The 118,926-nt window shown below is 46.6% G+C and overlaps 2 protein-coding genes and 1 non-coding gene across 4 annotated transcripts; 2 read left to right on the forward strand and 1 right to left on the reverse strand.

The window, feature by feature from the left end:
• Positions 1-17,879: 17,879 nt before the first annotated feature.
• Positions 17,880-107,770, forward strand: LOC109579033 (scavenger receptor cysteine-rich domain-containing protein DMBT1-like). Its single transcript, XM_070780464.1, has 34 exons — positions 17,880-18,027; positions 19,899-19,955; positions 22,269-22,586; positions 24,168-24,362; positions 25,248-25,565; positions 27,099-27,104; positions 28,833-29,150; positions 30,138-30,167; positions 32,234-32,305; positions 32,967-33,284; positions 34,979-35,017; positions 40,778-40,915; positions 43,608-43,925; positions 47,254-47,571; positions 48,205-48,237; positions 52,588-52,672; positions 54,578-54,795; positions 57,092-57,412; positions 60,665-60,681; positions 64,990-65,353; positions 67,788-67,941; positions 69,800-70,017; positions 70,823-71,134; positions 75,327-75,638; positions 76,414-76,474; positions 77,648-77,692; positions 78,955-79,255; positions 82,929-83,043; positions 95,350-95,661; positions 97,686-97,861; positions 100,129-100,496; positions 103,984-104,162; positions 106,382-106,478; positions 107,674-107,770. Exons 1-34 carry the CDS (start codon positions 17,880-17,882, stop codon positions 107,768-107,770), a joined length of 6,378 nt encoding a protein of 2,125 aa, XP_070636565.1.
• TRNAG-CCC (transfer RNA glycine (anticodon CCC)) lies at positions 53,785-53,857 on the forward strand. Its single transcript has one exon. It is a non-coding gene; the product is annotated as a tRNA-Gly (tRNA).
• On the reverse strand, positions 104,799-111,691 carry LOC109579095 (protein FAM24B-like). 2 transcript variants are annotated; one of them, XM_070781042.1, is made up of 4 exons: positions 111,090-111,691; positions 110,177-110,297; positions 108,864-109,052; positions 104,799-104,976 (listed from the first exon to the last, which is right to left on the reverse strand). In XM_070781042.1, exons 1-3 carry the CDS (start codon positions 111,169-111,171, stop codon positions 108,869-108,871), a joined length of 387 nt encoding a protein of 128 aa, XP_070637143.1. In that variant the 5' UTR covers positions 111,172-111,691; the 3' UTR covers positions 104,799-104,976; positions 108,864-108,868. The 2 variants fall into 2 exon arrangements, with proteins under 2 accessions (XP_070637143.1, XP_019844155.2); XM_019988596.2 differs by lacking the exon at positions 104,799-104,976 and having other exon boundaries at positions 108,741-109,052; positions 111,090-111,690.
• Positions 111,692-118,926: the final 7,235 nt, after the last annotated feature.

Raw genomic sequence — 118,926 nt, forward strand, 5'->3', positions numbered from 1 at the left:
AAGACCGCTTATCTTTCTCTGGTAGTGAAGATATAGACTCAAATTTCACCGATATGTTTATATAACTGCAGATGCTCAAACCTGGAAGAACAGGATTTTAGAAGAATGAATAGAAACAAAATGTAAACAAAATTTAGTCCAGAGCAGGCTAAGATACCACATAATCCACATTCAGAACTTGGTTCCACTAGTAGGGAGTTGTGTGGTCACATAACCTCATACAGTCTCAACTTCCCCACTGATAAAATAAGAAGAGAGAGAGCACCCAGTTCACAGAGTTTCTGAAAAGATTCTCTGGTGGGTCCAGTGGTTAGGACTCCAGGCTTTCACTGCAGTGGCCTGGATTCAGTTTCTGGTCCAGGAACCAAGATCTTGCAAGCTGCACGGTGTAGCCAAAGGAAAAAAGAGTAAATCATGGACAGCACTTAGCCCTGCATCCAGCTCATTGCAGATGGTGGTGTGCTCCACCCACACACTCAGCGCAAATCCCCTGAGTGGTCCCTGACTCCGTCTTCTCCCACAGCCTTTACCCAATCCTCCGGGAAACCGTCTAGTCACTTCTTATCATCCCACCTTGACTCACTGTCTCATCTTAGATGGGGCCCCCACCTCCTCTGCCTTGATTCCTCCAGTCACTGTGACTGGTCTCCCGGCTTCCACCCCGTTCTCCCAAGTCAGTTCCCAACACAGCAGCCAGAGTGATCCTCTGAAACTCAAGTCAGATCATGTCAGTCTTCTGCTCCAAGCCCTGCAAAGCTTCCTTGCCTCACTCAGGGTAAAGGTCAGAGGCCAACAAAGCCCTCGAAGGCCTGCTCCCTGGTTACCATCCCCACCTCTTTTCATTCCTTCTCATGCTTCTCTGTTCAGGCTCCTCAGTCCTTCCGTTGCCCCCCCGGGAACATGGTGGGCAGGCCAGGGGGGGCTTTGCCCTGGACGCTCCCTCTGCCTGGCACAGTCTTCCCCACATATCAGCAAGTCTTACTCCTTACTGCCTGCAAGTTTTTCTCAAATGTTAATTTCTCCTAAGACCTACTCTGACCATCCTTGCTTTAGTCGTGTTCGACTCTTGTGCGACCCCACAGACGGCAGCCCACCAGGCTCTCCTGTCCACAGGATTCTCTAGGCAAGAATATTGGAGTAGGTTGCCATTTCCTTCTTTGTAATTTGCATGATAAATACTAAAAGCCTCTAATAGTCCTTGGCACATAGCTGGTACCCAATGCTAACCTTTGAATAAATGAATGTAGGTGTTCAATCAGTGTTAGCTGATTTTTTTCTCTTTTTATTTACTTATTTATTTGGTTGTGCCAGGCCTTAGTTGCAGCATAGAGAATCTTTTAAGTTGCAGCACACGGGATCTAGTTTCTCAACCCGAGATCAAACCTGGGCCCCCTGCAATGGGAGTGCAGAGTCTCAGCCACTGGGTCACCAGGGAAGTCCCTGATTTGTTTCTTTTTTGGAAGCAAAACATTGAGATATTATTGGGTAGAATATCTAATATGTATTCCCCAATTCAAAATATTTTCTTTCACTCAGTCCTTATTAAAAGAGGGCTTATTGTTGTTCTCTCAAATACCTGATTGCCTCAAAATATTGAAATCATCATCAACCTCTATTTTCATTCTTTTCCAATTCCTATCTTTCATGGATAACCAAGCCACAGATTTTCATGTCTATGATTATCACGTGAGAAGTTTATATAATGATGTTTATATAAATATGAGCCATAATTGTACAGAAAAGGCCTAGGAATCAATATTTTAAGCAGTTTCTCAGGTAATTCTGATGAAGGCCGCTGGAGGATTAACCTTCAGAAACATTGTCTTACATTTTGTTTGCTCTCCTCTATATAGTTGGAGCTGCCATCACACACAACCCAAGCCTTCAGGGTTTCCTGGCTTATCCACTAGCGTCATCTGCACCCCGGTTTTCTCCCTGCCTTTGTCTCTCACTCACCTCTAGCTACCCCTGCACTGGGCTATTTGTCATGTCCTTTCTCTGAGCAAGAACCCAAAATGGTGCCTCCACTGACAACTTGAAAAGTCTGGACTTACTTCCAAGGATTCAAAATCTTAAAAAGTGAAAGCCTCCTCTTTGTCCCTCCTTGTGCCCACTTTTTATCCAACACAGCCACTGTTCTAGTTCAGATGGTTCCCTTTTGAGTCCTACATTTTAAAAAAAGTGTCATACCGATCTACCCACTTCCTCTAAATTTAGCCAAGCCATTCTTCAAGGCCGGCTTGACATCCCACCCCATTAATTCATTTGCTAGTCAATTTGGCAGTGTCCAGTAGGTTCCAGGCACTGTGCAGGGAGGATGGTCCCTTCCATCCAGGCCCACCAATCTGCTGGGAGAGATAAGACATGAACACAGGTAGCCCCAAGTTAGCTGCCAGCCAGTGAGTTATTGATACAGTATTATTTGCTGTTGGATCCCGAAGGCTTGGCACATAGAAGGTACTCAGTGATACTTGTTAAGCTTGAATGAACTAAGCATAAGTACTTTGGGAAGTTAGGTTTCCAGTTGAGGGAACTAGGAAATACTCAATAAGAGTTTCCAATTTGAGATTGGTCTTGCTCAGGATACCATATTGATATGAGGGGGTAAAGACATTCCAGAGAATTTTGAAAAGTTAGGAAAAGTCATATGAGGTAGGCAGAAGGAGCTTCTTTCTGAGGAGAGGAGAACACTGTGTTAGTAGGTGAGAAGCTGGAAAGGAGGCTGTGAATCTGATTATGGAAGGATCTTAAATTGAGGCTCAGAACTCTGGATTTTATCCAGTAGATGGTGAAGATCCATAGTAGGCTGAGGGGTGATGCTAAAGTGACTTTTCAGATGAGTAAACACTTAGTTTGGACTAGAGTGAGAAGAGACTGAATGAGGGGAACTGGTTTCTTAGACTGATTATGGTGGTTCACACACACATTTAAAAAAAAAAAAAAAACCTAAGTAGAAGTGTCTAGCATGGGTTTGGATGGTAGGAATAGAAAGCCTGCTTTCTTTTCTTCTTTTATTTTTGAATGACTATCTGTAATTCAGAAAACAAAGATCATGGCATCTGGTCCCATCACTTCATGGGAAATAGATGGGGAAACAGTGGAAACAGTGTCAGACTTTATTTTTCTGGGCTCCAAGATCACTGCAGATGGTGACTGCAGCCATGAAATTAAAAGACGCTTACTCTTTGGAAGGAAAGTTATGACCAACCTAGATAGCATATTCAAAAGCAGAGACATTACTTTGCCAACAAAGGTCCGTCCAGTCAGGGCTATGGTTTTTCCTGTGGTCATGTATGGATGTGAGAGTTGGACTGTGAAGAAGGCTGAGTGCCGAAGAATTGATGCTTTTGAACTGTGGTGTTGGAGAAGACTCTTGAGAGTCCCTTGGACTGCAAGGAGATCCAACCAGTTCATTCTGAAGATCAGCCCTGGGATTTCTTTGGAAGGAATGATGCTAAAGCTGAAACTCCAGTACTTTGGCCACCTGATGCAAAGAGTTGACTCATTGGAAAAGACTCTGATGCTGGGAGGGATTGGGGGCAAGAGGAGAAGGGGACGACAGAGGATGAGATGGCTGGATGGCATCACTGACTCGATGGATGTGAGTCTCAGTGAACTCCGGGAGTTGGTGATGGACAGGGAGGCCTGGCGTGCTGCGATTCATGGGGTCGCAAAGAGTCGGACACGACTGATCGACTGATCTGATCTTATCTGATCTGTAATCCAAGTCACCTGGCTGGGCTTTACCAGCACAGTCACAGGGCTTCTTTGATAAAATGAGACAATGGGTGGAGAAGGTGCTTTGGAAAGGGATAGTTTTGTGCAGACATAAGGGAAAATCATACCAGGGAAAGGGTAACTGGGAGAAAGACCTGACCAGATGGTAGGAGATGGGAGGTGTGGAGGGAAAGCAGCAGGAGTGCCCAGGAACATGAGAGGCTGGGGAACTTAGTGGCTAAATGTCCAGATTCTGGAACTCAAATCATTGCATTGCCTCTTAATAGCTGTGGGGTCTGGGAACGTTACTTGACTTTTTGCGTCGATTTCCTAATCTGTTCAATGGGAATAGAAACAATAGAGTAGTTCTCAATAAGACATGGAAATTGCTTAGCCCCATGGCAAGCACATAGTAGGTGCTGAATAAGGGTTAACTATTATTAACAACACCAACTTCGTTGACTTCCAGAAGTCTCTCCACCCCATGGGGAGACCTCTCTTAGGTCTTGCAGCCCAGACCACATATCTAGTCACTGGATTACACTGGTCTGGTCTAGTGCTCAACCGGTATAGTGAATGAATATAGATTTCTTTCCAGCCATGGGTACCAGGCTCTGCATGTCTGTATGGTCGCAGAAGCTTAGACTTGTCTAGTTTAAATGGACAGCTGTGAATCTCCTCAGACCTGACAGCATCACAGCCTTTGTCCTTGGGTGTGTTTACAGAACATGGTTGAAAGAAAGAGGTGGCAGCTGACAGAGATACTCATGGTGCAAAAATCTATCAAAGGGACCACTTTGGAAGATATTTCTTATTTGTTTGGTCAAAGCAATGGTTAGACCAAAGTTATTGTACTTAACCAGAAAGAGTTAGGAAAAACAAGACTGCTTTTTTTGTGTGGCTACTGCTGCTGCTAAGTCACTTCAGTCGTGTCCGACTCTGTGCGACCCCATAGACGGCAGCCCACCAGGCTCCCCCGTCCCTGGGATTCTCCAGGCAAGAACACTGGAGTGGTTGCCATTTCCTTCTCCAATGCATGAAAGTGAAAAGTGAAAGTGAAGTCACTCAGTCATGTCTGACTCTTAGCAACCCCATGGACCGTAGCCTACCAGGCTCCTCCGTCCATGGGATTTTCCAGGCAAGAGTACTGGAGCGGGGTCTTTTTGTTGAGCAACAGATAAATAGCTCATCCTTTACCCAAGCTACCTTTAAAAGACAAATGCAAAATGTAAAATTAATTAAATAATATTAATTAAAAACCCAGCCAACAGAAAAATCTATGTTGAAGATGAAAATAGAAAAAATTTTTAAAAAGCAAAAAAGGGAGAAACAATTGTAAAAAGGCAAACTCAGGAGATATTAGAAAACATCCAGTTAAAACTAAGAAGCATGATTGAATTTACATGTAAAGTTTAATTAAATAAAATGCCTCCAGATAAACTACAGAATAGATAAAGACATGTAATAAAATACATTGACAAAAAGTTGGAATAGCTGATGAAAACACTTATTTGATGAAAAGTAATAGTTAACAGACCAGCTATACACTGCAAGGTAAGAAAGTCATTTCCCAACTTGGCTGAACAACAGAATCACTGGGATTGATAAAAATTCAGATTCCCAGGTCCCACTCTGCTGAGCTTGTGTGTCAGTGGGATTGGAGTGGGGCCTGGAAGCTGCTGTCTGATGCCAGACCATGATCTCTGCTGGGAGGTTATTTCTCTCTCCCTGTTCTGAACACTCAGGTTCTAACATGGCTCATGCATCTCAGTTTATTCCAAGGGGGATGGCAGAGGACCCAGAGAAAACCTGTGGAAGAGACTGTCTAAGAGAAGCTCCATGCCGGGCACACCTGCGGAGCAGAGAGATGGTGAGTCAGAGCCAGATGGTGGCCTGGGTGGCTTGGCCCTGCAGGGCAGAGGATGCAGAGAAGCCCGGAAGACCCCCTGGGGATGGGATGGGTAGTCCCCAACCTGCAGGGCAGGCTGCTCTCCCCTGGAAATAAAGACACTCCATTTTTACTTCTGCTTAACAAGCTAGGAATGCACTCAGATCTTTATCTCATTTCATGGTTCTTACACATTAAAGACTCACTTACGGGTCTCTATTTCAGGGGCTCTTACATATCGGGATATACCATAGTCGCCCCCAAGATCTTGTTGAACATGCAAAACCACAGACCCCAGTCCCAGACGTGGTGTGTGCTCCAGGGGTCCACTTCCCCGGAGATTCGAATGATGGAGGCTGGGTGAGGACCACACTTGGAGAAGCGCAGCTCTGTGCTGCTGGGGAGTCCAACCTGCTGAGGGCCCTCGGTCAGCAGCCGGCCCTGGGAACTTTTATCAGTCTGGTTGCCTCTCTAATCATTCCTGGGTAAAGAGGAGATAATAAAAATTGCAGCTCATCAAGTGGCTATTCAGTACCTGGACCTTCATGCATACTTGGTTCATTCATTTCCTTAGAGGCAGGTACTGTTATCAGCATCCGCGTTTTGCAGACAAGCAGAGTGGGAGGTTACCTGCCCACACAGGCCACACAGCTACCGAGACGAGAAGCAAACCCAGAGTCCGCTGGGCGCTCTGAGACCCTCCCCTACCTGCTCCTAGGCAAGTGGAGGCACCAGCAAGGTGTTCCCAAGCAAAGTACTCGGGAGAGGTGAAGGGGAGGAGAAAGCTGATGGGAGAGAGTCCCACACTGTCCCGAAGATGTACAGCCTGGGGCGGGGCAGGGCACAGTGCCCCGGAGGAAAGCACAGCGCATGCGTCTATTGTGCAAGGGCTTTTTTTTTTTTTTCCCCCTCTGGTACCTTCGGCTCCACGCTGGCGATGACTCAGTGCAAAGCATCCTAGAGTCAAGAAATATTTAAGCTAAAATAGTAAGGAGCCCTGAGCTTACAGCTTCTGTCTTCTTAGATGTAGATGTTCTTGCCAGTGGGGATGGGAGGATCGAATGGGAAGTGATTTTGAAAAGAACAAAGCAAAGCCAGATGTTCCCCACGAGGCCAGCCAAAGTCAAGTGGATGACCCCAGCCATAGCTGAGGACCCTATAGCAACCTGATGGAGGACCCCGGGAGCTATCAGGATGTGCTGTGGTTCCAGTTCGGTCCCTGTTTCCTCCTCCTTGGTAAAATGGGGACAGTAATCCGCGATCAGGAAGTCCTGAGATGTCCGCTGCAAAGGGCTTAGCCCCGTGCCAGGAACCCGGATGGCACCTGATGAACAGTAGTTTCTGTCTGCTGATGACGGGGGTGAGGGAGATGTTGGCTCCGGTCACCAACGCTTTGGCGGGGACTGGGGGACTGCCTTTCTCCCAAAGACTGGCTCGCTGTGCAACTCGTGGAAGGTTAGGGAAGGTGCGCTGGCCGCATCGAGGTGTATTTTGAAGGCGTGTGGTGCACGGTGTGTGACGACCTGTGGGGCGAGAGTGACGCGCAGGTGGTGTGCCGGCGCTGGGCTGCGGGGCGGCCGTCTCGGCCCCCGGAGGGGCCCGCTTCGGCCGGGGCGCCGGCCCCATTCTTCTGGACCAGGGGCGGTGTTCTGGGGTGGAGTCGTGCTTGGTGCAATGCTCCCACGCCGGCTGGCTCATTCTCAACTGTGCGCCCGGGGAAGACGCCGGCGTCATCTGCTCCGGTAAATGGCCCTCTTTCCCGAGAGTTGATGTTTCATTTTTTCCCAGTCGCTTCCTCAGTTTCTCCTTGACTCACCTTGTTGTTCAGTCGCTCAGTCGTGTCCGACTCTTAGTGACCCCATGGACTGCAGCAGGTCAGGCTCCCTTCCCTGTCTTTCACCATCTCCTAGAGTTTGCTCAAACTCATGTGGGTTGAATTAGTGATGCCATCCAGCCGTCTCATCCTCTGTCATCCCCTTCTCCTCCTGCCTTCAATCTTTCCCAGCATCAGGGTGTTTTCCAGTAAGTCGGCTCTTCAGGTGGCCAAAGTATTGAAGCTTCAGTTAGACAAACTAACTCCACACCCAACCTTCTTGTGTCTGTTTGAGAAGCCAACGGTGATCATTCTAGGAAAGACTACTAGGTTTGAAGTGAAAAGACTTAGTCTAGTTGCAGTAATTGCAGATCCCAGCGAAAAATGATTATGTGCATCTTTTTACAAAAATTATTAAGAATTTCAAGAGCCAAGTGCCCATTCATGGATGCTGGGTGGGCAACCCAGAAGTGGACACAGTGTCCGTCTCCTGTGGAATTGACTATTCCATGACTTCCAGAGTATTCCATGACTTCCAGACTATTCTATGTGCCAGCTTCTGTCACAAACGAGTGGGCTCACTTCTCTTGGTAATGACTGAGACTAGACCTGCCCTTCAGGAACCTTTCCCGCTGAAGGTGGCTCTGGCCTGAGAGTAGAATAAGGGGATGGAGGAGGATTTTGATCCATTAAACCATCATTCCCAACCGTCTCATCACCTCCACCTCCCTGCCCAGGGTAAAGGCAGTTCTGATCCCTCCAAACTCCTGGACCCCTGGCACCCACTTCATGGTCAAACCAGGCCTGTCACTCCCAAGACCTTTCCTGTACAGGAAGAATCGGCTTTGTCGTGTCTGGGTGCTCCAGGGGGCTTGGACCGGTGATAGGAGGAGTCTGCTAGTCTATTCTACAGCATGTCCTCAAGGCCAAGCACCTAGGTTGGTGGTGGGGGGTAGTGCTGCATACAGAGAGGGGCTGAGAGTAGCCCAGTTAGCAAATCATTGAAGTCGCTTACTTGGGGGGAATTGAAAACCACATTTCAAGTAGGATTTTGAACAGTTATTCTCAACCAGGGGTGATTTTGTCCCCCAGGGGATATTTGGCAGTGTCTGGAGACATTTTTGATTGTCACAAGGGGGCACTGCTAGCATCTTATGGGTGGGGGCCAGGGATGTTGCTCAACATCCTGCAGTTCTCAGAACAGCCCCCTTCCCCCCGCCCCAGAGAATGTTCCAGAACAAAGTGTCATTAATGCTAAAGTTAAGAAACCTTGCTTTAGAACCAGGCATGTACCATTGAATTTGTTCATTTTAATAAGGACTTATTAATTGATATTCATTGGTGGTAAATAATTAATCATTGTTTTACTAACAAAGCAGATTTATCTACAGCTCTGTCTTCAAATGTCAGCCTCAGTCCAGTTATTTTTCCAATAATTTCCTCTGATTCTCTCACTATGGAGTAAAGTTGATTAAGTTTCCTCTGTCATTTTTCTGGGGAGAGGAATAATCTCTTTCCAGTATGATATGTTGACAGACCGACTGAATATTTATTGTAATCTTAGCCTGCCGCTTTTCCCAAGCCCTCAAAGCCCAAGTGCTTTGAGTCTCTTGAACGGTTTTGCCTGAGAGCCTGCCTCAAGCTGTCAATCCCGACATGACTCGTTAATCCGGACATAACCCGTTTTCTAGACACCTTCTAGGGCTTTCTAGACACTGTCCAGTCACTATCTCTCGCCATCCTTACCAACTCAGGAGGGCTTGTTTTATGATCTCTGTTTTACAAATAAAGAAACTGAGGTTCAGGGGCAAGGTTAAGTCAAGGTCATGTTCCTCAACCAAAGTCACATGGCAAATATTCAGGCCTCTGGACTCCACATCAGGTATTCAGTCCCCTTCACCACATATACCTGCATTCTGGAAAAAATTGCCCTGAGCCTAAACAGAATTGGCAAATGTGTGGAGCTGTCTTTGTTGCTTTGCTGCTAACCTCACCCTTCTCCCCTACCTCATGTGCCCCCAATCTCCCCTCTCCCCCCACCAAACACACACACAGTCACACGCCCTACAGTCTGGCCAGCTCCCCAGCCGCCCTCATTTATTAAAACCAGAGTCTCCAGACCCACCTTCCCCTGTCTTTGCAACTCACTCTACCGTTTCCCTTTTCTTGAAGTGCTCTTCCCGCCGGGGATGTTGGAAGAAGGTCAGTGTATGTTAATTGGAGAAATGAGTGATTGACTGGTGGGTGGGTGAAGGGACCAGTTTGAATGGAGTAACCAGTTCCCGTGTTTCTCAAACAAATGATCCCGAAAGCGTGGCCCAGAGTTGCCTGTCCAGAGCAGACTCTCTTTGAGATCCTATTATCTTAAAAAGTCACCTGGAGTTGTACTTCCCAGTCATAACAAAACCACATTTATCGTGGTATAAAAACAGTGCTTTGAATATGTGACATTTGGTAACATTAAGATGCACCTCTTTAGCCTGCAAGTGTCTCCAACCCCAATCTCAGGTTGAGAAACAGAAAAACCAATCCTAGTTGAATGTGTTGTGTTATGCCTGAGTATGAAGTTCGGGGCTTCCCTGATAGCTCAGTTGGTAAAGAGTCTGCCTGCAATGGAGGAGACCCCAGTTCGATTCCTGGGTCGGGAAGATCCGCTGGAGAAGGGATAGGCTACCCACTCCAGTATTCTTAGGCTTCCCTTGTGGCTCACCTGCTAAAGAATCTGCCTGCAATGTGGGAGACCTGGTTTGGGAGACCTCGGTTCAATTCCTGGGTTGGGAAGGTATCCTGGAGAAGGGAAAGGCTACCCACTCCAGTATTCTGGCCTGGAGAATTCCATGGACTGTGTAGTCCATGGGGTCGCAAAGAGTCAGACACGAGTGAGTGACTTTCATTTTCACTTTCTTTTTTTCATGAAGTTTGGATTAAGATGTTTGTATTTCAGCAACTACTGAAATAGTCAGAAGGCCTTTCCTTCCAATATTCCTTTTTGGAGAAACTGTATAAAAGACTAATTCCAGGCTGAACTGCTTCACTGGAGTCTTAACAGTGGGATGATAGCTGAACCGTCCAGCAAGTGCAGGACATTCCAGAATCTTAACTGTCTCTGCTAGACCCAAGTTACAATCAGCTTTCTTTTCTTTCTCACAGATGATGAATACGAAACTTCAGGAGCTTTTGGTGAGAAACATACCTTAGTATATCTTTAACAGAGCACCCCAAGCGCCCCATCCTCTGATGATATTTGCCAGCATAACCCACTGCAGGAGGTGGGGGAGGGGCCGAAAACAAATAGTGAATTTAACCGAAAGGACTAAGTAAGGGAAAGAAAAGAAGCGGTCGATCCCTGGCCTTGAACCATGCATAAAACATTTTCTCCCCTTACTGTTTTGTTCTTGTTGCCTAGATGCATTTTAGAAAATTATGGAGAGAGGCTATGGATATGATTTAATCATCATTCAAAGATATAATTAAACTAAAATCAGACACAAAAATCCTGACTTCAGCTGCCCCAGTAATGCCTGTGGCTTTGTGGGTGCTCATCATATCTTACGGAAAAACCCAAACGAACTTTTTGGCCAACCCGATACTACCAGTTTCTAGAAAGAACCTACCAGATATACGCCTGGAATCACGCTTTTAGCTTAACGTCTACTCCACGGGGCTATCATCGCATACGTACAATGCTCACCAAGAAACTTGGGTGGACTGTTTTTCAATGACAGCAATGATATCCCGTTTCTTCCTCTTTGCTCTTAGATGCTGAGATGCTGACACCATTTCCCGTGGGTGAGTCAAGGTTTTGTAACTCCTCATTTGATGTGATTTGGTGGGTTGTGCGCTTTTAAATGGTGAGTAGGTCCCAACCTTACAAGTACTACCAAACAGAATGATTGCATCTGGGGATTTCTATGCATTCTCATCACTCATAACCTCTGCCTTTTCTCAATGCATCAAGGAAGGCTCTGCCTCTACTCCATCCCTCTTTATCTACTTAACTCCGTCCTTCTCTTCCTCTAAGCCTCAGGTCCATCATCCCTCCTTAGAAAAGATATCCTGGAACCCCTACCCCTTATGCTCTCAAAAGATTATGAACATCTCCACTTTTGCTTCTTAGCACCTTGCAGAATTGTAAGTTTAAACTTAATGTTGGATCAATGGGGCTGCCTCCTCTAGTCTCCTCAAACTAAACTCTAAACTTTGGGCTGGGAAAGACCAGGTCTGGTCTGTGAATCATAGTAGCCACAGGGCCATCTACTGGGATCCAGCATGTGTTCAATAAGTCTTTATTGAACAGCTCAACAAACGGGTTAATGCAGAAAGTGTCCCTTCTCCTAACATGCAATGTTTTTTTTTTGGAAGACTGGCTGCAGTTGCAGCTGGTGAATGGGGCAGGCAGATGTTCTGGAGGTGGGGAGGTTTTCTACCACGGCCAGTGGGGCAGGGTCTGTGATGACCACTGGGACACACATGAAGCCGAGGTGGTATGCCAGCAACTGAGTTGTGGGCATGCCCTGGCAGCCCTGGTGAAGGTCCACTTGGGGGCAGGGGAAAGCCAGTTTCTGCTGGATGGTGTGGACTGTACAGGAAGAGAGAGTTTTCTGGGACAGTGTCCCCATGCCGACTGGTACATCCGTAACTGCAGTCCTGGAGAAGACGCCAGTGTCATCTGCTCAGGTAACAGTCACCTCTCCCGCCAAGGATGCACATCCCATCATCCAGACAGCATCTCCACTAATCCCATCAGCAGAGCTTGCACTTGTGTGCAGTATTGTTGGAAGTGTGTGTGTGCATGTGTTTGTGCGTGTGTTTTGGTTTTTTATCGTATATTTTTTCTTTCTCTTTTTCCCCTCTTTGATTTGCCTTTGTTTTGTTCTATTAGTTGGGTTTTTGGTTTAGAGTGCCATAAAATCATGTGTGTAGACAATCTATGACCACTTGTAGGAGCCCAAAGTCAAGAGGCAGTTGTCAGGTGAGGCATTCAACTTGAGCGCAGGAATTTTCTAGCAAATAGATGTTGAAATGGATTTTAAACAGAGAAATATAATGGAAGGTACTGGGGTTTCCGTTACAAGGACTGGATTCCAAAGTGACTGTGGAAAAACACCGGAAGTCAGCAGTGACATAATCATTCACTGAGTGCGTTCTATTTCCACAGAGCACGGTGGGGAGCTAAAAGATAAGCTTTTCCCACTAAAAAGTATGCAGTCAAATGAAGGTGTAGAAACCAGGAGTTTAGGAAATTAGAATAGCGCTGAGTTTTGTTCTACTGACTGTCAGTCCAGGCCATGTATTGCTAATCACAAGTGTTTGACCAGTTAGTAATTGTCTTGATTGTTTTAGCCCGGGGTTTCTCAGCCTCAGCACAATGGATGTTTGGGGCCACATAATTCTCTGTGATGAGGGCTGCCCTGCACATTGTAGGATGTTTAACAGTGTCCTGATGACTACCCACTGAAGGACCACCCCTCAAACTGTGGCAACCAACAATGTCTTCAGACATTATCCAGTGTCTGCGGGGTGGGGGTAGGGGAAGTTGCCACTGATTGAGAACCAGTGGTCCAGACAAACAAATGAATTTCCACCAAACATGTGACTGATACTTACACAACCAACCCTGAAGTCACAAAGGTGTGTACCAAAGGAAACAAAGGAAATCATCTAGCGGATCTAGAGCAAATAACTGGGTTATTTGCTAAAAATCCCAGTTGTATTCAACCAGAATGACTGTATCCATGACAATGTAAAAGTTTCTAAAGTCCATTCAGGCAGCTCAAATATTGGTGGAAGTGTGTGTGTGTGTGTGTGTGTGTTTGTGCGTGTGTGTGTTTTGCTCTTTGTCGTACATGTTTTGTTTCTTTCTTTTCCCTTTGATTTGCCTCTGTTTTGTTCTATTAGGTGGGTTTTGGGTTTAGAGTGCCGTAAAAGCAGACAATTCTGTAGAGCCACTGGTTCCACCTGTTTCGTGTGTGTCAGGACCATCTGCCTCCTATTTGGAGACATTGCAGAGTCTCCGGGAGGAACTAGCATGACCACGATTCTGTAGGATGTGTTACTAGACACACTGGGCTAGTATGTGTCCGTGTGTCTGATGGTTAATTAAAGTCATCTGAACTAAGGCAGGGAGCATCAGCATTTTTATTTCCGGGAATCATAGTCTTTCATTTTAAAATTCATTTTGAATTGAAGCCTCTCTAGAAACAATATCCCTTTTCCTAAAAGCAATCTTTTCTTTCTCCATATATTAACAGAGACTGAAAATTTAAAGCCAGCATGGGGTAAATGCATGTTTTTGTTTTATTGACTTGACATTTTTCATTCTATGAACCACCCAGGAAGGTAATAGGTAGATCATAAAGTAAACCGTAGAATAAACAATGGGATGGATCAGATTGCCATTTTTTCTATCATTATTTGCTGTTTCCACTTTCCTGAGCCATTGACATGATCCCACCTGTAAGTTTTCATTTACAAAATATGCAGTATGCTCAGCTGGTAAAGAATCTGTCTGCAATGTGGAAGACCTGGGTTCAATCCCTGGGTTGGGAAGATCCCCTGGAGAAGGGAAAGGCTACCAGCTCCAGTATTCTGGCCTAGAGAATTCCATGGAGTGTATAGTCCACGGGGTCGCAAACGGTCAGACACGACTGAGCAACTTTCATTTCACTTCACTTCACTTCACTTCTCTCTGCCCAGTTTGGCTCATCAGTTCCAACCAAAAAAAAAAAAAAACCCTTTAACTTTTAAGTCAAAAGGAAAATTTGCATCAAGTAAGTTGAAACTGCTATTGGGCCACTTTCATCCCTCCATAAGAGTTAGCTTCATTTTCTTTTCAATCATAAGGGTTTTAAGTTATCAACTAGTATTAATATTTTCTTTTTGCCAATGGAGTTGCTACTAAAAGCCTTATTGCTAACACCGTATTAAGGGAAAGTCTTGGTAAATCTTCGTGTAGCTTATGCAGCTGTTCAACCTATGTTCATTCCCACTATGTGGGCTCAGAATGAATATTTTACATCTTAACAGCCACTGAAGTCTTGACTCCTCTCCTTGAAAAGAATGCTAATGAGTCACTGCCATTGCCACAAGGTAGAAAGTCTTTTCACGTTGAATTTGCAATATTAGTCCTTATTTGATGCAAAATTTCCTTTTGACTTAAAACTAAAAGCTTTTCTGGTTGGAAATGATGAGCCAAACTGGGGAGGGAAAACATACTACATATGTTGGACATGAATCATCCATTTATTGATGGACTAGGACACTGCTGGGAGAAGGCAATGGCAACCCACTCCATACTCTTGCCTGGAAAATCCCATGGATGGAGGAGCCTGGTAGGCTGCAGTCCACAGGGTCGCTAAGAGTTGAACACGACTTCATGCATTGAAGAAGGAAATAGCTACCCACTCCAGTGTTTTTGCCTTGAGAATCCCAGGGACCGGGGAGTCTGGTGGGCTGCCGTCTATGGGGTCGCACAGCGTCGGACACGACTGAAGCGACTTAGCATTAGCATTAGCATTAGGACACTGCTGAGTCTTGCATCGTGCAACTGGTAAACTCAGTGGGAACGTGTTGAAGACAGGCGTGTATTACCCAGCTGAGCTGTGGGTTGAGGGAAAGACCATGGGTTTAGCAGTAGAATCTCCATGTTTGAGTTCCACTCTGCATTTTTGGGCTTCCCTGGCAGCTCAGATGGTAAAGAATCTTCCTGCAGTGCAGGAGTCCCAGGTTCAATACCTGGGTCGGGAAGATCCCCTGGAGAAGGGAATGGCTACACATTCCAGTATTCTTACCTGGAGAATCCCATGGACAGAGGAGCCTAGTGGGCTGCATACAGTTCATGGGGCTGCAAAAGAGTCAGACACGACTGAGCAACTAACACTTTCACTGCCATTTATTTAGTGTAGCTTTGGGCAAGCCATTTTTTTACGGGGATTAAAACATCTCTCTCTTTTCTTTTTTAATAAAGAGGACTAAAACATCTGCTTCACTGTGCTCCATTTGGGTTAAATGAGATCATGTACATGGAATGATAAGAGCAAACTTTATTGAGTGTCAGTGACACTTGGGGCATAGTTCTAGGTCTTGGCGTGCAGAGTTATTATTTAATTCTCTAGTTCGTTCATGATAACTAGCCCGCTCTCAGGGGGTGAGCATTCTTTGGAGCCAATATCACAGGTTGAAGCTACTACCTTTAGAGTCTCTTCCTCAAATCAATCAAATCAGCAAATATTTCTGAGAGTCTATTATGTCCAAGGGGCTGTATTTCAGCAGGAGTTCACTATGTTTCACATGTGGTATTTTTGACCTGTCACATCATCGATTTGTTAAAAATGATTAAGTAGGTGAGGTAGAAGTTATTTGATTTAATTGAACATTAAATATTTTCATTTATTTGTACCCAATAGGTGATGGAAATTCAGAAACTGTACTGTCAGGTAAGAGAACATTTTTGTGCTCTTTCCTGGGACATTTCTGATTGCTTGTCAAAATACAGGAGAAAAATAAATGAAAGAGTTGCTGTTGAGTTATTTTGCTGAGTGATTCATTATGTGTGCTGTGCTTAGTTGCTCAGGCATGTCCAAATCTTTGAGGCCCCATGCACTGCAGCCCGCCATTGATCCTCTGTCCTTGGGGATTCTCCAGGCAAGAATACTGGAGTGGGTTGCCATGCTGTCCTCCAGGGGATCTTCCCAACCCAGGGATCAAACCCAGGTCTTCCACATTTCAGGCAGATTCTTTACCAACTGAGCCACCAGGAAAGCCCAAGAATACTGGAGTGGGTGGCCTATCCCTTCTCCAGGGGATCTTCTCAACCCAGGACTCAAACCAGGGCTTCCTGCACTGCAGGTGAATTCTTTACCAGCGGAGCTACCAGGGAAGCCCAATTCATTATAACCTGCCCTTTATAATGTAGCTTGTATGGGGTGATTTTCAGAGTGTTGCTCCAGCTGATTCTTAAAAAAAAAGAGAGAGAGATAACAATGTCATTGTTTTAAACAAATACTAGAAACTATTTTGAACATCAAAATTTTGTAATTATTTTTTTAATTTAATTTTATTTTTTAACTTTACAATATTGTATTGGTTTTGGCATACATCAACATGAATCCGCCACAGGTATACACGTGTTCCCCATCCTGAACCCTCCTCCCTCCTCCCTCCCTGTACCATCCCTCTGGGTCGTCCCAGTGCACCAGCCCCAAGCATCCAGTATTGTGCATCGAACCTGGACTGGCGACTCATTTCATATATGATATTATACATGTTTCAATGCCATTCTCCCAAATCATCCCACCCTCTCCCTCTCCCACAGAGTCCAAAAGACTGTTCTATACATCAGTGTCTCTTTTGCTGTCTCGTATACAGGGTTATTGTTACCGTCTTTCTAAATTCCATATATATGCATTAGTATACTGTATTGGTGTTTTTCTTTCTGGCTTACTTCACTCTGTATAATAGGCTCCAGTTTCATCCACCTCATTAGAACTGATTCAAATGTATTCTTTTTAATGGCTGAATAATACTCCATTGTGTATATGTACCACAGCTTTCTTATCCATTCATCTGCTGATGGACATCTAGGTTGCTTCCATGTCCTGGCTATTATAAACAGTGCTGCGATGAACATTGGGGTACACGTGTCTCTTTTTTTAATCTTCATCTTCGCAACTTCTCAGAGTTTTCAAAATCCCTTAATTTTCATAAATGATACATTTCAGTTTTTCTTTGGAGGAAGCATCATTTGATCACATGTAATATTTGCTTATTGTATGAGTTGCTGCCTTAAAAGATTGCCATAAACTTAGTGGCTTAAACAACACACATTTACTATCTTACAGTTCTGAAGGACAAAAACAGGTCTTAGTGAGTTAAAACCCAAGGCTACACCAGGCATTGTTCGTTCCAGAGGCTCTAGAAGCGGAGATCCATTTCCTTGCCTTTTCCAATTTCTAGAGGCCACCTGAATTCTTTGGCTCATGGCCTCCTGCCCATCTTCAAAGCCAGCAATGGGAAGAAGATTAAGACCCCAAACATATCATTATTGTAAAAAAACAAAAAACAAAAAACTGAGCACCCAAGCTTGGCCATCAAGCGTGAGACAGAGAGAGAGCAAGGGGCTGGTTAAATCTCACAGGGCTGAGGACCGGTGGCTGAGAGGTGGTCTAGCATCTGTCAGTCCCACTCTGTAAAGAGTGGGAGGAAAAGGCAGGATTGTGTTATGTGGGGGCCGTGGCGGTGGGTCTGTGTGTCAATGAATGAGAACGGGAGGTTCCTAAAGAGTCACCTCATATCTTTAAAATTTACGAAATAAATCAGAACATCTGGCCTGATGTCTAGGAAGTGGCCAACCTGGAAAGGTTTCACTGTTTCCCTGAGTCACTTGAAGAGGGGACGCGTCTTCCTGGTCATGGTGTGTGCAGTCACCACACAGGTCATTTTATCTTTGCATGGTGCGAGTCCATGCTCTCTTCCTTCTCCATCATCTGTGAGGCTGCCATGTCAGTTACACCATCAAATGATTCACGCCCTGAGGATGCTGATGTGATCTTCAGTGAGCCCTCGGACCTGCGTTCCATGTGGCTCTGTGGGGCTGAAACCCGCTGTGCATGTCAGATACACCCTGGATCTTTGGTACCCTAGGAAGAATGTAATACTGCTTCATCAGCATTCTTATATGGATGGCATGTTGAAATGATCAAAATTTGGATGTATTGGGTTAAGTAAGGTACATTACTGAAATTAATTTCACCTGTTCCTCTTTACTTTTTAAAATGTGGCTGCCAGAACATTTTAAATTGCCCAGGTGACTCATGCGCTGTGCCTGGTGGACAGCACTTCCTTCCTCCACGTCAGTCCCTGTGTTAACTGCCCCACATGTATTTTCTTATCTGATCCTCCTGACAGTCAAATAAGAAAACTTCCGTAATCTCCCTTCTCTCAACAGGGAAACTCATACTCAAATAGGTTAAATATTATCCCCAAAGGCAGTGGAATGATAACACAGGCAATCTGACTTCAGAGCTTAGAGATTAATCTCTGAACTATTTTTTTCTCCCTAAACCACATTCAAATCCTATTAACTACTAAAAACACTGACTAGGCATGCGGCCTATTCAGAGATTCTGAGATGAGGAAAGTGAAGAGTAGAGAGAAGGGACCTCACCAGTCCCCCACCCCAGACCGGCAGCTGCCATCCCTCCTCTGGACTCACAGTTCTCTGTCCTCACTTAGCTCTACTCCTTTCCTGTACAGTTGTGTGTCCATTCATCTCTCCAATGACGTCATCAGCTTCCGGGAGCAGAATCCGTATCTTTCTCATCTTTGACATTGTCCCCAGCCAAACACACACACACACACACACACACACACACAGGGTCTCAAGAATAGCATCTGCTGTTTGATAGGCATTCAGTGCTCATTAAATGAATACATAACTAAATGCTTGAATAGTGAATACTGCTCCACCGATCCCAGTTTACAAATGTGCATTCACTTCCAAGTGTTTACAAAAGAAAAGGTGGGCCCAGTCAGTTCTTCCATCTCCTGTCTAAGTGGCTCAGATTTCTTCTGAAATTGGAGGAGCATGGCCCAGGCTCTTGGCAGGATGGTGCTCAGTGCCAGCTGCTGGTCTCTGGGTTTGGAGCGCCCTCTCCTGCCCCCCAGCTGTGGGACCCTCACCGGGTTTCTCTCCCCCTTGGTGCTTCAGTTTCTGTTCTGAAACATGGGCTGATGACTGTGTGTTTCAAGGAGCGTTTGTGAGCGTTAAGTCAGTGAGTTCGTGTTAAGAGCCTGGTGCCCAGTCAGGCACCATGAGCCTGGGTTTCTGGGCCTTGAGGTGTGTCCAGTGCGATAGTATCTCTCTAGAAGAGGAGATTCTGCCCCGTGGTACTCAGCTGGGTCAAGAGCATGCAGCAGGTCTGCTCTTTGCTAATGGCCTCAGCCATTGTGTCATCACAAGTCCTCCCCCCAGCACTTGGCCGCCTCCAACTTGCTTTCTATCTCTACGGATGTGCTTCATCTGATTAGTTCCTATAAGTGAAATCATACAACGTGTGGTATATGAAATCATACAACATGTGCCTTTGGTGTCTAGCACAGTGTTTTCAAGGCTGATGGTTCCTTTTTAAATGTTCTGTATTGAATGAACTTGTCCACAGCTAATTGAATTCTTCTCCTGGAAATGTGAAGCAGGTGAATAAAGTCCTTCTCTTTCTGTGCTGTGTTTAGTCACTCAGTCGTGTCCGATTCTTTGTGACCCCGTGGACTGTAGCCTTCCAGGATCCTCTGTCCATGGGATTTCCCAGACAAGAATACTGGAGTGGGTTGCCATGCCCTCCTCCAGGGGATCTTCCCAACCCAGGAATCGAACCTGCATTGCAGGTGGACTCTTCACCATCTGAACCACCAGGGAAGCCCCCTTGTCTTCCTGTTTGGTATTAAATGTCAGGAGTCATTTCTCTTATACTGTTGCTTTCCCAGCAGCTCTCTCAACTTCTGCCATCCCGGAAGATGTGAACTACCCAGCTGTATCCTCAGGTAGGTCAGTGAACTGTGAGGTAAAGCAATGAAGATGGGTGTGGTACGTTGTTACATGCCACTTCAGCATTTTAAGCCCAGAGGAAGGATGAGTTGTAGGTCAGGGCCGGGGACAACTCACTGCCAAGGGCTCTATATGCAACGTGGTGCCCAGTGTCACCTTCGGAACCAGATTTTAAGCTCCAGAGGACAAGGGTTTTATCTGCCTTTCTCATCACTGTATCTGCAGCACTTGTCACAGTGGTTGGCACATTAGAGGCACCCAGGGAAAGTTCATTGGATCAGTAAATGAATGTGTAAGCCCTGCATGGGTTTCCCAGGTGGCATGGTGGGAAAGATTTCACCTGCCAGTACAGGAGACACAAGAGATGCAGGTTGGATCCCTGGGTCAGGAAGATCCTCTGGAGTAGGAAATGGAAACCCTCTCCAGTATTCTTGCCTGGAAAATTCCACAGACGGAGGAGCCTGGCAGGCTACAGTCTGTGGGGTTGCAAAGGGTCAGACATGATTCATCGACTGGGCACGTGAGCCCTGCATGTGTGGATGGGCTGTCTGGCCCTGCTGGGGTAGCTCTGGTCTTAGTTAAGAACAGTCCTTCTAGACGGTGCATAGTGGCGGCAAGTCCCTCTGCTCAAGAGACCCAGGCATCACTCTGGAAAATGCTGGTAGCCCCCTGTTGGTGCTCACATCCCTCCTCAGAAAGAAGTGCTAGGATTTCACATGTGAGCAAACTAATGAAGCCAAATTCCAGCAAATATTTTTGTTTTTCCATCTCAGCAGATAATGAAGAGTTACCAACTGACATACCAGGTATGGCAATGATTTCATCACTGGATCTACAGATACACAGCCTTACCGTGCAGATGGGTGGTACCTGGATGGTCATGTCATCAGATTACACAGTGTCTTCCGAGGGGTCAACGATCAAATCTGCCTGGATACTATGATTCTTAGAACTTTTGCCCGATTGTTCCATGATTGTTTTATTACTGCTGAGCATCCTTATGCAGAAAGGGGACAAGGCTTTGGTGGGGGGGGTGGGCGGCAGGCAGCAGAACACATTTACAAGCTTTCTAACAGCAGCCTGAAGGTCACCCCAGCCTCATTAGAAACAGGTCATTTGTTATGACATGTGGCCAGCCCAGAGGTTCTGGTAGTGCTGTGGCATAGCTGGCAGCTGTTCACCAGCTGCTGGTTGAGTCCTTTTCCAAAGTGCTCTTGTGTCTGGTCTCAGAAAGAGATGCTTCGGTCCTAATCACCGTTTCCCTGCTGTTCTAGTTCTACCTGTGGTCGACTCACCAGCACAAAGTCGAAGAGCCAGTTTTCCTTGGCCCAGCCCATCAGGTCAGAACCTTCCTGGCAGGATGTACCACTGCTCTCGTGAAACCCTGGGGGGATTATCAGAGCCCAGGAAGGACCCTACGGAGTTGCACGCTCAGAGGCCTCAGAGGAGCTCAGGGCAAGACCATAGTAAGACAAGAAGGGTCACGGCCTCCAGGACTGGGGTCGGTCAGCTAAGCCTCCGTCATGGTTTCAGCACTGGATCATCCTTCTTTCCAGAGAAACATTTTAAAGTTCAGAATACACAGAGAAACAAGAAGTCAACAACCACATTGATGTCCCCTTTACCTGGACATGACTGATGCTTACATTTTATTATACTGATGTTTCAGTCTTATCAAAAAATAAAGCATTATAAAAATTATAAAGATAAATTTGAAGGTTCCCCAAATTCCCCAACTCCAGGCTCTGCTCTCTCCTTCCTCAGAGAAGCACTGACCTGAATTCTGTGTTTATAGTTCATTTTTAACATTTTATGAATAGGAATCATGTCATCTTGGTGCATGTTATTTTGTGGTTTTCTTTCACACAAATTACATTAGTCCCTATATATCGTTTAGTACCTTTTATTCTTTACTTGCTGCACATTTGTGAGATTCATCCATGTTGATATACACACATATATGAAAATATACACATCTCACTGATTTGAGCTGCTATAATATTACATTTTTTGAGTAAGCCATTTATTTTCTTTTCCCCACTGATGGAGATACATTTTCCTAATTTTTCACACCTGTCCTGCAGATGTCAAGTCCTAAAGCTCCAAATCCATAGTCTACCATCTAATCTGCTTTGTTGAGTAGGTGGTAAAGAGCACGCCACTGAGCAGGGTAATTATTAGGCAATTCTTGCCTAGAATGTGCTCAGACGTGTGGAGTAATCGAAGGATTACCTTTAATTTGTAAGCCAGACAAAGGGCGAGTTCCATAGGGAAGTCTCATGAACTAACCTTGACGTTCTCTCCCGCAGGAGACTGGCCAACGCTGAGGCTGGTCAACGGCCCTGGAAGATGCTCTGGGCGGGTGGAGGTTTCCTACCAGGGCAGCTGGGGGTCGGTGTGCGGCGAGGGCTGGGGTCTGAAGGAGGCGCACGTGGTATGCAGGCAGCTGGGGTGCGGCTGGGCGGTGTCCGCGCCTCCCGGTGCCCACTTCGGCCCGGGCTTCGGAAAGATTCTCCTGGACAATGTGCACTGCAGTGGTGAGGAGAGCCACCTGGCCCTGTGTGCCCACGACACCTGGTTCACTCACAGCTGTGGTCACGAGGCGGACGCTGGAGCCATCTGCTCAGGTGAGGGGTCCCAACGACTCCCCGACAGAATGGATCATGACAGCAAATGAGCAGTGAGGCAGGGACCCCCTCCCGAGAGGGCTGGTGGTTTCCTCTGCACATTAACAGTTTTCAAAACCCGGTCCCCTCCAGGGGGATTTGGGCTATCTCTATGTCCCATTCTGTTGTTGTTCATTCGCTAAGTCATGTCCAACTCTTTGTGACCCCATGGACTGCAGCACACCAGGCTTCCCTGTCCTTCACCATCTCCTGGAGTTTGCTCAAACTCACGTCCATTGAGTCGGTGAGCCCATCCAATCATCTCATCCTCTGTCATCCCCTTCTCCTTGTGCCTTCAATCTTTCCCAGTGTCAGGATCTTTTCCAGTGAGTCAGCTCTTCACATCAGGTGGCCACAGTATTGGGAGCTTCAACATCAGTCCTTCCAATGAGTATTCAAGGTTGATTTCCTTTAGGATTGGCTGGTTTGACTCCTAATCCTATCTGGCTAATACTGATCCTGTGAGATAGAAATGGGGTGAAAATGACCGTGTTAAATCATGCTTTAAAGCAGTTAATGGAGGCTGGTTTGCCTGGTCCATATCGCTTGAAGCCTAAAAGCTTTCCCAGTGCCTAGTTCAGTGCGCCATGCAGACGGAACTCACGGACGTGCGGCGCTAACCTGGCTCTCCTGTGCTCACGCTCTCCTCTAGGAAACTGCCTCATCCTGGGCTGCTTGGCCCCTCTTCTGGGCAGCTGCTAGAGGGCAGATCCCAGGCACTCTTTAGGGGTGGCTTGGTGGATAGCTCAACACTGAAATGCAATACCAGCAAAAAAAAGGGAGTTAGAAACTAGCCAACTACCCTGTCACCCGGTACAGTAATCCTCCCCCATCAGAACTAAGTTCCCAGGCCATTGCAGTCTGGGGCCACTGAAGGAGTATAAGTTAATGGTCACTGGGACTTCCCCTGGTGGTCCAGTGGTTAAGACTTCATCTTCCAATGCAGGGAGTGCAGAGTTGATCCCTGGTCAGTGAGCTAATATCTCACATTCCTCATAGTCTCCCCCCGCCCCCAAAAAATCATAAAACAGAAATAATAAAGACTTTTAAAATGGTCCATATTAAAAAAAATCTTTTTAAAAATGGTCATTGACTTTAGGATGTAATAGTTTTCTATGATTATGCCCACTAGTCATCATAATCACTTTTTTGAAAGAAAATGACCATCTATCTTCTGGAGTGATTAGATCAGAAATTTATCCCCCTGGAGTCTGTAAGATCTGATCTTCCTTAATAAGCAAAGAAACGACACCAGTTAAAAATGTATATTTATGTGATTTTAGAGTACTTTGGTCACTGGGAAAAAACTATGGGGCCATTTCCATCACTCCTTTTTATCCTAAAACAGCAGTTGTTGTTTTAAAATTTTAATGAGCATCAGAACCGCCCAGAGGGTTTGTTAAGACCCAGATTGCTGGGCCACGCCCCCAGAGTTTCTGATTCAGTAGGGTGGGGTGTGAGAATTTGCATTTCCAACACGTTCAGGATGGTTATGCTGCTGGTCTGCCGATCACACTTTGAGAACCACTGTCTGAAAACAAGGAATCTTTCTTATTCTGATAATTAGGAGCAGAGTCATCATCTTCATCATCCTCATTGTCATCAGCATCACCTTGGCCATTGTCGTCATGGCCATCATCTTCACCATCAGCACTGTCACCATCAGCACCTCCACTGTTGTCAGTGCCATCAGTATCAGCACCGTCGTCACCAACACCACCATCATCACCATCATCAGCAAAAACTAGTCTGTCTGGTAAGTTGAACTTTTTATTTGTGAGTCACTTCCCTGGTTGTTTTTAGTTTATGTGCTTTTATGGAAGGAAAGTTATGACCAACCCAGATAGCATATTGAAAAGCAGAGACATTACTTTGCCAACAAAGTTCTGTCTAGTCAAGGCTATGGTTTTTCCTGTGGTCATGTATGGATGTGAGAGTTGGACTGTGAAGAAGGCTGAGTGCCGAAGAATTGATGCTTTTGAACTGTGGTGTTGGAGAAGACTCTTGAGAGTCCCTTGGACTGCAAGGAGATCCAACCAGTCCATCCTAAAGGAGATCAGTCCTGAAATATTCATTGGAAGGACTGATGCTGAAGCTGAAACTCCAGTCCTTTGGCCACCTCATGCGAAAAGTTGACTCATTGGAAAAGACTCTGATGCTGGGAGGGATTGGGGGCAAGAGGAGAAGGGGACGACAGAGGATGAGATGGCTAGATGGCATCACCGACTCGATGGACGTGAGTCTCAGTGAACTCCGGGAGTTGGTGATGGACAGGGAGGCCTGGAGTGCTTCTTGTTTCACTAGATACACTGAAATCTCTTATTTCTATCGCTGTCCATGGTAGGGGTAATAACACAGGTTCTTGTTGGGAGAATCTAGGAATTCAGGCAGTTTCTTAAAGAAAGCTTCACCTTTTGGAAAAGGGGAGGATAAAGTCTTCCTGAGGGGACTTGAAATTGAAGACTATTCTGGCTCTTCTTGCTATCTGGGTGGCTGAGGACTGCATGAGCTTGCCTGATTTTAAAATAGGGATGTGACCACCTGGAAATGATAAAGGATAAAGGGAGCTTTCCAGAGATGGGAGGGCAGACCCCAAGTGCCTCTCCTCCGTGTTCCTCCCAGGGGCCTGGGTGGCTGTGAGGCTGGTGGGTGGTCCAGGGAGATGCTCAGGCCGCGTGGAAGTTCTGGTCCAGGACACATGGGGGACCGTGTGTGATGACTTCTGGGACCTGGCCGAGGCTGCTGTCGTGTGCCGCCAGCTGGAGTGTGGCCAGGCGGTGGTGGCCCCCACGGGGGCCCACTTTGGGGTGGGTTCTGGGAAGATCGTGCTGGATAACATGCAGTGTGTGGGCAGCAAGAGCCACCTGGAGCAGTGCATGCACGGGGGCGAGGCCGGGCACAACTGTGGGCACCAGGAGGATGCCAGTGTCATCTGCACAGGTGAGTGGCTGGCATCTCCCAGGACATCACCGCTTTTATGCCCCTTCAGACATCTCGGCCCCTATTCACACCCGTTGTTCAGCTGTTCATAATAAGCCGAGCTGATGTGTTTCAACCCTCAGGTGCTGACGATCCACCAGCCCTGACTCCTGTCCCCGGGTCTGAAGCTGCTTCCTCTGCCCACACACTCACAGGTAGGTCCTCTGTGCCTGCTGTATTTGCTCTCAGCCCTATTAATCTTCCAGAAGACACCATTGTAAAGATACTTACTATAGTAAGTACAAACCGGTCAATCCTAAAGGAAATCAACCCCAAATATTCATTGGAGGGACTGATGCTGAAGCTGAAGCTTGAATACCTTGGCCACCTGATGCAAAGAGCCGACTCACTGGAAAAGACCCTGATGCTGGGAAGGATTGAAGGCAAAAGGAGAAGAGGGCAGGCAGAGGATGAGATGGTTGGATGGCATCACCGACTCAACGAACATGAGTTTGAGCAAACTACGGAGGATAGAGGAGGACAGAGGAACCTGGCGTGCTAGAGCCCATGGGGCACCAAGAGTCAGACGTGACTTAGTGACTGACAACAAAAGATGCTTAAGGGAATAGCAGTTACTGTGCAAGGACTGCTGATAAGAACAAAAAAGGGCAGGGTATTTGGGATGCTCATCCATCACCTGACATTCTTGAATGTTCCTTCCCCTTCAGTTATTTATGGGAAATCCATATTGTATCCCACTGATTTAGGAACTGAATCTACTGTTAGTCGATTTGAAAAGGATCCAAAGGAGTTAAAGGCATTATTAAAAGCAGACAATATTTGTACACCTGTCAGGTGGTGGTAACTGGGCGAGCTCCCTCAAATTGATGTTCACAGAGGCCGCAAGGATGCAGAAGGCAGCAGAGCTCCTGGTGCTGAGGCAGCCCATGTGGGCACCTCTCCCCCGACATCTGACTTGTCTGAGTCACCATCTTCTCTGGCAGAAGCCTTCAGCACCTGCAGGTCATTACTGAAGGCTGAAGCCAACTCCATCGGCAACTAGTCAAAATTGAAATCAGACATCAGTTCTTTACACTGAACATTCAGTTTGTTGGGTTAATTGCCATTTGACATTTTAAACACTGATTTGGTCCAACTGACCCCATACTTAGATGGCAGTAAGAAGGTTTGCTTGGATTGATGTTTTATGAGACAAAACGAGGTACAAGAGCTGCTCAAAGATGCCATGTTTGTCTCACGTTGCTTGGGTACCATGCAGTCTAGGCAGGTTTGCCAAACACCTAGGGAGAGCCGGAGAAGTCCATTCATTGATATGAATGCTGCGTCTCCATGATAGAACACAGCTGATTGTTTCCTGAAAGGGAAAGAAGAGATGGCAGCAAAGAGATCCCACAATAAACTCATGGAGAGAGCACGGATGCACCGACCATGGGGAATATTCTAAACCCTCATCTTAGAGACTGGATAACTGAGCTTAAAGATGGGGGAAGAGAGGTCTTCCCTGCCTAGAACTTTGTAGGGGAGCCAGTGGAGGACCCAGTGCCTTGTATTTGAGTCTGACTTTTCAGAATGTTCTCATTGCAAGGATTTTCCTTTCCTACATGGGGTTAGGAGGCTCCTGATCTCGAGCGATGTCTTGTTTGTACCTGTTTGCAGGTGCTGGACTGTCAGCTACCATACCCACAACGGGCCCTCCCAGCCTTCACTCCACCCTCCCACCAGCAGGTAATGCCTTTCTGTGACTTGGCCAGTCCTGTGCTTAGCATTTTCTGAGAAACTAGTGTATGCCATGCACAGAATTAAGTGTGGTCCACAGTAATCATAAAGGAAGCTGCTATCCCCAGCATTTCACAAGAAAATAAACAGAGACCCAGAGAACACAGTGAACTGCTCAAATAACTAGTCACACAGTCATAAGTGGCAAAGGCTGGATTCACCCAGACCTGTTAACTACAAGGATCATGTTGGCTTCACTGTGTTTTTCATGTTGGCTTCACTGTGTTTTTCATGTTGGCCTGGATAAAAGCTACCTAGACAAGGAGAAGGTATGAATAAGGACTAATTGCTCATGCCAAGACTATTTGAGAAAATTATATGGAAATGTTAAGTATATTATTAAGCTGTCTACAAAGAGAATTTATTATAATAAAGGATATGATAGATAAAATGTTAATTATTAATTCAGATTTTCCATGTTTCTCATCACTGTTTCATTTGGGTAAAATCAATCTCCTCAACTGGGCCTTTGCATGAGCTGATAAACCTTCCATACAACCATTCTTGGCATATTTCCCCAAATATGGTCTAGTACAATCTTTTCTTGCCTGGAGAATTTCATGACAGAGAAGCCTAGGAGGCTACAGTCCATGGGGCTGCAGAGAGTTGGACACGACTGAGCAACTCACACTTTCACTTTTTTCAGTCTTTTTGACATTGCCACATAGCTGGGAGGATGTTGTTTCCATCTTACAGTTGAATTATAAGAAAAAGTGGAGTCAGGGCCAAGCTTTGGAGCAGAGAAGTGACGTCACTGTTCTGGGAGCCCAGTTGTGCCCCTGCAGTGGGAGCCCTAAACTACAAGCCTGAAACAAGGCTAGGAATCCATTTGGAAAAACAAGCATCCTTTTTTATAATTAGTCGGACAACTGCTTAAAAAGAAGTAGCTTTTCACTATTGATGGGAGCTGCCCCTCTACCTCTACTTGATGAGCTGACATTTCTACAAGTGCATCTCCTGTGTGATACCTTGATAGCATCACCAGGTAATCAAGGAGTGTGAGTTGCTCAGTCCTGTCTGATTCTTTGTGACCCCACAAACTATATAGCCTTCCAGGCTCCTCTGTCCATGGAATTCTCCAGGCAAGAATACTGCAGTGGGTAGCCATTCCCTTCTCCAGGGGATCCTCCCAACCCAGGGATTGAACCCACGTCTCCTGCCTTGCAGGTAGATTCTTAACCATCTGAGCCACCAGGGAAGCCCAGTAATCAATGAACAAATCCTTTAAAAGTGACCTGGGACTATCCACTCCCTGCTCTGTTGAGCTGATTCATAGAAGACAAGTCCTCCCAATGAAAGCAAATAGAAAAGCCAAATAAAGTAAAGAAAGCTGCAAAGCCTATTCTTTTACTCTTGGTGATAAGGATTATGTGACCCAGAAACACCATTTCTGAATAGTTTATTAGCGCCTACCCACGTACCCCAGTAGAGGAAACCTTCCTGACCTCAGAGAGCTGCGTCTCAATGCCTCTCCTCCTTGTTCCTCCCCAGGGGCCTGGGTGGCTGTGAAGCTGGTGGGCGGTCCGGGGAGATGCTCAGGCCGCGTGGAAGTTCTGGTCCAGGACACGTGGGGGACTGTGTGTGATGACCTCTGGGACCTGGCCGAGGCCGCCGTCGTGTGCCGCCAGCTGGAGTGTGGCCAGGCGGTGGCAGCCCCCACGGGGGCCCACTTTGGGGCAGGTTCTGGGAAGATCGCGCTGGACAACCTGCAGTGTGTGGGCAGCGAGAGCCACCTGGGGCAGTGCGTGCATGGGGGTGAGGCCGGGCACAACTGCGGGCACCTGGAGGATGCCAGCGTCATCTGCGCAGGTGAGCGGCTGCTGTCAGTACCTGCCTGGAGGGCTGCTCCTGTGGCCTCCCTACTCATCCCTACACACACACACATACCCCAGTGATACACACACACCCCACAGCCCAGCCTCAGGATGTCAGTGGGCCAGGCAGGCAGCCTGGCTCCTTCCCAGGTTGTTCAGCCACCCAACCACCCCCTTAGCTGCAGCGATTGCCGAATATGACTTATAGGCTGGATCTCAGCTCAGAAGTGGCTGGTTACGTTTGAAAATTCTAAGCTGAACTTCAGTTCAGTCGCTCAGTCATGTCCTATTCTTTGCGACCCAATGACCTTGAATTTAGCCAAATCAGAGTGTTCGGCATAAAAATCCAAATTCTTACATTTTGTGGTGAAAATAAAAGTAGAAGTGCATCAGGTTCAAAGCAGCAAATTCTCTTGTTTCATTAACTGACTGGACAGTCAGCTTTCTGGACAGGGCAGAAAGCTCTGCCCCTCTGGACACTGAACAGCTTTCCTGTGCGCACAACTCCCACCACTCAGGTCCCTTGTTTATTTTACCCCTGTGGGTCCTCACTAACGTTTGTGCGTGTGACCTCAGGGTGATGGACCAAGTTGTCAGCTGGTATGCCAGGCCTTCCACATCTGGGCCTGGTGACCTCCCCAGAACTATGTGTCCCTCTGGCTGACTCTCTGCCCCCCAGTCTTTCCCGATTCTGCCCCACTGGTGACTTGAATAACGTCCCGACGAATGACGAGCTCTCAGGCTGCACCTGCCCATGTGGAGCCACCCTTGTCAACTCCTGAGGCACCCAGGGAGCAGTGGTCCCGGGACAGCCCAGGTTTGCTGCCTGGTCCTGTGTCCCAAATCCCCAGGAAATGCCAGGCTCCTCATGGGCAGAATCTCTGCCTGTCTGCTGCCCACCCCTCTCTGCTTGTAGGATGTTCACAGTAGACGTTCTCCCATTAAGATGTGGTAACATGCATAGTCTGTCTCCATGTTGCAGGTGCTGATTCCACAGCTGCTCCGGCTACAGGTAGGGCCCGTGTTATGTCTTCTGCTAGACTCTGCATGATGTGAGAAGGTCATGAAGCTTAGAGTCAGATCCTGGTTTGATTTGCAGCTTCTTTCTTTCACTCATCTGTTCATTCAACCATGTGCCAGACTCTGTGCCAGTGAAGCACGGGGGCCATGCAGTGGTCAAAGCCCTGGACCCTTCTTTCATGGGGTTTACTCTCTAATGGGAGAGACAGCATGGCGTATGACCCCCTCAGTTAGACGACCACAGCCAAGACATGTCATCTCTCCTTCCCAGTTCATCTCCATTCCTCTTCATTAAAGTGGGAATAATATGGAGAATACAGAGTAAGCTCATGGACTGCGTGTGCTCAGTTGCTCAGTCGTCTCTGACTCTTTTGTGATCCCAGGGACTGTAGCCCACCAGGCTCCTCTGTCCATGGGATTTCCCAGACAAGAATACTGGAAGGGGTTGCCATTTCCTATTCCAGTGGACCTTCCCAACCCAGAGATTGAACCTGTGTCTCCTGCATTGACAGATGGATTCTTTATCACTGAGCCTCAGGGGAAGCCCTGTTGCTGCTGCTGCTAAGTCGCTTCAGTCGTGTCTGACTCTGTGCGACCCCATAGACGGCAGCCCAGCAGGCTCCCTCGTCCCTGGGATTCTCCAGGCAAGAACACTGGAGTGGGTTGCCATTTCCTTCTCCAATGCATGAAAGTGAAAAGTGAAAGTGAAGTCACTCAGTCGTGTCCAACTCTTAGCGACCCCATGGACTGCAGCCCACCAGGCTCCTCTGTCCATGGGATTTTCCAGGCAAGAGTAGGGAAGCCCCAGGTCACGTATTAGATGATACCTAAAGATTCCTGGCACCTGGAAGGTGCTCACACAGCCATGGTTCCTTCCTCTGGTCATGTGCCCACCTAAAGGAGGGCATGTGGGGATCAGAAGGCCCTGAGCTGTTGGAATCTGAACCCAACTGGTTTCTCTTCAGCTGAATAACCATGGGCTTCCATGGTGGCTCAGATAGTAAAGAATCTGCCTGCAGTGCGGGAGACCCAGGTTCAGTCCCTGGGTCAGGAAGATCCCCTGGAGGAAGAAATGGCAACCCACTCCAGTATCCTTGCCTGGAAAATCCCATGGACTGAGGAGCCTGGCAGGCTACAGTCCATGGGGTCACAAAGAGTCAGACACGACTAAGCGACTTAACTAACTTTTCAGTCTCCGTGTCATTAGAACAGGCACATTGGATGCCGTGCTCCCTAAAATTCTATGCTTTTGATGTTCTGTGACTAACAAGGAGGGAAGAAATAGCCACATAGGTTAGCTGAATTAAGTGTACACCAGTGGGAAAGCAAAAGATGGTTGTCGAAAAACAGAGATGTAAGTCTTACAATAGAAATTGAGAGACACCTTACCCTCTAACATTTTGTTATGAAAAATTTCTGATATACAGAAAAGTTTGAGGAATATAACCATTAACTCCTACCTGGATTCTATGATAAATTGATCAATCCATCTATCATTCATCAACTTACCTTTTGTTAAGGTTTTATTTATGTGCTGAAGGTTCACCCCTGTTAAGGTCCAGTTTGATGAACTTTGGTGATTTGTACACGGTTGTGTAATCACCACCGCGGTCAAGATGCACAACCGTTCCCTCAGCTCCAGAGGTTCCCTCGAGCATTTCAGACCTGCTACCCTCCTCCCTGCCCTCTCCCCCAAGGATTTGCTGAGTGACTCTCCTTGCTTTGTTTAGGTGAAATCATTACGCCCCTGGGGCGAGGGTAACCAAGAAAGAGGTGATGGCCCCCTGAAAGCCCTCATGCAGCAGGCCACTTAGGGCCAACTGTCTTTGCTTTTGCAAAGTGGCCATGCGGCCCATGTCAGTTTGTCAACAGGCAGTAACGCCATGTTTCATCTGAAATGGGGATCTAGGGGATGGGAGGTCACTGGCCTTAGCAGTGTCATCATTATTCTTGCTGAATCCTGATGGAAGGCAGCTGCCCCTTGGAGTAGCTGTTTACCTTCTCGCGATGTTCTGACTCTTCCCTCACATCACTCCTTCCTTTTCCCTCCATCAACAGCCTATGAGAACCTACTTCCCACGTCACTGGCAACATCGGTGGCCCAAAACCCACCTGCTTCGGTGCCTCCAGGTAAGGCCGTTCCTTCTTGTCTTCTGTCTTTGGATGGGACAGAGGTGACACGGTCACACGCCTTTCATCGCCCAGCAGGCCCCCCAGGCTTATTCATACAACTGTCTCCGGGCTCCCCTGGAGCCTGTCATGAGGCCTTATAGCTCCAAACCATTACCTCTGCCACAGGCTATTGACCAGGCAAATCTCAGGCCACAAGCCCCAGGGGTTGAGGACTAGGAAAATAGACTCAGCCTCCTGGGAGGAGTGGGAGGGTCACACTGCAGAGAGTGCAGAGAGCGAGGCTAGAAGGTGAGCAGTCTTAACCCAGGTGCGATTAGCTTGGCGTCAGTTCTCAGACTGGTTGGCATCAAAGTGAAATTTTGAGCTTCATCAACATTCTGTTTTCAATTGGTCTGAAGTCTACATGGTTGCAGTCAGCAGTTTTCATCTGGTCAGGGTCCACTTCCTGCAAATACGACTTAGGATTCTGTGTCAGGCCTTTAAAGATGGATGCCATCAGACGCCTTAGAGCTGCACGTTGACATGGGACCCTCGTGGCAGCATGAAGGGTGTGGGTACAAAGCCACGGAAAGAAAGGAGAGCCAGGGTGACAGAGGGCAGTCGGTCCTCAACAGGCAGAGGGAGCAGCCAGCACCCTGAGACCCCTTTCCTCCCCCAGGAGGCTGGGCCCCCGTGCGGCTGGTGGGCGGCCATGGGAGCTGCGCCGGCCGCGTGGAGGTTTTCTACCAGGGAGCCTGGGGGACAGTGTGTGACAGCCTCTGGGACCTGCCGGAAGCAAACGTTGTCTGCCGGCAGCTGGGCTGCGGTCGGGCCATGGAGGCCCCGGGCAAGGCCCACTTTGGGGAAGGTTCCGGGAAGGTCCTCCTGGACAACATGCAGTGCAGGGGGCATGAAGAGCACCTGGACGAGTGCTCCCACGCTGGCTGGTTTGCCCACAACTGTGGGCACAGGGAGGATGCTGGCGTGGTCTGTTCAGGTAACCCCGCTCCCTTCCCGGGCAGAGCCCAGCTGGGCCCTTTGAGAAAGTCCTTTCCTAGGGACAGTGTAAAAAAATCACAATTGAGAGTAAAGCAGGACAGGAACTTCCCTGGCAGTGCAGTGGTTTAAAATGCTCCTTCCAGCGTGGGGAAATTGGGTTCGATCCCAGGTTGGGGAACTAAGATCCCACAGGCCGCAGAGCAACTAAGCCTGAGCGCTGCAATTAGAGAGCCTGCAACAAAGAACCAGTGCAGCCAAAATTTTGAGAAAAGAAAAGAAAGCAGGATGTTTTTCACTGATAGCAGATGTTTTTATCTCTCCCACTTACAGATGCTGAATACTCAGTGGCCTTGCTACCAGGTGGGGAGTTCACATGTGCAGTTTCTTAAAACCTGGTGGGGGAGAATTCTGCAGGAAATTGAATGGGTTCTGTACTCTAAGCCCATAGAGTGGCTCAGAGATGTGGAGTCGCTGACTGTCCACTGGGAGAGAGGAAGAGCCCTTAGAAGTCATTTGGTCTCACCTCACCATCTACCTCTTCAATTCACTGTGCATTTCACGCTCAGGAAGCAGATTCAAAATTTCTTAAACTTCTGCACAGCGCTTTGGGGCTGTGAGGGGCTGGCAGTGAGATGCGGGTGGGGACTGGTTGAGATGGGAGAGGCAGTTATGGACACTTTCTGTCCAAGGGCAGCAGAAGGCTGATGGGCCAGACCTGGCCCAAGTCAAGGCTCAGTTTAATTCCTACCCTCTCCTTGGCCCTCTCTCTGATCCTGGGCATTCTGGCCCCACATTGCTTCCTTGGTGTTGGTTTTCCCACGTGCTGTCAGCGTCAGTACCTGGAGTTTTCCACACTTGTGCCCCCTCTCCTTTATCAAACCCCTGGCCCCTTAATGCCTTGCCCTTGGCCAGCTCCTGGCCAAAGGGTGAGCCATGACCAGAGCTGAGTGGACAAGCTCTGATAAAGCTGCAGTCACATCCCTTCCTGGACTGTCAGCCTCAGGAGGTGGGAATGGATTGGTTATCGGAGAAAGTCTCCAATGGGAAGTTCTAGGTCAGGTGTTGCTGGCTGGAGAGATGTTGGGGACAGCAAGGAGCCACAGTGACCTTAGGTCCTGACCCACCATCTCTGAGCAGCACAGGTCAAAGGAAGCAGTCAGTCAGTGCCTCTTCCTGTACTTGCACTGCAGCCTCCTAACTCCCCACACTGGGGTCACAGAAATTGGCTACAGGAGCCAGAATGTCCCATCTTTCGTTTTCTTAAATTCCCAAATTTTAAAATATCTCATTTACATTCTCTGATTCTCTGTATCCTTCTCTGTCCTTTCTTTTTCATCTTCCTTTTTTTTTTTGTTTTGTTTTGTTTTGTTCCTCTCCTCTTGCTGGTGTCTTGGTCTTTCAGAAGCTCCATTAAACTTTTCTTAGTACCTCTTGGAGATAAAGAGCTAGGATAACATGACAAGAGAATGTATGCGTCCACGTCGGAAAGATCTGGATCAGTGCGTCTTCCCTCCTGCACGTGACCACCGCCTGCATGCTCTGCTTCACCCCCAGAGACTGGCTCAGGAGCTCTGGGAGGGGCCCTGATGATGTGTCTCTTCCTGGCTCCTTGGAGCCTCCTTGTGGGCTGTGTCCCCCTCGGTGCCAGCCGATGACCCCACTGCGTCTGATGACGTCCTTTGTCTTTGACAGGTCCCCCTTTGGATGTCGTGGTGGAGACAGAGGCTACAGGTGAGACCAGGTTGTCCTTGGCTGCCCTGATCATCGTCATCTAGCTCAGGCCCTAACGTGATTTTTCGAGGAAATTGAGCAAAATACTACTGCCCTAAGTCACCCCTCTGAGCCTGCATTCTGAGAGATTTGTCCAGTAATGAAGGTCAGTGAATTTATGGTTCCAGTTCCATTTCTATTAGTCCAAGAAGGTAATCCAAATGATCAAGTGTGGTCAGCCTTCCTGGTCTCCCAGCATGGACACCACATGTGCAGGACAGACATGGGGCCATCAGCACAGCCACACTGCCAGGGCACTACCCCAGGGCGTCATTTCAGAGGGCTTTCACCACAATGGGCACCTTCTGTGCCCTCTCTCCTTCTCTGACTCTCTGTGTCCTTCTCTGTCCTTTCTTTTTCATCTTCCTTTTTTGGTTTCTTTGCTTTGGCCAGTACCCTGGGCTTTCAGAAGCTCAGGATAAGCTTTTCTTAGCACCACCTGGAGCTGAAGGGCTAGGATAACGTAATGCCTGGAGGGCCTGGCTGGTCCTTCTAGGGAGGAGCCAGCTGAGTGTAGGTCTACTTCTTACCAGGTAATCTGATGGAGAGTGCTGTTGCTGCAGCTGTCACCTCTCATTTTGAACTAAACATTGGACAGAAGACAAACAGACAAGCAGGTGGAGAATCAAATGGACAGGTGGATGGACAGGTGGACACAGAACAAATCAGAGCTGGAGAGGGTGGATGACTCAGGGCAACGTCTTTCCACTTAGTGGATTTTCAGTGGTCTAATTTCTATAAATGACAAGTGCTAGTGGGTAGAACACTGCCATCTTCATATATAGAAGCTCCACGTGAGCCTGACCTTAATCGTGAAAATAGTAGTTTATTCATTATTACTGACGACATGGTAAAAATCAAAGCTATAGGATATAAGACGCAGTGTAACCGAAACTGGAGTCTGGCTGCTCACTCCTCAAAAGCCAAGAAAGACAAAGTTGGTGGAAAGGAAAGTTTGCCTTATCTTGGATGCCAGCAGTCGGGGGCTGGGGGAATGGCACCTGTCCTAGGGCTGACTCCCCTTTCCCCGACATTCAGGGGGCAAGAGTTTTATAGGCTGAGGGAGGGGGCTCCATGCAGAAACAACACAGTCAGCTCTGACCAGTGTCATCTTGGTACAGTTACAAACTAATTCAGTTCAGTTCAGTTCAGCCAGTCAGTCGTGTCCAACTCTTTGTGACCCCATAGACTGCAGCACTACAGGCCTCCCTGTCCATCACCAACTCCTGGAGTTTTCTCAATTCATGTCCATTGAATCGGTGATGCCATCCAACCATCTCATCCTCTGTCGTCCCCTTCTCCTCGCGCTTTCAATCTTTCCCAGAATCAGGGTCTTTTCCAATGAGTCAGTTCTTCTCATCAGGTAGCCAAAGTGTTGGAATTTCAGCTTCAATATCAGTCCTTCCAATGAACACCCAGGACTGATCTCCTTTAGGATGGACTGGTTGGATCTCCTTGCACTCCAAGGGACTCTCAAGAGTCTTCTCCAACACCACAGTTCAAAAGCATCAATTCTTTGGCTCTCAGCTTTCTTTAAAGTCCATCTCTCACATCCATACATGACCACTGGAAAAACCATAGCCTTGACTAGACGGACTAGACAAATTAACTACGTACAGTTAATTTTCAGTTCCGGGCTCAGTTTGTTTCCATTTCCTCTGAGGCCAATTCTCAGAATTGAGGCAGCTTCTGTCATGGGTACACTCTGCCCATCATATAGTTAACCTCTCCACCTGGTGGGGGTTTCAGTATCTACAAGACAGCTCACAGGATAGGGCTCAGAATATTATTTACAGCCCTTGAGGAGGAACTAAAGGTCTCTGACTTTGCTTACTAACTGCATTGTTATTATTGGGTCTCCTTTGACTGGTTTTCCTTTGTTTCTGCATGTTCTCCCCTCTCTGATTAAACTTAGTCTTTAGCTAAAGCTTTTCTGCAGACAAAAGGCAGGTGGAGGACGTGGGGGATGGGCAGGCAAGGACCATAGAGTCCTGATCCATTTTACCAGCACTGGGGAGTAACCAAGGGAAAGGTTCAGGCTGATTCTGGATAACTGCCCTACCCAGAAAGCGCATGTCAGAGGCAAAATTCTCTTGAGATCAAGAGATACTACAAACTTCAGACTTAATGTCATGTCCTAATTCCTAAGTTTACAAGAATTTTTTGACTAGGTTATACCTCTGCTACATCCTACGATGTACCCAACAAAGCAATGACCCATGAAACCTTTTGAGGGGGGAAAAAAATGAAAGAAAAAAGAATGTCAACTATAGTGAACTGAACAATGAAAAAAACTGAAATTCTGAAATATCTCTCTGCTTTTAGGAAAATCTCAGTGTGGCAGAATCATTACTAACTCATCTGGAGCGATCAGGAATCCCCCTAGGAATAAAATGCATGACAACATAACGTGTGTGTGGGAAATCAGAGCCAATGCATCTGACCACATACGACTGGCATTTCCGTACCTTAAGTAAGTCAGAAGGACTTTCCTTAAGTGCACCGTGTAGTGTAAGATTCCAGACATTTATTTCTTTGGTTGATTCCTGTAATTAAAAGAGTCTTTTCTTTTTAAGTTTCTATTTTGAGCTAACTGTTGGAGAAGACTCTTGAGAGTCCCTTGGACTGCAAGGAGATCCAAGCAGTCCATCCTAAAGGAGACCACTCCTGGGTGTTCATCGGAAGGACCGATGCTGAGGCTGAAACTCCAATACTTTGGCCACCTCATGCAAAGAGTTGACTCATTGGAAAAGACCCTGATGCTGGGAGGGATTGAGGGCAGGAGGAGAAGGGGACAACAGAGGATGAGATGGCTGGATGGCATCACCGACTCAATGCACATGAGTTTGGGTGAACTCTGGGAGTTGGTGATGGACAGGGAGGCCTGGCGTGCTGTGATTCATGGGGTCGCAAAAAGTCAGACACGACTGAGCGACTGAACTGAACAGACACATAAAAAGCTACAAAAATAACACAGAGTCCCATGTCCCCTTCACTCTTCTTTCTCCATTGGTGACATCTTATATAACTATAGAATAGTATCAAAAACACAAGTATAATGCTGTTAGCTGGAATATAGACTTACTCTGTTTTCACCATTTTTCACTTGCACTTATGTGTGTGTGTAGTTCTGTGCAATTTTATCCAATGTATATGTCCATGTCTAGGTCCTCTGCGTTTCCCCAGTGGCTCAGCAGTAAAGAATCTGCTAGCAGTGCAAGAACCGCAGGAGACATGGGTTCGATCCCTGAGTTGGGAAAATCCCCTGGAGGACGGTATGGTAGTCCTCCACTGCAGTATTTTTGCCTGGAGAATCCCATAGACAGAAGAGCCTGGAGGGCTACATTCCACAGGGTCGCAAAGTGTCAGCCACAACTAAAGTGACTTAGCACACATGCACGCATGCCCAGGTCCATGAAACCACCACTACAATCTAGAACAGCCATCCCCAACCTTTTGAGCATGAGGGACCAGCTTCGTAGAAGACAATTTTTCCACAGATGGCATGGGATGGTTTCAGGATGATTCACATGAATTTTATTTATTGTGTACTTTGTTTTTATTATTGTATAACTCCACTTCAGATCGCTAAGCATTTTAGGTCTCGGAGATCGGGGACCTTGGATGTAGAAGCAGAGAGTGTGTCCCCAACCACAAAGGGGTGACTACTTTGTCCTGCATGTTTACAGCCACCCCAGCCTCCGTCCCTGGCAGCCACTAAACTATTCTCCGGTTCTATGCAGTTTTGTCATTTTGAGACCCTTCAATCTATGGTGTCATACAGTATTCTTTTAAGATTCACTTTTCTCACTCTGCTTAAGGCCTTTGAGCTCCATCCAGGCTGTTGCCTGTATCAAGAGTTTGTTCCTTATCATTGCTGAGAAGGGTTCCGTTGTGTGGAAACCAGAGTTTGTCTAACCATTTCTTCCAGTGAAGGACGTTCGGGCTGTTCCCAGCCCCTCTATTGTAGGTGAAGCTTGTATGAGCATTCATACACAGGTTTTGGCATGAACTTAAGTTTTAATTTCTCTGGGATTGATGATTGAGAATCAATTGGTAGGTCATGTAGTATGTACATTAAAGAACACGTCAAACTATTTTCCAGAGTGACTGCCATTTTGCATTCCTTCCAACAACATATGACAAATATAATTTCTCCATATCCTAGCCAGCATTTGCTGTGATTTTTTGTATTTTTGTTGTTTTTGTTCAATTATGTCTGTCTCTTTGCGACCCCACGGACTGCAGGCTTCCCTGTCCGTCACCAACTCCTGGAGCTTGCTCAAACTCATGTCCACTCAGTTGGTGAGGCCATCCAGCCATCTCATCCTCTGTCATCCCCTTCTTCTCCTGCCTTCAGTCTTTCCCAGCATCAGGATCTTTTCTAATGAGTTAGCTCTCTGCATCAGGTGATATCCATTAATTTTTGTATTGGCAAAAATTTTTTAGCAAAAACCATTTTTATCAAGCAGGTCTTGTATATGTGTTGTTAAATGTATATGTTGGTGTTTCTTTTTTCTTTTTGAAGTGATTGTAGATAATACTGTTTTATAATTTTGGTTTCCACATGTTTGTTAGAAATATGATTGATTTTTGTGCCCATGAATTTGTAGTTAAAATGAAATTCACCTTGTATACTTTGTATAGGGGTGTGTGTGTGTGTGTGTGTGTGTGTATGTGTGTGATGGGGTGTGAGAGAGAGAGCTTGATAGTATGTGTGTATGTATTTCACCTTGCTGGCTGAAGATACAGATTCCATGGAACCCTCAGACCTAATAAAACAGGAAAATTTAAGTTTTAATATTAGAAATTGTCAAGGTTGATATCATTCATAGGTGAATGTTTTATGGAAACTAACCTTCAGAAAAAAATTATTTATTGCTCTTGACTTTTGCTTCATCAAACTATGACTTGGAACAGACATCGCATCAGGCTGAGATGTGAAAATGGTTTTCTGATTCCCGCGTTCTGTACAAAACTTCACAATAAGGAACAACAAAATCAGATGACTTCCACAAAGCCAGCTGAGCCGATTTGGCAGTGCACCTCCCTCTCGGGCAGGTCGGCTGCTGAAAGCCTGGACGCAGGTTGTTTGAACCCTGGAGCCACATCCTAGGGGCTGCCCATTGGCTGGCCCTGCCCTTGGGCCCAGGTTTCAAGGTACCTGTGGCCTCAGGGTGCTCAAGGCCTCATCAGGGTTACACCTACGATTCCAGGCTTCTCTCCCCTCTTCTAGTTAAAATCCCATTCCCAAAGGTAATGGCTCTCAGAAAAAATGGGGTAAAAGGAATTGACTATGTTTGGGCCCACCCTCGTGGCTCAGGCAGTAAAGAATCTGCCTGCAGTACAGAAGACCTGGGTTCAATCCCTGGGTCGGGAAGATGCCCTGGAAAAGGAAATGGCCACCCACTCCAGTATTCTTGCCTGGAGAATTCTGTGGACAGAGAAGCCTGGCAGGCTACAGTCCATGGGGTGGCAAAGAGTTGGACATGACTGAGGGACTTCACACACACACACACACACACACACACACACACTATGTTCGAAAGATGACAGCCTTTTGATCTTGCCCCAGCCTCTTGATAGCAGCAGAATAGTCTGCCTCACAGCAGACCTCTGAGATCTGCTGAGGGGGAGACTGAAGCTCCCATGGTGCTTGCTTCCCCAGCCTAGACTGCACCAGTGAGTATTTTGAAATCCTGGACGGCCCTCCATCCTCAGCAAAGTCCCTGGGGAAGACCTGCTCTGGAACCTATCTCACCTACTCGTCGTCCTCCAGCTCATTGACGCTCGTGTACTACCGAAGTTACAACAACATAGGGAAAAACTTCACTGCGTATTATTACTCTGAAGCCAAAGGTAAGAAAGGGTGGCTAAAGGAAAACGATCTGGAGCTGGGCTGTCTGCTCGGGGACTCTGGGATTTCGGGCGAGAGACTCAGCCTCTCCATGCCTCGGTCCTGCCCTGTGTAACGGGGAGAAGAGAGCCTTACTTCTTAGGTTTGCTGTGAGTGTTCCCGGAAAAGATGCAAGTAGAGCCCTCTGCACGGTGATGCATGTCATAAATGCTCAGTAATTGGCAGCCTCATCACGGGCTGGTCTTTCTCATGTAACCATCTGACATCAGGAAGCCCACTAGGAAGACACTGCTGAAGTTACTGTGAGTACTGGGTGGGTGTCTAGAGAAGAAGGTGTGATCCCAGCCTAAGGGAGTCTCATATACAACCTAGAAGGAATCCAAGACAAACACATGGCATAATTCAAGGACAAGTAAAGCACAGTGGCCCTAGTGGTAAAGAACCCGCCTGCCAACGCAGAAGATGTTCGAGATGCGAGTTCAATCCCAGCGTCGGGAAGATCCCCTGGAGAAGGGCCCGGCAACTCACTCCACTATTCTTGCCTGGAGAATCCCATGGACAGAGGAGTTGTCCCGAGGACATGCACTGATGGGTCCTGTACTATTTACCACAAAGAGGAAAGAGTCTGAACTGGTGAAGAGTTCTAGCATCCTCCGTGTCCAGGAAGCTGCTCATAAATCTCTGTAATCTTAGCAAGTGCCAGGGGAACTCACTGAGCGAGCCCGGGGAACGTGCTGTTAAACACAAAGGAGACACTCTGGGGCACAAGGTGGGCCAGGGGAAGTCACTGGGATTGGCATTTAACCATTACTGATGATGATTCTCTTGTGTTTGCAGATGCTGTTTCACAGACTCCACATCTAATCAGTGAGTCACCTTTACTGACATTACTTAATCTTCATTCGATGTTCATGGTTATTCGCTTGTCCCCGCTCCAGGTGTTTTTACTGTCATAGTCTGACCTCTTTTATATATGTTCCCTAATTTCCTTTGTAAATCCACCTTATTTGAGAGAGGCTGTCCACACAAGTTACACAAGTATGAAGACAGTAGTAGAACTAAGTTACACACAGTAACCGCTGGGTACTGTGTATTGATAAATTAGTCATTTGATTTCCTTAATTCCTTGTTTTTATCAAAGACAATGAAAGGCATCTAATCAGACACTCCACATGCAGGGAAAGTTGATAACAAAAACCTAAAGCAGAAGCTTGCAGAAGAAAGAGCTGTTTTCCCCCGAAGAGCACTGATAGTCAATGTATTTTAACACGAAATGGCACAATGTAAATGCCAAGTTTCCATGGCTGGCCAGAGGAGGAATATTACTCTCGTTGGATCTCACAGCCCTGGCCAACATCGAGACTCACCTGTAAGGAGAATTTGACTTCGGAGGTCACAAAGTATAAGGACGATAGGAAAAATGAATCGGCCAGAATTTTGGCATTTAGTGGAGATCTCAGACTTGTCTGCATCCTCCCATTTTACTCAAGGGTGTCTTCTTGTATCCACAGCAATCCCAACAGCAACACCCAGAATGGTAACAGCAAGACCAGGTAAGCCACGGAACACACACACATACCCATTGTCCTTGCCTCTGGGTGGCTGTGTTTATGTCTGCATCTGTAGCTGCTTCGTAGGCAGAGGTTGGACCGACTGCAAGTGGTTCGTCTACTTGCAAATATTTGCCCGCTGATCCTGTGCAGACTTTTCAGGGCCATTCAGAGCTCTTGGGATCTTTTGGCTCTAGGATCCTAGAACGAGCAGAATTCATTTTTTCAGCACCTTTCGGAGTCATCAAAGTCTGAGCAACTTATAAGCACCCTCCAGTGGGTTTCTGCCTTTTCTTTTTACGGCCTGTCCTGCTCATTTTTAACCTCACACCTGTATCACTAATACACTTGTTCCAAGTGAGTAGAGTGCCAGATGCATTCTAGGGGCAGTGAGCTAAAATAGCAGAGAGAAGAAAAATAGTGAACTTTGGAATCAGGAGAAATGAGTTGAGACCAGCTACTGACCAGACATGGGATTTAGGCTAAGTCACTTTGCTTCTCTGGGCTTCCCCAGTGGCTCACCAGTAAAGAATCTGCCTGCAATGCAGGAGCCATAGGAGATACAGGTTTGATCTCTGGATTGGGAGGATCCCCTGGAGAAGGAAACAGCAACCCACTCCAGTCTTCTCCTCTGGAAAATCCCATGGACAGAGAAGCCGGACAGGCTATAGTCCATGGTATCACAAAGAACTGGACATGACTGAAGCAATTTAGCATGCACGCATGCACTTTGGTTCTCTAGCTATCAGTGCCCTCAGAGATAAAACTGGCTTATCTTCCTGAGTTACTATGAAGTTGTAGGTGGACACACAAACACATATACACACACAAAAGCACTTCAGAAAATCACAAATCACTGTGCAAGTTATTCTGTTTTTCTGCATTTAGCCAACACAGGTTGGCATATAGCTCTAGCCCAATAGATGTTCATTTAATGCATGTTTTAGGCTAAATGTTGTTTTGACAGTTTTAATGACTTTAGTGTCACTTTAGTGACAGTTTTGTTTTTTATTTTCGTGACTAGTTGACTGACCTTTTACTGAGTTCTCCATCCCGAGCAGTCGTGTGGGGTGAGGAGCTCAGCTAGCCCCAGAGGAGTGAGCATGCGCCCAGGAGGCTATGCTCACCCGGTCTCTGTCTGTAGGGGACTGGCCGGAGCTGCGGCTGGTGGGCGGCTCAGGACGGTGCTCAGGACGCGTGGAGGTCCTGCATGAGGAGGCCTGGGGCACCGTGTGCGATGACCTGTGGGACCTGAATGAAGCTGAGGTCGTGTGCCGGCAGCTGGGGTGCGGTCAGGCCGTGTCCGCCCTCGGGAAGGCCCACTTCGGCCCAGGCTCTGGAGACATCTTCCTGGACAACCTGCAGTGCGCTGGGGCGGAGCGCCACCTGGGCCAGTGTGCCCACTCGGGCTGGTCGGAGCACAACTGCGGCCACCACGAGGATGCTGGGGTCATCTGCTCAGGTAGCCTCTCTTCCTCCTGCCAGTCACCACCCAAGTGCCTCAGGACCACCCTGCTAGAATTCAGAGTCAGCCAGGGATGAAGACGGGCTTCCCTGGTGGCTCTGTGCTAAAGAACCTGCCTGCCAAGCAGGAGATGCAGGATCAATCCCTGGGTCAGGAAGGTCTCCTGGAGAAGGAACTAGCAACCCACTTCAGTATTCCTGCCTGTGAAATTCCATGGACCTGGAGGCCACAGTCCGTGGTTGCAAGAGTTGGACAGGACTTAGAGACTAAACCGCCACCACCAGGGTTGAAGACAGGAATCTCAAACATGTAGCATTTGATGTTTGCTTTATCCCTTTAGGGCTTCCCTGTGGCTCAGCTGGGAAAGAATCCACCTGCAATGCGGGAGACCTGGGTTCAATCCCTGGGTTGGGAAGATCCCCTGGAGAAGCGAACGGCTGCTCACTCCAGTATTCTGGCCTGGAGAATTCCATGGAATGTATAGTCCATGGGGTCGCAAAGAGCTGGATACAACTAAACAACTTTCATTTCACTTCACTTCACTTATCCCTTCTGAGTTGGTTGAACAGATAAGATTTCAACTGATTCCCAGAATAAAATCTTAAAATTTTCTAATTTGAGAGTAAGAATTACCAAAGGAATGTGTGCTTTACTGCACATAGACATATGAAAAAAAAAACATGATTAATTATGGGGATTTTTAAAGAGTATTTCTAAATATCTTTGTTTAAAGGGGCAGCCAATGTAGTAAATCTAAGGAAGATTGAGGAGCTGGGCAAACTCGAGTCTGGATCTCGGAACTGGTAATGATACTCAGACAGCATTTGATCAACTCTTAAGCTCTTGGAGCCTCAGTTTCTTCATCTGTAAAATGAGGAGACTGCTTGCTTTCTGGCAGGATTGCTGAAAGGGCTCCTTCAAGCTGTCTTTTGGATAGTACCTGCAGAGTATCAGTACCTGACAAAGGGCTGCATTTTTGGCAGTTTTTACTACCATTTTCCTCATTCAGTCATCTAACACCAGAGAATCAGTAAACTAAAATGGCTGATTTTAATTGCCTTGAGACAGCTTTTCCAAAGTACTTTGGGACAGAGACTTCCACAGCGGTCTAGTGGTTAAGACTTCACCTTCCAGGGCAAACGGCGAGGGTTCAATCCCTAGTGAGGGAGCTCCGATCCAACATGCCTTGTGGCCAAAAAACAAAACATAAAACAGAAGCAGTATTGTAACAAATTCAATAAAGACGTTAAAAATGGTCCACATTAAAAAAAAAAAAATATATATATATATATATCTTTAGGTGTGAACAGTTAGAAGTGAGTTAATCACCTCTGGAAGGTCTAGTAACAGCCCTTTCCAATAGCGAGATATCTCTGTAAACTAGCAGCTGTAATACCTGGTGTGATTCGAGAGATTTGGTAAGTAGAACTTGAAAGAGCACTTGTTCATAGACATGCCACATGAGACGGAGTTGGTGCCTGGAGCTTTTAACTGGTTGTTGTTGTTCTGTCACCAAGTCATGTACAATTCTTTGCAACCCCATGGACTGCAGCATGCCAGGCTTCCCTGTCCTTCACTCTCCCAAATTCATATCCACGGAGTCAGTAGTGCTATCTAACCATCTCATCCTCTGCCACCCTCTTCTCTTTTTGCCTTCAATCTTCCCCAGCAGCGAGGTCTTTTCCAGTGAGTCAGCTCTTTGCATCGGGTGGTTTAACTGGGGCACGTCTTTTTTTACTTAATTTATTTGTATTTGCTTGGCTGTGCCAGGTCTTAGTTGTGGCACTAGGGGTCTGAAGTCTTCCTTGAAGTGTGCTGAATCTTTAGACATGGCATGCAAACTCTCAGGTGCAGAATGTGGGATCTAGTTCCCTGACTAAGGACTGAACCTGGCCCCTTGCACTGGGAGGATGGAGTCTTAGCCACTGGACCACCAGGCAAGTCCCAGGAGGCACATATTTTAAAACACTGTCTTGTTTGCTGGAGCATTCACTCACCCATATGCTTACTTGGAGGTGTCTTATCTGTGGCACATCCAACCCAGTCACAGCCTCATGGGGTGTTTTTTATTCCTAAGTTTCAATGTACTGGGGAATGACTGTCCAAATCTGAAGTGTGGAGTGTTAGTCACTCAGCTGTGTTCTCAGACTCTTTGTGATCCCATGGACTGTAGCCCACCAGGCTCCTCTGTCCATGGAATTCTCTAGGCAAGGATACTGGAGTGGGTTGCCATTCCCTTCTCCAGGGGATCTTCCCGACCCATGGATTGAACCCATGTCTCCTGAACTGCAGGCAGATCCTTTACCATCTGAGCTACCATGAGATGCCCTCAATGTGAAACTCATCTGCTACAAAATCAGGAGTCTAGGTCATATCATCCCAAATGTGTGCATCCATCTGACCATTTTCTCATAACACAGTAACCAACCAACAACCAGCAAGAAACTTCCTATATCTATAGCCGAATCTGTTTCTCCCAATACTGTGATATTTACAGGGACTCATTTTTCCCATATCAGATGAATAATCATTTATAAGGATGTAAGGAAAAATTTTGCTGTTGGTTATGAAAGTCAGGATTTCAGAAAAAGACTGACATATTTTTTCTCTACGTGAACAGATGCGGGAGACTCATCTAACAGCTCAGGTAGGTCACGCCTTTTTTTTGATGGGACTTGAACATCAGCTCTTTGTGATTTATTGCTGGGCTCAGTTCATCCTTTGTCTAAGCTCTGATATTTTCATGGCTTTAAGATGCCATTTAAAAGTGTTATTTGGAATTACTCCTTTTGATATCGTTACAGGTGATGGCATCTCTGTGTGTGTGGGTTAGAGACACATACGTGCAGGTGTGAAATGGCACTTCAGGGTCTTTTTGCAAAAGCTTTCCCCTTACTCAAAGGCATTTCCCTGAGTCTGTCCTTGACCGGGTCCTTCTCAGTGTTTTAAGGGGAGTCTTGCAGCCGTACCCCATCACTCTCTTGAGCGAACCCTGGTCTTTCTTTACACGGCCTTGTACTGGTGTGAGAAAGCATTACACTCGCGTCTGTGTTTAATTAACAGACTGCAGGCTTCCTGAGGCAGGAGACATACCTCTTTGATTTGCAGCCGTATCATTAGAGCTTAACATGAAAGGCAGTCAGTTTCACTTCGAACACTGTTGAAGTGACATTACACTGACTGAAGGCCCCACAGTCTGAATGCGACTCAGACACACATGAGAAACGTGAGGGACGGGCCCCAAGGGTCAAGACAGGGCATGTCCCCGCACACCGGCATTGCCCGCTGGCCTCCTGGGGACTCACGGGCCCCTCTCTGTCTGCAGGGGACTGGCCGGAGCTGCGGCTGGTGGGCGGCTCAGGACGGTGCTCAGGACGCGTGGAGGTCCTGCACGAGGGGGCCTGGGGCACCGTGTGCGACGACCTGTGGGACCTGAACGAAGCCGAGGTCGTGTGCCGGCAGCTGGGGTGTGGTCGGGCCGTGTCCGCCCTCGGGAAGGCCCACTTCGGCCCGGGCTCTGGAGACATCTTTCTGGACAATCTGCAGTGCGCTGGGGCGGAGCGCCACCTGGGCCAGTGTGCCCACTCGGGCTGGTCGGAGCACAACTGCGGCCACCACGAGGACGCTGGGGTCATCTGCTCAGGTAGCCTTTCCCCGCTCAGGCTATAATTTCAGATGTTGTGGTTGAAGACATTGTGAAACTATGCATCCCAGGTGGAATTTTTCAACCATCCATCTGCTCATTCTGTTGTCAGCCAATCCATGAGTGCCCACCGTGTGCCAGGCCCTGGGCTCAGGCACGGTGTCCAGTGTGCCAGGCACTGGGCCCAGGCACACGCCCTGCCCTGGGCAGCCCCCGGTTGCACGTGGGAGACCTCGAATGTTAGGGTGAACTGGCACCCCACAGCCCCGCCTTGCTGAATCCTGGGCCCACCCCACTCCTAGAGATTGTGATCAACTGGGTTTGGGAAGGGACAGTGGAATCTGCATTTTAACAGATGATCCGGGTGATCCTGCATAAGAGGGGCCACAGGTAATCCAGCCCTGGTGACCAGGGAAGGGGCAGAGTTGACCCAGATGCTCTACCCCAAGCTCTGAGGCCAAGGACCCTGCCGGAGGAGGACTGGAATGACCCAGGAGCAGCGCTCTAAGTCCTGGGCCCAAAAAGACCATGGTCCTCCCCACTTCATCCCCACTGGCCTCCTTGTTACCCTACCTCCTCCAAACTTTGGATTCACTAAAGAGAGTGACCTGTTGTCTTTTTTTGTGCATTCAGATTCAAAAGACCTACCTCCTCCCACACCTCCAGGTATGTCCATATTTTTGTTGTTGTTGTTCAGGCAACTTTATAATAATAATAACATCGAATACTTATAAATGCTTTCAGGCACGGTTTTGGGGCCTTATACCTATGTAACTTGTTTAATATGCACAATAACCTCTTAAAGTAAGTAATTTGCTTATTCCCATTTTCCAGATAGGTAAACTGAGATACAGAAAATTAGTAATGTACCAAGGTGTAGCCATTGGACTTGAACCACAGGTGTCAAGGCTCTTGACCACCAATCTAATATACCACATCTGTTCATTGGCCCCAACTACACAAAGACCAGGCAAAAACTAACACAAAAAGTGGGAGACATTTAGCTCAGGCTACTACTTTAATCTTCAGGAAGTGAAACTGTTAATCCCTCAGCATGTCTGACTCTTTGCAGCCCCATGGACGGTAGCCCACCAAGCTCCTCTGTCCATGGAATTCTCCAGGCAAGAATACTGGAATGCGTAGGCATTCCCTTCTGCAGAGGATCTTCCTGACCCAGGGACTGAACCCAATTCTCCTGTATTGCAGGCAGATTCTTAACCATCTGAGCCACTGGGGAAACCTGCAAAAAGGCATTTTAAATATTCTTTTACAGAAAGAGTAACTTGAGATGCACAGAGGTTAAGTGACTCTCGTAGGATCACTCAACAAGTTAGTGTGGAGACTAAGCTTTGATACTAATCAGTCTGACCCCAAAGTACATACTCTTGGGAATCTTTTGCTTGTTTTCAAACAGTTTTTAAAGTTAATGATTGAATGATATTCTTATATAATAAAAACTGAAGATTGGAAAAGCCAAACACCACATGATGTGATGATTCTGAAATGATGCTGAAGGCAGTGAAAAGGTGTTTTGTTTCATTGCAACAAACAAACAAGCCTGATGCTAGGGTTTCTGAATAAACTCGTTTATTTAATCCCTACAATTGAGGATTAGGGAGATCAAGAAGCCCTCCCAGGATAACTCAGTTAGAAAGCAGTAAAACTGGAATTTTAAGCCCCATCTCTCACCCTTTGAATCCTGTCCGCACACAGCCTCAGAAAACACCGCAGGGCACACGTCATTAGCAGGAGCATCTGACTCAGTCATCTGCCTGAAGAAGACCTGAATGTGTTCTGAGTATTCCTGGAGGGAGACCAGCTTTGTGTGTTGGGGTCGTGAGTGAGAGGAGAAAGGCCATCTAAAGTTAAAGGGCCAGCGCGGGGGTCAAGGGCAGTGGATATTCAAATTAAGCCTCATCTATAGTTTGCCCATTTATGTAATTCAGCTAAACTGAAAATTACATGGATGATGGTGAAATGGGGAAGACCATATTTCATGAATGTTGGCTCAGCGGTAAAGAATCTGCTTGCAATACAGGAGACTTGGGTTCGATCCCTAGGTTGGGAAGATCCCCTGGCGTAGGAAATGGCAACCCACTCCAGTATTCTTGCCTGGAAAATCCCATGGAGAGAGGAGGCTGGTGGGCTACAGTCCATGGGGTTACAAGAGTCAGACACGACTTAGCGTCTACACCACTGCCACCGTATTGCATGAAAGGAGCCATCTGGCCCTCTCTTGCTGCTCTAAAATGTAGTGGTTTAAAGCAGCAACCACTGAGTTATAGGCCACGGTTTGGTGGGTCAGGAATTGGGGCAGGGCTTGGCTGGGAGAGCCTTCTGCTCCACGCAGAGTACAGCAGGTCCTCCCAGGGGCTGGTCTGGAGAGTCCAGGACAGATGCACTCTCATGCCTGGGGTCCTGGTGGGGGCTCAGCCAAGGGCCTGCTTCCTCTCCAGGTGGGCTCAGGGCCTCTCCAGCAGGGGAAATCAGACTTCTTACAGAGTGGCTCAGGCTGGCTCAGGGTGCCGTGAGCAAGCCCGTGTTCCCAGAGACAGGAAGTGGAAGCTGCCAGTCTCTTATGGCACAGCACAGCTTCTGCCATATTCTGCTGGCCAGAGCTTCCACAGAGACCACCCAGGCTCCAGGGAGGGGACCAGGCCCCACCCTGTGACCAGAGGCATGTTGGAGAACCTGTAGTCTTCTTTAGCCTGCCCCAGGACAGTAGATAACATTCAGTCAGCACCTTCACACTTTTCTCCATTTGCCCTAAGTACATGGACATTTCTAAGGAAACCCTTTACATTTTGCTAACTTGTAGATGAGACTAATTCTCCTGATGTCAGCATTATCTTCCTTTTTATTTTTTTCCCTTCTAGGTCTTTCCACAGCATCTCAGGATCATGTAACAGGTAGTCGCTTGTTTTAAACTGATATGGTAACTCCATTCCAAAAGAACCATCAGAGGAAATGCTAGGGGGTGTGCCCTGGATGGGGCACAAAGGCTGGCTTAGTGTGGGTGAGGGGCTGCCTCTGCTGCCCAAGCTACACCCGCCGCAGCCCCTCCCACGAGAAGGTGGGGCGGCCAGGACTCAGCCTGAGGATGCCCTCTGTCCTCATATGCCCCGCCCCCACCTCGCTGAGGGTCGTGGCATTAGTATGGCCAATGCCTGGAAATGCTGACTTTTTAACTAAAGCAGCAGCTGGGAAGGGGTGTGTGGATCTGCCCAGATCAGAGTAGGCAGGAGGGTGACAAGGGACTCAAAGAAAATGTGGCTCAGTCCATCTGCCCATTCTCAGCCAGCCTCCTATGGGCACAGTCCTGTAATAGGTGCCCGCAACAGGTACCAGCCCATCACTGCCTGCCATGTGTAGTTCAGTTCAGTTCAGTTCAGTCACTCAGTCGTGTTCAACTCTTTGCGACCCCATGGACTGCAGCACGCCAGACTTCCCTGTCCATCATCAACTCCTGGAGTTTACCCAAACTCATGTCCATTGAGTCGGTGATGCCATCCAACCATCTCATCCTCTGTCGTCCCCTTTTCCTCCTGCCTTCAATCTTTCCCAGCATTCAGGGTTTTTTCAGATGAGTCAGCTCTTCCCATCAGGTGGTCAAAGTACTGGAGTTTCAGCTTCCACATCAGTCCTTCCAATGAACACCCAGGACTGATCTCCCTTAGGATGGACTGCTTGGATCTCCTTGCAGTCCAAGGGACTCTCAAGAGTCTTCACCACTACCACAGTGCAAAAGCATCAATTCTTCAGTGCTCAGCTTTCTTTATATTCCAACTCTCACATCCGTACATGACCACTGGAAAAACCATAGCCCTGACTAGACGGACCTTTGTTGGCAAAGTAATGTGTAGAGGCTTCGGGAAACCCAGTCCCAGGGGGTTTCAGTGTCAGTCTGACGTTTGTAACCTACAAACAGCAGTCCACACTAGCTCCCTGGGCTGCCTGTGTCCCTCACCACTTCCCACCCTCCATCGTGGGAAAGACCAGGAACCTGTGAGATTCCAGGAGGGTTGCAAGGTGCTCAGGGGAGAAAGAAGAAAGTTCAGCATCTTCATAGTTTGGGGTCAAGGTCAATAAAACGTTATGCTTTCAGATTTCCTCTAAAATAATTTGATGATTCTAAGCTTTCTGCTTGTTTATGTGGTGTGCTGTTTCAAATTTATATGTTTGTGTGTGTATAAATTAATTATATTACATAATATAGTTATAGTGATATGACAACCAGAATGGAAGAGTTAGATTTCACTTGTTTAATTCTTTAAAGTCCAAAATCTATAAGCTCCAGTCTGAGTAGATATTGAGATGAAGGAAAGACAACCTACCCAGAAAAAGTGGTGAAAAAGTAGTTAAAGGGAGGGCCCAGTCACACCCTCCCAGAACAGTCCACACCACCCCCGTTGCCTTTGTCTTCAGTTCCTCAGACCCTCAGATCCTCAAAGTCACCCCTTCCCCACCACGTACAGCTCCATCTCTGTCTCTGCCTCTCTTCCCCAAACCTTCAAGCCGATCAGCTCCACCTGTCTCCCAGCAAGTGAGACCTTCCACTTTAGAAAGAGTCAACAGGACAGAGATAATATTTTCTCCATTGGATGACAGAGGGAGGAGGGCAGGGACCTCTCGCGTCAGTGCGTTCTGTTGCTGCTGCTGCTTCTAAGTCGCTTCAGTCGTGTCCAACCCTGTGCGACCCCATAGACAGCAAGCCCACCAGGCTCCTCTGGGATTCTCCAGGCAAGAATACTTGAGTGGGTTGCCATTTCCTTCTCGAATGCATTCTGACCCATCACAATTAGACTGAATAGGCTCTCCTTCCCAGAAGATGCTTAGGCTACAGATCTATTTATTCAGACTACAGCCTGACTCCACCAGGTCCTTAGTGGGATGACGTAAGTGACGCCATGGGGACATATCCTGACATCCTTTTTCTTGCTGTTTCAGGAGAAAGGAACTCTTGTGGAGGGGTCATTTCTAGTCTCTCTGGCTCATTTTCCAGTCCACTGTATCCAGAAAACTACCCAACAGACATCCAGTGCGTGTGGGAGATCCACGTGGATAAGAAGTTCCGCATAGAACTCATGATTCCAACTCTGAAGTAAGAAAACAACTCTTTACAAGAAGTGCATGCATGCTATGTCACCTCAGTCATGTCCGACTCTTTGTGACCCCATGGACTATAGCCCACCAGGCTTCTCTGTCCATGGGATTCTCCAGGCAAGGATACTGGAATGGGTTGCCAAGCCCTCCTCCAGGGGGTCTTCTGAACCCAGGGATCAAACCCATGTCTCTTAAGTCTCCAGAATTGGCAGGCAGGTTCTTTATCACTAGCACCACCTGGGAAGCCCCCTTTAAGAGTCTACCTAAATAAGAATATTGCCTTGAAAAATTCAATAAGTGGTTTAATTCACGTATTTGACTTAACGTTACTATGAGGAGTTTTTTAAATTTATTTTAAAAGATTGTCCTTTTCAGCTTTGCCCTCATTGTACACTGGGTACCAGTATTTATCCTCTTAGACTTTTTCTTTAATATGAGTTTTAAGCAAACAGTAAAAGGCTTTACCTACACACACTTTAGGCAACTACTCCAGCCATGAGCCCTGCATCCTGTATATGTTGGCTTAAAATGAAGTGAGATGGTAGTCATTGCTTCATCTCTGACATAAAAAGACTCTTCCAAGTCACTGCCATTCTTTTATTATCAGTTCATAAAATAAAAACTGACATTTTTAGTGTGCTCAGGCTCTGTACTGTGTATTCTATATGCTTTGTCACATTACAGCGTCACTATAGCCCTAATAAAGATGTCCTTATCATCCCAGTTAAAGACTAAGAAGCTGAGACAGAGAGGTTACTCACCAAAGGCCAAGCTTCTAGGTCCATTGGATGTCAAAGGCCCCGCTCTTCACCAGTGTACAGAGCTGTAAGGAGAGTCTGTGCAAAGCCCTTCTCCTTGTTGACTATGACACGCACCATGCAACAAACACAGCAATACTGTGAAATGCTATGAAAGCCCCCCTTTCACATGCACTCCACTGTTGCCCAGCCCATGGACTCAGACATGGCCTATCACAAAGAATATTCTATTATCTTTGTCAACTGAAACCCTAAAGACACAGCCCACAATGAGGTGAGAACCTTGAACCCACACCTCTAAAACCTATCATGTTATCAGTTATCCATTTCTTCAGAATCAGCCCTCAGGACTTCCCTGGTGGTCCAGTGGTTAAGCCTCTGCGCTCCCAATGCAGGGGACCCAGGTTCGACCCCTGGCTGGGGAACTGTAAGATCCCACGTGCCATGTGGCGGGGCCAACAACAGCAACAACAGCCAATCAGCCCTCATACACATCCCTGTGAATAATTACAAAGTGCAAATACTGTTCCACATGCTGACATTGTTTTTATTTCAGAATCAAGTTTTTCCTCCCTAAGAATTTGGGTATGAAGAATGTTGTGAAATACAGAGTTAGGAAAATTGGGCTGTGATGTCACTTACATGTTGATCAGTTGGGATGACTTTATTGTTAAGATTTTATGTGTGGTGTACATTTGCATCTCCCGAGGTTTCGTGTAAGTTGTGATTGGCTAAAATCAGTATGATTTCTAAGTTTCTATTACTGAGTTGCGGCCATAAGCCTCACACATTCTTCAGAAAGAGATAAAAGAAGTTTTGCTAATAAGGCATCTGAGGTTAACTGACATTTTATGTATTAATATGCAATTCAAAGTATAATCCAAATGGTTAATTCTGTGTGTGTCATATTTTTCAAGCTTTAAGATCTAGGAAGCCCTGGGACTTCCCTGGTGGCCCAGTGGTTAACAATCTGCTTCCATTGCAGGGGGCACAGATTTGATCCCTGATCAGGGGAACTAAGATCCAGCATGTCACATAGCCCAACCAAAAGATAAATAAACAAAAATAAACCTAAGTAAGCAATTAAAAAAAAAAAATCTAGGAAGCCCTAACCAGCTGTTAAGCCTCCGCTGTGATTCCCCTAGACTGGAAGATATCCTTGGATGCCCGTACGACTCAGTCGAAATCTTCGATGGCCCCAGGATCGCCTCACTCTCCATGGGGAAGTTCTGTGCCTCAGCGGCTGTGATGTTTTTCTCCTCCTCTGACATCCTGACTGTGGTGTTCCGAAGTGATTCCAGGATCACCAACACTGGCTTTTATGCTCTGTTCAATGCGATACCCCAGGGCAGAAGAGAGTCAGGTAGGAAGCTTCAAGTAGGCTTTTGGCCTTGAAAAAAAAAGAATAGTTTTCTAATTTAAGGGATTCTCCTATTAGCAGAAGCATGGGCTTCAGTTTTAAAAGCTCCCCTACAATTAGCAGAAAGGCCCTGCTGTATCACTGCTAGCTTTTTCCACTAAGAGGGTCTCGTGGGCAATTGAAGTAAAGCAGTGATGGGCTTCCCAGGTGGTGCTAGTGGTAAAGAACCCAACTGCCAATGCAGGAGATGCAGGTTCCATCCCTGAGTCAGGAAGATCCCCTGGAGGAGGAAATGGCAACCCACTCCAGTATTCTTGCCTGAAAAATTCCATGGACAGAGGAGCCTGGCAGGCTAAAGGCCATGGGGTCACAAAGAGTCAGCCACAACTGAGCGACTGAGCGTATGTTGAGCCTATATGTGAATGGGCAGGCAGCTCCTCTCCACGGCTGCCTCCGTCACAGCCCACCGCCCGGGACCTGTTACTGTCCAGGGTGCTGAAAGGTAAAGTCTGACTTTCAAGAATCCTCCTCCCTCCACCAGATGGCTCACTTTACATCTTGCCTCCTTTGAACCCTAGACTCACCACATTAGAGGCTTCAGTTCAGTTCAGTTGCTCAGTCATATCCAACTCTTTGAGACTCCATGAATCGCAGCACGCCAGGCCTCCCTGTCCATCACCAACTCCTGGAGTTTACTCAAACTCATGTCCATTGAGTCGGTGGTGCCATCCAGCCATCTCATCCTCTGTTGTCCCCTTCTCCTCTTGCCCCCAATCCCTCCCAGCATCAGAGTCTTTTCCAATGAGTCAACTCTTCTCATGAGATGGCCAAAGTATTAGAGTTCCAGCTTCAGCATCAGTCCTTCCAGTGAACACCCAGGACTGATCGCCTTTAGAATGGACTGGTTGGATCTCCTTGCAGTCCAAGGGACTCTCAAGAGTCTTCTCCAACACCACAGTTCAAAAGCATCAATTCTTCAGTGCTCAGCTTTCTTCACAGTCCAACTCTCACATCCATACATGACCACTGGAAAAACCACAGCCTTGACTAGACGCTTGGGGACTCCTTAATGGATAGACCCTATAGCTCATCATTCCAGAGCCAGGTCCAGTTTGCACCCAAAAAAATACTTACTGCCAGTTGTGGGGCCACAGTAGCTCAGGTCGCTAGGAATTCAAGTAGAAACTTCCAGTTTGTATTTTAAGGGTGGGGGGTGGGGGGCAGGGAGGGTGTTTCTGAATGAGGCAATTCCTTATGTATTTGACCTTCCATAGGCATGTGTGAGATCTTGCCCTGGGGAGGCTAAGTAAAGTCCAGGAGTTGCAATCCAGACCATTCGTTGACTCAGGATCATCATGTATTCATCCAATAGTATTCACTAAGGTCCTACTGTGTGCCAGGCCCAAGTAGAAGTGCTGGGGACGCAGCCGACAGTACAGTGCCCTCCCCATGTAGTTTACAGTAGGGTGGGTATGGGTGAGTGGGGGAGGATCAAGACACAGCAAACAAGCAGGTAACCAAGATGATGTGGGGGTGGTGATAAGGTTGGGAACACAGAGCCATGTGGGATGGAGGAGCTGCTACTGTGGACTGAAAGGGGATGGACGGCCTTGCTGAGCAGGCCATGTGTGAGGAGTGACCATAAAGGGGCATTCCAGGCAGAGAAGAGCGATGCATAGGCTCTCAGGGAGGAAAGAGTTGGACATGTCAAAGAAACTGAGAGAAGGCAGAGCCTGTGAGCTCAGTAAGGGAAGAATGTCCCCAGGTGTCGCCAGGGGACAGCAGGTGATTCCAGCGGGACACAGCCTGTCAACCCAGAAAGAGCTGGTCCCTTTGGGCTTTATGGAGTCATAGACTCCCTTGTGGCCAGGTGCCTTCAGGGGATTAAATCTACACTTATCCAAACACTTGTCCAGGACATGCCCAGAGAAGTAGCCAGGAGCCCATTGCCCCAGGAACCCAGCTATGTGACCCAGAGAAGCACACAGCAAGGTCTGCAGGACCCGAGGTGTATCGGGGCCGAGCACTGTGCTTCGTGCACGTGCTGTTGTTGACTTGGCACCCCATTTTACAGATGAGGAAACTGAGGCCCAGGGAGATGATTTGCCAAAGGTTACACAACTAGGGAGCAGGAGAGCTGGAATCTAAACCCACCTCTCTCATGTATTACAGACTCAAGACAGCCTTAATAAGGCTTCATTCTTGCATTTATTTGACTTAGCTGCAAATATGGGAGCTAGAAATCCTTCCTACTGAAAACTACCTAAACTCAAAGGTAAAATCTTATTTTGTTTGGAAGATGAGCCAGAGCTGCAGATGGTGGGCAGTTCTGAACAGTGCTCGGGACGTGTGGAAATCCTGCACCAGGGAGCCTGGGGCACTGTGTGTGATGACCTGTGGGACCTGAACAAAGCGAGGGTCATGTGCTGGCAGGTGGGGTGTGGTCGGGCCATCACTGCCCCAGGAAAGGCCCACTTCAGCCCGGGCTCTGGAGACATCCTCCTGGACAACCTGCAGAGTTTGGGGATCGAGAGCCACCTTGGCCAGTGTCCCAGTTCTGGCTGGTCAGACCCCAACTGCGGTCACCATGAGGATGCTGGCGTCATCTACTCAGCTACCTGTCTCTCTCTTCCAGGGGCAGGTTTTTTCTGATCTTTCAGCAGCTCAGATAGAGGAAGGTGCGCACAGAGCAGGGCTGGTGACCTGGCAGAAGGTGTCAAGGAATGCCGAGAACTAGGCTCTCCTGGGAACACACACTCCAGGGCCACATATTTGTCAGGGGGTGTTTTCTGCAGCTCCTCTCAGGTCTGGAGCTGTTTACCAAACATGCCCTTTCTTGCTTGTGTAACAGGAAACCTGCCTGCTTGGGACCTGCCCACACTGGAAAACCAGCACTTGTCCTGATATAATTTAACTCAGATGTCCTAAATCTATCTTTTTTTAATGCATGCAGATGCAGGGGACTGGGCTCCAGACGTGACTCCTGCACCCCCAGGTAGGTCTAACCCTGCATTTCCAATATCTCTGCAAAGTAAATAAGAAATCTAACCTCTTTCAGAGATCTAGGTTCAATCCCTGGATCTGGAAGATCCCCTGGAGAAAGGAATGGCAGCCCACTCCAGTATTCTTGCCTGGAGAATTCTATGGAGAGAGGAGTCGGGGGGAGGGGAGGCTATAGTCCTTGAGGTTGCAAAGAATCAGACATAACTGAGCAACTAACATGCACAACCTCTTTCAGCATCCAGACACAGGTGGACAGTGACCTAGACACTGGAAACACCCAGGGAGCTTTAAAATTTTATGATACTCAAGCTGCACCCCAGACCAGTCACATCAGAACCTCTGGGTCTCACCCAGTCACCGGTGATATTTAAAACTTCCTGTGTAATTCCAGTGTGTGGCCAAGGCTGAGAGCCAGCGGCTTGTATCATAAGCTGAGAGTAACATTGCCCAAATGAAATAGCATCCGACACTCTCCTCTCTGGACGGCAGATCAGGGAGGGGCAGGAGGGACTGAAAGAGGATGTTCCATCACAGTGGCGGAGCAGAGGGTTGATCTGGAGTAGAGGAGGTGGGAAGGTCTACCTCTCAAGAACACGAGTTAGAGAATGAAAGTGTGCAGGTAAACAAAGATGCACCGAATGTCGAACTCTCCCAGTGGGTCAAAAGCAGATTGGGCGTGAGAAGCATAAACAGTTAGGGCTCCTCTGTGGGCCTCCTGGCTTAGCCAACACAGCAGGGATAGAGGAAGGTACACCTTCTTCAGGTAGACTACTCAAAACCCATGTGATCCGCACCCCCCCACACTGGAGACTCCAGCTGAATCAGAGCCTCCGGCACTCGCCTGCCTCTGCAGAACAAGTTCTTAGCTGCCATCTTCCCTGATCACTGGCACCCTGGGCCCCAGCCAGCCTCCTCCCAGCCTTACCCAGTGACTGCTGCCACCCTCAGCCCTCCGTGGGAGCCTGGGTTGGGGAAGGTCAGGGGCGCACCTCACAGTGTTTGGGGGCCAGGCAAGGTGACTGGCAGCTGCCCCAATCCTGGGCTGGTGCCACTATGGCACATGTGGAAGGACACTTGGTGGGGGCCTCTTTTCCTCCAGTCCAGGTCCCGCGGGCATCCCAGGTGGAAGACACCATCCCTTGGAGGCTGCCCTTCTGGGGTGGGTTGCAGAGGTGGGCCCGTGGGAAGGGGCCTGTCTTACTTCCTTGGACTCTGTCCAACCTGCCTTTCCCCACCACGGCTCTCAGCTTCCCAGGTTTTGTCCCTTGGCATTTTGGCACCTGATAAATGTCTGCAGGGACAGTGGCATGTTCACGAGCCCAGTGCTGTGACTGTGGGTGATGCCTCATGACTGGTCACTCTAAGGACAGCCCTTAGGTTGGTGGACCCAGCACAGAAGAGAAAACAAATCACATGACTGCGTTGTCTGTGATTTTGTGGTGAATCACTGAAAGAAGGGGAGAAGCTACATCTCAGTCGGGGAGCAAAGAGAAATGAGTGTGTCCACACCATGTATTGAGACTCAAGACTAGTAGCAGCTTCATTCATTTGCACTTAAGTAGAAGGTCATGTCATTGGGTGAAGCTCTTTCCTGATTTTCTTTGGTTTTGATTTTTGCAGCTGCTGTTCCCCAGGTGTCTGTCCTACCAGGTAACTCTCTTGCATTGGAAGTATAACCCCTATAAGGATAGAATGATGATTGTTGTTCAGTCACTAAGTCATGTCCAACTCTTCGATCCAATGGACTGCAGCATGCCAGGCTTCCCTGTCCTTCGCTGTCTCCCGGAGTTTACTCAAACTCATGTCCATTGAGTCAGTGATGCCATACAACCATTTCTTTGCATGTTGATGTATGGCAAAACCAATACAATATTGTATAGTAAAAAATAAAATAAAATATAAAAAAACAACAATTTCTTCTACTTTTATGAATTAGAATTGTGGTGATAATTCATAAAAGTAGAATAGACATCCACTGTCCTGGTTGCATGAGGGAGAGGAAGTGGGGGATGGAGCCCTCCCAAATGGGTGGATTGTCTGCATCTCAGCTGAGCTGATTTGCATGACAGGAAGCTAGGACAGGATTAATGAAGTGTTTGACACCCCACAGCTGCCATGTATGTATCCAATCCATTTCCAGCCTCACCTACAATCTTAGGGTCCTGCCTACCCATCACACATCTTTCCTCCACCCTCACCCCCACCCCTTGGGGGTACAACCACACTCCAGCCAAGCCACGGCTATGTCTACACCAGCATGATCCCTTCCCATTTTGTGATTCACTCTTAAGCTTGGTGGGATTCTGGATTCTATACCTGGGAAAAGATAAGGTACCTGTCTGAAGACTCCAGTCATGGGTCTCTTCATCCCGTTTTCACAGGAGGAAGTAGCTCCTGTGGGGGTGTCATTTCAAGTCTGTCAGGATCCTTCTCCAGTCCCCGGTACCCAACCAATTACCCCACTGACGTGGAGTGTGTCTGGGTGATCCACCTGGCCGAGAAGTTCCGAGTAGACCTGACGATCCCCAGCCTGAAGTAAGAGTTGTGTCTTTCTCTGCTTCAAGAGCCGGTTTGGATTTGAATCTGTGCTTTCCCCAAGAGGTTGCCTTTCCAAGTGCCTGAGTCATTAGCTGCTATAACAAAAATTTAATAGACTGGGTGTCTTAATAAACAAAAGAAGTTTATTTTCTGTAGTGGCCCCATTGTGTAATGGTTAGCACTCTGGACTTTGAATCCAGTGATCAGAGTTCAAATCTCTGTGGGACATAACTATCTTTTGGGCTTCCCTGGTGGCTCAGATGGTAAAGAATCTGCCTGCAGTGTGGGAGACCTGGCCTCGATTGGGTCAGGAAGATCCCCTGGAGAAGAGACTGGCAACCCACTCCAGTATTCTTGCCTGGAGAATTCCAGGGACAGAGGAGCCTGGAGGACCGTGAAGTTGCATAAGTTGGACACCATTGAGTAACTAGATGACGTGACATGACGAACAAAAATATAATAGATTGGGTGTCTTAATAAACGACAGAAGTTTGTTTCTCACAGTTGTGCAGGCTGGCAAGTCCTAGATAAGTATTCCAGCAGGTTCAGTGTCTCGTGAGGACCTGTTCCCAGGCTCATAGATGGCTGTCTTTCACTGCGACTTCAGGTGAGAGAGGGGACCTGGAGCTTTCTCAGCCTCTTTATAAGGGCACTAATCCCATCATGAGGGCTCTGCCCTAACAACCTAGTAACTGCCCAAAGTCCCCACCTCCTAAGACTATTACTATTGAGGGTTAAGTTTCAAAAAATGAATTTTGAGGGGACACAAACCTTCTGCCTACAGCACCATCTGACAAATCCTTTCACATGTTAGGTGAAAACTGGTCTGGTCATCTGAGCTTAAGGAGTTTTTTTAAAATTCTTTTTTCATATTGTATTTTTTTATTAATTTATTTATTTTAATTGGAGGCTAATTACTTTACAATATTGTGGAGGTTTTTGCTTTACATTGACATGAATCAGCCATGGGTGTACATGTGTCCCCCATCCCAATCCCCCTCCCACCTCCCTCCACATCCCATCCCTCTGGATCATCCCAGTGCACCGGCTTTGAGTGCCCTGTTTCATGCATCAAACTTGGACTGGTGATCTATTTCACGTATAATAATATACATGTTTCAATGATATTCTCTCAAATCACCCTAACCTCACCTTCTCCCACAGTGTCCAAAAGTCTGTTCTTTATATCTGTGTCTCTTTTGCTGTCTCGCATATAGTGTCATTGTTCAGTTCAATTTAGTTCAGTCGCTCAGTCGTGTCTGACTCTTTGCAACCCCATGGACTGCTTCACGCCAGGCTTCCCTGTCCATCACCAACTCCCAGAGTTTACACAAACTCATGTCCATTGAGTCGGTGATGCCATCCAACCATCTCATCCTCTGTCATCCCCTTCTCCTCCTGCCTTCCATCTTTCCCAACAGCCTTGAGTAGTGTCAATAGAAAACAGCCTACAAAATTTTAAAAATTTATTCAGTTTGGTTCAGTTCAGTCGCTCAGTCATGTCCCCACGGACTTTGCAACCCCATGGACTACAACATGCCAGGCCTCCCTGTCCATCACCAACTCCTGAAGTTTACTCAAGCTCATGTCCATTGAGTCAGTGATGCCATCCAACCATCTCATCCTCTGTCGGCCCCTTCTCCTCCTGCCTTCAATCTTTCCGAGCATCAGTGTCTTTTCAAAATGAGTCAGTTATTCACATCAGGTGGCCAAAGTATTCGAATTTCAGCTTCAGCATCAGTCCCTCCAATGAACATTCAGGACTGATTTCCTTTAGGATGGACTGGTTGGATCTCCTTGCTGTCCAAGGGACTCTCAAGAGTCTTCTCCAACACCACAGTTCAAAAGCATCAATTCTTCGGCACTCAGCTTTCTTTATAGTCCAGCTGTTGTTACCATATTTCTAAATTCCATCAGATCAGATCAGATCAGTCGCTCAGTCGTGTCTGACTCTTTGTGACCCCATGAATCGCAGCACGCCAGGCCTCCCTGTCCAACACCAACTCCCGGAGTTCACTGACACTCACGTCCATCGAGTCAGTGATGCCATCCAGCCATCTCATCCTCTGTCTTCCCCTTCTCCTCCTGCCCCCAATCCCTCCCAGTATCAGAGTCTTTTCCAATGAGTCAACTCTTGGCATGAGGTGGCCAAAGTACTAGAGTTTCAGCTTTAGCATCATTCCTTCCAAAGAAATCCCAGGGCTGATCTCCTTCAGAATGGACTGGTTGGATCTCCTTGCAGTCCAAGGGACTCTCAAGAGTCTTCTCAAACACCACAGTTCAAAAGCATCAATTCTTCGGTGCTCAGCCTTCTTCACAATCCAACTCTCACATCCATACATGACCACAGGAAAAACCATAGCCTTGACTAGATGGACCTTTGTTAGCAAAGTAATGTCTCTGCTTTTGAATATGCTATCTAGGTTGGTCATAAGGGTGTTTTTCTTTCTGACTTACTTCACTCTGTATAATAGGTTCCAATATCACTTAAGGAGTTTTAATCACTGAGCTCAACTTCCCGTGCAGTTGGAGAAGACCCCATGAGCATCCCTGAGGCCATCATGGAGGGAACCCCAGCTGGGGTGACCCACACAAGGACCCCACCCCTCCACTCTCAGCCAGCTCCGTTTGGGACACAGCCTCTTCCTCTGGCTGAACCCCAGTCTGTTCATCGTCATTACCTTTTCTGACCTTTATTCTTCCGCCTGGTGCTACGCACAGTAGATCATCTTCCTCTTCCCTCCGAAAATGTCTATCCTGTTCCTACTAAGACTCTTCTTTTGCATATTAAATAGCCTGAGTTCATTCGTTCCTCATATTCCCCCTTGGTGGGGGAGCTGAAATAGACCAGGAAAGACAAGAGACTGGCTGACCTGGACCAGTCCCAACAAGGAGTGGGACAAAAGGGCAGACTCAGGCAGCATCAGAGGGGTCAAGTCCATGAGGGAGATGTGTGGTTGGAAGGAGATGCAGGGGTGACTGCAGTTTCTGGCTGCATGTGATTCAAAAATTTGACTTTATGTATAACATTCTGGCAGATTTCCTTGGGGAGCTTAACTCTGCCTTCACCTCCTCAGCTTAGAGGACGTCTACGGGTGCCCTTACGACTTCATCGAAGTGTTCGATGGACAGCAGGTTGCCTCGCTCTCCTTGGGCAGATTTTGTGCTGGAACTGAGCTCACATTCCACTCTTCTTCAAACATCCTGACCACGGTGTTCAGGAGCGACTCCAGGATCACAAACACGGGGTTCTACGCCATGTACAGCGCCATCCAGCAGGACAAAAGGGAGAGCGGTGGGTATCCTAACTTGGACTTCAGGGGGATGTCCTGTCTAATGTGCACCCTTTCCCTTTAAGAGAGGAGATGCTTTTGTAAATCTGACCTGTGGGTTCCACCCGCATTACTGACATCTGAGTGACATCACTCTGACACTGACAGCCCCCAGATCACCCCTCCCCCTGCTCTGTCCCTCAATGTCGTCTTCCTCCACCAAGATGTCCCCCTAAAGAGATAGAGAGCCGAGTCTCACGTCTTGCCATGGCCGTGCGTGTTGAGGGAGGGCCCATGACAACAGCCTCCTCTTCTCCAAAGGAAGCAGAAATGCAGTAAGGCAGATCTTTCTAGAACAAAGCCGTCTCAAACTACAACTGCCAACCCACCTGCTTCCAGCTGAGTTCAATACAGAAACCATCCAGAATACTTCCTATACAAGATAGGAAGATGATTACAGAGCTCTCAGCAGATAATGCTGAGGGTGACTGTGCAACTTATCCCTCAGTCAGGGGACTTCAGAGAGTATAAAAAGGACTCTGAAATAATTGCCAGTAGTAGTGTTAGTCGCTCAGTCATGTTCGACTCTTTGTGACCCCATGGACTGTAGCCCCCCAGGCTCCTCTGCCCATGGGATTCTCCAGGCAAGAATACCTGGGTGGGTTGCCATTTCCTTCTCCAGGGAATCGTCTCCACCCAGGGATCCAACCCAGGTCTCCCACATTGCAGGCAGATTCAACAGGCATTAATTGACCTTCCCCAGTCATAAACCAGGAAGCTATAACAAACCTAGACAGCCTATTAAAAAGCAGAGACATCACTTTGCCAACAAAGGTCCATCCATAGAGACAATGGTTTTTCCAGTATTCATGTATGGATGTGAGAGTTGGACCATAAAGAAGGCTGAGTGCAGAAGAATTGATGCTTTTGAATTGTGGTGCTGGAGAAGATGCTTGAAAGTCCCTTGGACAGCAAGGAGATCCAACCAGTCCATCTTAAAGGAGATCAGTCCTGAATATTCACTGGAAGGACTGATACGGAAGTGGAAGCTCCAATACTTTGGCCACCTGATGTGAAGAGCTGACTGATTGGAAAAGACTCTGGTGCTGGAAAAGATTGAAGGCAAAAGAGGGGGTGGCAGAGGATGAGATAATTAGCATCACCAATTCAATGGACATGAATCTGAGTAACCATCAGAAGATAGTGGAGGAACCTGGCGTGCTGCAGTCCATGAGGTCACAAAGAGTTGGCGGCAACTTAGTGACTGAACAGTTCCTGGCACATCAGGACATAGGGTCTCCCTATCTAGAGTCCAGCAGCTGAATATGCAGAAAGGTGCCCATAGGAGAATGTCAGAGATCCTCTCTTGGGCAGAAGGTTCCAGAGAGATGGGGCACAGCCCCGCAGCTCAGGAGATTCTGCTTTCCCGTCCCCAGGTGAGTCCCTGAGGCTGGGGAATGGCAGTCACAGATGTGAGGGTCGGGTGGAGGTCTCCTACAACGGCACCTGGGGCACCGTGTGCGACGACAGCTGGGACCTGACGGACGCCAGGGTCGTGTGCCAGCAGCTTGGCTGTGGCGAGGCCTTGTCAGCCCCAAAGCAGAGCTACTTCGGTGGAGGCACTGGCCACATCATCCTGGACAACGTGCAGTGCGTGGGGAATGAGGCCAAGGTGTGGCAGTGCCCCCACAGCGGCTGGTTCTCCCACAACTGCGGGCACCACGAGGACGCAGGCGTCGTCTGCTCAGGTGAGCCCCCAGGACACGGCACACCTTGGTGGGGGGGAATCTCACCCCAGCAGCCTCTGGGAAGGGGCGTGACTTGGGAGTAATTGGAGCTGTGGGCTCCAAGCCATCTTTTTAAGTCAGTTTGCTGAAGAGGTAGTTTGCTTTCTCTTGAATTGTTGTGCTTGTAAAATGCTCAAGTGAAGTGAAAGTCGCTCAGTTGTATCTATTTGTGACCCCTTGGACTATATATTAGCCCATGGAATTCTCCAGGCTGGAATACTGGAGTAGGTAGCCTTTCCCTTCTTCAGGGGATCTTCCCAACCCAGGGGTCAAACCCAGGTCTCCCGCACCGCAGGCAGATTCTTTACCAGCTGAGCCACAAGGGAAGCCAGAAAATGCTCAAAGTCCCACCTTAAAAGCTCTGGTGAGGAACTTTCCTTGGGGTCTTGTGGTTAAGGCTCCATGCTTCCAGTGCAAGGGGTATGAGTTTGATCCCTAGTTAGGGAACTAAGATCCCATCTGCTGTATGGCAAAAAAATAGTCATCATAGATCACTCATATTTTTTAAAGAAAGCTTCAGTGGTTAAATAGAGGGTTATATTACCAGGGTTTTGGAAAAGACCCTGATGCTGGGAAAGAATGGAGGCAGGGGAAGAAGGGGACCACAGAGGATGAGATGGTTGGATGGCATCACTGACTCGATGGACATAAGTTTGAGCAAGCTCCAGGAGATGGTGAAGGACAGAGAAGCCTGGCATGCTGCAGTCTATGGAGTCAAAGAGTTGGATACAACCTAGCAACTGACCAACAACAGCAACGTGTCCAGTGAGTCAGTGATGCTATCTAACCATCTCATCCTCTGCCGCCCTCTCCTCCTTTCACTTTCGATCTTTCCCAGCATCGTGGTCTTTTCCAAGACCTTGATGGATTTAGTGCTACACTCCTAGCTGCCCAGAACAGAATACGTTTGATAAAAAAAAAAAAAAACAGGCAAATAAAAATTTTAAAAAGCCTGATTTCCTTTTGTGTGACTGTCTTAATCCATCTCTTATTCTCTCTTCTGTCCTGGAACAGACATTGATGGCAACCCCAAATGTTTTCACTTCCAAACATTTTAACCCACTGCCAGGTCCCCAGTATGAGTGAATCCTAGCTACTTTTTCATCCTGTAATTGGGACACCATCTGATTAAATTATTTCTTGTTAAGTAACAAGAGCAAGGCAGTCCATCAGCGTTGGCAAAATGGTGGGGCTTGGGGGCGGGGGGGCATCAGAGGGTGAGAGGAGAAAGAGGTAGGAGGGAAGGAAAATTCAGATTCACCAGAAATGCAGTCTCTGGTCACTGGGATTTCCTGAATCGGTGTTCGCATGCAGTGGGGTGGAGTCGCTGTAGGGGTTGGGTTGGTAACTGCCTGCAGTGGTGATCATGCAGAGCAAGGAAACAGAAACCCAGGGTCAGCTCTCGACAAGTTGTATCAAGCTACACTTGTCTGCATACTTGTCCAGACACCCAGCCTCTCGTAGCAAGGGTGTATCCCTGTCCGCTACCGCACAGAGCAGTCACAGATCTGCACATGGACGTTTTTGAGTACTTTAAAGGAGTTTTCTGAATAAAAGTCCTTGCTTACAGTATCATTTTTTTTCTCTGTATTTTCACAGGCTCGACTGATGACAGCTCCCCTACAGGTACTTCAGCTGTATTTAAAGGTTTCTTGTGATTTTATGTTTGCTTTGTTTTCAATTGTAGAATTTGAAGCAACCAAATGAATGCTATTGCTTCCTTTTACATATGAGAAGCTCCAGCACAGAAAACCCGTTAGAAAAGCCACTTCAAAGCCAGTATTTCAGCCACAAAGTGGATGCTTTAAGTAACTGTGGTCTTGACTTCAGCTAGGGTTTGGACATAACACAACAAAGCGTCTCCCAACACAGCTGCTCTGTGAGCACAAAGTCACGTTGCACTGAACAGGGAGCCTTTGGCTTGCATCGTCTTTGCTCCCTTTTCATTAAAACACGTGCTCAGACCTGTCAGTGCACATGGGTTCACAAAGCCCTCTCAACCTTGTGTCCTGATCATTTCTCCTCACAAAAACAGTATAAACTCGGGACTTTCCTGGCAGTCCAGTGGGGAAGACTCCACGCTTCCAATCAGGGTTCAATACCTGGTCAGGGAGTTAAGATCCCACATACTGTACACATGGCAAAGAAGACACACACACACACACACACACACACTATAAGCTTGAGAGGACACAGGAAATGATCTTATCTAACAAAGAGCAAGCTGGGAAACTCCAAGAGCCTCCAAAGCTATTTTTTTTTTTCATAGTTACTAGCAAAAGCAGCTCTAGAACAAGTCCTCCTTATTCTGTTCCTAGCCCCTCTTGATCCCTCTAAAAACACCAGCAGAGGTTGGTGCCTCCTTCTGATGGGGTTTCTTTACTGTTTCTCGCAGATGAAAATATCCATTGTGGCGGTTTGCTGACAAGTAATTCGGGCTCATTCTCCAGCCCCTGGTATCCTAAAAAATACCCCACAAATGTGGTGTGTGCCTGGGACATACAAGTGGATAGCAGGGCGCGTGTCAAACTTACCTTCGAAGTGATAAAGTGAGTACATAGCTCCTGCTTTTACTCTGCTCTTGACTTGATTACACTGCCTGCTACCACCACCACCACACCCCACCCTCGCCAAAAAGTCCAGCTTTCATATTCAGTTCTCAAAAGTAAGGAAGGCCTTGGAGACCCATCCAGTAATACTGATCAAAAAAGGTTTTTTAATTGTATGTATTTATTCATTTTGGCAGTGCTGGGTCTTCGTTGCTGCGTGGGCTTTCCTCCAGGTGCAGCGAGGGGGCTGCTCTTCGTTGCAGTGTGCAGGCTTCTCAGTGGTGGCTTCTCTCGTGGAGCACAGGCTCTAGGGCACACGGGCTCAAGTAGTTGTGCCCGGGTTTAGTTGCCCCTCGGTTTGTGAGGTCTTCCCAGACCAGGGATCAAACTCGCGCCCCTTGCTTTGGCAGGTGGATTCCTAACCACTAGACCACCAGGGAAGTCCCCAGATCAAAATTTAAACATGTAGATCTTTTAACCCAGCAATTCCAGTTCCAGGAAATTGGTCCACAGATAAAATCTCGTGTGCACTGAGAAAAATCTTGGCTTCTTATAGTAGCACTAGGTTGGAAGCAGTCTTATTGCCCACCATAGGGGGTCAGTTAAATAGATTTGGTACATCTATCTATTGCTGTCACACAGTTCAGTTCAGTCATGTCCGACTCTTTGTGACCCCATGGACTGCAGCACACCAGGCCTCCCTGTCCATCACTGACTCCCAGAGCTTGCTCAGATTCACATCCATCGAGTTGATGATGCCATCCAACCATCTAATCCTCTGTCATCCCCTTCTCTTCCTTCCTTCAGTCTTTCCCAGCAACAGGGTCTTTTCCAATGAGTCAGTTCTTCACATCAGGTAGCCAAAGTACTGGAGCTTCAGCTTCATCCTCAGTCCTTCCGATGTATATTCAGAGTTGATTTCCTTTAGGATGGACTGGTTGGATCTCCTTGCAGTCCAAGGGACTCTCAAGAATCTTCTCCAATGCCACAGTTCAAAAGCATCAGTTCTTCAGTGCTCAGCTTTCTTTACGGTCCAACTCTCACATTTATTCATGACTAATGAAAAAATCATAGCTTTGACTAGACAAACCTTTGTTGGCAAAGTAATGTCTCTGCTTTTTAATATGTTGTCTATGTTGGTCACAGCTTTTCTTCCAAGGAGCAAGTGTCTTTTAATTCCATGGCTGCAGTCACCATCTGCAGTGATTTTGGAGCCTAAGAAAATAAAGTCTGCCACTGTTTCCATTGTTTCCCCATCTATTTGACATGAAGTGATGGGACTGGATTTTAAAGCCAGCTTTTTCATTCTCCTCTTTCACTTGCATCAAGAGGCTTTTTAGTTCCTCTTCACTTTCTGCCATAAATGTGGTGTCATCTGCATATCTGAGGTTATTGATATTTCTCCCAGCAATCTTGATTGCTGTCTCACATGTAGGGTGTATTGCTATGGAATGATCTGTAAGATCGTGGCCAGTAGTACAGGGACTGACATTATGCATAGACCATCTCTGGAAGGAAACAAATGGAAACTGTTCATTGGAGCTGCTTGTGGGAAGGGGACTAGTCAGAGCTCGAAGAAAAGTTGCTTTTAACCATGTGCCCACCATTACCACTTAAACTGTATTCCTTATGCTTGTAATACATATTCAGAAAATACAATTGAATGAAAACTTCAAAAAATTAGAAGATTTTTAGAGTTGTGAAGATATGCACTGCCTGCACCGATGGGGTTATGGCTCCCTCCATCCTGTTTGAAGAGATGCAGGTTCCAGGCAGCTCTTCTAGAGCGGAACAATCTTGGTGGTGCCTCCTGGGGGAAAGTCCATGGCTAGATCTGAACGCTGTCATGACTTCACAGATTGGAAAACTTCTACAACTGTCCGTATGACTTCATTGAAATCTTTGATGGCCCACAAAGTGAATCTTCTTCGCTGGGGAGGTTCTGTTCCGGCACAACCCCAGTATTTACCTCCTCGGCAAATCGCCTGACCGTGGTCTTCCAGAGCGACGCCATTGTCACCAATGTTGGCTTTTCTGCATCCTATGAGGCTGTCCTGCAAGATGAGAACAACACTGGTGGGTTCTCGGATCATCATAGCCCCTGGCCCTGCCTGGCAATGACAGGAAGGGTGGATGACTGACTCTGTGGTCAGGGAAAGGGGTCCCGAGCGCCTTAGTTTACCCTCCAGATCTGGCTAGAGAAAGTGGTTGAACGCCCAGTGCTGCCATGAAACCACACGTCCACATACATCTGACGACAGAGCACGTGACCCCGGGTGAGAGGGTGCGTGGCTGATGCTGTCCCCGAGCCTTTGCACTCAGAACGCCTGCCTAGACGATGTGGGTCCTGACTAGGGCAACAGCAGCCAGGTCCCCAAGCTTTGTGCTTCCCACATCACACAGGGAGCTTGGGGACCTCCTTTGGGCTCTGTGAGCAGGCAGTCCTGTCTGGGAAAGAGCTTTAAAAAGCACGTTGTCATTGTTTTGTTTTGTCACTAAGTTGTATCCAACTCTTTTGCAAACTCATAGACTGTAGCCTGCCAAGCTCCTTTGTCCATGGGATTTCTGTCAAAAATACTGGAGTGGGTTGCTGTTTCCTCCTCCAGGGGATCTTCCCAACCCAGGGATCCAACCTGTGTGTCCTGCATAGCAGGCGGATTTCTTTATCGCTGAGCCACCTGGGAAGCCCTCAAAAAAGCCTACGCCACCCCAAATCACATTGACCAGAATCATGAAACCCAAAGTACCTTTGTAGGCTCTTTAACCCACCTCAGTCCCTTACTAGAATGAGAAGAGAGCCCTGGGAAGCTTGTCAGCTCAGAGGAGAGGCACAGAACTTCCTTGAAGGCAGAGCAGTGACCCGGGCGTGTCTGTTTCCTAGACGCGATGCTCAGGCTGGCCGACGGCAGCCCTCCCTGTGAGGGCCGCGTGGAGCTGCACTTCAACGGCAGCTGGGGGACTGTGTGTGATGACAGCTGGGACCTGCAGGACGCCGAGGTGGTGTGCCGGCAGCTGAGCTGCGGCGGAGCAGTGTCAGCCCCCGGGAGGGCGAGATTCGGCCGAGGCCTGGGCCCCATCGCCCTGGACGACGTGAGATGTGTGGGGACTGAAGCCAGGCTGTGGCAGTGTCTGCACGGCGGCTGGTTCTCCCACAACTGTGGCCACCACGAGGATGCTGGCGTCGTCTGTTCAGGTGAGCCTGATGCTGGGGCCCGGGGTGGGCAATACGACATTCCTGCTCCATGAGTCTTCACCCAAGTGTACTTAGAGCCATGAGGAAGTCCTGGATGGTCCCTGTTTCCCAAGCTTCAGCCCTGCATGGTCCCCGTCATGCGCCACCCACAGTGGTTGTTGTTCTTGTAGTCGCTAAGTCATGTGTGACTCTTTATGACCCCGTGGACTGTAGCACAACAGGCTTCTCTGTCCTCCACTATCTCCTGGAGTTTGCTCAAATTCATATCCTTTGAGTCGGTGATGTACCTAACCATCCTATCCTCTGCCACCCCCTTCTCCTTTTGCCTTCAATCTTTCCCAGCATCGGGGTCTTTTCCAGTAAGTCAGCTCTTTGGATCAGGCACCCAAAGTATTGGAGCTTCAACTTCAGCATCAGTCCTTCCAATGAATATTGATGATTGATTTCCTTTGACTGGTTTGGTCTCCTTGTAGTCCAAGGGACTCACAAGAGTCTTCTCCAGCACCACAATTCAAAAGCATCAATTCCTTGGTGCTCAACCTTCTTTATGGTCCAACTCTCACCACATCCACACATAAGTACTGGAAGAAACAGAGCTTTGACTATACAGATCTTGGGAAAGTGATGTCTCTGTTTTTTAATACGCCGTCTAGGTTTGTCATAGCTTTTCTTCCAAGAGCAAGTGTCTTTTAATTTCACAGCTGCAGTTACAGTCTGCAGTGATTTTGGAACCCCAAAAAGAAAATCTGCCACTGTTTCCATTTTTTCCCCTTCTATTTGCCATAAGGTGATGGGACCAGATGCCATGATCTTAGTTTTTTGAATGTTGAGTTTCAAACCAGCTTTTTCACTCTCCTCTTCACCCCCATAAAGAGGCTCTTTAGTTCCTTTTCACTTTCTGCCATTAGAGTGGTGTCATCTGCATATCTAAGGTTGTTGATATTTCTCCCAGCAATCTTGATTCCAGCTTGATATCTGAGGTTGTTGATATTTCTCCCAGCAATCTTGATTCCAGCTTGTGATTAATCCAGCCCGGCATTTCACAGTATGTACCCATAGTTGAGTTTTCTTAATGCTTTCCTTTATATCAACTCTTCTCTCTTCACTTAAGTGAATTCATTTTACAAGGAAAATTTATATCATCACAATATGGAGGGTCAGGATCACTTGCCATGAATAGAAAATACATAGGAATAAATACAGCAGCAATAAAACAAAGTTAAAATGGTTAAAAATAAATAGTGAACTACCTAACCAATTCACAACTACCTACATCTGAAAATATCCTTAAGCAGAACAGAACTAAATGCAAGCTTTTATATTTTAATTCAATGAATGCATGACTCTGAAAATAGAAGTCATGTAACCTCAGATTTTCTGGCCCCCCACCAGTGATGGGTGATGCCTTGGGAATGGTCTCTCGGTTCAGACCCTCACCCGCACCAGTTTCACAGGTAACCAGGGATGCTCTGAGAGTCACAGAGCTGGGAGCCCAGCTCCTCACCCAGCATTCTTACTCCTCAGTTGTATCCCAGTTGAGCCTCTGCAGATAAATTCAGTACTTGGAGTCAAAAGCCCCCCCTTTATCTCCACATCCTTCTGGCTTTGGCTGGCAAGAGGCAAACTGGTTCATCAGCTAGACTGGCAGCAACCACCTGAGACAGGAGGAAAGAACAAGCAGGGGGTGAAAGGCCTGAAAGGTTCTGAGAGGAGGAGAGAAGTGAAGAGCAGAATCAGTGCTCTCAGCAAAGCAGGAGCCATAGCATCAGAGGACAAGGCTGGGGACCTACGGGGCAGGAAGGTTTGGAGCAAGAGCCCTGGGTACCCAGGAGGTGGTGGAGGGGGGCGCAGAGGGGCCTGACCCAGCTCCACCACCCACTCTGGGGACCGTCTGCTCCTTCCCAGCGCTGACCTTGCCAGTGTATGTCTTTGAGACAAATGTGGTTCTGCCCTTTGCAGACTGACGTTTAGTCTGGGAGGCAAGACCACACCCAGGAAGAATTACCAAACCAAACCAACTGGCAAGATAGGTGCTCCACACAAGTCGACCATCCCTATGGCCTTTGTTTGCTACCCGCCCGCCCACCACCAAAATCCACAAAAATGACATTGCAGTTTCCGGCAATGGGACAGAAATAAAGTAGGACATATGGACATTGTAGCCATGGCAACTCAGGGCCATTCTCAGATGCCCAGATGGGGTACAGTTTCTTCCCCAAACAAGACATACACCTCATTGCTTCAAACAAGCAAATCTACCCCCTTGAATTTAAGAAGAATCAAGGGATGTAATCTGATTTACATGTCTCTTGATTTACGTCTCTCGTAGCCTCCCTGCCTTACTCAACACCGTCAGCGGCTGTGGGCCACCCAACTTCAGGTAATTGCAGTTGTTCTGAACTAAGTGGCTATAACTTGCCTTGGCAAAGTCACCATGGGAGATAGGGTTGTGATTCAAGGACCAGATGACCTGAGTTTGTTCCCCTGGCTTCACCTTCACCAGCAGTGGGACCTTGAGCAAATCCCTGAACCTCTCCATGCCTCGGTTTCCTCTTCTGGCTAAGGATGAGAAGGAAAATCATAGCATTGGTATCGTAAAGCCAGGCTGGGGTTCACTGGATCTCTCTACATAGAGTAGGGGGCTGCTTGCTGTGTGGGGCTTGCCAGTCAGATGTCAGCTATCTTCTTAACCCCACTTCCATCTCCCTGTCTTCTCACCCACTCCCTTCCATCACCCTGCAGGGTGTTGCGTCTGAAATTGCCTTCTGCTTGACAGAACTGTAAATGAAGGAGCCAAAATCACCACTCCTTAAGTCTTTCCCTGACTCTGATTGGCCCAGTCATTGTCACATTTTGAATTAGGTCAGCTCCTTTTCCATAGTCTTTAAGAATAAAATAAAATGTGCTGAGAAGAGTTAGAAAAAAAGAGAAGTGAACCCTAGCCTTTAATGAGCACTAGAGTAGGTTATACTGAAGAGCAGTGATCCCCAAAGGATGCTTGTTGACTTTAAAATATACCTACTGTTTGTTCATCTATCAACCCCTCTACTCCATGCTTTTATTTTCTTGAGCTTGTATGAGTTGGCTTGTACCTTTCCAGACACACCAGTTGGTGTGTTCTCCCCACAGAGAAAGGACTTGGGAAGGGAATCGAGTTAGAAACTAGATAATCTACAAGCCAGGGAGCCCTCCCCCCTCAAGCTTTGACTGACAGTTAGATATGTTTGACACTTAAAGAGGTTGTTGTATAATTTTTTCTTTCACGTTCTGTCTGTCCTTAGCGTCTTTTCCAGTGCCAACACAGGTGCCCACATCAACAGGTAATCTTTCCCACTTTCTTCAACTGCCTTCCCTTTCACAGTTTTAGGTCAGAAAAGCTCCAGCATTACCATGGGAGAAAACGTCCCTGCAGAAAACACCTTCCTCCGCAGCCTCAGGCCGTACACATGGCTGCTGTTGAAGGAAGGGCTGATGAAGTCCAGGTTCACCTAGAAAATCCGCCTTTGGAAAGGGAGAGGAAAGAGGCTGGGAGATGCAAGGATGGCTTGTGGGAACCGGAGTGGAAGCCAGCAAGGCTGGAATTGGTGTACCTGGCTGACCCCACATCTCCACCCAGTCCTGCTGTGAGCTTCCCTCAGCTGTGTTCTGAACATATCCAACCTCTACTCTTTTTTGTAACACTGCCCTTTGACCGTGGGGAGCGGCCTGTGATGACTGCCCTTTATACTTCCCAGAGCATCATTGCATGCGGTGACACCTGATCCTGGGGATGATGTACATGCAAATTATTGTTCTTGTCACTTGATCAGTGTGTACAAGGCTCTCAGAGAATCTTACACACACACACACACACACACACACGTCCACACAACAGTTAGTGTGTGCCTGATAGCTTCTCATGAAAAGTCCAACAAACCCTGTGAGTGCCAGAGACCAAGACGTCACAGCAAGAAGGGGCAGCTGTGCAGGGAGGCAGGGCTCTGGAGCAGCTGACTAAGGAGCAAAACCATTTCTTAGTCAGCTGTAATGCTGAAAAAACACAAAGTAATACCCAGGGCAAACTTAAAATGAAGAGGGGCAGTAGATTTGTTCTCATCCATGGTCAGTGCCCAAATTCCAAGAGATACGGACTCTTTCAGTGGCCTCTCTGCACAAGCCTTGATGGGTGTCATTGTTTGGATTGTCCACCAAGGTCTGGGCCTGCGGCTGGCTGATGGGTCAAACCGGTGTGAGGGCCGAGTGGAAGTCTGCCATGCCGACACCTGGGGCACCGTGTGTGATGACAGCTGGTCCATCGAGGATGCCCACGTGGTCTGCAAGCAGCTTGGCTGTGGCCGGGCCATGTCTGCCCTCCCGGGGGCCAGATTCAGCCCCGGGGCAGGCAGCATTCTCTTGGACGATGTCAACTGCACAGGCAGTGAGTCTTCCCTGGCGCAGTGCCCTCACAGCGGCTGGTTCACCCACAACTGCGGGCACCATGAAGACGCTGGTGTCGTCTGCTCAGGTGAGCACAGGTGTCTTCTGGGCCAGGCGCAGAGCTGCCCAGGCCAAGCCTGGAATTTTCACATTGAGTCTGGAATTCCTCCATGCCTTCAACCTTTCACTGTACTCCAGATGGCAGATTTCTATTCTAACTCTGAAAAATATGCCAGCTGCTTAATATATGGGAGGACACCATCCAGCTTGAGTGTCTGCAAAGATTAATCAGTTGTAAAATAAAGAAACTAATAGTACTTATTTCATAAAGCTGATGGGTGGATTAAGTGAAACATTCCTTGTAGAATACGTAGTCAAGCATATAACACATTGTCAATGTACAAAAAGAATCCTGCCAGTGCAGGAAACCTGCGTTCGATTCCTGGGTCCAGAAGATCCCCAGGAGGAGGAAATGGCAACCCACTTCAGTATTCTTGCCTGGGAAATCTCATGGGGAGAGGAGCCTGGCGGGCTACAGTTCAGTGGGTTGCAAACAGTCGGACATAACTTAGTGACTAAACACACACAAAAACACAAATGTGCAAAAACTTTAATTATTTTACTGTTGGCGGTGGTATTTTGGTTGCCAAGGCAAACTCTGTCTGAATCACTAGCTCAGAGATTTTAGCCAGGTGAGACAGCCCACAGCTGGCTGTGAAAACCCAGAGGCACAGCCCTGGATGCTTCAGGACAGTTGTTTCCCAGGCCTGTTGAGCAGCATGCTAACTGAGACTGTGATCTTTGAACCACTCCACCACCCTGGCTTCTGTTAATCCATCCTCCTGTTTCCTTTATCTCTGCAGATTCGGCAGCTGCTGGGAATCCAGGTACTTGTGTGCTCACATCCATTTTACTTGCTGATTGGTGACTAGCCATCTGGTGCAGGGTCCCCACGCTGGTCTTCCTTCCCAGTCTTAACTTAACCATGATGCTCTGAGGTCCTGACCCTTCCACCCTCCCAGAATGTGAAGCTGCCCCCAGTTCCGTGGGGGCCCTGCTTTGTACCCAGAAGGGAGGCTGTCCTGGGTGTTAGCATGCTGATATGTCATTGCTTCTGCATGTGAGAGCTGCACTTCGGTAAGACTCTGAGACACTAGTTCTTGACCCAGAACGGTGGCTCATGCTGCAGAGGCCATGGGGGCCAGAGACAGGAAGGTCTGGGGGCAGGTGGGCCTGGGTAGGAGCGGCTTCTCCCCTGGGAACACCCCTACCTGGGGCCTGGGATGCTGCCCCTGAATTCTGTGGCACTAACAAGATGCCCCCATCCTAGGGATCCATATCTGCATGATCCCAAAGTGAAAGTGAAAGTCACTCAGTCCTGTCCGACTCTTTGCAACCCCATGGACTATATAGAGTCCATGAAATTCTCCAGGCCAGAATACTGGAGCGGGTAGCCTTTCCCCAGGAGATCTTCCCAACCCAGGGATCGAACCCAGGTCTCCTGCATTGCAGGCGGATTCTTTACCAGCTGAGCCACCAGGAAAGCCCAACAATACTGGAGTAGATAGCCTATCCCTTCTCCAGAGGATCTTCCTGATCCAGAAATCACACTGGGGTCTCCTGCATTGCAGGCGGATTCTTTACCAGCTGAGCTATCAGAGACAGCATCACTCTTAATTCTGCTATTTCCTTATTACCAACTGGAATGATGTGTACACATTTACGAGCTATCATATTTTAAATGGCAACTATTTAATGAGATATTAGAAGGGATGGTTTAAAGGCAAACTCATATGTGTGATTAGGATGGTACCTGAGAAAAACATGGGCTTCCCTGGTGGCTCAGACAATAAAGAATCTCCTGCGATGCAGGAGACCTGGGTTTGATCCCTGCGTTGGGAAGGTCCCCTGGAGAAGGGAATGGCTACCCACTCCAGTAGTCTTGCTGGAGAATCCCATAGACAGAGGAGCCTGGCATGCTGTGTTGGACACAACTGAGTGACTAACACTTTCACTTCACTGAGAAGAATATGAACTTTCATTGTGCTTGTTTGGAATGTCCTCATGGTGACTTATTTTTCTTTTTTATCTCTATAGTTACTTCAACTCCTGGGGAACAGTCACATGTTTACCAACCAATAGGTACTGTTTCCATTCTTATATTTTGAATCTGTTTTTCTAAGGCTGGGGTCCCGCCATTAGTGGCCAAGAGAAATGTAGCCAACATTATTCTCATAGTCCTGTATGGAGAAAAATCTGCTCATTAAAGGAACATGGGTGTTCCTCATGTAGGGACCTTTTCAGGGAGAACAAATAACCCACCTGCCCTGGGTTATAGTCATGGAAAGGCCTTATGAAGGCCCTGACCCACACAGGGCTCTGGTGGGTCCTTCTCAAAGAGGAAGCCCACCAAGCAGCCCCAAACCCTGGGACTCAGAATCTGAGGACTGACTTCGCCTGCTTTTAATTCAGGGCTCAGTGTCACTTAACCAAATCCTTACCTTCTTGAGCAATGATACCATCTCTTCTGCTACTTGTTCTCCTAACCTCTGACTTCCTCCATCATTCTCCAATGAATATAGTTTTCAAATTCAAGAAAAGTGAAAATAACTTTGTCCTGAAAATTTCATAATATACTTTGAGAGATCAGAGCTAGAAAAGCAGTCTGAATCCTAAGCCTTCAGCTGAACTGTGTTTAATTTTGAGAGAAACAACTTGAGAAATGACACCCGAGAGAGGATGAAGACTGGTTATTTTTATTTATTTATAATTTATTTACTTGGCCATGTCATGCCTTACCTGTGGCATGTGGGATCTAATTCCTAGATCAGGGGTTGAACCCTGATTCCCTGCATTGGGAACATGGAGTGTTAGCCCCTGGACCACCAGGGAAATTCGTAGAAGGTTATTTTTAGGTGTGTGTGTCTCCTTCAAGGGGCTTTCCTGATGACTCAGTGGTAAAGAATCTGCCTGAAGTGCAGGAGACTCAAGAGATGCAAATTCCATCCCTGGGTCAGGAAGATCCCCTGGAAAAGGAACTGGCAACCCGTTCCAGTGTTCTTGCCTGGGAAATCCATGGACAGAGGAGCCTGGTGGGCTACAGTCTGTGTGGCCGCAAAGAGTCGGACGTGACTGAGCATGCACACACACGCATACTACGTCTGCAATAAGCCAGCAAGGTCACTTGTGTTCCATAAAGAAACTGCCCAGTGAGGAAAGCACTGTAGAGTCTGTGCTAAATTTCAGATACAGAAAAGCCGTCCTTTTCTTTCTTCTGGGCATGTCATTCCCCGTGAATGTATGCAAAGTGCCCACAAACTGGGGTGGATTCTCTAGCTGGAAAGTCTTCTCATTTGAGAAGGGAGGGAAGCTTGTCAAGCCGGCCTGGCTCTGGGCTCCTGTAGATCTGCTGGTGGTGAGGCTGGCCAGCGGCAGGAAGGAGGTGTGAGGGCCGCGTGGAGATCTACCACCACGGCACCTGGGGGACGGTATGTGACGACCCCGGGACCCGCCGGCTGCCTGGGTGTTGTGCCGGCAGCTGGGCTGGCGGCCCTGAGGAGCAGTCTGTTTGGTGATGGCTTCGGCCCCATCTCCCTGGACCACGTGCCATGCGTGGGCGATCGGCCCACCTGGGCCGGTGCTGGCACCTCAGCCTGTCTATCCACAACTGTGGACCCCACGAGGATGCCGGGGCCGTCTGCGCAGGTACCGGACCTTCCCTGAGACCTGACCTCCTACCCTAGCAGCAGAGCCCCATCTGCCAAGCAAGCCGACCCCACAGGGTTTGGGACTCCAGGGCAGGCGAACGACTTATAAGGAAGCTTGAGTCCCATCAGGGTCCCCCAAACACAAGGTCAAGTCCCCTTCTCAACATTGTTCAGCAGGTCTCTGGGTCATTCCTAGCCTCTCTTCATTTGCTGATCTACCCAATGCTGAGTCAACACCCTTGAGTTCACTTTAGAGTCCAGTCCCTCCCATCTTCAAGGAATTGCCAGGTCCCCTCTGTCATCCACCCGCTGGGGTAATTCATTGCACTTCCTGTGTCTTGAAATGATCTGTTGTGAGCTTTAAAGCCGACTTAGTAGTGCTGTGTTGGGAAATTCCATGAACAAAACCGGCTTCCTCTCACCTATGTCCCTTGTGAAAGCGTCAACGCTACTTCTTTTGGCCCCAATGATTTGAGATAGTTTCCCTTTCTTCTTTTGATAATTCGGCCCAATTATGCACTATACGAGACTGCCAAAAAATGTAAAACAGAAAAGGAAATCTGATGAAATGAAAACACCCACTGCCCAGCTTCTCTTACTTTTTAAGAACAAAGACCGGAAGAATAGGATTCAGTCCATCCGTCCATTTATTTAACAGAAATTTACTGAGCACTCTGGGCTCCCCAGGTGGTGCTGGTGGTACAGAATCTCCCTGCCAATGCAGCAGATGTAAGAGATGTGGGTTCAATCCCTGAATTGGGAAGATCCCCTGGAGAGGGAATGGCAACCCATTCCAGTATTCCTGCCTGGAGAATTCCATGGACACTGGAGCCTGGTGAGCTACAGTCCATGGGGTCTCAAAGAGTCGGACGGGACTGAGAACACAGGCACTGAGCACTTTATATTCACCAGACACGACTCTAGGTGACTATAGTAACAAGAGCAGCAGACAGCCATTCTGCCCCCAGAGTGCTTACATTCCAGTGCGAGGCTTCAAGATCACGTCTGTGTTTCAGCCATGATAGATCATTACAAGAATAAATGAACGCTGAATTGGGGCTCATAATACCCTTTCTTGTGTTAAACAACCACTTTCTCCTAACACTTAGACAACTTAGTACTATGTCATAAGCTAGTTTGTTGGATGAAGATGAGAAACCAATGTTAGAAACCTAAAGTCAGGATTGGGAAGCTTCCTGTATGTGCGTGATCAGTTGCTTCCATCATGTCTGACTCTTTTGCAACCCCATGGACTGTAGCCCACAGGCTTCTCTGTATATGGGATCCTCCAGGCAAGAATACTGGAGTGGGTTGCCATCCCCTTCTCCAGGAGATCTTCCTGACCCAGGGATCAAAACTGTGTCCCCTGTATCTCCTGCTTTGCAGGTGGGTTCTTTAGCCACTGAGCCACCCTGGAAGCCCAGGAAGGTTCCTAGTACTTTGCAATTCTAGGAAATGTTTTCTCTTCACTGCATCCAGGAAACAGGCTTTCTGATCCACCCAGGGAGATCACACTGTTCCCACAATAATAAATGTTTGCTTCCCACTTCCTTCCTCATGCATCCCTGTCTCTGTTCCAGTCTCACCCAAGCAGCCTTTATCTTTTTTTTTTTTAATTTTATTTTATTTTTAAACTTTACATAATTGTATTAGTTTTGCCAATATCAAAATGAATCCGCCACAGGTATACATGTGTTCCCCATCCTGAACCCTCCTCCCTCCTCCCTCCCCATACCATCCCTCTGGGTCGTCCCAGTGCACTAGCCCCAAGCATCCAGTATCGTGCATCGAACCTGGACTGGCAACTTGTTTTTTACATGATATTTTACATGTTTCAATGTCATTCTCCCAAATCTTCCCACCCTCTCCCTCTCCCACAGAGTCCATAAGACTGTTCTATACATCAGTGTCTCTTTTGCTGTCTCGTACACTGAGTTATTGTTACCATCTTTCTAAATTCCATATATATGCGTTAGTATAATGTCACATTTCAGGTCTTTTTGTATCTAATTTGCATATCTGAGGTACAAATCTTTAAAATATTGGGTTGGCCATAAAGTGCATTTGGGGTTTTCCCTAAGCTGGAACCTGAAAACCCAAACGCACCTTGTGGCCAACCCAATCAAACAGTAGCTTCTAAATTTCTTACAAGTGGGTGGGATTTTTGTTTGGATTTTATCTTATTTTGGCCTCTGGTTTGTTTTTATCATTTCAGCGTCAGCCACAGAAATGATCACCTCACCTGGTAATTTTATTTTCTTGCTAGCTTGATATAAATCATAGATATATAGACTGCCTTGCATACAGTTAGGGTTAAAGTTTATACCTCATATGAAGATAACCAGCAAGCTCATATCAAACTAACATAAAGTACTCATATATTTCTTGAGTAACGTAGGCGTGAATTGGACAGATACTGATTACATGCCTTCAGTACGTAGGACACTGTTCATCATGCTTCTGAGTCCTTGGTGCCAGAGTAGGGAAGTCAGGAGCTTTGTTCATACTCACAACAGTGTCCACACATTTGGGAATTCAGTGAGTTAATTTTTAACTCACAGGACTTCAGGTGTCTCAGGCAAAAAATATACCTTTAGTCTGCATTTTCAGGAAACAATCTAGTCCCACATCTCCCATGTGTGTTTCACGTTATAGCACACCAATCCAATGATAGGTGAACTTTTATAAAGCATTTACGGGACTTCGCTGGTGGTCCAGTGGTTAAGACTCTGTGCTTCTGCTGCAGTAGACAAAGATTCGATCCCTGGTCTGGGAACTAAGATCCCACATGCTGTGCGGTCAAAAAAAAAAAGAAAGCATTTGCATGGCTAAGTAAGTTGAAAGTGGAAGTGAAAGTCACCCAGTCGTGTCTGACTCTTTGCGACCCCATGGACTATACAGTCCATGCAATTCTCCAGGCCAGAATACTGGGGTGGGTAGCCTTTCCCTTCTCCAGGGGATCTTCCTGACCCAGGGATCGAACCCAGGTCCTGCACTGCAGGCAGATTCTTTACCAGCTGAGCCACAAGGGAAGCCCATAATAAGTTGGGGAAATACAATACCCCTCTCTTGAGGATTCAGTCTATTAAAATGTTCAAGCTCTGGCAAGCCCTACCCTAAGGGATCTTCTTTAAACTTGGCAATATGGAATGTTTCTCAAACTTCTTTGACTGCTGAGACCTTCCGGGTTTGAGTAGAAATGCAGCATCACAGAATTTGGAGCCAGAGAACCTGGGATTATGGTCTGGCTCCAGCCTTATACCTTTGGGTGACAACTGGCCAAGTCCCCTTCCTTCTCAGAGCCTCTGTTTCATCATCTGCAGAATGGGAGGGTGGCACTTGTCCGAGGATTGGGTGGCACACTCCTGGGCAAGCTGTCAGTGATGGGAGCTTGTTGTCGCATCCCTGAGGGATGTGTGTGCTGCCACCTCTTGGGACCTGCCTGGTTCTCTAGGTGAGCAACTCACGTGTCCTTTGGTAAACTCCCCTCTTGTGGACACTGGGGATCATCTTAGGACCTGAGTTGATCAATATACAACCAAGCAAGTTGGAGAAATACCATCTCAACCCAAGTCAATTCAACTCAAATATTCTCTGAACTGTAAACAGTTATGTAAGTAGCTCACGGTTCCTATTTTTAAAGTCTCAGAGCCCTCTGCCAAACTTGATAGAAATGGATATTCTATGGAAAATCAGACGATGAAACAGATATGTCTCCTTGGATCTACGAGAATCAGCTACCAGATGTCTCAGCCAAGGACAAATTCAATATGGCATCATCGCAGTGTAACATCTTTACAAGAGTCGGAAGAAATCTTAGAGATTGTTCAGACCTGAAGTTACAAAGACGCAGCTGGCAGACTAGTTTTGACCTACAGATTGGTTTTGTTTCAGACAACAGAGTTTTGCCTATGCGAAGTTTCATTCTTTTTAATACCACATTTTAAAAGTAGGAGATTTCATATAAAAGTCCAGATTTCAAGCTTTGATGGGGAAGCCAGAGGCTGGGAAATACAAGTGTGAATTTTCACAGGGCACTGATTGTCCAGGGCAGAGAGGAGACGGGTTTCCCTTTATGGGCACATGCTGTTTGTCTAGTTTCCTCCTGGCCCGTGCCAATTATTTCTGGACCTGGAGTCATCTCCACTTGGATGTTTGGTGCCTCTCAAATTTTAATGTGTCTATAAATCACCTGGAGATCTTGTTAAGATGCAGATTACGATTCAGTTCCTTGAGGGAGAGTGAGGGGTGGGGTGGGGTTTTAAATGTCTGCCTTTCTCACAGGATGGTGCGGATGCTGCTAGTCCATGGACTTCATTTTTCAGATGCATCCTCTGAAGTTTCAAGATACAAAGGAACTTGTCCAAAGTCACATGCCTGTTTACACACAGAGAAGAGACTAGAACCCAAATCTCCTGGGTCCCAGACCCAAGTATCACCTCCTTCACTATTTATTTCCCTTAGCTTAATGGAAAGGAGAACAGGAGAATCAAATAGTAACAGAGCATAATCAAATATGAACAAGACTGGGACATAATTTGTAAGCAGGGTAATTCTTTTAAAAATCTTACCAATGAACGTGATTGAAAAGATTGGTATTTAATTACAGTTTTCTATAAATTGTGCTTGTTTTGACAGTTCCTGCCTCAGTTTCAGCCACAGATTTGGTCCTTGTGACTGGTAACAAGTTTTCTGCTGATTTGTCCTCTTACTAATGTTAAGAGATAATGATGTGTTGAAATTCTACCTAAAGAGTACTGTTGGCCCAGGGGTCACTTGGCTGAATTAATCCCTTGGAAAATAGACTAGAATCCAGAAATAGACAAATATACAGTGAAGTTGAGGTCCCAACACTCAAGGAAAGCACTTGCATACACCTGGGAGTGATCCACAGAATCTACTGTTCATACTTCCTACACACACTTTAACAATTGGCACTCTGGTCTCCCTGCTGACTGTGTATTATGAGAGACAACAGATTAGGGAGGAGGTGCAGAGACTGGGAGGGGGAGACCTCATAGAAGAGCCACAGTGGTAAGGGCAGGAAATGCTAACAGACAGCCACAGAAGGGTTCAGAAAACCGTTCAGTGTCACCAGCCTCCCAGGGTCCAGCCCGGGTTGGATCCAGGGATTCCCTCAGGAGTACGGTGTTGGCGATTAGAATAGCAAAGCAGAGATTTATTAGATGCTCAATAATAACTGGTTTATGCGGAAAATCAATATAATCTGTGACACCAGGTAGGCTCTGTCCACAGAGGCCGCAGGCACCCTCTCGAATAGCGGAAGGTGCCCCACCTTAGGCACCTTCTCGAGTGGGTCTTAGAAGCCCAGGCAAGTAAGTGGTCCCAGAGGACCCCCACGCTCAAATTATTTTGGCCTGAAGGAAGAACAGAAGAGAAAAGGAGGAAAAGGAAACAAGAAAGAACGACATGGGGAGACCAAGCTTTGAGCAAGGCCCATAGCTTTATTTTCAACAGGGGCTTTTATACCCTAAGTTGCACATAGAGGATAATCAGATCAGATCAGATCAGTCGCTCAGTCATGTCTGACTCTTTGAGACCCCATGAATTGCAGCACGCCAGGCTTCCCTGTCCATCACCAACTCCCCGAGTTCACTCAGACTCACGTCCATCGAGTCAGTGATGCCATCAAGCCATCTCATCCTCTGTCATCCCCTTCTCCTCCTGCCCCCAATCCCTCCCAGCATCAGTCTTTTCCAATGAGTCAACTCTTCGCATGAGGTGACCAAAGTACTGGAGTTTCAGCTTTAGCATCATTCCTTCCAAAGAAATCCCAGGGCTGATCTCCTTCAGAATGGACTGCTTGGATCTCCTTGCAGGGATGTGAAATCATGCAAAGTCAGCAGTCTTTGATCCTTATTGAGACCAGGCTTTCTTTTCTGCAAATTTATTGTATACAAATGGTTTAGGTGATTTATATCATCTTCTGGCCAGAAGGCCTGTTAACATTTTATGACTCTGATAAAGGTTTGTCAGCCATAAGACTTATTTTCTCTAGGAGTAATTATTTTAAAGTTTGGCGCCATCCTCCAAAGGTGTTAGATAAAGTTGCATTCCGATAGGGCAAAGGTGCAATGGGTTTACAACAAAGGAAAGAATTTATTACCTTAAGAGTCTAAAGTTGTTAACACCAAGGCCACTACTTATTTTTTCTACATACCAACTGTATTAATTAATACACTTCCAAGGAGACAATACAGGGGATGTGGAAACTTGGCAGCAAGCATTGGCTCAACAATGAAATCTTCTACTAGTTCTATTCTGACAATTTCTAACTCTCTATACTATTTGAATATCTTAAGCTCCCCGTGCCTCTCACAGTTGGGAGACTGTAAACAATCGTATGCATAGCTGTAGGAGTCCAGGTAAACCTGTCAGGCAAGTTAGAGAGCCATCTATGGGGTTTGTAAACTAAAACACTCTTGTCATGCCCAGGAACTTTATTAACTGGAGCTGTAAGTTAACTCTTTTTCAGAGAGAGAGAGATGGTGGTGGGGGACAGCCCCCCGTAAAGTCAGAGGTATAGGTGAGAGCACAAAGCAGTAAAGTAGGCAGACTCTGGTTTTGGGGGTAGATGTTTGAGAATTTCCAGGGGGACTCCTGAGGCTCGGATCCCAACTTTGCATATGCCGAGCCTTCTTCCTCATGACCTTTGCCACGGGCGGAATTCCTCACACTGGCTCTCGGCACCAGCCTTTTTAAATATCACAATTTGAAGCAAAAGTACCCACTAAACTCAACATCCTTTGAGATACCTCCTTAATACAACCTTGAACAGCAATGGTTTCTTCTTAATGAGCCTGAATCACGCAAGTTAATATATGACCAGTATCTTCTGTTTAAGAGGGCAGGGAAACTTGGTTTCTTTCAGGAGAGTTTTAATTTATAACAGCTCATGTTTTTATTTTTGCTATCCAAAAAAAGTTTATTGAAGGATAGATGATTTACAGTTTTATTTACAGTGTTAATTTCTGCTGTACAGCTAGTGACTCAGTTACATACATATAAACGTATTTTTATATTCTTTTCCATTATAGTTTATCACTGGATGGTTCCCAGTGCTATGCAGCAGGACCTTGCTGTTGATCCATCCCATATATAATAGTTTGCATCTGCTCACACCATCCCTCTTGCCATTTTGCCAGAGGCTCTGATATTCTAATGAACAGAAGATCTGTATTTAAGAGACAGAGAAATGTACAGTTTATCTTGAAGAGATAGGATAAGTGATAAGCTTTAATTAGGAAGACAACAAAATAGGAAAATATTAACACAGAATACAGCAGACAATTTGACTGTGGTACTAAAATGGTGATAGGTGTCAATTAGCATTGCATAGAAAAGATTTAAAACCGCCTAATAAACATTTAACCTCAGAGCAGGGCCTGATAACAGAGAAATGGCTGCAGAGCGTGTTTCCACTTTGGTTGACTGCTGTGTGTGTACAAGCACAGTAGTTCAGGGCACACACCACTCGTGTTTTTATTGAGGTGCTTAAACATTTATTCAAGAGGGTGGGAGACAGTTCTCACACTTAAATTTTTCCAACAGCAAAGCCTGGTTAATGAGATAATAGGAAAGGTACAATCATGTGTATTAGAAAAAGAATAAGAACTTTCTGATCCACTGACTAACTTTGCTGTTTGTGTTTCATATTCAGGCATCCTTCCGACCTCAGCAGAAGTGACTCCTTCACCTGGTAATGCCCTCTGCCCACTGCAAATGTAGATGGATGAGACAGCAAGGTTGCCTGTGTATGCCACCAGGGCCAAGGCTAGGACAGCTCTGGGGAGGTGTATCGTCAGGGTATTGTTGTCTTTGGAGCAGAGTGCCTTGTCTGGGCCAGACCCTTTAGCAGGCGTGGGGACTCGAGGGGTCAGGCAGGCAGAGAGGGGGTCTCCCTGGCCAGGTCAGCTCGCCTGTTGCAGGTTCTCACAGCATCGCGAAGCTCTCCATAGTGCTTGTCACAGGAGCAGTTCTGCAGAGCAGGAGCCATACCTAGTTTTGTTGGTTGCCCCACTCTAGCGTTTAGCACAGTGCCTACCAGAATAGATAAATAAATCAAGACTTACTGATTAAATAATGAAGTCCGTGGTTTCCATAGGCTTCCCCAAAGGCTAAGTGGGTAAAAAAAAAAAAAAAAATTGACCTGCAATGCAGGAAACTCAGGTGTGATCGCTGGGTTGGGAAGATCCCTTGGAGTAGGAAATGGCAACCCACTCCAGTATTCTCGCCTGGAAAATCCCATGGACTGAGGGCCTGGCGGGATACCGTCCATGGAGTCACAAGAGTCGGACACGACTAAGCACGCACACATGCACGTGTGGTTTACGACAGCACACACGCATGGTTTCTATGCTCCAGGGACAGAGAGAAGAAAATTAATTAACTGTAATACAACTATTTTTTGCCATTTGGCAAGTTTTGATCAATTGTCTTTTCTTATCTCCAGCATCTCTGAGTATTGCTGTAACCACCTCAACAGGTAATTAATTTTGATGTTATTTCGGGCTTTGTCTGTCTTATAAATTATTCTCTTATAAATTACTTGCTTATAAATTATTTGATTTTCCAATGAGCTCATTAAATAACTATTTATGTCATGATAAATTCTTTGAAAGTTTTAAAACATGTTTATGATAAATTCTTTGAAAGCTTTAAATATGTTTATACTGACCTGACTCAAAAAAGGCCACACTAACTGCCTGGGCCAAGGGTGAAATTAGTCCAGCCAATTCAGCCAAACACAAGCACTGAGTCATTCGCTGGACTGACTGGTGGTCGAATGTCAACCGTCCATGAAGGAACCTTCTCCTGAACACCAGCCATCATGTAGGTGTTGTGAGACTGGTGGAGAGTCAGACCACGGCTTTTACTGATCCTTCTGAATGTTCATCCAGCATTCATTGAAGATGGCCACGTGCCAAGGTAGTGAGGGATGCAGAATTGACCAGGGTAACAAATAACTCTCCTCTTGGATGTTGTTGGACTTTGAGTGATGCCATTATCTGAGGAGTTACTGTGTAACTTTTTTTTTTTCCTCTTTCTTATTTTTTAAATTATGTAAGTATGATAACACATTTACAGGAGACTTGGAAAGTACAGGACAAAGTTACATATAGTTCTACTAAATATTACAATTATTTTTAAGTAGATAAATTAAGAGTTTTAGTTGGAGTTTGAATATCAAACTCTCAAAAATTAATAGAATGAATATACAGAAAACTAGAAGGGAAAGAACCATGAAACAACTCAGCATAATTAAGATTTATACAATTTTCACACAAATAGAATACAAATTCTATTCAAGTTGCCACAGGCTGTAAACTAGAAAACACTAGAACATATCCAGGAACATGAAACGAGGTGCAAAAATTTCATGGTCTAAAGGTATTGAGCTCATACGGAGTCTGTTCTCTTATCACTCTGGAATAATGTTAGAAATCAGTATCAAAAGAGATTTGAAAATAACCCACATATTTTCACCCGTGTGACTTTGGACTTAATAATTTGACAAATAGTGTTAGAGATTTATTTGGGTGAAGGACAATAAAGAAGATGCTCTACACTACTCCAGGTGTTGAAGAATTATGATATAAAGCATCAGAGTCAGAACCAAAATATGGTCTTTATTACTGATATAGCTCAGAGAAGAAAATGGCACACCACTCCAGTACTCCTGCCTGGAAAATCCCATGGATGGAGGAGCCTGGTAGGCTGCAGTCCATAGGGTCACTTAAGAGTTGGGCACGACTGAGTGACTTCACTTTCACTTTTCACTTTCATGCATTGGAGAAGGAAATGGCAACCCACTCCAGTGTTCTTGCCTGGAGAATCCCAGGGATGGGGGAGCCTGGTGGGCTGCCGTCTATGGGGTCGCACAGAGTCGGACACGTCTGAAGTGACTTAGCAGCAACTGATAAAGCTAAGAGATGCAGGGCACCTCTTAGTATGAGACAAATGGACTTTTTATACTCCTCCTCACCCTCAGTCTAGATCTTGAGACAGCCTACCTAGGGAAAGTTCCGGTCTGCAGAGGTCACCCTTTCCTGGGTCACCATCTCCCACTCATTTAAGGGGAAGCAGGGAAAAAGCAAGTCCGCCATTTATGGAATCTTTGTTAGATGAACGCCATACAATGGAGAAACTTGGACCAATGGTTGTTGCCCTCTGAACAGCTAGCCTCCAAGGGGAGAAGGGAAGGGTCTCCAAGAGGAGACCCAGGGGGTAGAGGGGTTCCCTGGGGCAGTAGAGGATTTGGAGATGCCCTGCCATAGCTCCTGTCTAGACAGTAGGCAGACAAGCCAAGTCAGTCATACTGATCTCTGTTGGCCATTTTTACGTCTTTATTATCTTATAGAAACATGTATGCCTGGTGTGGCTGTCTTATTGCTGCCTTGTTCTTTTTGTTCATCTGCAGCTTCGTTGTCAGCCAGTGTGACCTCCACACCAGGTAAAACACTCTCTAGTGTCCCATAAGCATCTCTTCTTGGAGTTCCATTGATCAGACTAGGCTGTCGCACGGATGTTTTGTACCCAACACAGTCTCAGTAAAAACCCAGGAGTCTTCTCCACTGGTACATAAGTTTCTTCATCTCTTTTTCTACAGATCTCTCTTCAACCTCAGCAGATATGACCTCTCCATCTGGTAAATGCTCTCTCACTGTGGTGTTTAAATGAACCAGACTAGCTTCTTACTTTGTTGTCCTACTTAGAAAATAAGCCCGCTTAACGACCATTTTGGCCACAAAGTAAACCCCAATGAAAAGACACACAAAGTATCTTTTTTCTCATTGCTAAGTGTCCTATTCTCTTTGTTCATGCACAGATGTGTTCTCAGCCTCAGCAGAAGGGGACACCCTCTCTGGTAATGTTTTCTGCCTGTCACATTTCCTAAGTTTAAACTCCCCTCTTTAAGAAGTGAGCATATACATTGAATATTTTGTCTACAGAATAAGCCCCAATGTAAACAGAAGTCCCAGCCTCCTTTTCACAGAAATTAAGCTTCACGTTCTCGTTCACGCACAGACACAGAAGTGGTCCCTCCACCAGGGAACACCTCCTGCTTGTCACACTGGTCTTGATTGGATGTGCCCAAGAGGGCTGGGGGTCCACACCTCCACCTGCTGCGTGGTCCTGTGATGATTCAGGCGATACTTTGACCCCTCCACCCAGACACACCCACTAGGGGATGGACTGTGATAGTGTTGGTTTTATCCATTCACCACTTCCCTGGTGGCTCAGACGGTAAAGTGTGGGAGAACCAGGTTCAATCCCTGGGTTAGGAAGATCCCCTGGAGAAGGAAATGGCAACCCACTCCAGTATTCTTGCCTGGAAAATCCCACGGACAGAGGAGCCTGGTGAGCTACAGTCCATGGGGTCGCAGAGTCGGACACAACTGAGCTTTTCACTTTCACTTTCTTCTGTTTTCAACCACACTGTTTTTGAAAAAAATCATCCCATCTCCTTTTCACTAATACTCGAGTTTGATCCTTCTTTGTTTGCAGATATGACTCCCACTTCAAGCAAAGCTCCTTCTTCACCAGGTATCTCTCTGCTCTCTGTAGTAGCTCTGTGAGTGGCTTTCTGAAAGAATCCAGCCAAGAAGAAACGCTTCCTTTTTCCCTAACAGAGGTGGGGAGAGAGCACAGGAAAGGCTGGGGAAGCTCCAAGCCACTAACCACCCCCACCCCCACATTCCTGATTCACCTCGTGGAGCCAGAGCGAATGCGACTCCCACATCCTGTGCCCTGAAAGGCAGAGGGGTGTCAGAAGAGTGTGCTTTGGGGTCTCTTGGGTCTGAACTGTGGGTGATCCAGGCCTGTGTACAGGGCCTCCCAGGTGGCGCCAGTGGCAAAGAACCTGCCTGCTGATGCAGGAGATGTAACAGATGTGGATTCGATCCCTGGGTGGGGATGACCCCCTGGAGGAGGACATGGCATCCCTCTCCAGTATTCTTGCCTGGAGCATTCTATGGACGGAGGAGCCTGGCGGGCTACCGTCCATAGGGTTGGAAAGAGTTGGACACGACTGAAGTGACTTATCACACACACGCACTCACAGACATGTATATAAGCTGAGTCTCCACATCTTCATCCATAAAATAGTGATAATACTTAGCTGGCATGTTTATGTTAATAATTAGAGTCGTAAATTATGACACATTGTAAATGCTCATAATGGGAATTGTTAATCTACCGTGTTAAAGACCAACTTCACATACACTGTTTCACCCCCTGCATGCACAAGTCCACAAGATAAATAAGCAGAGGGGATTCTTTTATATACAGCTTAAAACAGTCTTATTTTTTTAAAAATTGTGGTCTACAGCGTAAAATTTCAATGAATTCAAATGTTAAAGCTTTCTTTTCACTGGAAATTTTTTTGGCAGCCACAGATCTGGTTTCAACAGAATCAACACCATCACCTGGTAACAATCATATGCCTGTTGCTAAATTAATCCTTAGTTTTATAGTAGTTTATACAACCAAACGCTGTCATAAAGCCCATTGTTACTCTTCCTACCTTGCTTCCTTCTGAATACTTTCATATGGGATTTTAATATTAGATATGGTCTCTCTCTTATCTAAAAATATTTCTGGAATCTCACTTGATTTTCTTTATTTCATTTTCAGCCTTTGTAAAAATCTAATGTTTTGAATTCCTCCTTTCAAAACTTCAGTGCATTTATAAAATTTTTCTGATCATTGAATAAATTGTTTGATAACTATCGGTTAAGACTCCATGCTTCCAATGCAGGGAGCACAGGTTCAATCCCTGGTCAGGGAAATAAGATCCCACATGCTGCACAGCACAGCCAAAAAATTTTTAAAATAAACCAATAATTTAATTTTTGGAAAATAAACAGCACACAACACTACTTGTTACATTTTGATGCAACTTAATGGCCAAAAAAAAAGTAAAATAAAACCTAATGAACAGTATTTAGGCACTCAAACTAAAGCAAAAAGTTTTTAAAAAGCATTAGTGTCTAAACTTAGAAAAAACATTTGGTTCATTTTCAGCTTTGAATATAAATATGTGACTTCGAGGATATGCATGTTTTTAAGCTTGTTTTTTCTTTTTTACAGTTTCAGTTTCAGTTGATGAGGAAGTGACCCCGTTACCTGGTAATTTTTGTTTGTTTCTAAGCACTAAAACTATCATATCATTATTAATACTGTTATTTCATTTTCATTGAAATTTCTTACCCTTTACAGAAAACTTTATAGCTTTTAGGTGCATGTGTGCAGGTACAGATGTGTGCACACACGTACATTTTGTAGGTTAGAAGCCTTGATGCACCTCTCAAGACCTCACTCAGATGTTTGCCTTTATTCATAGTTCAAACAAGAATCGTTATCTTGCTTCCAGTATCTCAGTAACAGTCAATGAGGAGAGCAACTCTCCTGGACAAGGGCATTTCAGTCACAGAGAAGCAGATGCCGGAGATGTTTGTTAACGTTCACTGAGCATCTTCTATGTGCTGAGCAGAGCAGGAAATTGAAAAATAGTCACTGGCAACCAATTTATATGAAGGCAAATCATCTTATACACATTGTGGGTGTAGCACCACCTACATAATATAGGTTTTCTTTTTAAATTAGTTTTACTTTTTAAATCACCTTTTTTGAAGTATAATTATGTACAGTAAATTGCACACATCTGTGAGTTTTGTCTCATATATACAACTGTGTGAGCACCACCACAGTCAAGACCTAGAGCATTCTGGGCCTTCAGTGGTGTGTGTGCGCGTAGTTGCTCAGTCAAGTCCCTCAGTTGTGTTCAAAGGTGGTCCAGTGGTTAAGAGTTGGTGCTTCCAATGCAGGGGGCACAGTTCAATCCCTGATCAGGGAACTAAGATCCCACATGCCTCAGGACAAGGCAAAAAAATTTTTAAAATTAAATTAAAAAAAAAAAAAGATTTAGAGTATTTCCATCCCCCAGGAAGTTCCCTCATGCCCCTTTACAGTAAATCCTTTCCACTTCTCCCAGGCCAACTGATCTGTTTTCTGTCGCTATAAATAGATTTGGTTTTCTAGAATCTCATAAAAGTGAAATCAAAGCATATGTGTTTTTGTGTCTGACTTCTCAACCTTACTTAACAAATTTTGAAGAAACATTTATTTGGCTGCAATGGGTCTTCGTTGTGGTGTTCAGGATCTAGTCCCCTGACCAGATATCAAAGCCAGGCTCCCTACATTGGGAGCTCCGAGTCGTAGCCACTGGACCACCGGGGAGGTCCCAATGAATTGTTTCTAAGATTTGCCCCAGGTGCTTCCATATGTTGGTAATTTGTTCTTTTTTTTTCATTTTTATTGTTTCTGCTTAGTAATGATGCATTGTGTGGACATACCACAATTTATTATGGACATACATATCACAATTTATTTGTCCATTCTTCTGTGGATGGACATTTGAATGTTTCCAGGTTTTGTGTATTGCTGAGAATTCTGCTGTTTATGCATCTTTCTGAGGTCGTGTGTTTTCTTTATCTTGAGTAAACATCTAGGAATGGAATAACTACATTACATAGTATAGAGGTTTTCATTGAGGTATAATCAATACCTCAATAAACATTAACATATTAACACAACATATTAATATATTTACATATAACATATCAACATAATTAACATAGTAATATAATTAATATTAACATAACATAAAAAATAAACATTAGTTTCAGGTGTACAATATAATGATTTAATATTTGTATATACTGCAGATGATCACCACAGTACTTTGAGTTAACATCCATCACCAAACATAGCTACAAAAATTTTTTTCTCAAGAGGAAAATTTGCAAGTTCTCTCTTCAGTTCAGTTCAGTTGAGTCGCTCAGTCTTGTCCGACTCTTTGCGACCCCATGAATCCCAGCACACCAGGCCTCCCTGTCCATCACCAACTCCCAGAGTTCACTAAGACTCATGTCCATCAAGTCAGTGATGCCATCCAGCCATCTCATCCTCTGTCATCCCCTTCTCCTCTTGCCCCCAATCCCTCCCAGCATCAGAGTCTTTTCCAATGAGTCAACTCTTCACATGAGATGGCCGAAGGACTGGAGTTTCAGCTTTAGCATCATTCCTTTCAAAGAAATCTCAGGGCTGATCTCCTTCAGAATGGACTGGTTGGATCTCCTTGCAGTCCAAGGGACTCTCAAGAGTCTTCTCCAACACCACAGTTCAAAAGCACCAATTCTTTGGTGCTCAGCCTTCTTCACAGTCCAACTCTCACATCCACACATGACCACAGGAAAAACCATAGCCTTGACTAGACGGACCTTTGTTGGCAAAGTAATGTCTCTGCTTTTGAATATGCTATCTAGGTTGGTCATAACTTTTCTTCCAAGGAGTAAGCATCTTTTAATTTCATGGCTGCAGTCACCATCTGCAGTGATTTTGGAGCCCATAAAAATAAACTCTGACACTGTTTCCACTGTTTCCCCATCTATTTTGCATGAAGTGATGGGACCAGATGCCATGATCTTCGTTTTCTGAATGTTGAGTTTTAAGCCAACTTTTTCACTCTCCTCTTTCACCTTCATCAAGAGGCTTTTTAGTTCCTCTTCACTTTCTGACATAAGGGTGGTGTCATCTGCATATCTGAGGTTATTGATATTTCTCCCGGCAATCTTGATTCCAGCTTGTGCTTCTTCCAGCCCAGCGTTTCTCATAATGTACTCTTCATATAAGTTAAATAAGCAGGGTGACAATATACAGCCTTGACGTAACTCCTTTTCCTATTTGGAACCAGTCTGTTGTTCCATGTTCAGTTCTAACTTTTGCCTCCTGACCTGCATACAAATTTCTCAAGAGGCAGGTCAAGTGGTCTGGTATTCCCATCTCTTTCAGAATTTTCCACAGTTTATTGTGATCCGCACAGCAACTTTCAAATACATAATACAGTCTTATTAACTATAATAGTCACCATGCTGTACATCACATCCCCAGGAATTATTTTATAATTGAAAATCTGTATCCATAATAGTTCTTACAATGTGACTTTAATTCATTAAAAGAAGCTTCACTGGATAGATGTGATGAGTTAGTGCCTCTTGCCTCCTGCAGACCTGCCCCTGCGCCTGGTGGGCGGGCGCGGCCGCTGCGAGGGCCGGGTGGAGGTCCGGCACGAGGGCGTGTGGGGCACAGTGTGCGACGACCACTGGAGCATCAGAGACGCCCGTGTGGTGTGCCGCGTCCTGGGCTGCGGGCGCGCACTGGGCGCCCTGGGTCGCGGCCGCTTCGGCCCGGGCTCGGGGCCCATCCTGCTGGACGACGTGCGCTGTGCGGGCACCGAGGATGCGCTGGAGCACTGCGCCCACGCGGGCTGGGAGCGCCACGACTGCCAGCACTGGGAGGACGCGAGCGTGGTCTGCGCAGGTACCCGGGCTCCCCTGCCACGCCGGCCCCTCCCCGGGGTCTTCCTAAGGCTCCACCCGTTCTTTCCTCTCCAAGCATCCCTAAGGTCAGAATTCACCAGCCCGAGGAATGTCAGGTGGGCCATGGCCCCAGATTCTAGAATAAAAGAGCATATTTTATTACATAGCCATGGTGGTAGATGTTTTAATCAGACAGAGGTGGCACTTTATTAGCCAGTTTTTCTAATTCCAGTTCAGCGCAGTATTTGCCCCGAAATATAGCTAAAAGTATATGAAGCCAAGAAAAGAAGTGACAACTTAAAAAAAATGATTAAAAAATATAGAATTTGTCTGTTGTCCCCTTATAAACCTCTGATAAGGGCACAGTCCTAGGTGGAGTCCCTTCCCCACCTTGACCTGGCCCTTGGAAGTCAGAACCCTGCACTGTCCTGGGTTCCCCTTGGTCCCTTTCATCCAAGATTCAGTGAATAGTTTTTGTCACCAGCCATTTGTCTTGGCATTTGACTTCCATGGGCAGACCTTCTGTGTGGAGTCATCCTCCCCTATATTTGTCCTTAATGTATCCACTAAATCTCACAGAGTGATGGAATTCTAAGGTTTGGTGAACAAGGTTAGCTCATTTTGGCTCTTCCATCCCACTTTTTATAGGTGAATCAAAGGCGTCCTTGCTGTTCCTTGTGCCTTATGTGCAAGTTTCTCTTGTTTTGCATAGAAATGGGGCCCAAATAGGCTATCAGAGCCCCCTTGAGACAGTTAATTCCACAGGGAGCCATGTAGTGTGAGTCAGCCTTGGGGCTGAGGGGTCCTTTTTCTCCAGATCCTCACTTTTACTGTCTGTTCACAGTTCCAGCTATTCCTCATGCTGTTGGGGGGCCCCCTGTAAATGGTAATTTAGCTTCTATTCTCAGATTATACACCAAAGGGTTTCTTTTTCATCAGGTTCAGCAGCCAAAGGACCAGTGGTCTGGGGCTGAGAGCGTTTGAAGGGCTGAGGGAATCTGGCCAGCCGTGCTTCCTTCTGGGTCCTGGCCCTGGGTTTCTGTCTTGCCTTGCTTCTGGGAGGGGAGGGCTTGATAGCCATGAAGTGTGCATTTCCCAGCCTGGGCTACTGTGCACGCCATGTGCATGGGAAGGGACGCCAGCCAGGGTTCAACCATGCGATGAGTTTTATAACCTGCAAAGCCCTGTATTTACTAGTCTCTCTCTCCAACAAATCTTGGTGTTGATGACACCATTCTCAACACTACTTTATCTATGCCAGAATCCCTCCCTCCAACTCCATCAGGAGGCCCTGGGCCCTCCTTTCCCTTGCATCACCCTGGAGTATTTCCAGGCCATTGCTTCAGCTTTAATAGGTGAATCCAATGAGCCCTTTTTCCTACAGTTCATGTCCACTGCTGGCTATGTTGTCCCCGTCCAGTGTTTCTACACAGATGACCTTTGCTTTTCTTTGTCCCCCTTCACCAGGTGCGGCTGACTCTGTGGTACCCAAGGACAATGGTAAAGTCTTCCTCCCTCCTAGGGTGTGAGAATCCAAAAAGGGGAGCTAAGAGACCCATTGTCTGTGGAAGAATGAACAGACTATGTGAGGGGACCAGTTTCTGTGTCTCCCCTGAGATCTCTTGTATCTCCATCCTCTTGCTGGGCTTTAGGAGGCTGGGGAGGAAGTCCCTTTGCACCCCCTCCCTTGGCTTCCATTCCTTCTTTCTAACTTAACCCTCATACAAAGGCTCAGATGGATGTTCAGGCTCAGATGTTCTTACCATATGAGATGAGCTGTCCTTTAAATCCTTAGAAGAGGCTCTGTCTCTGGGACATGTTCTGTGGGTAGGACCCTGTGGGTATGACATGACTTTTGGAAAGAAGGGGAAATATAAAGTCAATGGAAGTCAAGTTGGGTGTAGTGGGTGATGAAAGCCAACCCAGGGCACTGTCCATGGTACTTTTATAAAGTAAACATAACTCACACCCCTGAGGGCTCCAGGTTCTCTTTGTAACTTTCTCCCCATCCTCCCCCTTCTGCAGCCCAGCTCTCCTGCTGGCCTCACCTTTTCCAAGTTGTCATTGACCGAGGCTACCTCCGGAGGCTGGGCTACTCGTCCTGGGACATCCATTTAAATGATAAGCTGTGTCGCCCCCGAGTCACAGGGCACTACCTGATCTTCAACGTTCCCTATGGCCACTGTGGCACAGTCAGACAGGTATGAAACTGACAAGGTGGTGGTACCCTTCTATGGATGGAGGCCGAAAAGAGAGGCTTGGGAGAATCAACCACCTGTTAAAAACCTGAATAGGGACAGAGGAAAGGCACAACCATGACTTTGGTTCTGAGTTCCATGAGACCTGGAGCAACTCATTAATTTGTCTAAAACTGCCCTTCCTTTTGGGAATTTGGAATACATAGTAACAAGTACAGAATGCTGATGATCTGATGGGTGGATGGATGGACAGATGGACGGATGGATGGATAGATGGATGCTCTTCTCTAAGCTGCAAAGCCAAAGCATTTTGTCACCACATGCTTTTTTATTCAGCACTAGTGCCCACCTACCATGTGCAAGCTGTAGTGTTGGGCTTGGGGAAGACAGCCTGAGTGCTGTGTTTCTAACCAGGTTTCCCAATGTAGGAAACAAATATTAAGATATTTATGTATAATGAAATGAATATGTTTATTTCATTTTGCTTAACCACCTACTTATTTCACAAACCAGTATCATTGAAATTAAGGAAACAAGTATACCAAAGATACAGGAAGCGTGTATAGCCAGAAAATCATGTTCATAGGCACATTTAATAATGTAACAGGATACAAAGCAAGATCCCTATGCTATTCATGTATTCTTTCACATCCCTGTTTAGACACATGCCCAAAAAAAGAGCACCCCAAACACTTGACATTGTTGGAGGTTGAATGCATTCCAGCAGTCTCCATGGTGCTAAATAGCCACTTTAAGTCCGTACTTCACATTGCATCTATCTGTGCAGACTGTGATCATTCGTATCCTCTTTGTTCTAAAAATTCTAATTTTTACCTCAGAGGTTTCTTCCCCAGCAGTCTGCTGGAAGCTCCCCAGTGTCTGGGAGGCCAGCAGGCCCTGGACATTTCCAGGCACTGGGGAGAACCCTGAGCTGTCCTTTCTGGCCCTGGCTGGCCCAGCTCCCTCTGCAAGCTTCCTGTGCTGACCACAGTTCTAGGGCCAGAGCAGATAGCAATTCAGGAACTGCCTGCAGTGGTGGCAAGTCCCCAAGCACCTATGGGGAAAGGCAGCTCTATTTCCCCATAAAAAGGGCCCATGTCCGATTTCAGAGTCAGGGAATGAGCATCCTTCTAGGTGCTGAGGACCCAGCAGCCACTGTGATTGACAGGACCACAGCTCCACGGCTCTTACACTGGCGAGAAGGGAGACACAGGTCCCGAATAAAGACAGATGAGAGTCCTTTGTCGTGAAGAGGATTAAGGAGACCGTCAAACAAGGCAAAGGATAGAAAATGCTTTGGGGTGGAAGACCACTTTTGAATAGGGTGGTCAAAGAACCGAGGCCTGAAAAAGGACATAAAGCAGGTACAGAGGAAGAGGAGGAGGGCTCCAAGCAGGGGGTCAGCAGAGGGGTGCAGAGGCCCCGAGGCAGCAGCCAGCTTGAAGAGGTCACGGGAGAGACTCAGGGCTGTGAACCACAGGAAGCCCAAAGTCTGGTCGGAATTGGGCAGGCCCACACAGTCCTAGAGTTCAGTTTTTCTTCTAAGCTGTGCGTTCTCTACAAGGGTGACATCCCTCTCAAGGGGGAAGAGAGATACGGGTTCTTAGGGGCAAAAAGAAGAAAGGAAAACAAAGCAGACCAGTGAGAAACACTGCTGTAAGCTGTTGGGGCTTTCCTTGGAGGGTTTCAAGGCAGACTGCCACTGGACCTGAGTCGCACGGGCCAAGGCTCCCTGGAATAAACATCCCTGGCCAGGATGAGTCTCCATGACGCAGCAGGCTATGGGAAGGAGGCTGCTGGAGGCCCCTACTCATCAGCCTCCAGTACCTTCTTGGCCCCTTGAAGTCATGTTGGCTTTGAAGGAGCAAGGCTGAGTGAGGGTCCATAGGGCCAGCCCCGCAGCTCACAAGAAGCCAGGGCTGGTCTGGGGGTCAGAGCAGGGCAGAGCGGTAGAGGAATTCAGCAGCCAGAGTGGACCTCCCACCCTGTCTTGTATTCCCCAAGCCTGGCCCCCACAGAGGGCAGAAGGGAGTCCAGACTTGCATACTAGGGGTTCCCTGCGTGCACCCCAGACTCCCAGAAGCAGGGACATAAGGTCAACCCCTCATGATCTCAGGTACCAGAGAGGTCATGCCTGAGACCTCATGCCCTCCAGCTTCTCAGCAAACTGGCTCCGAGTGGTGGGCACAAAGCAGAGGTCTTCGCTCCTGAAGAAAGCACTGGGCAGGGAGCCGGGAGCACAGGCCACCAACTCTCCCCTCTCCTCCCAGGAAAGCCGCGGCTCCCTCAGCTACTCCAACTCCGTCAGAGGCCGAACCAGGGGCCACCCGGGTCGAGTCGTCCTGCGGCACAGGGTGCCTCAGCTCAAGTTCACCTGCAGGGTGGATGGCCCGTCAGCAGTGGAAGTCGTTCCTGGGGAGAACGCTAGCTACGATGTGTCCATATCTTTCCTCGAGTTGCCCCTGTCCCAGCACGGAGAGAACACGGGGCAACACTACGCCAGCCGGAGGAAAGAGGTCTTCCTCCAGGCCACACTCCACAGCCCCAACCCCAGCCTGCGGCTCTTTGTGGATACCTGTGTGGCTTCTCCAGACCCCAGTGATTTTACAACTGTCAAGTATGATTTGATCAAGCAAGGGTAAGGAAAGTGGAAGGCCCTGTCTGGTTGATGTGGTTGACTATTTACTTATTATTCCTTTGGGGGACCTGTTTTGTTTTGTTTTTTAATAATTTTGTTTATTTATCTGGGCTTCCCACGTGGCTCGAAGGTGGTAAAGAATCTGCCTGCCAATGCAGGAGACGCAGGTTTGATCCCTGGGTCAGGAAGATCCCCTGGAGAAGGAAATGGCAACCCACTGCAGTATTCTTGCCTGGAGAATTCCATGGACAGAGGAGCCTGTCAGGCTGCAGTCCATAGGGTCACAAAGAGTTGGACACAACTTAGAGACTAGACAACAACAGTTTATTCATTTATGCTTATTTTTGCCTGCACTGGGTCTTCACTGCCGCTCACTGGGCTTTCTCTGGTTGTGGTGAGCAGGGCCTTCACTGCGGTGGCTTCTCTGATTGCAGAGCATGAACCCACAAGCACACGCGGGCTTTGGTAGTTGTGGTGCACAGGCTTAGTTGCCCCCTGGCACGTGGAATCTTCCGGGACCTGTCCCCTGCATTATCAGGCAGATTCTTAACCACTAGACCACCAGGGAAGTCTGACCGTTATCTTCTTAACTGGCAGTCCTAAATCAGAACATTGTGCCCAGAGTCTTCATCCTGTCCAGAGGTGGAGCCCAGACCCTAACCATCCCTCTGATCCCAGCTGAGGGCAGATAATTATAGGAAGTCTAGACAACATCCCTTGAATCCCCAGAGAGTCCTAGGCAGAGCCTGTGCTGTCTCAGGCTCTGCTGACTCATGCCTCTCTTCCCTCCAAGTTTTATAACTATTGCATTCCCCATTCCTCAGGGTATTTGGCCAGCACTGATGGGCTGCTGGGTTATCCTAGGCTAAGCTCTTACAGTGATGAGGTTTATTCTGGCACCTTTGGTTAGACATAACATTTGCCAAATTAGAACTCAGGCAAGATGTTTGCCTTTATAGCTCTTTTATCCCCCAACCAGCGCAAAATGCTTATGGATGGGTAATTGGCAACCAGTGTGAAGACATCAAAAACTCACTTTCTGATGGAAGCTCCAGAGTGGTAAGAGCCACTAAAGCGGTGAGCGCTTCCTAAAGCCCCTGAGAGGCATCATGGTGCCTGATTCCAAAAGTTGGGGAGGGCAAGAGGCAGCACCTTCCACAGGTAGAGTGAGCCACGGTGTGGGAAGTGCACAGATGTGGTACTAAGCCGCACTGAGTCAGAGAGAGAAAGCTCTTCCCTTTTAGGTCTCCCGTTTCAAAACTTGGCAAGGAGAGGGAGTTCCCTAGTGGTCCAGTGCTTAGGATGCAGTGCTTTCACAGCCGTGGCCCAGGTTCAATCCCTAGTCAGGGAACCAAGATCCTGTAAGCCGAGTGGCTACATATATCAGAGAGTCCAGAATTTAACAACTGTCATACTTCTGCCTATTTTATTAACAGGTTTTATTAGCTCTTCTTTCTCTAGTTTCCTAAGATGGGAGCTTGTTGTTGTCGTTCAGTTGCTAAGTCATGTCCAACTCTTTGTGACCCCGTGGACATAGCAATGCCAGGCTTCCCTGTCCTTCAGCATCTCCCTGAGTTTGCTCAAACTCATGTCCATTGCATCGGTGATGCCATCCAACCATCTCATCCTCTTTTGGCCCCTTCATCGTTGTGTAATGCCCCTTTTCATCTCTAATTATCCTGGCTCTGAAGTCTGTTTTGGCTGAAATTAATATAGCTAATCCAGCTTTCTTTTGATTGGTATTAACTTGGTAAATCTTTCTCTATCTTTTTACTTTTAATTAACCTTTATCTTTATATTTAAAATGGTCTTCTTATAGACAGCATATAGTTGGATCTTGTTTTTTTTTAATCTACTCTGGCAGTCTGTGTCTTCCAATTGGTATATTTAAATCATTCACATTTAAAGTGATAGTTGACATAGTTGGATTAAAATCTGCCTCCTAGTAACTGTTTTCTATTTGTTGCATTTGTTCTTTGTTTCTGCCTTCAATTCTCCTTTTGCTGCCATCTCTGGTTTTAATGCAGGTTTAATACATTTTATATGCTGGTTTTAATTGAGCATTTTATTTTATTCCATTTTATCTCCTCTAAATATATCATTTACTTCTTTCTTTAGTTTTTCAGTAGTTACACAAAATAAATTTTAAAATAAATTAAGTTCACCTTCAAACAATATGTACTGTGCTGTGCTTAGTTGCTGGAGAAGGCAATGGCACCCCACTCCAGCACTCTTGCCTGGAAAATCCCATGGACGGAGGAGCCTGGTGGGCTGCAGTCCTTGGGGTCGCTAGGAGTCGGACACGACTGAGCGACTTCACTTTCACTTTTCACTTTCATGCATTGGAGAAGGAAATGGCAAACCACTCCAGTGTTCTTGCCTGGAGAATCCCAGGGACGGGGAAGCCTGGTGGGCTTCCGTCTATGGGGTTGCACAGAGTCGGACACGGCTGAAGCGACTTAGCAGCAGCAGCAGCAGTGCTTAGTTGCTCAATGGTGTCCGACTCTTTGCGACCCCATGGACCATAGCCCGCCCAGCTCCTCTATCCATGGGGATTCTCCAAGCAGGAATACTGGAGTGGGTTGCCATGCCCTCCTCCAGGGAATCTTTCCAACCCAGGGATCAAACCCAGATCTCCTGCATTGCAGGAGGATTCTTTACCATCTGAACCACCAGAAAAGCCCAAGAATACTGGAGTGGGTAGCCTATCCCTTCTCCAGGGGATCTTCCCAGCCCAGGAATTGAACTGGATCTCCTGCATTGCAGGTGGACTCTTTACCAGCTGAGCTACCAAGGAAGCCCCTCGAATAATATAGCTACCAGCTTTAATCTACCCTTTTGAAAAAATAGAGTAGGTAATAGTTCTGGCTAGCATTTACTTTGTTTTGTTTTTCTGTTATGTTTTACAGTGCCTTTCTGTTTCTGGCTAGGAATGGTGGTTTTTTTCCTCTCATCAATTTAGTTCAGTTCAGTCACTCAGTCGTGACCAACTTTTTGTGACCCCATGGAGTGCAGCATGCCAGGCTTCCCTGTGCATCACCAACTCCCAGAGCTTGCTCGAACTCATGTCCATCGAGTCGGTGATGTCATCCAACCATCTCATTTTTTTCATAAAAGAAAGAGTGGGTAGTGGGAGGAACTCTGGTTGAAATTCAGAGGTTTGTGTCCAAGCCCAATTATTTGAGCCAGAATTAATCCACACCATGCTTTAAATTGGTACTTCCCAGGTGGCACAGTGGTAAAGAATCCAGCTGCCAATGCAGGAGACACAAGAGACGCAGGTTTGATCTCTGGGTCAGGAAGATCCCCTGGAGTAGGAAATGGCAACCCGCTCCAGTATTCCCACCTGAAAAATTGCATGGACAGAGGAGCCAGGCAGGCCGCAGTCCCTGGGGTCAAAAAGAATCCACACGACTGAGCGACCAAACAGCAAACAACAGCGTGCTTTAAGTTAATCCTCTTGACCTGGGGTTTTTCTTCCCATCAGGTGCATCAAAGACAATACTTATATCAACCTGCACTCCCGGCAAAAGAATGTAGCCCAATTCAAGTTCAACATCTTCAGCATTCTCACCAGCTATGACGTGATCTATCTGCAGTGTAAGGTCACCATCTGCAAAGTGGGGGACCACTCCTCCCGCTGCTCCCAGGGCTGTGCAGGGCGAAGTAAGAGGGCCACAGGCCCCAGGAAGGCCACAGAAGAGCAGACTGAGCATTTCCAAATGGTGGGACCACTGGAGATCCACAAAGGAACTGATCAGAGAAAGACTCATGGGTGATTTCTCCGAGTTCCACATCAACCTGTTAGAAATTAGAAGCAAATTCTATTTCTGCTCAGCAAAATAATGTTGGATAAATCTGAGGTCGTCCTCATAGAGACAGATAAAAGGGCTAAAGAGGTTCTCTTCGAGGTTCTCTTCAAGGTTGATTGCTAAGTAAATCTTGTCTGACTACCAAATTTCTAAGGCAATTGCTGTCTTTGCAGCTAGGAGTCTTGCATTTTATAATTCTTCACTATCAAGAACTTGATCACTGTCTTAAACTGTACAACATGTCATAAAGAAAGTTATCTCTTGATACCACACTGCACTTAAAGGTATTTTTGGCTCCTTAATGTTTAGATGCTAGTAGTTGGATCTTTTTGTTTCTGTCACCCTGGTTGTGTGAGAATTTATTTTCAGATCTTGCCAAGGGCCCTGTGAAGAATAAACTAAGTGTCTATCAGAAAATCATTGCTTTTTTTTTTTTTAAATATAGGCATTGGTCAGTTGAATCAAATGTCATTTACTCATTGTCGTTTACACAAAATGAGCTTTATTTGTCTGTCTCGAAGAAAACAAATTGGGCCTTGGCTTTGTTGAGCTTGGGTTAAGCTTGCAAATGAGAGCCTGAGCAACAATCACAGGAACCCTTGGGGACTGCTCTGTGGGGTACCACGTGCTTAGTCTGTCTCCCAGATCTTCAAAGCCTTACAGGAAACCTGAAAAGCAGACAAAGAAAGATTAGCATAGTCCCAAATCCTCCCTGAAAAGAAGGGCAGCACCCACATAATCTAATCTCTCATTATATCTGAACAGGAAGAATTCTGCATTAGGTTCAGTGCCCTCAAAGTTGTCTTTAAAGAAACAGACTTTTTTTCTCTTGTTTTTCAAGACATATTTAGTAACAGTATTTAACACATGAGCTCTCAAGTCCAGGGGATATACACTATTGTCAAGTCCCTCAGGGAGGAGGGCAGGGTTTGATGGGGCCCGGAAGTGAACCCCAAATTCCTGAGAGATAAAAATCTGATAAGTGACCGGAGGAGGGACATTGCCTCTAAAGTGAGACATGTCAGTTTCACTGCAAACACGCCCTTCACTGAAAACCATCTTGGTAAAAGTAAGTTCCCTGCGGATACATAGTAGAAGTTGATGTGTAATTAATGGTCAGTTTGATGAAGATAGCATCTTTATATCCAAAGTTAATTATCTCTCACAAGTAGCTTCATCCTCAGTCACATGAAACAGTGATTTTAGCATCTGGCATCTATTTTGTGCAAGTGCTTCAAATTAAAAAAAAAAAAAAAGTTTTTCCAGATTACCAAGAGCTGCTAGAGTTTCCACTTTTAAAAGTTCGCCCATTAACTGTACTTATCTAAATCTTGCAGAGAAAGGCTAAGAGCTTCCAAAATTAGCACCTTATGGCCTTTAGCAAATCCCTAATGTGAAAAGTGTTGACAATTAATGCACTGAATTTTCAAGAATAAATAAATAAGGGACTTCCCTGGTGGTCCAGTGGCTAACACTCCACCCTCCCAAGGCAGGGGCCCTGGGTTCAATCCTCGGTCAGAGAACTAGATCCCACGTGCCACGACTAAGAGTTCACGTGGTGCAACTAAAGTTCCCACATGCCCAGCTAAGACCTGGCACAGCCAAGTAAATACAGAAATGAATTAAAAATAAATAAATAAATATGGCTCCAGTGAACTTCCAGTTCAGTACTCTGGGTGTAGTTCAGGGAATGGGACCCAGGAAGCTGCTCTTTCCAAAAGCACTCAGGTGATTCTTAGGAATGATGAAGTTTGAAAACCCCGGCTACTGTTAAGCACCTCATGTCGAACGGATCAAAATGCACTTAACAAGAACAAAGGTACAAACCGGAAGCTCCAATTAATACAGACAAAAATGGCCTGAGAGAAGCCTGCTCTCTCTAGCCAAAGAACCAACAAAGAGGCAGCTGGGCAGTTCTAGAAAACTCTGAGGCCATAACTTACTTGCTCCACGGGTGAAACTGTGGCCCCACCCCTTGCCTAGCCAGCAAAGGTGAAGTGGGGAGCCTGGACTTCCACCTGCTCTCCGTGCCCCTTACCTACCCTCTCCCCTCTCCTCCCCTCCCCTCCCCAGGGTGCTATCAGAGAAAGCAGAGTAAAGAGCTGGGCAATGAGGAGCCCCCTGCACCCTCGAGTCAGGTGGAGCCTGGACTTTCAGCTCCACCCAGCAGGTCAGAGACACTCCTTTGAGGCTGCTAAAACTATAGAAAAATAGCTTTGATATATATATATATTACATGCTAATCATGCATTGTATATAGCTCAATCACTCCACTACAAAGGAGTTTGTTTTTTTTTCAATAATTCCTGGTGATGGGATTTTACACTCTCTAGTGGGTCACAATATTTGACAGGTTTCACAGTATTACGCTATTACACCTGATGCATTTCTGAATACCCCTCTTGCATGGCCATCAGCAGGTGTTCAGTCAGTTCCTGATATCAGTTCCTGATAGAATGGTTGATGGGCCAGTAACCAGACAGTTTTCAAGTGCTGCTTGTAAATAATTTGATTTCCCCAACCTAGTTAAGTTCTTTTCACATTAGAAAAGATCTTGCCAGTAGCTGCGTTTAAGATGTATGAAGGAATGCAGAGGAGACTGACCTGCGTGGCCACTGGGGGAAGTATTTGGAAGATCTACATGAAACTATTAACAAGAAAATGGGGGGAATCTGTTTTGATTTGGACCTGGAATTCAATCAGGCACCTAAAGACTTGTTTGCCTTTATCTCCATGGTGTGTCCCCTGGCACACTGTATACTCATACGTAGGAGTAAAGAGAAAGCCTTTGGGCATCAGGAAAGTGGCTGCTGGTTAGGCGGCCCTCCCTCCCATTTTACATTAAGGAAACTGAGGCTCAGCGAGGCTAAGCAACTTCTGCAGTGGCAGGAGCTTGTGAAAGGCACAGTTGGTTTTGAATCAAGTCTGCCCGGTTCTAAAGCCTCTCTGTTATGTTCTGTTCCTACTGCCCACCAGAGGGGTGTCTCAAAGAACCCCTTACTCCATCCTGCCTCCCTCAAGGACCCTGCAATGCCTGGACTTAGGGTGTACGCCCCACATTTGGAACACACTTGCACAGGGCCTCCCGGGTTCTGGGCACTGTGCTGACCACTGAGTGGGGCTCAGAGAGAAATTGCACTGATGCTCAGGGGCTTGCTGGTGACAAGAGAAAATCCAAGTGCACTTGAACTTCTAAGATGAGGCAGGAAGTAGTAGATGCCAGGAGAGGAAATGCTCCAGGGACACTCAAGAAGGACTCGTCACTTCCAGCTGGCAGGTTTGGGGCAGGCTCCAGGGAAGGTGCAGGCTTGAATTTGCCTCTCGAAACCCTTACTGAGACTGGGGACACTCATGTCACCCTCCAGGCAGCTTCTCGGCCGCTCCAAGGGCTACTGTGTGAGAGCAGCTCACCTTGCTGGCTCTAAAGTGCTGAATGACCTTCCTCAGCCAAGCCTCAGCTAGATGAATGCCTCTCCGCCAGGAGGCGACCTCTTCCAAATGCTTAGTTCTACCATCGTTTTCTCCCTGTGAGCCTAGAGGTAGTAGTTATTTCTCATTATTTCCTGTTTTCCTTTTTCATCCTTTTTAGTAGGTAACCAACCACTTGTTACTAGTTAATTCCTTGAGTAAAACACGGGATGCTGACTAAGCAAAGGTTGTGCTAATGAGGGAAAGGACAAACTCTGGTTACAAACAGAGAGTCTGGGGTTGGAAGGGGGTTTCAGAGGCTCAGAGGAAAGAGCAGGGACAGAAAGGAGCAGCCCGAGCAGGAACGAAGAGGGGTGCATCCTCCTGCCTGTTGCTGAGACCAGAGGGATCGGGGCTTCACCACTCTTTACCACTCTTCACCACTTCTTTAACCTTCACAGGAGGTTAAAGACACTGCGGTTAAAGATACTGAAACAGCCGAGTCAGCAAAAATCAGTGTTAACAGTGATACAAAAAGAAGGAAAATCGGCTTCTGAAGATTTGGAGGATAGCAGGAGGAGGCATCTCAGGTTTTTTAAATGTCCTTTTGACACCACAGAGCTCAACCCCATCGTTACACAAATTAGGCGCCCTCCACCCAGAGAAACCCCGCCTGCCTAATACCCTCTGGGATGAATGGCGGTTCCCTCCTGGCCATGTAACATTGTCCACGGCACAGCAAGCTGGGTGAGAGTGAAGGAAGCCGGTAGAAGGAGAAGGGCTCGGGCACGGGAAGTTTACAGCAGAGTCTGAAACTGGAAACACTCTAACATCTATTTTTTTTTCCCCTGGGGTTGTATATATAGATGTATTTTCTACTGTTAACTCTCCTTATATTGCAATATAACATGATAAGCTAACTGTTCCAAGTCCCAAAGTAGGTAAGACACAAATGTAAGTACTTTTCCAACTAACAACAACAACAATACTGGAGGCAGAGAGGGTTATTTTCAATATTGCATTTATTCAAAAGCACATAAATATGGTATATAGTACATGATATAATGGAAACAGTATAAAACTTGACTTGAATAATAAAAGACTCTACTAAGAAAGAAATATTGTTCATGAAGATATTTGTACCCACCCAAGTCAGAGCCCCTCGTTTACATTACAGCAGCACGGAGGCAGGGCATCGAAGCCGGGATACAAGTTACATTCGTCACAGCACTGGAGGCTGGGATAAGACCCAGTGGTGAGGGCAGCACTGACCTTGTCCGGGTTGACCGTGGCTGGATTATTTTTTAAGGCCAAACAAACAGGTACCTTTGGCATGCTTAAGAAAAGACATACACAGAGCATAGGATTAGAATTTTTCTTCTCGGTCCACCTGTTACAACTGTCAGGGGGATCTGGAGAATTTGGGCCTGGAACCAATCAAACCCATGACACCAGCCCGAGATGAAAGCAGCTTTGCCCTCATCCCAAGTTCCTGTCCAACCCCTTCCTCTCCTAAGAGTGCCAGAAACGTAAGATGAGGTTCCAGCAAATGAGGGAGAGTGAGCTGCAAGTGCGGGTCACCCAGGTGATCACTGCAGGTCCGCCAAGTGCAGAGCACAACCCGGGAGGGTGCCGAGTCCACCGCCCCCGGGTGCTGGGGGTTACCTTCCTGCTCACAGGCTGAACTTCCCTAGAATGGGAACACGGCTGCTGCTTTTTTTTTGTTTGTTTGTTTGTTTTGTATTCTCCCCACTTATCACATAAAGAATCTGAGACATGGAGAAGCACAGTGCCTTGATCAAACACATACAAGTAGAGGAGGAGCTGGAAATAAAAACCGGGTCATTCAAAGCTTGAGGCAGGACTCTGTTCAACAAACATGCTGCCTCCTTGGAACGTTAATGCGTGGGAACACCACTGCTTCTGACAACCAGTCTCACCCATATTTGAAGGCTCCTTGCCCCCAAATTTAACGCTCCCTTTTCAGATCTACACTCCCTGGTGAGGCAAACCCCAGGATCTTCACACAACTCAGCTTCCCCAGGGTCCTACAGGCCCATCCCACTGTGCGCAGAGCCAGGGATCTGCTGAGAGCTCCCCAACTCAGGTGGGGGGAACATCAGCTCAGCCCATCCTCCGAGTGAGCAGAGGCAGACTCAGTCATGCCATCTTCAGTCTGCAATCCTATGGAATCAACCTGCTGAGGGTAGGGGAGGGCAAGGGACGGCAAAGCAGCACAGACCCAGCAGCTGAGAACATTCTCCTTGTGAGCTCACAGCCCCAGACCAGAAGGGGTAGAAAGCCAGATTCTACCCTCCCCGCCATGATCCTCTCAAACTCTCCCACTGTTCCTGACCTCGCCCAGGGTGTGGCCAGAGGGCCAGGGATGACCCCGCTCAAGCACGGAGCCCCAGGATCCCATGTGAGGGGGTGTTAGCCCCTCTTACCCACATCACTCACTTCAGTGCGTTGGCTACTTTGTAGTAAAGACCGATGACAACGGCCATCAGAACGAGCATGGCCAACAGGATAGCGCCACCGATGCAGAACATAATTATCGCGTTAACTTTGGAGCTTTTATCTAGGCAGAGAAGTACAGGCAAGCAGTGAACCTGGCTTCCCTCCCCACAGTCACTTAGCAACCACAATATGCTTCCTTCAGTGGAAGAAGAATGAACCCTATGCTTGTAAAGCACAAATGAGTCTCCCTAGGGGGGTGCCCAGGACCATAAGTGGGCCCAGAGATGGGGAGAAAGGTTCATTTCTAAGTGAGATGGGACTGAAACACAAAGTCCAGAGAGAAGGAAGGAAAGACAGTGGGAAGAATCTTTTTCTCTCTTTCACATGCAGTAAAGTGCCGCTGTAAATAACCTGCCTACACTGGAGCAAATGGTTTTACTTCCAAACATCTGGGCCTCCAGGTTCACTTTCAGAGTCACCTCTGCTCACTTTCAGAGTCAGAATTAAACCCCTGCTGTACATTAGGCTTAAAAATCGCCGACAGCAATTATTAAGGGAACAACTTTCTTTAAATGTTATGTTCATTAATCCTAAGAATATACTCATCTCTTTTGTAAGAGATATGTGTTTCAGGAAAAGGAAGTTTTTCCATTCTCCCTCTGACAACTGCCAATTTTCTCCTAAACCCTAAATCTTTCCAGGAAGTCCAAGTTATGTGGAATAAGCAGTTTATTTAATCTATTTATGCTATTAAATAACATAAAATTTTATGTTATTAAATCTATGTTATTATATCTATTTAATCTATTTATTTAATCTATTTATCTATTAATCGGTTTATTTATGCCCTTAAAATGGGATAAAATGACCCAGAAGAGAGAATGAAACCATCCAACTGCCAAAGCATACTTACGAGAATCTAAGTCGTCAAAGCTGGATGAAGGCTGACAGTAAAAAAAAATTGCAATTAAAATAAACTTGAGGGAACAGTACATCTTATCAGGGATTTCTCAAACCTTTAATTTGAGAAAGAAAATTCTAACTGTCCCTGTTAGGAGTAAGTGAGATGTAAGTTTGAAGAGCTCGCTTTTAGAAGTGCAGCCTCCACCAGAGCAGAATGGAGAGTCAACTGTCCAGCTCCAACTTCCGTGCCAATCAGGCCATAAGCTGTGTGACATCAACTCTTTGGACATCAGCTCTCTTTCATGGAGTTCTGAATTCCATCCCATGTTCAGATTTTTGTGGTACCAATGGACATGTAAATGCCCAAATACTATTTTAAATCATTTCATTTCAAAATCACATTTTCAGGTTCTGTTTCTCTCAGAGGACTTTTTTAAGGTTTGACTGTTAATCAAAAGCAAATCTGGGGGTTCAATATAATAAAAAGACAGTGATGTGGGGAGGCTAATATCTAAAAATGGTCAATATTTCTAAAAGTACAATTATAGAAGGCTACTTAGACTCTGTTTTAGCAACACGAGGAAGTAGTATATACTTATAGCCACTTAAGTATATACTTGTAGCCACTTAGTAGGATTCAGATATAAGTTCACTGGAGGAGGGCACAGCAACCCACTCCAGTATTCTTGCCTGGAGAATCCCATGGACAGAGGAGCCTGGTAGGCTACGGTCCATGGAGTCACAAAGAGTTGAACATGACTGAAACAACTTAGCAAGCATAGGTTCACTGACTTCAGAATATTATCATACTTCATGGTTAAGACAAAAAGATTTCAAAAAGCAATTTGAATATCAGGATATCTTTTAAATCGGGGTTCTATGATTTCAAGGTACTCACATCAACAAAGCTTGTTCCATTAAATGAAAGAATTTAACTACAAAGGGTTAGTCCTTGTTGCTCTGGCCAAATCCTTTATGAGGTTACAAACAGCAAGGGAGTTATCACCAAAAATGGTGGCATAAGATCTCTGAAAATTCTCTCCTTTATAAAAGCAATGAAAATCTGACCAAAAAAAAATAGTCAGAATCAGGTTTTTCTGACTCTGAATACTAACTATAAGCTTTCAGCAGCTCAAGGAATATTTAAGAACTGAATTTCAGTATGAATAGCACACTTGCATGCTTTGTGGCACTGTTTCATTGTTCATTCTCCAGCTCCATGGAAGCCTTATTTTCAACAGCCCTGATTCCAATGCAGCCAACCAGATGGAGCAGAATAGAAGTAGAGCTCTTTCAAAGCCTCATTCTCAAGAACTGTCATTATCTGACTCATCTGCTGTTTTTCTGAAAGACCTCGCTTGCAAAAGCTATCTGTATTTGACCCAACTTGGAGTCCACTCAGTGCAAGAAGTCTTCTCACAGAACTTTCGGCAAAAAGTTTTCACTTCCTGGCTCTCTGAGCAGTGGATAATATTTGGGGTAAATGATTGTTGTTGGTCAGTTGCAAAGTCATGTCTGACTCTTTGTGATCCTATGGACTGTAGCATGCCAGGCTCCTCTGTCCTCCAGTCTCCCGGAGTTTGCTCATACTCATGTCCATTGAGTCAGTGATCTCATCCTCTGTCATCCCCTTCTCCTCCTGTCTTCAGTCTTTCCCAGCATCAGGGTCTTTTCCAATGAGTTGGCTCTTTGCATTAGGTAGTCAAACTATTGGAGCTTCAGCTTCAGCAAAATTCTTTCCAATGAACATTCAGGGTTGATTTCCTTTAGGATTGACTGGTTTGATCTTCTTACAGTCCAAGGGATATTCAAGAGTCTTCACCAGCACCACATTTGAAAGCATCAATTCTTTGGTGCTTAGCCTTCTTTATGGAAAAACTGGTGAATTAGATCCATAGAGGTTTTGAACAAATCTAAAGGCTGTGCACATATGTAGAGCTGTGTGCATGCAGAGTTATGAGTATTCTCCAGAAAGACATGAGATGGCCCTGTGTATTATATCCCAGCTGACCTTTTTCCAAGCAGGAAATTAAAGGTAAAAGCAGTTTTCAACTTCTTGGCTGATACTACTGAAGGCATGCCCCAGTATGCACACAGAGCCCCTCATGAAAGACTGGGCAGTACACTGGATGCTGGTGGCTCAGATGGTAAAGAGGCTGCCTGCAGTGCAGGAGACCTGGGGTCGATTCCTGGGTTGGGAAGATTCCCTGGAGAAGGAAATGACAACCCACTCCAGTATCCTTGCTTGGAAAATTCCATTGACAGAGGAGCCTGACAGGCTACAGTCCATGGGGTCACAAGGAGTCAGATATGACTGAGTGACTTCACCTGTCCAATCATTAGCTGCCTATTAAACTAATCAATAAAGACTTCAGTGTTCACACATGACAAAGAATACTGACTTTATACAGAATTAGTTGAGAAAAGTCACTAAACAAGTATAACAAAACTTGGAAAATGGGAAGAACCTGATTTCCAGAGTTGCCATATTGTATTACAGTGTTTTATCTTGCTTTTGGGGGAGTAGGGGGGACACAGCATGTGACCTGTGGGATCTCCGTTCCCTAACTAGGGACCGAACCCAGGCCATGTGATAAAAGCCTGGAATCCTAACCACTAGGCCATCAGGGAACTCTATGTTATTTTAAATGTGCATTTTTCAATAAAAGGCAAGACGTGCAAAGAAAGAGGAAAGTATGGCCCATAAAATGAGGAGGAGGCAAGAAATCAATAAAAACTTTCCCTGAAGAAGCCCAGGTGTTGGCTCTGCTTGACAAAGACTTTAAATCAGCTATTTTAAACATGTCTAAAACACACCACTTCTAAAGAACTAAAGGAAAGTATGAGAATATGAAAAAAAGAAAAATTCACTGGAGGGGTTCAACAAATGATTTGAGCAGGCAGAAGGAAGAACTAGTAGACTTGAAGATAGGTCAGTTGAGATTACCCATCCAGTCTGAGGAACAGAAAGAAAAAATAAACTAAATGAACTTCCAATTTCCACTCCAAAATGTAAAGAGTTTGGGAACTGTCATCCTCAAAACAAGAAAAAAATCAGAACAAATTGAACACCAAGTCTTCTTAAGTAAACAAGAGAATTGAAGTCACAGGGAAAATAGCCACCTCTCCTCCCCAAGGGCTTCCCTTGTGGCTCAGCTGGTCAAGAATCCACCTGGAATGCAGGAGACCTGGGTTTGATCCCTGGATTGGGAAGATCCCCTGGAGAAAGGAAAGGCTACCTACTCCAGTATTCTGGCCTGGAGAATTCAGTCCATGGGGTCACAAAGAGTCAGACATGACTGAGTGACTTTCACTTACTTCACTCCCCAAAAAAGCTAAGAGGCAGGTAAAATCAGAGAATCATAGCATACAGAGTACCAGGAGCAGAAGCCACTGCTGGGACCAGCAACGGGTAGTAACACTTAAATAGTAATTGAGGAATTGCTGGAGAATCAATGAGGACTAACTTAAGAAAAAAGAAAAAAAAAACATTCCCCCTGAGGTCTCAGTTTTGGTTTTAGTGGACGGGGGCACACTTTCGTGAGCTTTATCTCTAAGAGATCAATTAGGTTCTTACGGTGAACACTGAAAAAAATCCCTCATGCTTTTGGTCTCCAGTGACACCATTGTGGAGGTGTCTTTGTTACTGCTGGGAGATAATAAAAATCCTGAATTTCCTCTAGGCTTCCTCTGATATCACCCCAGCAGTTAGGTGGAATAGTGTTTCATATCTACCAGGTGAGTGTGGGAGTCCAGAGTTCCCAAGGTCTCCACTGACACCACAGAGAATAGGAAGAGGTGTTACTTACTACCTAGGGATGAAAGCAATGGCAACCCACTCCAGTACTCTTACCTGGAAAATCCCATGGACAGAGGGGCCTGGTAGGCTACAGTCCATGGGGTCGCAAAGAGTCAGACACGACTGAGCGACTTCACTTTCACTTTTCACTTTCATGCATTGGAGAAGGAAATGGCAACCCACTCCAGTGTTCTTGCCTGGAGAGTCCCAGGGATGGCAGAGCCTCATGGGCTGCCATCTGTGGGGTCGCACAGAGTCAGACACGACTGAAGTGACTTAGCAGCAGCAGCAGCAGCAGGGATGAAAGTCTCAGCTCTACTCAGCCTTCACTGGCACTAACCTGGAGAGAGGGGCTTGGGAAATCTCTTTACAGCCTGGTGGAATGGAAGTCTAGTTTCTCCACGAAGTCTCTGCTCGGAGAGGGGAGTAGTGGGGAGACAGGGAAGAGTAAGGTCATGGTTTTTTCTGTGATATTTGGCTGGAATACTGTCTTTTTAGGCTGCCTGTTTCCTACTCCTTTGGATAGAAACATAGGCTTTTGTTGGGCTTTTTTGTCTGCCCCCTGTGGTATTTGTAGGTTGCCAGCTTCTTCAGATCCAAGTCTGGAAATGTGAGGAAAAAACAAAATCCAGGGGACTCACCACTAGGTTTCCTTGAATCTAGCTAGTCTGTTTTCTTCTCTCCATCTTTCAGAGTCTTGCTTTACACGTTCAGGGTTTAGTTGCATAGTTAATACAAAACATAACGTAACTAGACAACATATTAAAAAGCAAAGACGTTTGCCAAAAAAGCCAAGAGGCAGGTAAAATCAGAGAATCATAGCATACAGAGTACCAAGGGTCCCTCTAGTCAAGGCTATGGTTTTTCCATGTGTGGATGTGAGAGTTGGACTATAAAGAAAGCTGAGCGCCAAAGAATTGATGCTTTTGAACTGTGGTGTTGGAGGAGACTCTTGAGAGTCCCTTGGACAGCAAGGAGATCCAACCAGTCCATCCTAAAGGAAATCAGTCCTGAATATTCATTGGAAGGACAGATGTTAAAGCTGAAACTCCAATACGTTGGCCACCTGATGCAAAGAACTGACTCACTGGAAAACACCTTGATACTGGGAAAGATTGAAGGCAGGAGGAGAAGGGGACAACAGAGGATGAGATGGTTGGATGGCATCACCAACTCGATGTACATGTCTTTGAGCAAGGCTTGGGAGTTGGGAAGCCTGGCATGCTGCAGTTCATGGAGTCGCAGAGTTGGACACAACTGAGTGACTGAACTGACTGAAGGAAAGGTACATCTACTCCATCTTACCAGAACATGTAGGATTTTGAAATCAACCCTCTATTTAATGATGAAAGCCACTTTCCCGCTGTATTTCTCCACACCCAATGTATCTTCATGCCTGAGCCTTGGCCAGATGGCTCGCTAGTCTCCTCTATCTGCTGAAATACTAATCCTGCAAAGCTTCACTAAAACACCGTCTTCTCTGTAAAATCTTCACTGATTCCCATCTGGCCTGCCTCCCATGTTCAGATCAGATCAGATCAGATCAGTCGCTCAGTCGTGTCCGACTCTTCGCGACCCCATGAATCGCAGCACGCCAGGCCTCCCTGTCCATCACCAACTCCCGGAGTTCACTCAGGCGCATGTCCATCAAGTCAGTGATGCCATCCAGCCATCTCATCCTCTGTCGTCCCCTTCTCCTCCTGCCCCCAATCCCTCCCAGCATCAGAGTCTTTTCCAATGAGTCAACTCTTCGCATGAGGTGGCCAAAGTACTGGAGTTTCAGCTTTAGCATCATTCCTTCCAAAGAAAGCTCAGGGCTGATCTCCTTCAGAATGGACTGGTTGGATCTCCTTGCAGTCCAAGGGACTCTCAAGAGTCTTCTCCAACACCACAGTTCAAAAGCATCAGTTCTTCGGTGCTCAGCCTTCTTCACAGTCCAACTCTCACATCCATACATGACCACAGGAGAAACCATAGCCTTGACTAGACAGACCTTTGTTGGCAAAGTAATGTCTCTGCTTTTCAATATGCTATCTAGGTTGGTCATAACTTTCCTTCCAAGGAGTAAGCGTCTTTTAATTTCATGGTTGCAGTCACCATCTGTAGTGATTTGGGAGCCCAGAAAAATAAAGTCTGACACTGTTTCCACTGTTCCCCCATCTATTTCCCATGAAGTGATGGGACCAGATGCCATGATCTTCGTTTTCTGAATGTTGAGCTTTAAGCCAACTTTTTCACTCTCCACTTTCACTTTCATCAAGAGGCTTATTATTTCCTCTTCACTTTCTGCCATAAGGGTGGTGTCATCTGCATATCTGAGGTTATTGATATTTCTCCCAGCACTCTTGATTCCAGCTTGTGTTTCTTCCAGTCCAGCGTTTCTCATGATGTACTCTGCATATAAGTTAAATAAACAGGGTGACAATATACAGCCTTGACGAACTCCTTTTCCTATTTGGAACCAGTGTGTTGTTCCATGTCCAGTTCTAACTTTTGCTTCCTGACCTGCATACAAATTTCTCAGAGGCCTCCCATGTTAGTTGCTTCTTTTTCTCTGCCTCCAGACCTTTGCTTGTACATCTCTGAAAATGTGAATTTCATTTACCTTAAGGTTTTCCAGCTCCTGCTTTAACTCTAAACAAACATTTGTCTTAAGTAAAGGAACCTACTATGCTCATCCTCACTGAACCCAATACTTTGAATTAAATTAACTGTGGGTTTCCTTTCCTCTCACTCAAAAACGTTTTATTTTTCCAAGTTTTTTTTTTTTTTTCCTACTCCTTCCTGTTGAAGCAGCAATGATTCTGAGGTAAACAGTCTTGAATGAGTTAAGTCATGATTAAGGACACAGGCTATGTTGACTTTCCTTACAGAGCTGACCACTTCATCTCTTGGTTTCCTTCTATTCCTGTGGGTACTTGATTGCTGAGTTATCTGATAACTCTGTACATTGAAAGTGTTCTTTTCAAGATATGAATCTTATTAGGAACAAACTCTGGATCCCCCAAGTATCAGAAAGAGTCTAGAACCCATCAGGTGTTAGCATGTGTCATGGACAATGCCTCAAACATGAATTTTATCGAGTAACAATTTACCCCACCGGAGCCTCCAAATTCAGACATAGAAATAAATTCAGACATACCCATTTACCCCATGAAAACTTCATGAAATTAAAAATGTCATGTCCATAAAGATTCTGAAACACAGTGATACTCATTTGTTGAGAACTTGTCTACTTTTGCTGTCAAGGTAAAACAGCAGCCTCAAGTAGTGTCAATAGAAAACAGCCTACAAAATTTAAAAAATTTATTCAGTTTGGTTCAGTTCAGTTGCTCAGTTGTGTCCCCATAGACTTTGCGACACCATAGACTGCAGCACGCCAGGCCTCCCTGTCCATCACCAACTCCCAGAACATACTCAAACTCATGTCCATAAAGTTGGTGATGCCATCCAACCATCTCATTCTCTGTCGCCCCCTTCTCCTCCTGCCTTCAATCTTTCCCAACATCAGGGTCTTTTCCAATGAGTCAGTTCTTTGCATCAGGTGGCCAAAGTATTGGAGTTTCCGCTTCAGCATCCATCCTTCCAATGAATATTCAGGACTGATTTCCTTTAGGATGGACTGGCTGGATTTCCTTGCTGTCCAAGGGACTCTCAAGAGTCTTCTCCTACACCACAGTTCAAAAAAAATTTATTATCTGGCTCTTTACGGAAAGCTTGAGAATCTCTGATGGAACATCAGATGTATGCTCTCATCAGACTGTTACATCTCCTTTAACTTCTGTCTCATGTCTGAAAGTGGATAATATAAAAACTTTTAAAATAAAAAAATAAAATGCACATCACAAGAAAAGGATACAAGTCAAAATTTTTTTTTCATAATTGCATATTTACTGAAAAATACATCAGAATAATGTAAATATGACTTACTAAAGCAAGTGAAGAAATAAAAATATACTTCAACCAAAATGCTAAAAACAAAACAAAAAACCTCCTCGCGAAAGAAATAAAAACCATAAAGATATTTGTTCCCAGCATTTCCAGGTTA

Source organism: Bos indicus, chromosome 26 (assembly GCF_029378745.1).
Source record: "Bos indicus isolate NIAB-ARS_2022 breed Sahiwal x Tharparkar chromosome 26, NIAB-ARS_B.indTharparkar_mat_pri_1.0, whole genome shotgun sequence".
NCBI lineage: Eukaryota > Metazoa > Chordata > Mammalia > Artiodactyla > Bovidae > Bos > Bos indicus.

What these genes read in the sequence shown, in the direction of transcription:
- LOC109579033 (XM_070780464.1), top strand. Translation starts at nt 17,880, where the DNA reads ATGCTCTCTTCCTTCTCCATCATCTGTGAGGCTGCCATGTCAGTTACA. An exon ending in TGCTGGGGTCATCTGCTCAG is followed by an intron (nt 43,926 to 47,253) that starts GTAGCCTCTCTT and finishes CTCTGTCTGCAG; the next exon opens with GGGACTGGCCGGAGCTGCGG. An exon ending in GCAAGATGAGAACAACACTG is followed by an intron (nt 70,018 to 70,822) that starts GTGGGTTCTCGG and finishes TCTGTTTCCTAG; the next exon opens with ACGCGATGCTCAGGCTGGCC.
- LOC109579095 (XM_070781042.1), bottom strand. Translation starts at nt 111,171, where the DNA reads ATGTACTGTTCCCTCAAGTTTATTTTAATTGCAATTTTTTTTTACTGT. An exon ending in CTTTGACGACTTAGATTCTC is followed by an intron (nt 110,298 to 111,089) that starts GTAAGTATGCTT and finishes TTCTCTGCCTAG; the next exon opens with ATAAAAGCTCCAAAGTTAAC. An exon ending in AAAGTAGCCAACGCACTGAA is followed by an intron (nt 109,053 to 110,176) that starts GTGAGTGATGTG and finishes TCTTTTCTTAAG; the next exon opens with CATGCCAAAGGTACCTGTTT.